Source organism: Arachis hypogaea, chromosome 3, assembly GCF_003086295.3.
Source record: "Arachis hypogaea cultivar Tifrunner chromosome 3, arahy.Tifrunner.gnm2.J5K5, whole genome shotgun sequence".
In the NCBI taxonomy this organism is placed as follows: domain Eukaryota; kingdom Viridiplantae; phylum Streptophyta; class Magnoliopsida; order Fabales; family Fabaceae; genus Arachis; species Arachis hypogaea.
Window position 1 is genome coordinate 139960505 of NC_092038.1, and position 144179 is coordinate 140104683.

At 33.1% G+C, this 144179-nt stretch overlaps 13 protein-coding genes and 1 long non-coding RNA gene across 22 annotated transcripts; 6 read left to right on the plus strand and 8 right to left on the minus strand.

Moving 5' to 3' along the window:
* Nucleotides 1–2224: 2224 nt before the first annotated feature.
* Nucleotides 2225–9047, minus strand: LOC112734621 (potassium transporter 10). 8 transcript variants are annotated; one of them, XM_025784019.3, is made up of 10 exons: nt 8570–9019; nt 8305–8352; nt 7938–8222; nt 7184–7409; nt 6131–6376; nt 4987–5037; nt 4630–4890; nt 4386–4553; nt 3850–4104; nt 2225–3418 (listed from the first exon to the last, which is right to left on the minus strand). In XM_025784019.3, the coding sequence occupies exons 3-10, from the start codon at nt 8061–8063 to the stop codon at nt 2382–2384; spliced, it is 2370 nt and encodes a 789-aa protein (XP_025639804.1). In that variant the 5' UTR covers nt 8064–8222; nt 8305–8352; nt 8570–9019; the 3' UTR covers nt 2225–2381. The 8 variants fall into 8 exon arrangements, with proteins under 8 accessions (XP_025639804.1, XP_025639806.1, XP_072089799.1 ...); XM_025784021.3 differs by having other exon boundaries at nt 8622–9010; XM_072233698.1 differs by having other exon boundaries at nt 8305–8348; nt 8622–8989.
* An 11687-nt stretch (nt 9048–20734) lies between these two features.
* On the minus strand, nt 20735–23488 carry LOC112734623 (pentatricopeptide repeat-containing protein At2g41080-like). Its single transcript, XM_025784023.2, has one exon. It carries the CDS (start codon nt 23135–23137, stop codon nt 21107–21109), a length of 2031 nt encoding a protein of 676 aa, XP_025639808.1. The 5' UTR covers nt 23138–23488; the 3' UTR covers nt 20735–21106.
* A 3138-nt stretch (nt 23489–26626) lies between these two features.
* On the minus strand, nt 26627–30002 carry LOC112734624 (ATP-dependent zinc metalloprotease FTSH 2, chloroplastic). The gene is made up of 5 exons (XM_025784026.3): nt 29746–30002; nt 28176–29381; nt 27786–28099; nt 27420–27660; nt 26627–27139 (listed from the first exon to the last, which is right to left on the minus strand). The coding sequence occupies exons 2-5, from the start codon at nt 29379–29381 to the stop codon at nt 26798–26800; spliced, it is 2103 nt and encodes a 700-aa protein (XP_025639811.1). The 5' UTR covers nt 29746–30002; the 3' UTR covers nt 26627–26797.
* Nucleotides 30003–31633: 1631 nt separating this feature from the next.
* On the minus strand, nt 31634–32620 carry LOC112735632 (uncharacterized). Its single transcript, XM_025785160.1, has 3 exons — nt 32543–32620; nt 31933–32214; nt 31634–31816 (listed from the first exon to the last, which is right to left on the minus strand). The coding sequence occupies exons 1-3, from the start codon at nt 32618–32620 to the stop codon at nt 31634–31636; spliced, it is 543 nt and encodes a 180-aa protein (XP_025640945.1).
* Nucleotides 32621–47663: 15043 nt separating this feature from the next.
* LOC112734625 (eukaryotic initiation factor 4A-3) lies at nt 47664–51526 on the plus strand. The gene is made up of 8 exons (XM_025784027.3): nt 47664–48082; nt 48167–48407; nt 48517–48597; nt 49200–49307; nt 49388–49507; nt 49615–49782; nt 50853–50939; nt 51135–51526. Exons 1-8 carry the CDS (start codon nt 47763–47765, stop codon nt 51246–51248), a joined length of 1239 nt encoding a protein of 412 aa, XP_025639812.1. The 5' UTR covers nt 47664–47762; the 3' UTR covers nt 51249–51526.
* Nucleotides 51527–52057: 531 nt separating this feature from the next.
* LOC112734626 (UDP-N-acetylglucosamine diphosphorylase 1) lies at nt 52058–58595 on the minus strand. Its single transcript, XM_025784028.3, has 15 exons — nt 58120–58595; nt 57855–57909; nt 57597–57748; nt 56144–56183; nt 55304–55393; nt 55115–55227; nt 54946–55020; nt 54409–54448; nt 54151–54233; nt 53970–54047; nt 53694–53837; nt 52989–53056; nt 52737–52851; nt 52476–52632; nt 52058–52388 (listed from the first exon to the last, which is right to left on the minus strand). Exons 1-15 carry the CDS (start codon nt 58288–58290, stop codon nt 52291–52293), a joined length of 1479 nt encoding a protein of 492 aa, XP_025639813.1. The 5' UTR covers nt 58291–58595; the 3' UTR covers nt 52058–52290.
* A 623-nt stretch (nt 58596–59218) lies between these two features.
* LOC112734627 (3'(2'),5'-bisphosphate nucleotidase 1) lies at nt 59219–63375 on the minus strand. Its single transcript, XM_025784029.3, has 8 exons — nt 62913–63375; nt 62536–62611; nt 61750–61823; nt 61456–61661; nt 60633–60840; nt 60441–60539; nt 60182–60335; nt 59219–59901 (listed from the first exon to the last, which is right to left on the minus strand). The coding sequence occupies exons 1-8, from the start codon at nt 63195–63197 to the stop codon at nt 59738–59740; spliced, it is 1266 nt and encodes a 421-aa protein (XP_025639814.1). The 5' UTR covers nt 63198–63375; the 3' UTR covers nt 59219–59737.
* A 9556-nt stretch (nt 63376–72931) lies between these two features.
* On the plus strand, nt 72932–73738 carry LOC112735633 (protein FAR1-RELATED SEQUENCE 5-like). Its single transcript, XM_025785161.1, has one exon. The coding sequence runs from the start codon at nt 72932–72934 to the stop codon at nt 73736–73738; it is 807 nt and encodes a 268-aa protein (XP_025640946.1).
* A 15199-nt stretch (nt 73739–88937) lies between these two features.
* On the plus strand, nt 88938–92518 carry LOC140182851 (uncharacterized). Its single transcript, XR_011879051.1, has 2 exons — nt 88938–89302; nt 92290–92518. It is a non-coding gene; the product is annotated as an uncharacterized lncRNA (long non-coding RNA).
* Nucleotides 92519–99349: 6831 nt separating this feature from the next.
* Nucleotides 99350–102999, minus strand: LOC112735634 (protein RGF1 INDUCIBLE TRANSCRIPTION FACTOR 1). The gene is made up of 4 exons (XM_025785162.3): nt 102532–102999; nt 102004–102078; nt 101055–101201; nt 99350–99740 (listed from the first exon to the last, which is right to left on the minus strand). Exons 1-4 carry the CDS (start codon nt 102757–102759, stop codon nt 99429–99431), a joined length of 762 nt encoding a protein of 253 aa, XP_025640947.1. The 5' UTR covers nt 102760–102999; the 3' UTR covers nt 99350–99428.
* Nucleotides 103000–114210: 11211 nt separating this feature from the next.
* Nucleotides 114211–115857, minus strand: LOC112734628 (large ribosomal subunit protein eL33w). Its single transcript, XM_025784031.3, has 5 exons — nt 115694–115857; nt 115095–115130; nt 114784–115012; nt 114661–114703; nt 114211–114392 (listed from the first exon to the last, which is right to left on the minus strand). The coding sequence occupies exons 1-4, from the start codon at nt 115723–115725 to the stop codon at nt 114662–114664; spliced, it is 339 nt and encodes a 112-aa protein (XP_025639816.1). The 5' UTR covers nt 115726–115857; the 3' UTR covers nt 114211–114392; nt 114661.
* Nucleotides 115858–118758: 2901 nt separating this feature from the next.
* On the plus strand, nt 118759–121348 carry LOC112734629 (thioredoxin O2, mitochondrial). 2 transcript variants are annotated; one of them, XM_025784032.3, is made up of 7 exons: nt 118759–119083; nt 119187–119252; nt 119444–119494; nt 119734–119813; nt 120050–120094; nt 120230–120324; nt 121065–121348. In XM_025784032.3, the coding sequence occupies exons 1-7, from the start codon at nt 118876–118878 to the stop codon at nt 121072–121074; spliced, it is 555 nt and encodes a 184-aa protein (XP_025639817.1). In that variant the 5' UTR covers nt 118759–118875; the 3' UTR covers nt 121075–121348. The 2 variants fall into 2 exon arrangements, with proteins under 2 accessions (XP_025639817.1, XP_072089806.1); XM_072233705.1 differs by lacking the exon at nt 121065–121348 and having other exon boundaries at nt 118796–119083; nt 120230–120328.
* A 2610-nt stretch (nt 121349–123958) lies between these two features.
* LOC112734630 (pentatricopeptide repeat-containing protein At3g57430, chloroplastic) lies at nt 123959–128023 on the plus strand. The gene is made up of 3 exons (XM_025784034.3): nt 123959–124469; nt 125014–125546; nt 125657–128023. The coding sequence occupies exons 2-3, from the start codon at nt 125466–125468 to the stop codon at nt 127859–127861; spliced, it is 2286 nt and encodes a 761-aa protein (XP_025639819.1). The 5' UTR covers nt 123959–124469; nt 125014–125465; the 3' UTR covers nt 127862–128023.
* Nucleotides 128024–136496: 8473 nt separating this feature from the next.
* LOC112734631 (copper-transporting ATPase RAN1) lies at nt 136497–142865 on the plus strand. The gene is made up of 9 exons (XM_025784038.3): nt 136497–137308; nt 137436–138059; nt 138695–139124; nt 139643–139968; nt 140561–140619; nt 140724–141066; nt 141385–141582; nt 141687–141944; nt 142232–142865. Exons 1-9 carry the CDS (start codon nt 137006–137008, stop codon nt 142706–142708), a joined length of 3018 nt encoding a protein of 1005 aa, XP_025639823.1. The 5' UTR covers nt 136497–137005; the 3' UTR covers nt 142709–142865.
* Nucleotides 142866–144179: the final 1314 nt, after the last annotated feature.

Here is a 144179-nt window from a genome sequence, read left to right on the forward strand (position 1 = left end):
AACCTTGGGTTGCTCTATTGAGGGCGAAGTATCTGAGGAATGAGTGAGTTTTAGATGGTCCTATCCCTTGCAATGCTTGTCATGTTTGGAAGAGTATCTCAAAGGCTTTTGGTGCTTTTAAGGATGACTTCTCTTGATGCGTTGGGTCACTTGATCAATCTTTTTGGTTTGACAATTGGAGTATTGAGGGTCCAATTGCTCAAGATGTCCCTTTTGTACATATATCTGACTCTGATTTAACTATTAGAGACGTTTGGAAAGATGGTCAATAGAATCTCCATGATGTTTTCTCTAACATTCCAGAAGATGTCAAACAGCGTTTGAATGCTTATAATCCGCATTTGAATGCTGGAGAGAGTTCGGATTGGTCATGGGGTGTGGCATCTTCTAGACTCTACTAAGTTAGGAGTGGGTACAGTTGGCTAGCCAAAAGAAAGTTTGACTGGAATGAGCATGATAATTGGTTCTGGGTATAGCGACTGTATATTCTTGAGAAGTACAAGTTCTTGATTTGGCTCAGTCTTCATAATGCTATTCCTACGGCAGAGTTTCGTTTGGGCCGTGACTTAACTTTATCTAGCACCTGTCATCGGTGTCAGAATGGTTCTGAATTCATTTTTCATTGTCTTTGGGAGTGCCCTAGTGCCAAGGAGGTCTGGAACCTTTTAAGCCTGTATTCAGATAACTCGGATTTACGTGATTGGCTCTACAGAGGTGCAAGGAGTAGAGATATTTTTCTTTTCTTTTCGACCATCTGGTGGATTTGGGGAAGCTGGAATCATAACTTATTTAATATAGATGACTCTTGGAGTGCTAGTAAAATGGTGAGTTTGATTCGTAGTTCAGTAAGGGAGTTTCACACTATTTTTGCTATGCATCAATCTTTGTCTCCTCCTTCACTTTGTTTGCATTGGGTTCCACCTCCAGTCTATTATGTTAAATTGAATTCTGATGCTATTTGTTTTGCTCCTTTTGGCTATGCTGGTTTTGGTTGTATCATTCGCAATTCTGATGGATGTTGGTTGAAAGGTTGCATTGAAAAAGTCGAAGTGTGCAGTGTTCTTTTTGCTGAATTGTATGCAATTTGGAGAGGTTTACTTCTTGCTTGGGATAGTGGATTTCGTGAGGTTATTTGTGAAACAAACTGTTTAGAAGCTCTTTTCTTAGTAAACCAAAGAATGCTTGGTAAGAATATTCCGGAATGGGATTTGGCAAAGCATATAAAGGAGGTTATGAATTGGATTTGGAGAGTCTCTATTATTTTAATTCAGAGGAATGCAAATAGTCTTGCAGATTGTATGGCTAATGCAGCTGCTTCTGGCGCGGACATTCACTCGAATTGGAGTCAACCATGGAGTGAGTTTTAACATCTAATAGATTTAGATATGAACCTAGCCAATTAATTTAGTTTTGTCTTTATTTTTCTTTCTTTTCTGTTTAGTCACAAAAAAAAACGTTTTTTTTAAGACGTTTTCTAATCATTAAAATTTAACATATATAATCGATTAAATTATATTATTTTTGTCAAAATTAACCCAGACAAATCGGTTTGACTAAAAAACCAATAAACCAAATTTTGAATCGATCTAAATTAATATTTTTTTATAAAAAATGATTAAAATATTCTTATTATATATATTAATTTTGAGAACTCTAATATATATAGAAATATTTTAATTATTTTTATAATAGAAATATTGTAATCATATTATAAAAAAAATATTAATTTAGACCAATTTAAAATTTGGTTTACATGTTTTTTAGTTAAATTAATTTGGTCGGTCTAATTTTAACAAAAATAATACGATTTATTCGATTACATGTGTTAACTTTTAATTACTAAAAATTTTTTTTTTTTTAAAAAATGTTTCAAGTATCTTTATGTGAGTAACTTCTTTGATCGAAAGCTCCCTCCAACAACCATTTTGAGCACTTCCGGTGAAGCAACAGCATTGCAAACAATTTATGACCGAATTACTACTTCACGTAATCATTAATCAACACTATTAGTTCCAAGCAATTTAAAAAAAAAAAAAAGTTTTAAAATTTGACTCTTGTTTATGTGGTTCTATTTATAAGTTATAACAATCAGTTAACCCACTAAACCACCTATGTCATGTATTATGCATGTTAGAAGAACATTTATATATTCTACTAAACCTTTAATTTCTATAGTTTAGACCCAAATATTCATTTATCCTATCGCAAATATTTAGACAGCATGAAATCAAAGAGAACCAACCTAAATTCATGAAAAGAAACTACACAACTTATTTCAACATGATTGCCACCCAAAAAAACAAAAAAGTCTGAGTGAGTGACTTGCTTTAAAATTGCATCATAGGTTATACCTTGATATGATACAGTAAGCAATGTTGGGGCTATACATAGAAAATCTGACCCACATTTAAGAGACTTTCATGGGGAACATTGAAGATCACACTATTTTCCCTGCATATCTTCCTAAGGAATGCATATATATAATCAACTGCTATTTTCTTGTAGAACCTTGAATCTCTCCTTGCCCTCACCACAGTGTTCCCTAGTATGTGAACCACCCCAGCATCCCTGTTGTTATTCAAGAACTCGAGTTCGTCCACCTCGGTCTGGCTGCTTGTTTGACCGGAGGATTTCACATGCGGTGGAGATTTAGCCGGTTCTATTGAATCTAGTGAGGAAACTGATATATCCATATTGGATGATGCAGTTCTTGTGTTTCCATTGTTACTCAACATGCCATCCATGGACTGCACTGTTTTCTGTCCACATAAGCTGTATTCGTCCGAATCCGAACACCCTTCCATCATAGATTCGAGCCGAACAAACATGAAAAGGTTATCAAAGAGCTTTTTCTCAAAACTCTCATCTTTCTTATGCAGGTCTTTGTATCCATATCTTGCCACACATCGAAACATGCGGAAATTCTTAGGTCCAATCCTCTTGACAAGGAATCTCTCTTCTTCTGGGACTGTGTAGACAGGAAGATACTTGACGCATACGAAAACTACAACTGAATGGATTGCTGGGAGGTTGGTGATGAAATGAGAAAAGATGTGGGGTACTCCACTTGCAAGCTCTGTGTAGACTAGTCCAATTCCCGGGACTCGAACCAGCCCCAAACTAGGGCCAAGGCCTAGAATCCATGCCATTGAGACCTTACTATGCATTTCAAACTCATAGCGCTTCACCGTGCCATAGTGCCAAACATACATGATAACAAGAAATGCTCCGGCAATTACCAAGGGAACCCATCCACCTTGATCAATTTTGAAGAGTACAGAGGAAAAATATGTGCATTCGACAATTAATGATAAGCCGGTGAAGATGAGAACAAGAATCCAATGGCAGCGCCACACTAATATCATGATCATAATCATAAGGAATGTTGTAACCAGCATGACTATCACCACTGCAGTACCTGCCATGTCATTGATAATTTTACAATTAAATGCACACTGAAAAGAAGGATGAGCTGATATGTGTTAAAAAATCTATAAGAAAAAAAAAACTAGATTAACTCATGCTCAGCTAAAATGACAAAAAAAAAGCATGATCATAATATAGGATGGATTTCTACATGAGAAACTACACAACTCGTGTGCAAACTCTGAAAAAATGTGAGTACAAAATGTATTGATTCATGTGTGCAAAACTCTGGTAAATATAGATGCAAACTATATGCTTCTTGTGTGCAAAACCCCTGTAAATATGGATGCAAATTATTACTGGTCATGTAGCATTGCTCTTTTTTACATTTCATGTGACATTTTGTTAATATAATTGAGCATCAGAAATGTCTTCCAATGGCATGAAAATACTCATAATAGTGAACTAAGGGAAAAAACTTACCATATGCATTACCAATCTGGTTTTGATTTTCAAACCCAGCAGTAACAGAAATGCAAAGAATCATAAGGATCCAATTGATGTCCGGAATATATATCTGGCCAAGGAATGTCTTTGATGTATATACAACTTTAACTCTTGGGAAACATCCATGAGCAAGAGCTTGCTTAATAATTGAAAAGGTTGCTGTTATTGTGGCCTGGCTTGCAACTATAGCCGCTGCGGTTGCAACGACAAACACTGGCCAGTATATTCTATCTGCAGAATTAAAGGATAATCATCTTAAGAAACAAACAATTCCAAGTAATAGGAAAAAGCTACTGTGGAAATTTGGCTAATATATGTACCATAGGAATATGTGTAAGTTGATTCAAGTAGGGAGAAAGGAACAAAAAGTTTGGCACCAAAAATAGAAGAATACACTATAAACTAAGAATTTGGAAATGAAAAAATTGTTTGAGTCAGTACATAGAGATTTATAATTTGGAAGACAAATCATCTTTTAATTTAATATGATTATGCCAGTATAACAAACGAACCTGGAATAGAACGATAGAAAACATCTTGCGAATGATCCAAGTTATTCATAAGGTAAGCAGCTTGACCGGAATAGGCTAAAAGAAGGCAAGGAAACACAATTAATGTAAATGCAAGCTGTACAGCTGAGACTGGAAAATGAGCTAAGTCGGCAAAAAGAGCCTCCGTCCCTGAGAAAAAATCATCACAAATTGTCAAGTCCAAGAGCAACTATTAATAGAATAAGGAAATAAGAGTTTAAATTACCTGTTATACTGAGCATGATACCACCGAGGGAAGTCCAGCCTTCCTGTCCTCCTCTTTTGAAATAGCGATATATATACACCGGCGAGAATGCTTTTAGAACACTGCTTCCATGTTTCCAGATGTTAAATATACCTATGCCTCCAATTAGGAGAAACCAAAGGAGGACAATTGGAGCAAAGAGCCAACTAACTCTATCTGTACCATAATGTTGCATGCTGAAAAACCCGACCAATATTACGACAGCAACCAGGACAACCACACCTGTAATCCAGGCAGAAAGAATGTCTTCAACACTGATGAACTAAAGATTTGAAAACTATAAGCACTTATACATAAGTGGTAGGTGGAGAACCATACCATTACTCATATGTGGCTTATTTACCTTGATGCCACCAGCTGCTGACAAAACTGCAACAGAAGATATGGCAATGAATCTCTCAAAATATATTGGAAATGTATTAAGAATAAGATTATAAGGGGGAAAACCAGAGAGAAACAAATGTGTGTTGGGGGGAATAGTTGCAGAAAAGTAGATTGATCTCGACAACCTTCGTCACTACAATACATATAAAAGAAAAACTTAGAAAAGAATAGAATTCAACACAAATTCCTAGTGTGTTGGTTTTTTTTGTTTGGGTGGGGTTTCTTGTAAGGCATTGGCCTTTCTCATTGCCCTTGTATCAGAAGCTTCCACCATGTTTTCGATGCAACTGAGTGGCGCGAGCGTCGATATCAGCATTGTAATATTCACCCAAGACTAGTCAAGGGGCTAGTGCACAATGAGCCCGACGAGGCTGGTGGAAGAGGGTAGAATGTTAGGATCCAATTGTAAGATATGCCATCGCATACAAGATTTCTTCCATTTCTTTTATTTCCAATTCAAGTCAGCCTATGTTAAAATAAATGAAAGTTTACATAACTAGTCCCAAACTCGGATAAAAGGGGAAAGTTGTCTCATGCCATTGAAAGCTAAAATAGAACTTTGTCAAATCTTTATGACATGGATCAATAGACAACCTCACCTAGCGAGACAAATCTTGCTGTTGCCATCATCCTTTATTTCCAAATCATTTCATCAACCTTAGTATAACGAAAGAAGTTCATTGATCATTGAACAAACCAGAAAACAATCATTAAAAATCATGCTTAAGATTGGAACGACATCCTGACAAATGCCCAGCCCACCACTTACTCAAATAGTAATATCAATAGGCTGATTTATCGGTTGTAGCATAGTTTTAAGAGAAAACACCACGGCCTTACAAGTTTCAGTTGAATTGCATTCACATGACAACCAATCTAAGTCTTCTCAAGATCCTTATATAAAACTACACAATGTGAGAAACAAATAAAATATGAATATGGCATGGTTTTCTTCTCCATCATGATGAATGGCACAGGGTATTGTGTGCACCCCACCAAATTATATGGGAGAAATATCAGAAACTGGACCAGGTACATGCTTTAACAGAGATAATCTAGAGAAGAAAATAAGTCATACCGGATATAGCTGGGGTCAGAATCCCATCTCCAATCACCATGCAGGTGCCAACAAGGACAAGAATAAGAATGGCACTCCTCCTAGTTGCCTGTTCCTCTAACCATCTCTTAGTTTTTGCAGCAAATGACTTTTCCTGGAAGGTTGACCGACTATACGTTGTAAGCTCTTCATCGGTGCGATGCTGGTTTGGAATGGTTTTAATCTTGGCATGCCGGCAAAGCAAGGAATAAAGCGCAAATGTTCCCCCTGCTCCACAAATGTTAGTTTGGAAAAAACTTCATTGCAGCTCAGCAGTCTAAATCTGGCATACTTACAAATCCTATGTAAAACTAGTGCATTTTACTTACAATTATGAAAGAATCCAATTAGTTAATCTATCAACACTTATTCATGAGAAGTCTGACCTTATCCATTCAATAAAAACATACATAGAAAAGACTATACAATAATAAAAAAACATGCCTTTCCACTAAGTGGTGTTAATTACATAAATCAAACTTTAGTATTGCATTGGAAACTAACACAAACCATTCAATCCTAAATATTTTCTTGATGGTTTCACCCATTGTTTCTCTTAATCTCCATCTACCTCTATGTATTACTATTGAGGTTGTGGACTATTGAAACTAATTTTTCTCTCTCCTCCCTTAACAAGAAACCCTTTCATGACTGATTAGCCTAGCATTTCTTGCCAATTGGCAAATTGATTTTCATGCCACTAGAACTACTCTATAATCTAATATGATAAAGTACGGTCCGGAAGACAAAGGCACAAAGCACCTATCCCTATTTATAACAATGTGAAAACCTTAAACCTTAGTCTATCATCTTTTCTACGATAGTTGCTATACCAACTTTCTCACTTACATTCATTTCTAATCTATCTTGTCTAGTAAATCCACTCATTTAACGTAAAATTCTAGATGAATCTTGTTGAAAGATCATTAAAGATTAAGAAAGGGAGGGTCGGCTATCAATCTTTGAAGTTATAATAAGTACTATTTATTTTCTTTATACAGTTTTAAAGCCAAAAATTAACGAAAGAAACTATACCTTGGCCATTGTCGTTTGCTCTTAATACAACAAAGACATATTTGAGGAGCGGCACCAAAGTAAGAGAGTAGATAATCAAGGAAAGAGCTCCGATTACATCTTCTGGATCTTTCACTCCATGAGGAAATGTGTTGTAGAAAACATACAAGGGCGAAGTGCCCAAATCCCCATATACCACACCAAGACTCTGGAATGCAAGCCGCAGAAGCAGCACTGCAGAAAATTTCTGAACAAATGAAAACTTCATCAAAAACAGAATTATACACATACACCAAATTCCATTAGCTAAAGATAGTAACCTATAATTGTATTTGTATAGTGAACGATGAATATCCTGTCAGACTCAGACACTTCAAATAACTTCAACCAAATTAAAATTTTGATATATAATCAAATAGCTTTAAGGTATCTAGATTTCAAAAGGAGACAGGTGGTATTGTTTAAATGCATTTAGATTTCTCAACCAAATTAAAAGATAACAAGCATTCATTTTAATTCCAAAACTACAAATAGTCTCTTGATGAAGTCCGGCCACTATAAACAACTTTCCGAGATAAGTACATTAATTGAACAATTTAATGTTGATTGTTGAAATCATTGTTACAAATATTCATTCCTATAAGAAGAAAAAATGACAAAAGATAGGTTAGGTTTAATATATCGAATTTCCTCGACCCAATAAAAATAAGGAAAGTAATCTAGCAACAAGAGAAATAGAAAGAATGTAAAAACAATTTGCAATGCTGCATCATACTTTTTCTCTGTACATGTTCTTGAGCCTTCCTGCCTCTTCATCCATAGGCTGGTCAAGCTTCTGATCCAAATCCCACATACTACCTTTGTTATCGCCATCTTCATCACTCTCTACCCTCGAAGCCATTTCAGCACAGTTCAATGATTTCACACTAATAACACCTATGCAATCTTGGGTCCCTCTTCCTCAGTAAACACTGGAATTTCCAACAGATTGGCATTCAAATTCGAGCACACTTGGCATTCATGCCCATTCCAACAACGGATCCAAACCAACCTATAGAATCTGGAAAACAAAGCAACACTGCAGATTTTAACAACTGGTTCACGGAAAAACAATGACAACCCAATTTCAATAATCCACATACATAAAATTATTCGAATCCTTATACTGATCCAGCAATAAAATGAACTACCTACAAAAAAAAAAAGAGCTCAGCACAACCAGAACAAAAATGTTGGAGCTTTTTGCCAGAGATTATGCATGGATAAGCATAACAGAACTTAAATCAAGACGCAATAAAACTAGCATCAACTACCAAAGACCCACCACCAAAAAACAAAACTCAGAATTGAAATTCTTTTTTTTTTTTTTTGAAAAAAAAAATGCAAATTTGATAAAAGTAAGCATACCCCACTTAATGGAAAAGACTTATTTGTAGCTGCAAGCAGCACCAAACCTCACCGGTAGTTGCACAATCAGCTACTTCTCACTGGGAATGGCCAAGCATTCAGCTAAGAAAAAGGTTAACTTTTTCTTCTTCTTCTTTGTTATATCTCAGTGGCACAGGATCAAGAACAAAAACCCATCAGAGGTAGCTAGCTTCACATGTGCAAAGCATGAAAAAGACGAGAGGAAGAGGAACAAGTCGAGTTTTTTTTGTTTTCCTTTTATGGAGGAATTGAAGGAGTGTAAAGAAGAGGTTTTGTTGTTACTTCTTCTTCTTCTTCTCGGTTACAGTACAGAGCAACCTCTTGGCTCTTGCCTCTTGCAAGGAACCAGACAAATAATCTTTGGAGAGAGAAAGAGAAAGAAACAGAGAAGCTATTCATAATCTAGAGAGAGAGAGACTCTGTTTTTGTATGGTGGAGCTCGTGGAAGAGAGAGACTGAGCTATGCAGGTGGGGACCACTCTATAATTTCTAACTTTTTTTTTTTTTTTCAAAATAGAAAAATTTTTCACCATCTTCTCTTGCCTAATCAGGATATCTCATCAATTCATCTAGCATTTACAGTTTACCCATATGTGGAACGTGGAATCTACTTTTAAAATTTAGATTTGGAAATTAATAATCTCTTTCTTATTTTTTGTAATATTATTCCATAAATATTTTTTTTTCATTTTACATAGTTCTGTAAAAGATAATATTATTATTAAAATAGGAGAGATCATTTTTACTCAATTTTGTTAATGCTTTTTAAGTATATTTGTTAAATTTACTAAAAAAGAAATAAAAAAGAGTAAATTTTACATTTATTATGTGTATTATTAGAAGTTAGAATTTTAATATTTTAGTGCAAGAATTCTAATTTTATAATGTTAAAGACTATCTTTAATAGAATGGGATAGTAAATAAGTTACCATGATATCTAACATAATGCATTTGATGGTATTTTTTTTTAGGGTCAACAAAAATTAATTTTATTAACGAAAGCATGTTTATAAGTTTTAATTTTTTAGCTATGAATGTGAATATTTATATCTTTTTCCTTTTTTTGTATTTTTTTCCTTTTTTATGTATTTTTTTTGTCATTGTTCTTTTATTGTTATATTTTCTTTTTTTTTTCTTTTATTCTTGATGATTTTACAGTATTATGTATTTTTTTTTGTTTTTATTATTGTTAGGAGGGTAAAATAAGAAGAATAATGAGAATATAAAACAAAAAAAAAAAGATAAACAAAAAAATAAAAAGATGATAATGATGATGAGGATGAGGAGTTGAGTTATGCTGATACTCTCAAATTTGGTACCAAAATTTTGGAACTGTGACATAAGTTCTTGTTAAGATGCTAAAGTAAAAATTATGAGAATGTAAAATAATAATAATGATGATGATGAAAAAGGGGAAGAGGAGGATGATAGATTTTAAATTATGCATAATTTATGTAATACTGTATTTTATTATTATTATTATTATTATTATTATTATTATTATTATTATTATTAATTTTTTTTTATCTGTTATTCTTACTTATTTTAGGAGCATTACTTTTCATATTAGACTTGAAATAGTTTGTACTATTTGTATTATAATTAAGTTTTTGTTAAAAATGTGAAACAAAAATGATGAAAATGTGAAATGATGATGAAGAGAAGGAGTTGTTTTAAATTATGCATAATTTATTTAATGGAGTATTTTTTCTTTTTATTATTAATTATTCTTTTTTTTTCTTTTTTCTATTGTTTTAACTTTTTTTATGAGTATTACTTTTTATATTAGACTTAAAATAGTTTGTACTATATTATATAGTAATTTTATTTAGTTAAACGAATCTAAATTCATATTTATTAGAATAAATTCTTGTTAAAAATAAAAATAGTAATAAATTTATTTAAATTAATATCAAAATACCTCCACTCTAATATAAAAATTTTCAACTATATTTTTAGTTTGGTTAGTTATTTTGTTTGTTTGTAGAGTTTTATTGTTTTTTTTTTTTAATTTCTTAACTCACGTATATAGTAGATGTTATTAATTTCTATTTTGAGATCAATAATGGGGTATAGTGATATTTTTAAATGTATTTTTTTGGCATTTTTATCTTTTTTTTTTTAAATGGAAATATTTAGAAAGTTTGTCGCTTACCAAAAAACAGTAAAATATATATATATTGGGAACAAGACAAAGAAGGATTAACTATTTATGTTTTATTTATGGGAAAACTCCTATTTTAAATGATATTTTATGAAAACAAATTATAGTAGTAGTTTGAATAAAAATTTAAAAACAATTGAAATGGCAAATGTTGTTATTTGCTTATTTGCTATGCCAGGACAATGGAATGAAAACATCAAAAATTTATTTTATATCTTGGGAGCATCCTAATATTCTATTGCTCATGGTTTTCATTTTGGTTCAATATTCATATGGTTCAATATTCAATATTCTCATCCGATTTTACTATATTTTTTAAATTGGTGATGCTCATCAACCATTAAAATTTAAAAATAATAATAATAATGGATAAAGTTGAATGTCATTTTCAATTGAAAACATAAATAAATAGATAAATAAATAAATTTGAAACGTTTTCAAAATGAATTCTGCATCGACACTGTCATTTAATTTATTTAAACAGTAACCAAAACAATAATGGAATTATGATGGTCTGTGTTTAATTGTTGTTCTACGTAATGTATTTCATTTCATTCATAAAATAAAAGAAGTACGAATATATAAATGCATAATTCTCTTTGCTTTGGTTTTTGGTGATGTTAGTAATGTTATATATTCTTGCGGTATGTTTGTGTATTATTCTATATTTAAAACAAATTAAATTCACATAGCAAAGCTAATTTCAGGTAATTACTCTTAAAAAAAAATCTAAGTGATTATTTAGTTGAGCTGCTTTTTTTTTTTCACTATAGCATCTTTAATATTTAGTTTTAATTTTATTTTAAATTTCACAAAATATCAAATAAATATTTATAGGATCATATATCTATCATAAAAATTAATTTGATATTCAATATGAAATTTGTCACTCCATTGTTTAATCTCATTTTAATTTATTAATAATATTATAATATTTATTTAATGAATAAATATATAAATTACTGCATTATATTAGTCTTTCTTTAAAATGATACTGTATTTTTTTATTAATATTAGTATTATTTTAAATATTATATCTAATACAAATTTTAATTTTAAATTAATTTAGTTACTATAAAAATAAAAAATAATACCCAAAAAGTATTCCTTTCGAGTTGCTCTAATTATTTTTCGAATGTCATGGGTAGTTAGTGTCTAGAATCAATAATGTAAAAAAATAATTAATAAGATGCTACGCGTCCCAACTGTCAGTATCGTAGGATGATAAAGGCCAAGCTATGTTAGATCAAAGTATTTTTCTACCTGTTTTATTGCTGGTTACTGGTTAGTATTCAAAATTTCAAATAGATACTGAAAATGACAATTCTTAAAAGATTTGCTAACAAATTTTTAAGGTGTATTTTTTAGGAGCTATTTAGATAAAGATGTTAAAAATATTTTTTTAAATATTTTTTAATAATTAAAATTTAACACATATAATTAATTAAACTGTATTATTTTTATTAAAATTAGACAGAATAAATTAGTTTATCCGAAAAACTAATAAATTAAATTTTAAACCGTTTAAATTATTTTTTTTTATAAAAAATTACTACAATATACCTATTTTAAAAAAGACGGGTAAGTATTGTTTTGGTCCCTAACGTTTAGGATCAGAATCGAAACCGTCTCCAACGTAATTTTTTATTTAAAATCATCCTTAACATTTTTTTTCGTATTAAAATCGTCTTTTTTAATAAAAGTTTAAATTTTATTACTAAATTATCCCTATCCTAATAAAAAATTATAAAATAAAAAAAAAAGGAAAAAAATGCGTGGGAAGGAGAAAGGAAAGGGGAAAGGCCAGAGGGGGAGGAAAAGGGGGGAAGGGGAAGGGGAGGGGGAAGAGAGGATGGCACCGGCGAAGTTTAGAGTCACCGTCGTCGTTGCCGTCAAGAATCGCGAGGGAGAGAAGAGACGCGAGCCACTGTCGTCGCTGACCTCACCGCTAACCTCGCCGCTGCACCTCGCGTGTTGCACCTTCCCATTTTTGTTTCTGCTTTTGCTTATTGCTTCAGCTTCTACATCTTGCTTTGGACTCTGCTTTCTGCTTCTGCTTGAGCTTTTGCTTCTGCTTATGCTTCCACTTCTACTTCTGCTTATGCTTCTGCTTCTGCTTCTGCGTTTGTTTATTCTGCTTTTGTGTCTGCTTCTGTTTCTATTTTTTTTTTAATTTTGATTTTGATTTGTTATTTTCTGATTTTATTGTTGTTGTGTGTTAATTTTATTGTTGAATTTGATGTTATTTCTGAATTTAAATAATGTGTTATTGTTGGTGTTCTTGAATCTGATTATTAATATTTGATGGCAGTAAGGGAGGTGGTGGTGGTGGAGTAAGGGAGGTGGTAGTGGTGGTAAAGGTGCTAGTGGTGGTGGAGGGTATTTTTGTCCGTAAAAAGTTAAAAGGACGATTTTAATACGAAAAAAACGTAAACGATGATTCTAAATCAAAAATTACGTTGGGGACGATTTCGATTCTGACCCTAAACGTTAGGGACTAAAACAATACTTATCCCTTTATATATATATATATATATTAATTTTGAAAATTCTAAATCCTAACCTTACAACGGCAAAGAAGAAGAGGGCTAGAATTTAGAATTCTCAAAATTAATATATATATATATATATATATATATATATATATATATATATATATATATATATATATATATAATAGGAGTATTTTAGTTATTTTCTATAAAAAAATAATATTAATTTAAACCAATTTAAATTAATTTACCATTTTTCGGTCAAATTAATTTGTCTAACCTAATTTTGACAAAAATAACATGACGTAATTAATTATATTATATGTGTTAAATTTTAATTATTAAAAAATATCTTTAAAAAAGATATTTTAGGCATCTTTATCTAAGTGGCTTCCGTATTTTTTTATAAATAATAATTATCTTTTTAGAGAAAAGGACAAATAAGTTCTTCACCTTTTGATCTGCGGATATTTAAGTTCTCGAAGATTTAAAAATACATTTAAGTCTCTGATATTTTCAAAACCTAGACATATCAATCTCTCATATTCATTTGGTTCTGTCAGACCCAATAAAAAAAGAGTGAATACCCTATCCGGCCCCTGACAATTATCTCGAAAGGACAACGAGGCCCCCAAGAAAAAAAAACACCCAATCCGGCCCCTGATAAATTTTTTTTGGGACAGATTAGCCCCTGTGCCAAAAAAAATAACATTGATTTTTTTTTTGTACAGGGGCCTCGTTGTCCTTTCGAAGTAATTGTCAGGGGCCGGGTTGGGTTTATTTTTTTTGTCAGGGGCCGGGTTGGGGTTTTTTTTTTGTCAAGGGCCTCGTTGTCTTTCGAGGTAATTGTCAGGGGCTGATTTGGGTTTTTCTCATAAAAAAATAAAATATGACTCCTATTATATTGACCTAGTTGATACAGATGCACACGTGAGAGTATTTTTAAAATAAGACAAATTAGACCCAAAAATCAATGTGTCTAAATTAAAAAAAAAAGTTAAAAACTTAAATATATTTTTAAATATTTAAAAATTTAAATATTCATACACCAAAAAGTCAAAAATCGATTTACTCTTTTCTCATTTTTTTAATATTCTTAACAGATATCTTGACATATTGTTATTAAAATCCTTGTTGTAAATAAAAAAAGAAAATAGTGTTTTCTTATTTTTTTAGTTTTTAGTTTTTACCATCTCACTTAAGTTTGCAAAAGGAGTAAAATGGATTAAAATAGTCACATACATTCTAGCAATTCAGAAGACGTGTGTTTAAAAAGGATTTAACTAAAAAACGTTTTAATGATATTGGTTAAGAGAATAAAAGTAAAAAAAAAATTAATATATTTAATACATATAAAAATAAAAAATATATATTTGATTCGTAATTTTTTATATAAATTTTTTAATTATAGTATTCTTAGAAAGTGCTTTAATATGTTTTTTCTAAAAATAATAATAATTCGTTTACTTAAATAAAAATAATTAAATATTTGTTGGGGTGTCATTATTTTGATAAAAAAATATTTTTTTTAATGAAAAAAGTTTTTTTTTTTATTTTTTAGTGTGTTTGGTAAATTTTTAATAGTAAAAATAAAAGCATTAAAAAATAAAAAAAAAAACATCTTTTTTGAGAAGTTGCAATTTATTTTTTTTTAAAGATTTTTTTCTTTTAAAAAATATTTTTCATGTAATAAATAAATAAAAAAGTACTTTTATATTGTTATACCCAAACATAAGTGATAAATAAAAAGATCTTTTTGTATGAGATATCCAAACATAAAATTACTTTTACTTTTACACAAGATCTTTTAAACAAACATAACTCAAAAAAATATCTTTTCTTAAAAACTCATCCAAACAAGCTCTTAATTAACAAATATCTTAAAATGCTCGTTAACGTATCAAATATAAAAAAAAAATTATAATTATAAACTAAAAATTTAAAGTTTTTAATATATTTATTATTAGGTAAGAAATAAAAAAATATAACATATAACATTAATCAATCATTATTGATATACATCCGAATTTTTTTTAACCAAATTCAATCAAGTTAATCTAAAACCAACAAAAATAAATTTTATTAGTGAGAGCATATCTACACACTCTAATTACTCACTAATATAAAGGAGGAAGAGTTTTGAATTGTGCAATAAAATAACACCGAAATTTCTTAACAATAACACCGAATTTTTAAATTTTGAGACTCAAATTTTGCTACAAAAATACAGAAATGCCTTTTTTAATATTGTATTTTTTTGCTTTTTATTATTCTTCTTTCTTTTTTTTTTTCTGTTGCTTTTACTTTATTTTTTAAGAGTACTTCTTCTCATATTAAACTTAAATGAATATCTCTGTACTGTATTGCAATCTTATTTAGTTGAATGAAAGTAGGTTCACACTTATTGGATTGAATTCTTGTCAGAAACAAAAATAGCATCGAAATTTGTTTAAAGTGTTATCAAAATCTAAATACAATGATATATAATGTAGAAAGTAAATTGCATACTAAAAGAGCACATTGACTCTATAAAATGAAATAAGATAGCACCGAATTGGCACCAGAAGTTTAGTAATACGACACAGAAAAATATTGAATCTTTCTAAAAAACATTACACATTCGATGAATTGAATGTTTATCTCATATATAAAACAACACATAAAAATTTAAAAAATAATATCAAAATATTTTCACTCTAACATCGAAATTTTTAACTATGATATCTATAGCAACGATGACGACGATAACGATAACAATGATAATAATAATAATGATAGTGATGATAAAAAAGAGCAGCGAAAAAAAGAAGAAAAAAATAAATTAAATGAGAAAAGAAGAAAAAAGAATACCATGAGGTAGTGATGGTGACAGTAACAACGATGATGATAACGAAATATAAATATATAAAAAAAAAAGAGGAGAAGAAGAAGATCTTTAAAAATCAGCTCAAATCTTTTGAGAATTGTTTGCTTGCTTGTATTTAAATGAGAATTGATCATTTCAAATTAAAGGTGACATCATCAAGTGATTGTTTGGAACTTTTTTTGTATACAATAAATGACGCAAGCAAAATTTTTTTTTTACTTGGATGCAAAGCAATGCATTCATCATAAGTCTTGTGAAGTAGCCTTGTTATTGCACAATGCATGCAGCGGAGGGTAATGAAATAATTAAGTATTAAAAAGAAATGTTGGTGGACATTTTGTCACAAAAAATTTTTATTATTGTCTCAAATTTTATTCATTTTCTTCACCATTTGTTAATAGAATGAGAACCACATTTAATCACATTAATCTTGACATGTTCATTTTTTTTTCGAACTTTTGTTTCAGTCTCCAGAATGCCTGAAATATTAGACATATGTGTTAGCATCAATGGTACAACTGAAAATTGGGTGTATGATGCGTTGAACTTATGAATGTGATCTCTTAAAGTTTTAACAAATTGAAAAATAATGTAATTTACATATGATCTATGACATTCTTTCTAAATGTAAAACAGAAAAAAACACATGAGAAGAAATTAAGATACAAGTATGTCTCTATCTGCTCTAGGACTATATGAAACAGTTTCTTCACCAAGTAAAAGTGCCCACAAAACAATCTCACACAAACTACTATAATGAATAATTAAATCTCCACCATCTGAAACTTCATGATAATTTATTCATTGCATATTCCTTGAAACAAATCTTTAAATTTGAGAGGGCACAACCTTATTTTCATATCCCTGCCAAATGTGAACTTTACTTGTGTTGTGAGAGAATGGATTGCTTAGTTTCAATGGATCAAACTCCCAGTTGCAATAGTCTTGGAGAATGGATCAGTCTCTTCCCGTAGTTAGGAGTGGCAATGGGTAGGGTAGGGTAGGGTTTGAATCCAACCCTAACCTTACCCACGGGTTGAGATTTTTATATAAACTCAACCTACCCTATCCACGAGTTGAGAATATCCCAACCCTAACCATACCTGCTCTTAACCCACGGGTACCCGACCCTACATGCGAGTTACAAAAAATATACAATATTATTATATAACTTGATGACAATTTAAAATAGAACTGGTTTTTATGTAAAAAAAATATTAAATTATCAATTAATAATTTTCTTTTAGTGGTTAAGGATCTTTTACATTTAGTGAGAGGTCTTTGATTCAACATCCACTTAAAACATATTTTTGTATAGGTATATAACATAAACATATATAGAGTGCGAATTAGTCGGGTAGGGTTGAGGCTCAACCCACACCCTACCCGATCGGGTGGGGTCGGGTTGGGTACTCGCGGGTAGGGTACATATTGCCACCCCTACCCGTAGTCCATATCCAGCTCTATCATATTGCACAAAATATATACCCAATGCATCTATTAATTCTGCACATTCAGTGTCACATCAATGTTATATATATATTATCATCAACATACATTTTGAATTTATTATTCCACTCACTGTTGATAGCTCATGGGTATTCAATAATCAATTAGATTTAAATCCAATTAATAATTTTCACATTACCGTAACAGAGTCAATAAAAGATTGATCTTTTGTATCAATTTTTATAATTGGATACTGGAATGACAAATTCAAGAAGCTGCAACAAGTAATTTAAAGTTTTAGAGATAATATTGAAAAAATTCAATTTTAATTCTGTTCCTATTCCTTCTAACTCAACAATTATAGCCCCAACAGTAAAATTTCCAAAAATATTGTACCTCACTATCATATAAGAATTTCTATTTTTTAAACATCAAATAAAAATATATAAAAAATAAAACTTTATTAATTTTAAAAAAGAAAAACTTTATTAACAAAATATAAATATAAAAAAAAAGAAAAAAAGAAGATGCACTAACAGTAATGTGTTAGTAAGAAGAAAAACAAAAAAGTATGTTTAAAAAAGATAAAAAAAAATTACGCACACAATAAATAATGCATGTATAAAAATAATTATAATAATTTGATTGAATTTAGTTAAATAATTCACTTAATTGCAGGATGTATCGGTTAATAATCAATATTCCTTAAAAATACTTGTTAGCAAAATTCATTAAAAGTAAAAAATACTGTAATAACTAATAAGTGATAACAAAAGTTAAATTACACGTGCTATACATTTAATGACGCAAGCGAATCATTCTCAAATGATATTAACTACAGTATTAATTGCGGCGATAAAATATACGTAGTATCTGCTCATCTGCACCACTAACTTTATACATCAACAATCATATTTTTATATTAGACTACACCTAGCGTATGTCGCATATATTAGCGACCATTCAAAACTTAGAATTACAATAATGTATTTATCAAAACTTATATTTACTTATTCAAAAATGCTATATTTATACTAAAATTAATCGTTAATATATTTGTGTATAAATATATGTGATTTAATTTATTTTCAATGTGTATTTATATTCTAATATATATTTTATACTGATGATTAATTTTGATGGCTAATTTTAGTGTACACATAACATAACTCTTATTTATTTGTCCATATTTAACTGTTGACAGGGACGGATTTACTGGGGCGAGTGGAGGCCTCGGCCCCAACTTTTTTAAAAAAAGATTAATAGTAATAAGTTATTAAGTACGATTTATTTTTTTTAAATTTATTTAGTATTTAGTCTAATATAAATAAAAATCCAGTCTAACATAAATATTAATGATTTCTAATATCTAAAAAGTAAGTAACAATATTAAAAAAATATGAAAAGATATTATTACTAATATTTTTTAATTAAATACAATTTTTCAATTCCCATAAAGTAGATTTTTTTCTTCTTGTGAGCGTCTTTCTTGATTCATTTGGTATTAATTTTCTCTATTTCAACTACTATAACTGAGAGTTCTTTTTCAGTTATGAATATTGTGAATAATAATTCAGAAACAAAATGAAAGATAAATTTCTTGCTAATTGTCTTTTAATTATATTGAAAAAAAATTGCAAAAAAATTTGTTCTATTATTGATAAATTTTATGAAACGAGAAATCAATCACTTCGTTAATAAAAAGTACATATATATTTTTTGTACTTTAAAATATATTCTCTATCAGTATATTTTTGTAATGCATTTTACATTATATAATTTTTTGCATAATTTTTTAATATTATATATATTATTGGCCCAGGATACTATTTCTGGATCCGTACTTGACTGTTGCCTTACAAACTTCATCCTAGAAACCAATTCACCATGACTCCACCAAGCTCGATAGACAAGGAAACATACTTTTATCATCAATACCCTAATTTTGATGACACTGCGAAGAGATTATAGATTAGGCTAATAAAGTTCAAAACAAAAATATTTAAAAAACAATAAAAAAAATTAACTCAAAATAATTTAAAGTTATGTTATTTTGCACTTTTCTATTATTATTGGAATAAGTAGATAATATTAAATATAATACATGTGTATTATACTATTATGGATATTAAATTAAAAAAATAACTTTAAGTTATTATCTTTCTAATATTATGGATCCGGAAAATAATTATGATGTATTTTTCATGATTTGTGAATAAAATATGTTTTAAAAAATGTGTCTTATACTTTCAATAAAGTTATAAAATAATGAAGAGTTTAGTTAACATGTGCCTTAAGACATATAATAAGCTTACTATTATTATTAAATTGTAAATATTTTTATTTAATAAAGACAAAACAAATGAGTTAAAATTTTGAATTTTTTATATTTTTAATAAAAAACTTTTTACTAATAACAGGCTTATGATGAGCTCTTAAGACACATATTAGTTAAAACCCCATAATGAATTAGAAAAGAATACTAACAAATTCTGTTTTTTTATAATACTCTTCCCAATTTCAAAGTGTGTTTTTTAAGATCTTAATACACATTAAGAATTCATAAAGGTTAGACTCGAAAGTACAAACTAAACTATCAAAGAGAATAATAATTGTTACTAAAAAAATGTCAATTTTAAGAGAGCAAAGGCTAGTGTGGGGACATAATCACATAACTAGCTCATTTGCCAGTGCCTTTCAATAAATATGTCATTTCTTATTATATGTTAATATTCATATTTTACTATAAAACAGATTTGTTTCGATGAACTCTCATCCTCAGGAATATTAATGATTGTATGGGACAAAGCAGAAGAATTCAATGCTAAAATAACTAATAAATCATATATATTTCTCACCAAAATTTCTATTGGCAGGGGAAGAGAAATTAGCCAGGCCCCAATGCCTTTAATGGCTATGTTTCTTACTGTAACACTATCCAATTTAAGACCAACCTATTCTCTACATTCATAGCTCTCTACTTCACATATATATATAAATTATAAGCCTTTAGCCATGTGTAACTGAAACTCCTCCATTGGTGATGGAAATTGGAATGCAATTATAGCTTTTTAGAGAGAGAGAGAGAGAGTGAGTGAGTGAGTAGAAAACATGGTACAAGAACACAAACATTAGAAGACATGCCTGTTACTGCTAAAAAGAAAGAGAGAGTCGGTTTAAATCAGTCATGGACCATTTTTCTGTCAAAATTGAAAATTCAAAACCCTACCCAAAGAGATATATAAGGCCCCCTGACAGAACAATCCAAGAGAGAGTTTCAGCAAATGCTCTTGCACCACGTGGCATGAGAATTGAAATATGAATAATGGGTCATTGATCCAATTAGCAATGACACAAAAATGGACAATGGAAACTATTGGCCCAACTAATAATAAACAACAGTATATACAAGTACTGAATGGAGCTCAGTACCGCGACGGATTAGTCCTTGACCTGCCGGGTTGGGGGATACCGTGAGAAACCAAAAAAAAAAATATACAAGTACTGAAGTACACTTGAATGGTGATCAATGAAAAACTTGTTCATTACCAATAATCTCCACAAGAACATGTACCATCTTTGAAATGGTGAAACCTGCTAGCATCTCGCACTATAATTTCCAAATTTTTTATCTCCGATATGTACTTAATGGCAACATGGCAATCACTACAAACGCGCAAGTTCTTCATCACCCTTATTGGCATTCCCTCTGGACAATTCATCAAAGCAAAAGCAATTGCCATCTTCTCACTGTGGTGTGCCAAGTTGTATTCTTTCTCCTCATTGTCCATGTCATGCATTACAGAGCTAGTATCCGGGACATAGCCGCGCATCTTCATTTCTGAAGTTAGTTCTTCCAGATACCGATTTATCTCCGCAGATTGTGGGTGGGATTTATCATCCAAACAGAACTGGTGAACCTGATTCTTTATTTCTACCCAACTTATGCCTGGTTCTTTCTTCAACATCTTGCCTCTCATAGCCTTCCTCACCTCAGAAACATCCTGCCACCTATTAGCAGAAGCATGAATATTGGCAAGTAGAATATATGATGCTGAATCTTGAGGATTGATCCTAAGAACTTCTTCAGCAACCCGTTTTGCCATTTCTGCATTCTTGTGGATCTTACATGCAGATAAGAGTGTTTTCCATATAATTGCATCTGGTTTCATAGGCATGGAACGTATCACAGCCTCTGCATCGTCCAAACAACCAGACCTACCTAGTAGGTCAACGACACAATTATAGTGTTCTAGTCTAGCCTTGAGCCCATACTTTTGTACCATCAACTCAAAGAAATCAAGCCCTTTGTCCTTCAATCCACAATGACAACATGCATATAACAAGCTCAAAAATGTAACTTCATTTCCTGGCAAATTTTCCTGTTCCATCTCATCAAAGAGTTTTATAGCTTCTTCCCCTCGACCATGAAACCCATAAGCAGAAATCATTGAGCTCCACAATACAATATCTCGCTGTTTGCCTTCTGAAAAAGCTTTCATAGAGTCTTGCAAGGATCCACATCTTGAATACATACTAACTAATGAGCTAACTACATCAACTATAGAACTAGCTCCTGCTTTGATTGCTTCGGCATGTATTTGCTTCCCTTGACCAAGTGTGGCTAACTCCGAACATGAACTGATCACAGTCACAAAAGTAATCTTATCTGGTCTGAAACCTGCCTTTTTCATCATACAGTATTGATCTAAAACTCCTTCGAAACACCCATTTTGAGCTTTCCCAGACATAAGTGTATTCCAAGCAACCACATTATAATTTGGCATCAATCTGATCAATGTCTCTCCATCACTCAAGCTTCCAGCTTTGATGTACATGTGAGCTAAAGAGCATGTGACAACCAAATTAAACTCAAACCCACTTTTCATAATATAAGCATGAATCTGTTGGCCTGCAAACAAAGCTGTGAGGTGTGCACATCCCCTGAGCACACTACCCAGCGAGTACTCATCCGGCATGAAACCCAACTCATTCATCCGTGAAAACAAGAACAAAGACTCCTCATTCATTTCAAACTTGGCCAACCCCGTGACCATTGCATTCCAAGTAGCAACATTCCTCTCGGGCATTTCATCAAACAGTTTCTTGGCACTCTCAAAACTACCCATTTCAAGATGGGCTTTGATCATGATGTTACACGACATGATGTTCCTACAAGGCATTCTATCAAACAGTAAGACTGCAGCTCGGAGCTCCCCAAATTTCGAATACAGGTTGAGGAGATGGTTGGAAACAAACTTGTCGGAGGAACAGCCAGAAGTAATAATCAAAGAATGAAGCTGCTTCCCCAAAGAAACAGACTTTGTGGGAATGCATGCTTGGATGAGATTTGAGAACAAACGGGGTTCAGACCATATATAAGAAACAAAGCTGTGAAACGCTTCTCTGATACGCCCGTTGGAGCACAAGGTTGCAAATTGTTCTTTGGCATCTGAAAAGTTTCCATCTTCCAAGTGGATTTTGAAGGTAACTGTGGACAAGTGAAAGACGGAATTTTGAAAAACGGTAGGCACAGAAAACGAGAAGCACGTACGAGGAAGACGAAACCTGCCCATGCAAGCTACATGGATTGTGGAGGGGGAAAAAAGCACCGCAAAATCGGTTTCAGCCACACAACATTGCTGAATTATCCACCGCCACGGAGTCGGAGACGAGCACCAAAGCAGAGGTGCTGGCGAACGAAGCAGCGGCCCATCAGGGTGGCTTCTCCCTTCATTTTTTTTTTCTCGTTTCCCGCCTTTTTTTTTTTATCGGTGAATTGGACGACCCAATCCTAGGTACTCCAATGAATTGGACAAACCTCAATTCTAAGTACACAAAACACACTCACACACATTCTCATATACTTACCAATTTTCTTCTTCTCGGTTCCACTTCTGTTTGGTTCTTTCACTTCATTTTCTAAATTGGCCTTTCTTTCTAAGTGTATTTTTTTTTAAATAATAATAAGAGTTTAGCTAACATGTGTTTTGCTGTCTTTTGTCTAAGATAAATTTATCATTAATAAAAAAATTTATATATTTTTATTTAATAAATATAAAATAAATATATTAAAAACTTAAATTTTTTATATTTTAATAAAAAAATTATTTTTTAATTTTAACATATGCTCTTAAAACACATTATAGATAAACTCTAATAATAAAATAAAGTTTAGGTTAGTTTGACATTAACTATTCTACCAAAATAAAATTATATTCCTAAATTTTTTAAACCCACGTAAAAATACTTATAAAAATGGGTGCAAAGTAGTATGGACTAAGAATTTTTTTTCTCTGGTTTCTTTTAATAAAAGAAGATAGAATATTTCTTGCAAAATAGTAACCAACATTTTTTGTCCTGACTTAGATTTATATTTGAACTAACATTAACCAACTGTTCTTCTTTCTCTATTTGAACTAAATCCCTCGCTTAGAAAAGAGAAAAGAGAATGACGTGAATAATTTAGATGTTTTTGTTATAATTATTAGTAGTTTTCTCTCTTTTTATTGTCAAATTAGTACAATTGTAACTCAAGTTGGGCATTAGACATTACTGAAAATAGCTACTTCCCAAAAAAATTATTCTCATAACTTACTTAAGATAGATGAATTTTATAAGCTAGCAGCAAATATTTTTTTTTATTGCACACGGTATCCCTTAACTCGACGGGCATGCGTGTGTATGATGATTTGTTTTTAAGTTATGCTACGTGTACACTAAAATCAGCCACAAAAGTCAGCCATCAGTATAACATACATGCTGAAATATAAATATACATTGAAAATAAATTAAACCACACATGTATTTATACACAAGTACATTGGTGACTGATTTTAGTGACTAATTTTAGTGTACAAATAGCATTTTTCTTTGTTTTTATATGCTTTTTCATGTAAAAATTAATTCAAATGCTTAAGTATGAAAGTGTTTTGGTGCTTAAGTTGGATATCGTTTTAATTTTTTTGATTTGATGAATTTTATTAAAAATGATAGAAAAAAAAAAAACAAAAAACACAAAACAACCTTAAAAAAAGAAAAAAATTTAGACATATTTTAAAATTTAGAATATACTTTAGAACCCTGAAGAGTGCATCATAGGCGTTGGTAACGGCTAGGACTAAAGCGCCCTCTTAAAGAGACGCTAGCAATGAAACATATGAAGCTGGAGCATGTAAAGTGGCGTTGCTAACGCCCACTAATTGAAGCGCCCTCTTAAGGAGGTGCCCAATCATCAATGAAGCATGCGTGAATAAATGAAGCTACATGAAGCAAAGGGCATGCATATTAATTAATGGATATTTTGAAGCATAGCATGAAGCATGATGAAGGCGTTTTTAACGCCAATAAAGAAGCATGCATGTGTTACAAATCAATGAAGCCATTTAATGATGCATGAAACAAATGAATCCAATTAATGAATCAATGGAGAACGTTGCATGCATGAGGCGTTAATTAATGCCAATGAATGAAGAAGCATGAAGCATGCGTGAGGAACAAAGGAAGCATTGTTCAAAGGCGTTGTTAACGCCCATATATGAAGCGTCCAATTAAGAAGGCGCCAACGTACATGGAACAACTTCACAAGCCACCCCTGGAGCATGCAATGTGGGCGTTACCAACACCCAAAGAAAGGGAGCACCCTCTCAAATAACGCCTTCGACTTATTTGCAAAATGTTTGGTTGACCTTTTTACCTTCAAAGAAGCATAACTTGAACTTAAGAAGTTCAAATGATACGCTTCTAGCGACATTAGAAAATTGATATTTAGGATTTTCCAACGATATATAATATAATCTATAATAAAAATGCAACTGGGGCACCAATAAGGAACATCTTTAATCCCGAAAAACACTAAAGCGTTAATAACGCCCAAATTGTAAAGCGTGTTAGTGTTAGTAACGCCAAGTCACCGCTGGAAGCAATAAATTGAGGCATTAGTAACGCTGGTTTGTGAAGCGTTACCTCCACTAATGCCCAACTTCAAGCCTGCAATTGGAGCTCTCAATTTGGTTCAATTAAATCACTCAAAACTCATGCAAGCAAGTCCACCATCAACAATCAATCAAAACCACAAGAATCATCTAGAAGTAGTTAGAAAATTTGCATTTGATTATAATTTGAATTTTATTTGAATTTGTAATTTATGATAGTTTATAAATAGGATACACTCCACACTTTATAGAACACACACCATCAGGGGGAGTTTTTGGACTCTCCTTCCACTCTCACACTCTTTCTCTCTTCCATTTTCTTTCTTACATTATAAATATTTAGTATGAGCTTCTAATTTTTTTCATTGGATTAATTTATTTTATTCTTCATCTTCAATTCTTCATTATTTTTTTAAAAAGAATTTTCGTTCTCGATTATAAGGATTCAATTATCTTGAGAAAGGAGTTGAATTCAACTTGAATTCTATGAGAGCTAGAGAAATGATCATAGAATCGATACTTGAAGTTCTTTCTCTCAATTGTTATGAATTTGGGTTTGGGATTGATGCGTAACATATAATCAACTAAAATTTTTTTTAAGTCACTTACATTTCTTGTTTGATCATCATCCAAAAATGACCGTCTAACTAGAATAATCAACTAACTATTGCTTGCATAATCCGTTAATTCTTGTAGAATCGACACTCACTCACCGTGAATTTATTACTTGATGCGACCCAATACACTTACCAGTAGTTCTACGGAAATTGAATTGTAAATTCCGTATTACCGTGAATCTGAACTTCATTTAAATCTGAACTTCATTTAAGGATTAGCTGACGGATCTATGCTCCATTTAAGGGTCAGCTGACAGCAAAGCTCTCATCAAAGCAATCCAAGTTTTGGAGAGAGTATCATAGCTCTTATTCATATGACATAATGAACTTATTTGACGTGGATTATGGTAGCCCAAGCTACGAAATCGTTCACTTTCTAATTACTAACAAGATTCAAGTCCAAAATCTTTCAACCAGATTTAAGTGTATCGTCCTTCTTTGACCGTTTTGCCAACTGCCAAAGAGGACAGAACTCACCAATGTCCTGTTTCTGTTTAAACAAAAAAAAAAACAGTTGCTCAGTATTATTTTCATAGATGCAAAAGAAACTATGAATTTTTACACACAATATTTGCTCTTTGGTACATTTTCTCAGTTGTCAACACTACAAAAACGAAGTAATCTATGAGATTTCTAAGATATACATATTTCACCAATTATATTAGTTTTACATAATATGGCCTATTCAAACAGTGGCAGGTACTGGAGTTGAAGGAGGGACCCGATTTTCGGCCGGAATTTCCACAAACTCAGAGAGGAGAGCACGGAATTCATCTCCAGATATAGTCTCTTTCTCCAACAGGACTTCCACAATCTTATCGATGGCCTCGCGGTTGTTCCTTATATGGCTCAGTGCAATCACATATGCTTCATCTGATAGCCTCTTGACAGCAGCATCAATGTCTTCTGCCAGCTTCTCTGACATCGAGTTCCTTGCCATCATTCTCATGATAACATCCCCACTTTGTGCCGAAGCATCCATTAGCGACCAAGGACCGATATCAGACATTCCAAATGTGGTTACCATCTGCAAGTGTGTTCAAACAGCAAAGGAGGACAAGGAAGGAAAGTCAAAAGATGTTGTTGATAACATGGGACAAAAGAGATTAAAGTTTATACTCTAGAATGTAAATCAACTTTCTTTAAGTAAAGCCATATTTAAATTTTCTTGGTTTCAACTACAGATTAATTCAAGCTAACAACCTAATTGAAATTGTTCTAAAGATATCACCAAATCTAGATTTGATTCCCAGTTAATGGTGCTATAAAACAAAACAAGAAATGCAAGTAGTGTGAATTAAGTGTACCTGTTTTGCCAAACCAGTGATTTGCTGCAAATCTCCAGCTGCTCCAGTTGTAACCTCAGGCTCGCCAAAAATAACTTCCTCGGCAGCCCTACCGCCTAATCCTCCAACAATTCTTGCAAAGAGTTGTTGTTTGGAGATCAAGGTTGGGTCGTCGGAAGGAATGAACCATGTAAGGCCTCGAGCTTGACCACGGGGAATTAGTGTTACTTTTTGCACAGCATCATGACCAGGGGTCAAAGTTCTGCAAGAAAGTAGAAATGCATCTTTCAGAACAACATCTGAGAATAGTTTGCTAAAACTGCTTCTAAGATTTGTGTTCATGTGTCACAGAAGATGAATTCACGAAGAAAATTTCTTAGTTCTTACCCACAAATGGCATGCCCGACTTCATGATATGCCACTAAACTTTTGCTCTTCCCATCAGTCATCACCGTTCCTTCCATTCCAGCCACAATCCTATCAATAGAATCATCAATCTCTTTAGATGAGATTGCTGTCTTTCCCCGACGACCAGCCAGTATAGCAGCTTCATTCAATAGATTTGCAAGATCAGCTCCGCTAAAACCGGGTGTTCTCATTGCAATTACTTCAAGTGAAACATCAGAATCAAACTTTTTATTGCTACCATGAACCTTTAGGATTTCAGTCCTTCCCTTTACATCTGGAACATCGACTGTTACCTACAAAAGCATTATGCTCAGTAATTTACTCGCCACCAAAGCACTGAAAAATTCATTATAATTTATACAAGCATACCTGTCTATCAAATCGGCCCGGCCTTAACAAAGCAGAGTCAAGAATGTCAGCCCTGTTAGTAGCTGCAATTACGATGATGCCTGTATTACCCTCAAACCCATCCATTTCTGTCAAAAGCTGATTGAGTGTCTGTTCTCTTTCATCATTCCCTCCACCAATTCCAGTCCCTCTTTGTCTCCCAACAGCATCAATTTCATCAACGAACACAATGCAAGGGGCATTCTCTTTAGCCTTCTTGAATAAATCACGGACTCGTGAAGCACCGATACCAACAAACATCTCAACAAACTCAGAACCTGAGATTGAGAAGAACGGAACACCAGCTTCACCAGCGATCGCCTTGGCCAAAAGGGTCTTCCCAGTTCCAGGAGGTCCAACAAGAAGAACACCCTTTGGTATGCGAGCTCCAACAGCAGTGAACCTTTCAGGCTTCTTCAGAAACTCCACCACCTCCATAAAATCCTGCTTAGCTTCATCCACCCCAGCAACATCATCAAACGTCACCCCGGTATTCGGTTCCATTTGAAACTTGGCCTTGGATTGACCAAAAGCAAGAGGAAAGCCAGGCCCACCAGGACCTCCCATCCCTCCAGATCGTCTCGAGAGAAGGAATAATCCACCAATCAAGATCAGAGGGAAGGCCAAATTCCCAATCAGGTTAAACAAAAGAGAACCAGAATCTTCTTGTGCATTGTGAGCAGCAAAGTCAATGTTCTTCTCCCTGAATTTCTGAAGGAGCTCTTGGTTAAGTCCTGGAAGTTGAACTCTCACACGCTGAACCCTATTCCCCAATTCAGGAGAAACAGCCTCAACTATAGCTATGGTTCCATTCTCATAGAGATCCACTCTGCTGACTCTATCCTTGTCCAAATACTCGAGGAACCTCGAGTAAGACATTCTTGAGGAGGAAACCCCTTGTTGTTCATCGGCATAAGCCTTGCCGCTACCCAACAATGCAGGTAAGCCAGCCCCAACATTTCCAGCCAAGAATTTTAGAAACCCCCTTCGCCCTTCATGGTTGCTTTGGTCCAAGGATGATGATGATGATGCCTTTATTGTTGCAGGTTTAGAATTGGGTGCCTTATTCAGTGATGAAATTCTCCAAGATGAGAAGAGGTAGCTTCTATTGAAGTTCTTGCTGAGAGTTGTTCTATTACTCCGTGTAGATAAACCATTTCCAATAAGACATGCTGATGATGCCGCCATCTGCATCAAAAACGTTGTAAACATTGAATAATTCAAGTGATTAGCATGAAATTTTAAATTTTTTTTCCCTTTTAATTGGTACCATTGTGGTTATAACTTATAAGTAACAAATTATTACACATCAACACATAAAGTTCGAAATACACAAAGATTCTGCAATTGGAAGAAAGTTTCTTTCAATATACAATTGACGGAACACAATATCTGACTCTAAACATGAAGCTATTGAGATTAGAAGATCCATCGTTAACAACTTCAACAAGCAAATTACATGAGAAAAACTAATATAGACATGGAACAATCAAGTTTGAAGTAAGGGCATGAGAAAATGCATGGAAATGAAAATTGAAAAGAAGTAAATTACCTTGGAAGGGAGAATGTGAATGAAAGCTGAAAAAGAGAGAGCAGCAAAACCAGTTTGGGAAGAGTGTGAAATGGAGCGTTTGGTTTTAGAAGCAGTGGCTATGGTTTCGGATTGCCTTACGTGGCCACTTTCTAACGTTTGACTCTCGTTTTTTTTTTTGGACGGAATTTAATTTTCTTATTTCGCTTCATATATATTCTGTTGGAAATTTTCCTACGTCGATCCACTCGGGTTTCGGCAAAAATTTGACCATACATGAAAAATTAAAAAATATATTTGAAAATAGGTTTAAGAATGTTGTTTCGTATTTGATTGTCAACTCGTAGTGACACGTATTCAGTTTTTATAAGCCACTCCAGCTACAATAATAATAAGGGAATTTGCATCTTTAATTTTGTTCATTTTTGTCATTCTATTTATCTTATTATTCTTGATAAGGCCTTTTAATCTGTTAATCAAAATATAACGCACATTTATATATAACTAGCTAAATTCCTATATTTTCAGAAATTGGACTAAGTCTTGGGAGAAGTGGGGTGTAAGGAATGAATTTCTTATGTGAAATTCAGCAGACTAATATTCATTTTTTAAGAAGCATCAAATAGTAATTGATTTATGGTGGTGGACTTTTGTGTTATCGTTTTTGTTTGAAGTACTTTTGATCCTTTTTATAGTATTTAAAATATGTACAGTGCTACTAGTTGGTTATAACATAAGGCATGTCAACTCATGTGAGCATTGAAATGTTTTATAACTTTATAATTATTAAAATAATTTAAATAATTATTGTCAATTAATATATAGCTGTTTATTAAAATAATACAGATATTTGTTTTCAATTCTAAATCCAATTGACTTGTATAAGATTTGTGATGAAGAAAATACAATTGTTGAGAGAAAACAATGTGCATTTGCTTTAAAGGATATAGATTGTTGGTGTATTATGGGAGAAATTACTGTATGCTCTTACAGAATAAGAGAAGAGAAATAGGTATAAATGTGTATGCAGTAGAAGGCAACAGAGATATGATTCTCTGTGTTAAGTTCCAGTTTATAAATGTAACTCTGTTATAGGATCATGAATAAAGAATAGTATAGTTGTCTTTAGAGTAATTTTTTACAGCATATTTTGTAATTGAGTATGATTTTATTTATAAATTTAAAATGTGAATATATTCTATATTTAATAGTGATTGTAATCGATAGAATTAGTAAAATATTATCGAATTATTCAGAGACTGTGACGCGCACAGATGCACATGATGCAAACATCAATCAATTGAACGCGATATGGCATATTATTGGGATAGCCGACTTCGAGGTTAGTACTGTTATTTTTATATTTATGTTAGAGCATATATGTATAGCCATACTTAGGATATTTTTATAGAATTAGTATATAATATATGTTAGATAGATGAATGTATTATTAATAAGGGTTAATTTTAGGCATTAGTCAAATTAATTTGTTAAGTAAATGTTTATTTAATTTTGTTTTTATTTAAATTAAGTTATTAAGACTTAAGTAGATGTTTATTAATTTAGTTATTAATTACTTAAGTAAATATTTTATTTAAATTAATTTATTAAGTATATATTTATTAATTTAGTTATTAATTATTTAAGTAAATATTTTTTACTTAAATTAATTTATCAAGTAAATATTTTTAGTTATTTGTTAAATTAGTTTACTTATAAGTTAAATTAATTTGTTATGTAAATGTTTATTAGAAGATTTTTTTTTTTGTTAACTTTGATATTTTTATAACTTTATAGATTTCTTATTTAGGTTTTTAATTTTTTTATCAGAGACCTTGTCTACTTCTTCCCAATCGAGTGAGTCACACACTTGCACCACCAGACGCCATTGTTCCCTACTTGATGGAGGCTAGCTTCGGTGACAAACCTCTCTGTACCCAGTATTACTTGGACTATAAGCAGCATTTATGAGATATTGTTTGCCCTCGGCAGACTTGAAATGAGACATAAAGTTCGCGGCCATGTACCTGACACAATAAGCATGGAACGCTCTAGCAGACTGCCAACCACTATTATCGGCTCTCAGTGTAGTCTTAATTTCCAGTGATCTATTAGAAATAGTCAACAGTCCTTTTGTGGGGTCAAATGTCGTCTCAAATTAGTAAGGAAGAAAGACTAAGACTCCGTAGTCTCAGACTCAACAATTACAAAAGCAACAGAAAGAATATTGCTGTCACCGTCTTGTGCTAATGCAATAAGCAACATACCACCATATTTGCTATACAGAAGCATGCCATCAACAGAGACGAATGGCTTGTAATTCTTGAAAGCCTCCTCACAGGCAGAAAAGGCCCAGAATACCTTATCAAACATGCTATAGTCGTGCACCATAAGGTGCCCATCATAGTACAGTACGACCTTGAACTCACATATTATTTCGAGACAACAACTCTGCAGTGCTTGCAGCAACCTCGACACCTTATTGTATGACTATTTCCAATCACCGTATATATGCGCAATTGCCTTTTGTTTCTCCATCCAGATATTTCTGTACGAGGGTTTAAAGTGATAGCTTTGCCTAACTACACCTTGTAGAACAAGGATGCTGACGGATGGGTTGGATTATATCAATGGCAGGATGATACTGCAGATGAGGCTGTTGTTCAACTATCGATGGTCTTGAGACATGGTTGGTACTAAACATGTGTGCGCTCTTCCGACCCTACGCACCTCCCTAACGAAATAACACATACATGGTTGGCATTTACACCAAATATAACAATGATAAATGAGAAAATACACCACAGTTAAACTTGACCTCATCAATATCCGAGACGTCGGAGGGTAACACGGAGACTCCAAGGGCATCCTGCTGCATATTGCCGGCAATGTACATGGTACTTTAATCGGTTCGACTCCACAACTCGGTATTCAATACTTCTGCAAATACTGTAATTCTTCACACCCTACATTACTGCATCCATGCTTTTGAATTTGTGGCCAATCTGAAACTCCATACCATCGTCTAAGTTGTAATTTCCTTCACTCGTGTTGAAAAATTGAGTTTTTTCGTGTATCGCATCCAGATCTAATGTATAATAGTGACTGGGTACAACTGATAAGACCAGAATTGGGTGCGGGGCAAGCAGAAGATACCGAATTGATGCCTCGACCGGCGTCTAGTATAAACTACTCCTCCTCATTATCTTGAGAAGAACCACTATCGTTGCTATTCGCAACATACTCCTCATCGGAGTCCTCACCATCCACGTCCATGTCTTCCACTGGACTAGCAACGTGTAGTAGTGGTGGTGCGAGAGGTGGGTCATCCTGCACAAAATCCAAGAGACCAGATCCACCGCCACCAACATCATCAACTTCCACAAAAAGTTCAATCACTTGTTCCGCCATGATTCTCGGGAAACATGAGGCGCACATGCTCATCGCCATGGAGTCAAAAACGGTGCTAGCAATCTATACCCCACTCTTCCAATCTCTTTTCTCCCACTACCGCCAACGCTACTCAATATCAGACTCTTCAGTTCGAACAAAAAATTTACTCACTGAGTGCGCAACAGAATGGGATTATCACACTCACATATCATCCCAGTGTCACTGTTTCTCATATGCCAATTGAAATACATACTTACAACTACATATCCACTACTATTAGACATTTTGGCTTATTTTTTAAAAGAAAAACGAAAAAGAAGAAAAAGTGAAATATTTGTGGAGAATACAAAAGGTTACACATCTTTTTAATAGCCACTAAAAATTTGTTATAACATATTTTGTTTACAGTGTAAACGTCATAACTTATTATGTATCTCGTTTATAGTGTAAATGAAATAAGAATACACATATCTTATTTATACTGTAAATGAAATATGCACGTCTTCCATATATTGCCAAATCTTGTTTATAGTGTAAATGAGATACGTGCATTCTTATTTCCGTAAATGAGATAAGAGATAGAATGAATTTTCGTAAAAATGCTATAAATGGTATATTTTGGTAAATAAAACATTTTTTGTTTATTTAAAAAAATAATTATATTTCCTTATCATAAAGCAATATTATTTATTTATTGAGTGAACTACCAATTCGGCCCCTAGCTATTTTTCAGAATGACAACGCGACCCCTTAAAATAAAAACGATCCACTTCAGTTCTTGTCCTCTACTTTCGTGACACAACGCGGTCCTTGTGGGTGTTTCTCCGTCAACTCTGAACGAAAAATGTTGTTGTGTCAGGTTCAAAAATAGACAGGGGCCTAATTGTCTCTAAATTCAAATTAGTTAGGAGTTTATTTGTCCTTATTCTTTAAATAATATCTTTTTCAAACTATTTTTTGTTCATTATATTAATATTTTTTTATAAATTATTAAATATATAGTGTAATAAGTACAAATTAATTAATAAATTATTCAAATTTAAAAAGATATCATTTATTATGAAACTAAATAAATAATTCTCAAATATAATTTTTAAATACATAAATAATAAATATCAAAATATGGTTAATACATTAATAATAATAATAATAATAATAATAATAATAATAATAATAAAACCCTATGATATACTGTTACTATTATGATCTAGATAATTTTCACAATAAAGTGAAAACTAATGAACACATTATTTGATATATAGTTGTTCCGGCCCAGCCCAGTTGGCCCACTGCCCGAACCCGACATACCGGTTGACCTGACAATACGACCCGAACCGAGAGGCGACCCGGATGTCACCTCCCCTCTCGAGATGTACCTGACAGCTGGGGAGGAAGCTTCCTCGAAGGTGGGCCTGCTCCTGTGGGACTCGTCCTAGTGTAGACTATATAAGGGGATGGTCCTACCCCTCCTCAGAGGTACGTCACCTAACCCTTATCCTAACTGCCGCCTTTGTATGGACACTGACTTGAGCGTCGGAGTCCTTTTTGCAGGTGGCATCCCTCCTCTCTTCACTTCACATCGCCAACCTGAGAGGACCTCAAGTTCCGACCTCCTACTCTACACGCTGGTCCGGGAGATCCAGACGCACGAAGGTGATCCGAGTCCAGTTTTCCCATCATCCCTAAGCATTTAGCACATCCAACCCATTCGGAACACGAGCAACCGAATATTGGCGACGTCTGTGGAGATCCTTTAGCATGAATGGATTTTCTGCTGGGGCCAGTTGAAGGGCGAGAGGAAGGCGAGCCACGCGAGGAAGAGGGCGCTCACCGAACCAGCAGGGTGGCCTCCTTAGCTTTCTCCCGCAAATGCACGAGGTCCCCCTCTCGCGGGGATGGTCTTCCCTCCCGATCCCGTGAAAGGCGTCCTTTCGGAGGGACGGGGGGCGACAACGCGAGAATCATGCAGGAGTTGTGCCACAGAGTGCAAAATCTTGAGAGGGAGCTCGTGGCCAGGGATCGCTACCAATCCGGCCCGAATCAACCTCACGACCGATCTCCTCAAAGGAGAGAGGAAACCCGAGGAAGAAGTCCCCGGAGGAACCACGCCAAGCATAGAACGGGTTCCCGGTCCCCCTCGGCCCGCGTGGAGTCCGAGGACCAAGGCGAAAGCGGGGAGATACCGAGAAGACGACAAGACCCCATAATTTACACTCGGCCTTTCGCGACTCATGTTGAGGCGGAAGACCAAGAAAAGAGTAGAGAGAGGCCTAGAAGGCGACGAAACCTCATAATCATGGGAGCAACCCCTTTTCACCACTCTATTCTTAAGATCCGGCTGCCGAAGCACTTCGGTAAGCCAACGGACATGGGATATGAAGGAACCCAGGACCCTTAGGAACACCTAACGGCCTTTGAAGCTAGAATGAACCTGGAGGGTGTGGGCGATGAGGTGAGGTGTCGCATTTTCTCCGTAACCCTGGCAGGACCGGCAATCTGATGGTTCAACGCGCTCCCCCAAGGGTCCGTGACGACCTTCACGGACATAACTCGCAGCTTTCTAGCATAATTTACCACGCGTATTGCCAAAGACAAGCACTCGATCAACCTCCTATGGGTAACCCAAAGAAACGGGGAGCCGACCAAGAAGTATCTTGACAGGTTCAACGATGAGTGCCTAGAGATTGATGGCTTGATCGACTTGGTGGCTAGCATGTGCCTGACGAACGGGCTGTCGAACAAAGACTTTAGGAAACACTTCACCACCAAGCATGTATGGACCATGCAAGAAATTCAGAACGTGGCAAGAGAATACATGAACGATGAGGAGGTCAGCTAGGTGGTGGCAGCCAACAAACGGCAGCCCACCAACCATCCTCCCCGTCAACCCGAGAACGGGGAAAGGCCCAAGGAATACTCCAAGGACGGAGGACCGACTAAACCTTTTAAGCCTTTCCCCTAAGTAGGAAAGTTCACAAATTATACCCCTTTGACGGCCCCGGTCGTTGAGATATACCAATAAATAGCCGACAAAGGCATCTTGTCAAAACCCCGACAACTCAAGGATAGAACTGGCGGGAATAAGAGTCTCTATTGCGACTACCATAAAGGTTTCGGCCACAAGACCCAGGACTGCTTTGATCTAAAGGATGCTTTGGAACAAGCAATCCGCGAAGGCAAACTGATGGAGTTCTCACAGTTTACAAGAGAACCCAGGAGGTGAGAGCGCAACCAATTCGACGACGACAGAAGCCGAGCTGTGAAGCCGAGACAAGAGCCCGAAGAAGACAACGACCGCGGCCTTGCTATCGTCAACGTTGTAGTCGGAAGAGACGTAGCACCAAGATCAAAGTCGGCAGCAAAGAAAGACGCCAAGATCTTGGCTGTATCATCAACTAACCAAGGGCCCTCGCCCAGGAGAACCCCAAGGATATCGTTCGAACCAGAGGACCAATGGTTCCACGACACCCCGGAGAACCCCCCTTTAGTGATCACAGCAAGAGTCGGAACATGTCTGGTGAAACGAATCCTCGTGGACACCGGAGCCAACTCCAACATCATGTCAGGAACACCTTCGATGCCCTGGGACTCCGAGAAACCGATCTAAAAGCCCACCAACACGGAGTGGTCGGCCTAGGGGACAACTTCATAAAGCTCGACGGGGTAGTTTTCCTTTCAGTTCGCATCGACGGAGGAGGAGGTAAGAGGTCGGTAATGGCAGAGTTTGTCATCCTGAGAGACTCCATGGCTTACAATGTCATCCTGAGAAGAAAAACGATCAATGAATTCTCTGCTGTAATATGCACTAAGCTTTTGGTCATGAAATTTGTCACTGACGATGGATCGGTGGGATCCTTTAGGGGGGACTTAGAAACGGCGGTTGCATGCGATAACGCCAGTCTCTCCCTAAGGAAGAGACTGAAGGAAGCATCTGGGGTCTTCTTGGCCGACTTAGATGCCCGGGTTGACGACAGATCGAGACTTGAGCTCGAGGGAGATTTGGAAAAATTCAGGGTTGGGGACACGGAGGACAAATTCACCTTCGTGAATAGGAACCTCCCCCACAACTTAAAAGAGCCCCTCATAAAGGCCATAAGAGAAAATGGTGACCTATTCGCTTGGACACTAGCCGACATGCCGGGAGTAGACCCCGAGTTTATGTCACACCGACTAGACGTGAGACCGGATGCCAAGCTCGTGGCCCAGAGACGAAGAAGGATGTCCCAGGAAAGAGCCAACGAGGTAGCCAAGCAGACGGCCAGCTTGTTGGGAGCAGGGTTCATCAGGGAACTGGACTACTCGACATGGTTGTCGAATGTGGTCCTTGTCAATAAGGCCAACGGAAAGTGGAGGATATGTGTCGACTATTCAGACCTCAACAAAGCATTCCCCAAGGACTCCTTCACCCTTCTTAGCATTGACGCCCTTGTGGACGCGACAGCAGGTTATCGTTTCCTAAGCTTCATGGACGCGTACTCTGGGTATAACTAGATACCGATGCACCGGCCAGACGACAAAAAAATAGCGTTCATAACGCCAAGGGACACTTATTGCTACAAGGTAATGCCATTTGGATTGAAGAATACAGGGGCGACTTACTAGAGATTGATGAACAAGGTTTTCAATGATTTAATCAGGAAATCGGTAGAGGTATACGTGGATGATATCTTGGTGAAGACCAGCTGATCGGAAGACCTAGTCGGTGACCTGGAGACCGTGTTCAAGTCTCTTCGTAGACACAATTAGGGATGTCAATGGGGCAGGGCGGGGGCGGGGGATGCCTCCCTACTCCCCATCCCCATCCTCAGATTTGCTCCCCATCCCCGCCCCATTCCCCGCCGTGGGGGAATATTTCTCCCCATCCCCATTCCCCATGTACATAATAGTTCTAACTAATTATTAATTTCCATATGAATAGAGCTGCAAGTATCTATCTTATACAAAAACTACAAGATCTTATACAAAAAGTCTAAATGACACGATGGTGATTTCTTTCGAAATAACGCAATGGGGACGCAACGACGAGCTAAAGGACAAAGTAGTAGACGAGGTGGGAGACGCGGCAACAGAGAGGAGAATGGACACGACGACAGAATTACGAAAAGGAACGCCGCAAAAAGAAATTACGACGCGGTAAGGGTGATGGCACGGTGAGGTGTGACGATGCGGTGAGAAGGGTGACGAGGGGGTGGCTGCAGAGAGGTTGGATGAAGTATGGACTGCCTTATGAATCTCTGAATTGAAGAAGGGTTATGTAAATAAAGATTAGAAGTTTTGGGTTTCTATATATATGTGTGTGTGAGAAATGTCTAAAAAACATATATGAGAAATAAACTATTAAGGATAATTCAAGGAATTCATAAATTTCGGGGAATAGCGGGGACGGGGCGGGGATCCCCGCTCGGGTCCCCGCGCCTGCTTCGGGGGAATTTCGTCCCCCATCCCCATCCCCGTGGGGAAAATTCTCCACAATCGGATCCCCATTCGGGGCAGTCCCCACAGAGATTCCCGCGTCTCGGGGAATTTTGCCATCCCTAGACACAATATGAGACTTAACTCCCTCAAATGCGCCTTTGCCATGGAAGTCGTGAAGTTCCTAGGTTTTATGATAATCCAAAAGGGGGTCGAGGCTAACCCCGACAAGTGTGAGGCCATTTTGCGAATGACAAGCCCAGGTTGCATCAAGGATGTGCAGAGGTTAGCCGGAAGGCTTACAGCCCTATCTCGCTTCCTCGGTGCATCGGTAGCCAAAGCCCTCCCCTTCTTCAACCTCATGAAGAAAGGGATCGCCTTCGAATGGACCCCGGCTTGTGAAGAAGCTTTCAACCATTTCAAAAACATACTCTCAGCACCATCGGTCCTAGGTAAGCCCAAGGATTGCGAGACATTATTTCTATATCTAGTTGTAACGAACGACGCCTTGGCAGCCGTCCTCGTCCGAGAAGAAGGAAGGACCCAACAACCGGTCTACTTCGTTAGCAAAGCACTACAAAGCACAGAATTAAGTTACATCAAATTGGAAAAGCTAGCCTACACACTCCTGATCTCGTCTCGAAGGTTGAGATAGTACTTCCAGAGGCACCGGATCACCGTCAAGACGGATCAAGCGATTCGCCAAGTTCCGCAAAAATCCGACTTGGCAGGACGGATGGTGACCTGGTCGGTTGAACTGACTCAGTACAATCTGCATTATGAACCCAGACACGCGATTAAGGCCCAGGCGATGGCCGACTTCCTAGTGGAGGTAGCGAGCGACCCTCACGAGATCCCAGACACACGGTGAAAACTCCACGTTGACGGAGCTTCCAACCAAAAGTTTGGGGGGGGGGGCAGGGATAATCCTCGAAAGCCTGACCGGAATGATATACGAGCAGTCCATCAAGTTCGATTTTCCAATCTCAAACAACCAGGCAGAATATGAGGCCCTTATAAGAGGTCTGCTCTTATCAAAGGAATTTGGGGCATCAAAAGTGGAGGTGAACAATGACTCCCAAGTCGTCACTTCTCAGATCAATGGGACCTACCAAGCGAGGGATTCTTTTTTACAGAAATACTTGGAAATGGTCAAAAATTTGAGTGAAGAATTCGACGAGGTTGTGGTGCAGCATGTTCCGAGAGAAAGGAACACACAAGTCGACCTCCTGTCAAAGTTGGCAAGCACGAAACTAGGGTCAGAAAACCGATCCCTGATCCAAGGATTGGTAAAGGAACCAACAGTCACTTTGCACATAACCCAAGCAGCCGACATCCCCTCATGGATGGACCCGATTACCGACTTCTTGGAGAAGGGGAAGCTCCGTGAAGATGAGAACGCTGCGAAGGTAGTAAGGAGGGAAGCAGCCAAGTACATGATAGTACAGGGTCAACTGTTCAAAAGAGGACTGAACCAACCCCTTTTAAAGTGCCTACGCCCCGATCAAATGGACTACATCTTGAGCGAGGTCCACGAGGGATGTTGCAGCTAGCATATTGGTGGAAGGGCCCTAGCCTGGAAGCTCGTTAGGGCCGGTTACTATTGGCCCTCGATGATGGCGGACTCCCAAGAATTCGTGAAAAGATGCAAAAAGTGTTAGGAAAATGCCAACTTATATAGGACCCCACCAGCGGAATTGAGTTTGCTTTTGGCTCTCCGACCTTTCAGCCAGTGGGGGGTTGACCTTCTGGGACCCCTCCCGATAGGCCCCGGGAAGGTTAAATACCTGATCGTGGCCATTGACTACTACACTAAAAGAGTTGAGGCGGAGGCGTTGGCTAGCATATCGTCAGTAAATTGCCGAAAATTTATGTGGAGGCAAGTGATCTCCAGGTTTGGAATCCTAGAAGTCGTGATATTGGATAATGGGACACAATTTGCTGACAAGAAGTTTGGTGAGTTCTTTACCAGCCTAGGAATAAAACAAAGGTTCTCGTCAGTAGAGCACCCACAGACCAATGGCCAAGTGGAAGCGGCAAACAAAGCCATCCTCCAAGGCCTTAAAAAATGACTTAACCAGAAGAAGGGAGCATGGGCAGACGAGCTCGCCTAAGTTTTACGGTTCTACAGGACAACACCGCAATCCTCCACTGGGGAGACGCCTTTCCGACTTACCTATGGGGTCGATGCGGTGATTCCTGTGGAAGTGGGAGAACCGAGGCTGCGGTTACTCCTTGGTGGAGTCGAGGAAGCTGTTGAGAAAGATATGGTCGACGAGACCAGGGAAATGACTCACTTGTCAGAAACGGCATTGAAACAGAGGATAGCCCTGCGGTATAACGCCAGAGTACTAAAGAGGAGTTTTGAACTAAACAATCTGGTTCTGCGATGCAACGATGTGAGCCTACCGACCCCTGGAAAGAGAAAACTGGCAGTTAACTGGGAAGGCCCATACAAGGTAAAAGAAGTAGTCGACAGCGGATAGTACAAGCTGGAACGACTGAACGGAAGAGAGGTGCCCAGAATGTGGAGCGTGGCAAACTTAAAAAGGTTCTACCCTTAGAAACCTAAACGGACCTGGCGACCAGCCGATCCGCCATCTAGTAATACCCGCTCCACCCCATGTTTACTTGTTCTTATTTACTTACCCATTTTGTCTACATCGTCACTTAACATGATTTAGTTGTATGATGTCTAATCTTATGATGGTACCTCTTATTTCTGATCTATCGTGTCTAATGCGTTATTTAGTTGTTTTACCTTGTGAATTGACTAATTCGTTGACATTACGGCACCTCGGGATTAATCACCCCGGGAGTCATGAAAATCGCGAATACAATCTTAACGGCTAAGAAAATGAAGACCACAATTCAAACGTTCAAACATAAAAGCCTCAAGTCGGCTTGGCTAAGTTTTCACTTGTCAAAAGAAATGGTAAACAGTTTACACAAATTACCAAAATGCCCCAAAACAATACATTACACCACAAGGCCAGAATGGCCCAAAAAAGTACAAGGAAATATATTTCACTTCTTCGAAGATCGACAATCTTACCATCCTTAATGGTCTTGAAGGCGCTGACGGCTGAGACATCAAAGTCAGGAGCCAGCAACTTCACTTGCGCTTTGATTGCCTTCTTGGTGGCCCCAATGGCATTCGGAGCATGCTTCACAGTCTCTTTATTTTTCTTCTTCAGCTCGGCGGCCTCAGCCTTGGCAGCATTTGCCGACAAGACGGCATCGTCACGCTCTTTCTCCAACTCCTTCACCCGACCTTGAGCAACGTTGAGCTGACCCTCCAGAGTAAGCTCTCGCTCGGTAAGCCGGGCGACCGTCGCGTCGGAAGCCTTTACCTTATCCTCAGAAGTAGCCAGCTACCCCTGTAGTGACTTCACCTCCAGTTTTAACTTCTCCTGGGAATTGACAACTGGCTGAAGCTTACCCTCCAGAGTCCGAGCCCCAGCCAAGACGGGTTCCACCTCCCTTGCTATGGCAGCAGCCCGGAGCAAGGTGCGATACACCCACTTGGCTTTGGAGGCCAGACCACCGAGAAAGAAGTCCTCCGACTGGGCAGGAGTTACGAGTCGATAAAGGTCCCCGGCATCGAAGTTCTTCTCCATCACCGTAAGAATTCCCTCAAGGCTCGAGGACAATTTTCTCTTCCTCGGATTTTCGACGATGGTGACCTCAGGCCTCACCTCCTCTGTCGAAACCTCCGGTCGGGGGGTCGGACCAGTGCTTGTATCGATCACCTCCCCTTGAGGAGGTTAGGACTGTAACTCGGGAGAAGGGGAATGCAGTGCCTCGCCTTCCTCTCGCCCTTCAACTGGCCCCAACAGGAAATCCATTCATGCCAGAGGATCCCCACAGACGGCGTCAATGTTCGGTTGCTTGTGTCTCGAACGGGTCGGATGTGCTAAATGCTTAGGGATGATGAGAAAACTGGGTTCGGATCACCTTCATGCGTTTGGACCTTCCGGACTAGTGTGTAGAGGAGGAGGTCGGAGCTTAACGTCCTCCTTGGGATGCCACCTGCAAAAGGACTCCGACGCTCAAGTCAGTATCCATACAAAGGCGGCAGTTAGGATAAGGGTTAGGTGGCGTACCTCTGGGGAGGGGTAGGGCCCTCCCCTTATATAGTCTACACTAGGGCGGGTCCCACAGGAGCAGGCCCACCCTCGAGGAAGCTTCCTCCCCAGCTGTCAGGTACATCTCGAGAGGGAAGGTGACATCCGGGTCGCCTCCCGGTTCGGGTCTTATTGTCCCGTCGGGTCGGCCGGTATGTCGGGTTCGGGCAGTGGGCCAACTGGGTTGGGTCGGAACAATAGTAAATTTTTTGAGTAATAACAAATTTAATTTTTTATCTCTTTAAACTAAATTAATAATTATATTTGATATCCTTGCACTAAAATACACAATGAATAGGCTATATATATTATGGAGACCATTTATAAACTCGACAAACTCAAAGCATCAATAATATTATTAATCTATTAATAATACATATTGCCATAAGGTTACAAATAGATAAAGATTTATTAATATAAGAATAATGTAGATTAACTAAAATTTTAAGTATATTAACATTCAGATTTTGGATAAAATATATGTAAATTTAATTAAATTTTAATATAGTAAAATTTCAATTAATCTACATTATTCTTATATGATAAATCTTTATTGATCTGTAACTTTATAACAATCTGTATTATTAATAATGTATTATTTAGTTTAAAGAGATAAAAAATTAAATTTATTATTACTCAGAAAAAATTTACTATATATCAAATAATGTATTTATTAGTTTTTATTTTATTGTAAAAATAATCTAGATCATAATACTAATAATATATCACAGGGTTATTAATGTATTAACCATATTTTAATATTTATTATTTATATATTTAAAAATTATATTTGAGAATTATTTATTTAATTTCATAATAAATAATATCTTTAAATTTGAATAATATTATTTAAAAAATAAAGATAAATAAATCTCTAACTAATTTGAATTTAGATACAATTATTAAGTCTTTATCCATTTTTAAACCTAATACGTCAATATTTTTCATTTAGAGTTGACGGAAAAATACTCAAAAAAGACAGTATCGAGTTGTCATTTTGAAAAATGGGCAAAGGTCAAGTCAATAGTTCACTCTTATTTATTTTATATTAAAAAAATGACAAATAAGTAATTGACTTTTTGATCCGCGAACATTTATATTCTTGAGGATTTGAAAATACCTTTAAATTTTTTACTTTCTCAAAATTTAGACATATCGATTCCTACGTTTAATTTATCCCAAATTAAAAACTCTTACAAATATACATGTGTATATTGACTAAACTAATACAACAAAAGTCATGTTTAATTTTTTTATTAGGTCTATGAGATACAATTAAACAAAAGAATCATATCCAAATTTTAAAAAAACTAGTGTATGTTCCCGTGTTCTACACGGGATAATACATAAAATTATATAAAATTTTTTATTAAAATTTAAATAAAAAATATACATAGTAATTATTATTATAAATATTTTATAATTTAAAAATATTAAAAATAATTAATATTTATTTTAATCAATTTAAATTTATTGAATGGTCATCTCATTTGTCTGCTTAAACAAGTATTTAGAGTTCGAATCTCGCCTTGTGTGTATCACAATCCATTAGTTAGCGACAGACCCTTAATAAATAGAGTATCAATATGTGGTAGATTAATTATTGACTTTATCAAGTTAGGAAATTCATAAAAAAAAATTGTATTTGTCTTTAAAATAGATTAATTTTTCATTAATAGAAATAATTATGAATTTTTGTCTTTGTTAAAATTTACATGGGACAATTTTATTTATTACTATCGTATTCATTCTTGAAATCAAAACAATATGATCAACATTGTTACTTGTTAAAATTTCACATTTTATGAAATAATTTTTAAATTTTCAAATTCATAAACTTATGTCGTTACAAATTAAAAGTTATTAGATCGATAAATATATATTTTGGTAATATGGTGTATCGAAACACCATCGTTGAGTATTAGTTAGTGTAAAAAGAAACCAATAACAACTTTTGTTATTCAATATATAATTTATTCTATTGAAAAATAAATTAATATTTTCTAAACTTGTAAATACATTTTCTTCTAATTTTTTACACCATTTTATTTGACAATATTTACCATTAAAAAATAGCAAATGACCATACTATCTTACAATATATATGATGTACAAAGTAATTTCTTATCTTAAAATTAATTTTAGTTAGTGAGATAAAATTTAAAATATTTTTCTTATTTTCTTACTCAAATTTAAATTTAAATTTAGAATTGATTAACAACTCATCATTTTTTTAATTTCAATAAAAAATAAATTGGTGAGATACAAAATATTCATCATTTAATAATTTCAATCATTTAAATTTTAATTACCAAAAATTGGATTAAAAATTAATTATAATAGTATTTGAAATTTTCAATGACGATAATACAAAGTGTTTAAATCGACCAAATAAATTCAATAGTTATCCTTTGCACATCTTATTTAAATTTAAATCTTAAAATTTACTTTTATCCTTTTTTTCTAATATAAATTATTTTTGATAAAAAATAGAGAAAAAATATATTAGACCAAAAAAATATCCTATCAAAAAATTATTATAAGGAGATTTATAATAGAGAAGAAAAGAATAAAATATTAATAATAATTAAGAAAAAGAAAGAAGCTTGTATTAAAAAATGTTAGAAAAGAAATAATAAAGTTCATACTAATAATAATAATAATAATAATGTTGAGGAATGAATGATGTTGCTGCTTTAGGCTTCTAACATTTGTCTTTAGCCATCTTTTTTTTTTCTGTTCTTTGCTTTTTTTTTTAAATTATCAAGTCATAAAAAATAAAAAACAATTCAAGAAAATGAAAACAGCAAGATCAAAAACAGTAAGATCAATAGTAACTATACAAATCAAAATATATAGGAGAAAAATAAACTATTATATGATAAAATTAATATGAGTATATTTAATCATTAAATAAACAAAGTTAATACACAACAAAATTATATGTAAAGAGAAAAAAAAAAGAGTTAAAATATCCAAAGTGATAACAAGATTATTTTATAGAAGACTATAAAATAATGAACTTCTAACTAAATTAAACTGTATTTATTATTATTAGAAAGGGTAAGAGAGCAGTAGAGAAAATGTTTGTGTGTATTCAAGTTGTATAGAATGATACAATATAGAAGGGTATTTATAGGTGCTAAGAGAATCGAAATAATAAAGACGTAATATCTTATAATAAATATTTAGATATGTTAAATAATGCTAATTGATCTAATTGATTTTAATTATACTCTAACAATTATATTCAATTAATTGATATACATAATATTAAATTGTGTGATACTTAAATATCTCAATTAGTTGATATAATTAATCCACCGTAATGAATTGTATTTAATGAGTTAAAAGAAATAAATAAGGAAACATTCTAAGAAACATGTCACGTAAACTTTATCATTAAGTGAAAAAATTCGATTTTTATATAATAGAATAAATAGATATCTCATTATTCGTTATTTTAACTTATCTATTATATATTTTTTTATATTTACCACTCAATATATTAAAATATAATTTATATCTAGATAAGAATTACATAGATATTTAATTAAAAGAGCATTTAATTTTTTAAAATATAATAACAGTTTTAATTTCTTTGATTTTTATTTTTACATTTTTTTTGTATTTTTTAAAATAAAAGACAAGCCTATAGCAAAAATAGGAAGAGATTATAGTATTTATTGAAGAGGAAAAAAACAAATATAATTAAAATTCGTACATTCAAAATGTATTTAAATTTTGAAAAATGAGATGAGACATGAGAACACACGCACAGACACTTGGCTTCAATAAATCTGTTTACACCATTCAACTCAGTGTTCTTTAACTTTCTGTTTTCTTCTCTTCTATTTTATATGAATTTATCAGTGCCAAACACGCATCACATAGAGTGTTTTTTAACTTCATCCTAATCCATATATTATCTTTGCTAAACAAAATATAAAAGGAAAAAAAGACAGTAAATAAATTAAAGTTATTATTATTTAAAGAGACAGTAAATAGATTAGTATTTTTGTATTTTAAATTAATTAAGATCTAAATGAAAGATAACGTTAATTTTAAAAAGTTAAATTAAAATTAACTCAAACATTGATATTTAAATTATAAAAAAAATTGATTTTCATATTTTATAAAATATCATACTAGCAGTAATTGTAAATATGGCGCTACTTAAAATTAAATAAAGTAACACAGATAAAATAAATAAAAAAATAAAAAATAACTTAATCTTGTATAAAATTTACCTATAAAATTCTGTATTGAAAAATGAATTTAATTTTAGTATATTAATAATATAAAATATTTTATATAATCATTCAATTCAATTAGATTTATCTATTTAGGTCATTATTGAAAAATAAATTTAAGATACCAACATACAATTACTTTAAATTAAGCAACAATTATCAATACTATATAAGAGACACACTATTCTACTAAAAATGATTATTAATATTATATAAATCATCTTTGTATTTATTTTTTCTGTGCGTATATAATATTTAATTAACACATTAAGATATATATAATATTTTATTAATACATATATAATATAAAGTGATTTATAAATTATTTTATTAAATATTATAAATTAGAGTGATTTATAAATTATTATTAATTCGTATATAATGTATAATTAAATTTAATGAATTCAATTAGAATAAACAATAAATTATTTATTTTATTTCAGACTTTATAAATGAATAAATTAATTAACTAATATAACAAATTACAATTAATGTAGTAAAATTAATTAAATAATATATATTATAATAAATTATATTAATATTTAAATATCTAATCAAATTAATTAGTGATATAATTAAGTCATGGTAATAAATAGTATTAAATGAGTTAAAATAATTAAATCGGGAAACACTCTCCGGAGCATGCCACGTCAGCTCCATCATTAAGTGCAGACATCCGATTTTTATATAATAGAATAGATTAAAAACTTAAATATATTTTTAAATTGTTAAAAATTTAAATATTTGTGGGACAAAACTTTATTTATCCTTTTCTCTTTTATATTTTATCAGCTTTGTTCAGCTTTCGCTTTCTGAGTGTGTGTTGCCCTGTTTCAAACTCGCTTCTTGCGCGATGGCAGAAGCGGTGGGGCCTTCATCGCCGGCGGCTATCGCGGCAAATCGTCGACGCGTGACGAGCGCGCCGGAGAACATCGACTTCGAGACGACGGAGGGCGTAAAGGCTATCGTGAGTTTCGAGGAAATGGGGATCAAGGAGGAGCTCCTCCGCGGGATCTACCAGTACGGCTTCGAGAAGCCCTCGGCCATTCAGCAACGCGCTGTCATGCCAATCATCCAGGGTCGTGACGTCATCGCCCAGGCCCAGTCGGGCACCGGCAAGACCTCCATGATCGCCCTCACCGTCTGCCAGCGCGTCGAGACTTCCATTCGCGAGTCCGAACCCTAACCCTAATTCTCCAGTTATTACTATTATTTTCATGTGATAGATAATTGAGTCTTTGGAACTGTTTTTGATAGGGTTCAGGCGTTGATATTGTCGCCGACGAGGGAGCTGGCGGCGCAGACGGAGAAGGTGATATTGGCGATTGGGGATTTCATAAACATTCAGGCGCACTCGTGCATTGGAGGGAAGAGCGTTGGGGAAGATATAAGGAAGCTGGAGCATGGTGTTCATGTGGTGTCTGGAACTCCTGGGCGGGTCTGTGACATGATCAAAAGGAGGACTTTGCGCACCAGAGATATCAAGATGCTGGTTCTGGTGAGTTTGTGTTTTTTCTGATCTTTTTCTGAGTTTCGTATTTGTTGTTGTGCGGGTCTAACTGACTGATATTTGTGTTCTTTTGTTGTTTTGAATTTGATGATGATAGGATGAATCGGACGAGATGTTAAGCAGAGGGTTTAAGGATCAAATTTATGATGTGTATAGGTATCTGCCACCAGAGCTTCAGGTACTTGTTTGGGATGGAATTTACAGTTTGAAAATCTTATGTACTCTTATGTCACTATCCTTTTCATGTTGATAAGTCAGTATGACTGTTTTTTGGTTGAATCTAAATACAATGATGATTGTGCCCATAATATTAAAATGATTTATTAATATGGAATGGAGAAAATATATGTTTAGTTAATGACGCAATGGTATATTTCAGATTTGACCCATTCGACAAAACTCACTTAGTGGTGAAATGCTTTGTTATTTTTATTGTTTTCAATATAGGCTATATGGCTTCATGTGTGTAAATAAGGACAATGAAGCAAGCAAGCCAGAGTTCTTAGTCAGAATAGTTTTAATGATTTATCTATGCAAACAGCTTGAAGCTTCAACAGTAATATGACCCTTTGTTTTGTGCTTGTTTGTGTATGCATCTGTTTGGGAATTGACTTTGTTGAGTTGGTATCTCCATGCTCCTTATAAAGTCTTTCAATGACGGGAAAATATGACAGGGTTGCCTAACATCTTTTTCAATTGCACGTCAGTTATAAGTTTCCAAAGCATGTGTGTATCATGAAGTATTTTGCAATCATTGAATCATTTAGTTCTTATGTGTAGGTTGTCTTGATTTCTGCCACTCTCCCTCATGAAATACTGGAGATGACAAGTAAATTCATGACAGATCCTGTAAGGATCCTTGTAAAACGTGATGAATTGACACTGGAGGTAATCAATGGTTATTATGTTACTTAAGTTCCTTTTGAGTCAGTGGATATTGATGCATTCCCCCTCCCTTCTCATGGCAGGGCATCAAGCAATTCTTTGTTGCAGTTGAACGGGAAGAATGGAAGTTTGATACTCTATGTGATCTTTATGATACCCTTACTATCACGCAGGCTGTTATATTTTGTAACACTAAGCGAAAGGTAAACCAAACTTCCAAGGAATAGTATAAGCATTCCATTAATAAAACTTTCAGGCTGTTCTATGATTTTTCAGAATTGTTTTTCATCATTTATGTGTTTTGGAACAGGTGGATTGGTTAACTGAAAAAATGCGTAACAATAATTTCACTGTATCGGCAATGCATGGAGACATGCCGCAGAAAGAAAGAGATGCAATTATGGCAGAATTTCGTGCTGGAACTACTCGTGTGCTAATAACAACGGATGTCTGGGCACGTGGCCTTGATGTACAGCAGGCAAGTTTTTATGTGTATTTCCTCTTTTTAGTGGCTTTCATTAATGTGTGCATTTTTAAGTCTAGTTGAATTCATTAGAAGATCTATGATTTATGAGATGCCTTTTTCATCAGATTTTAGACTGTTTTCTATTTCCTGGTTGAAAATTCTGCAAACAATTGCTCAGTTGTTGAAAAGTGGATTAGTATTTGTGTAGCTCTTGGGAATTTAGACTAATGATCCAATTGTCCAGAGGTGTATTGCCTTATTTGGTCCTGTCATTTCAAGTTTTTTGAGATTTAAAGAAAACTTGGTATTCTAATTCTAACTTTGACTCTACTTTAGGTTGCTCGTTTGACACTTTTGTATATTATATGAAATATGATGTCCTTTAAAATATAGCATGAGCACTGCTGCTCTTTTAGGCTAGAGCTGGGAGTGAGTCAAGCCAGCTCGAGCTCGACTTATTAATAGCTCGATAAGCTGAACTCGTGAGCTGTGTGCCGAGCTTGAGCTTGAATTTGAGCTCATAAATTAAATGAGCTGAGTTTGAGCTTGGATAAGCTCAGGTCATTAGCTCGTGAGTTGGCTCGATTATATATATAATATTAAAAGTATAGATTAAATGCATATAGGATATGCGTATTAATAATTTAATATATATATAACATATAAAATAGTAATATATAATTTTATATATATATTAATGTTCTTAATTGTTTAAAATTTTATAGTTATTTTTTATATATAATTTTGATGTAGGACATAAATAAAAAATTTATAATTAATTGATAGACAATATATTAAATTTATTTTTTTTAATATATATAAGTTATAATTTATTGATATAGGATTATAGATTATGTTCCTATTATTTGAGCCAGTTCGTGAGCTTTTGTTGAGCCGAGTTTGAGCTTACGAAATAGGCTCGATTGTTAATGAGTCAAGGCGTGAAACAAGCTTAATTTTTGTGAGCCGAGCTTAAGCATGGTTTAGCGAAGCTCGGCTCACTTTCAGCCTACTTCTAGCATTTAAGCTGTGCATGGGAAGGTTACTCCTGTTAATGATTTGTACATTCCTTTGGTTATCAGGTTTCTCTAGTCATCAACTATGACCTCCCAAATAATCGTGAGCTCTACATTCATCGAATAGGCCGCTCTGGGCGTTTTGGACGCAAGGTATTTCTAATACATAAGCCGAGTTTTATAATGAGCGAGTATGGTTTTCCTTCTTGAACTTTGTCTTTACGTCAGGAAGGGTTTTGAGTTGTTTATACTGTTGATGCATGAAATTTTATCCTGCCATCTGTTGGATTTCCTATTTACAGTTCCTATAAGTTCACTTTAATTGACCCTTTTTTTTTTCATATGCAGGGTGTTGCAATAAACTTTGTCAAGAGTGACGATATCAAGATTTTGAGAGATATTGAGCAATATTATAGTACTCAGATTGATGAAATGCCAATGAACGTGGCTGATCTTATATAAAATATTTTCGTCTTGCCCTGTGCTGCATGGAGGTAGGGATAGTGTGTTTGATGTGGTTTCTCTGCATTGGGCTTTTTTTTTTGCATGTACAGTGGTTTGACTGTACCAGAGTAGCGTTTCTTTTTGTTGGCGTGGTGAGAATGAGATTTACTTTTTTAACTTGATTTGTTTTGTCTAACGAGTTCTCTCTAACTCGAGGCTGAATAATCTGTAATTTGTTGGTTCTCAAGCTTGTGTGCATATACAACTAATGGAAGATCCTTTACTTTGGAACTTAATTGCTCTACACTGGTAAAATTTTGGATAAGATTGGTTTGGTCCTCTTTGATTTTTTATTTAATTTTACTCCTAACGACATTCTTTAGTTTTATATTTAACATTTATTTTAGTTATATTTAATGTTTCTAAGGCTAAAATTCAAACACATAAAATATCAGCGGTAATGTTGAAAATAGAAATAAATAGAGGAAATAAAACAGTTTTATCCTTCATTAATTTAAAGTGTTAAATCATAGAATTACAAAATTATGCATTTAGTTACAATTTCATAATCAATATATGCGAAAATGGAAAAAAATATTCTTCCTCGCTTTTGCAATCCTAACCTGCAAATATATGCGGTAATTTTTTCACCCATTTTTGCATGCGAAGCCATTGCGAATTGCGATACTTGATTTCCTTGATTTAGGGGAAAAGCCATATATTGACGGGCGACTGGTTTCAAAATTGAAAATGAGTATGAACCAGTGCATTCGGTAATTTGAGAAATACGAGGAATAACGAAAACAGAGTTTGCATGGACAAATAAATGCTCAAGTAAAATTTATGAAGCATGTACATTCCTCTGCAAATCTAAAACAAATCAGTGGCCAAAAATTATCCAAAATCAAAATCCAAGGAAAATCAGATTGAAGAAGATACATATATATTGATACAAGTGAATATGGAGCTGCATACACAAATTTAATGTTGCAAGATATATGGAATGAAAACATGGTCATTGTTGTGTAGGTCACAACAAAGCCGCTGAAACGACGTGGAACTAGAATGTAATCTCGCAAGGTGCGTGAAATGTTCTTCCTCGACATATAGGTTCCAGGTTTTCACCAGCATATGAACACAGCGGTGACACTTCAACACCTGAATGAGAGAGGCAATGCAATGAAAGGAAGAATTAGAAAAGAATATATTTCTACTATCCGCGGCAATAAAAGAGGAAAAACTTACCAGTTGAATACAATGGCACCGAGTGTGTCAAGAAGCCACCTGCAGCAACAACCCAACGAGTATGGAGTCGTAGAACAAGGAGTTTTGCACTGTCTGGAGTGTCATAATTGGATCCATTTGCATTTTTCACTGGTGCAAATTCTTCCTCCCGTAGTACCTGCACATGGAGTCATAACATGGAATAAATAATAAGAATAGCATCCTTAATCACCAGGAAAGAAATTGCCATGTCCCATGTGAAAATTAGAGAATTATTATCACCTCAAAAAGTGCAGTTGTAGGAGCATAAGGAAATGCATCAAATATAAACTGTTCAAGTTTTAATCCCGTTGTATATCCATGTATAGAAGGGATTTTCTTCTCTGCAAGATGGTAACTGCACATAAAACCAATGCATGGTCAACATCTACAAAGAACATAGAAGATGGTAAATTCTGATATCGATACCGTTCTGAGGATGAGAAAAAAAATGGGAGCACAGGGCATGTGAAGGAAAGAAAGCAACAAACATACACGCTGTCTTTTTCAAGGCCATTTGCCACTTGGTTTAGAAAATCCAAGGTAAACATGTGTAAGCAGACCTGAAATCACAAGATTAATAAGAAACCTGGAAGATAATTGATACGCAAACAACAAAATAACAATCAATTGCAATCCCACTTGCATATGATGCAACAACAGTCTTACTATTAGTGGGTAGGCTACATGGATTAATAGAAACTACTGAGTCATTATCATGTGATATTTAATTATTTTATCAATTTACTGTTTTGGTTTACAAAGAAATTTTTGTGATATACACGAGGATGGGAATCAAATCACTGCACACGAGAAGTAGATGATAATTTGCACAAAACCAGATGATAATTTCCATTTTTGTAAGATAACCACTGTCTCCTAAAGTATGCCTTACGACTATCATATAGTTTAAGATTGTATGAAAGCATAAACTCTCCTGGATCACAGTATGTCACTCACTATCAAATATCAAAAGTTGATATAGTGACTTTTACTCAATTAGGAAGTGTAGGGTGTTAATTCAGGAAGTGGTTGTTGATTTGTTCAACCACTTTCAACCCCTGCTTTTTTCCATTCTAGAATTTCTAGAATATCATAGCTAGAATTCAATGGCAGTGATCCTCAATGATATAACAAAGCAAGTGCAGGAAACAGAAAGCAAGATATTATAAACAGAGCATAGAAGGACAAGAGACCAACATTACTCCAACAAAAACGAAGACGGCCAGTTGCTTGGTTGACTGCAGAAGCTAGTGATGGGTCCAACTCGCTGTATTCAACCACAGTAAGAGGTCCACCTTTACCTCGTCGTACAAACACACCAACCTTTTCTTGTGGATATGCCTATTACATTGTGACAAGATTTTATAAAGACAAAATAAAATATAAAGTACAAAATTAACTGAATCATTGATTAAAACATACTTATCATAAATAATTAGGTGCTAGTGAGGAAATAATTAATCGGTATGCTACCTTGCGGACAACTTTTGCAGCAGCAGCCACACCTTTATCGATGAAGTAACCTATAAAAGTTGGATCGGCAACTCGAACCTGTTTCACAAGATCATATCAGTACATCCATAGATAAAAAATGAGCAGTGACACAGAAATCTAGTTAGTTTAAAAGATAAAATAGGAAGCAAAGAACAATCACCAGTGCATTGTCAACTCCATAGCAATCGATATACTTGATTCCTTTTGAAGCCATATCCTCCAATAATTTGGAATATTTAAGAGCTGAACCCAAAAACAGGGAAGATATTAAGATAATATTCAATCTTGTTTGACCATATGTAAAATACTTAATATATTTATATATTACTCTCCATGTCAGTCTTATAGATTGGAATATATAAAAGAGAACATATTCCATAAAAATAAAAAATAGAATTAGAGAGCACACGTAAAGTACCTGAATACACTCCACCATTCCCATCAGGAGACTTTGCCACCTGGTTTCAAAGTATAAATATTATACCTCGAGCTAGAATTCAAAGGAACTATAGTTTTTTTAGAAATAAATAAACAAAAATAAAAAGTAACTCCTACTATTTGGTATTACTTCATTGTTTCATATAAAGTATCTTCGTTCACAAGTTAAAAATGGAAACAAATGAACTCCTTCCCCAGTTGTTTGCATGACACGAGTTTAGTTCAACCAATATTATCAAATGCTCATGTTCTAGAATGGTTAGCAGTATTATTCCTTGAAAATTCAGTCAGTTTTGCAAATTATGACATGATCAAAGACTTATATCATTTATAAGCAACCATATGTTATAATATAAGCTCTTGGACCGTTATTTTCTAACCGAGAAAAAAGAAATCTGATTGGCAGTCAAAATAACATGAACAGGAGACAAAGTTATTTCATCAAATTTGAAAGCAAAGAACGAGAGAAAAAGGACACCTAGCATGAATCTCAGTAAAATAGGGAGTGGAGTCATACCCTGTATGGAGTCTCCATAATAAATCTACCATCCTTGGAAACACAGGGGATGGTCCCCTGCTGGAAAAAGGTAACCTATATCAAAGAGGCATGTCCAAAGTAAGCAAGCAACAGTAAAAATGGGTAGAGATAGTACAATCCTGAGATTTAAAGAACTAAGACACCTTACCTGTTCTGCTTCAAGACCAAAATATTTATGACTCTCAAAGAATTTGCGTGTCGCCTCATCAGTGAATGGACTGGTCATGATGTACCAGTGTATTTGTACAGAAGAAGCAGAACCTGCAATACATGGACCGACGAAGATGAGAAATAAAGTAAAACACGAATAAACTAAACCAAGATAAGTGAGACTTACTCTCATTAGCTTGCGCAGCTAATCTCTGTACACACAAAATCTTCTCAGCTTGAAGTTGAAAAAGTGATTTTCCAGAAGGAAGTCCAATATCTAAAATGAAATATGATTATAGATTGAAAAACAGATGAGTTTCATGATTTTACTCTCTAAGCACAATCTCAATAAAATAAAATGAAAATAATAAATTCGTAAATGAAAAGATAAACAGAGCCTTATCCAAATTTCAGAGAAATATAAATTGGAGTTATCCCATAACAGAAACTTTGGCAAGACAAAATGGTCAGAAGAACTCAAAACAGATTAGAGAAAAAGCAGTTAGTATTAATTGTTAGGAAAAATGTTGGTCCTAGAATCAGAAATATTCAGCTGCTTTTACTTTAACATGCAAATATTATGTTGTGTATAATTATAACCCACCCATGTGCAACATTCAACTAACGTAAACTAAGGAATCTATATTGATTTTAAAGTGAGTTAGTGTTCTCTGCCCAAAGTTTAATAGTCTGGAAGATCCGGGTCCCCCATGACTTCTGAACTTCTAGTTAAAAAGATCTTCCCAGGAAACGAAGGGGATAAACATAAACTAATCATGTGGAAATTTTAAGCATTAACTAACCTACAAAAAGGTAAAAGATAAATATTTCAGGGAACATTTTTTTTCCACACATTAAGCGCCGATAAATTGATGAATACAATAGGAGGTGATAACTTTATTGTACTTCATAAAATTAAAATTTTAGACGGGAAGAATAAACTATTCAAACTTTAAGTGCCGACTGAAGCAACTTGAACTTCAAAAATTTGATTTCAATATCAATTCAGACAATGAGAAGTACTCACTAAAACATCCCTTAGGATCTGCACTTCCAAGCCGGGTCCCCTGCATTTTTTGTTTTGGTACATTCTCAAGTCAGCCAAACACACAGTATGGAAAATTTAGCAGTGAAGAATGAGATTTAATACTACATAAAAAAAACGTGTGCGGGAGTTAGGTTTGGAAATTGAGCATCCAAAAAATAAATAACACTAAAATATTGCATGATACATCCCATTCTTTATCAATTATTTCTCAAAATTTACTGTCGGACGTTGTGTTTCATACTTAAAAATAGAGCTTATAAATGCTCACTTTAGTGAAATAAAAATACCACTGAAATAGTATTCAGATTCAGATATTATATCAGGAAAAGTAAATTACCAAAATAACTTGAGTAATGAAAAAGAGAAAGAGGAAAGACGGGGAGGAGGGGGGGGGGGGAGAGAATTTAGATAAGCGTGGATTAAAATTTAATTACTGGAGCAAATATTGCGGTAATGTGCATCTTTATGCTTTTTTGCGGAATCCGACCACATGAGAGAGAGTGGGAATTGGGAAACGAAGGCAAGATAAAGCAACTTTATCGTACTTAATGATTACACTAACTCCGTTAGAGCCACCACTTTTTCATCGATTACGTTATTATTATAAGTGAAATACAGAAAAAAAGCTGCATCATATCGGCATATCGTAAAACATCAAAACGTTTACTATTATAGTTTTTTCTTTAAAAAATTTAACCGGGGATGGGAAAGCAGGTTCTTTTACATTTTTAAACATCTTTTCAGCCAATGATGTTGCTTTTAAGAAGAATCAATATGAAAGACCCACGATGGTTAGCTTGTCTCTAATGGAGAACAACCACAAAGGATGTGGACATTATAACAAAATAATGCTGATAGAAAACTAAAGAAATCAAATTCCTCCTGATCTTTTTTCGTCACACAATATAAAAGAATGTTATATATTCCATCTCTGTGTATATTTCTCTTATACACTTTTCATTTTTTGTGTTAAAAGTCATCGATAAGAAATGAAAAAAAGATAAATAATCTGTCTCTTTATACCACACAAAAGAAGGTACAAAAAAAATGTTTTACAAAATAATACCCCTGTTAATGTAGTAAAGTTACACTAAAAAGGTAAACCAAACTCATCATTGCATATTTGCATATTTGTTTAGAATTTAAATACCAATTAGTACTTGGTCGGTGGGATGTAATATCCGGATAATTAGATATACTTTGGATCCTAAAATCATCATCGAAGAAATGAATTTAGTATTCTCCATCATAATTAAGATAACTGCTGCTATAGAGGAGGAGGAGGAGAGAAGAAAGGGGGGGAGGTTGGTTACTGAAATACCTGAATATAGCTTAATAATGACCTTTTTACCATTCAAAAATAAATTGCACCAAAGTATGCAATGACGTAAACAATTAGTATTCCAAATTTGCAATATACATTCATTGATACCTGGCCACCGGATAAAAGCAATACAGCTACTTTGCCATCGGAAATGGCCTTCAAGCCCATCTTCCACCATCTCTCCCTCTCCTCCTGCGTTCTATCCTCCACCGTCGACACGCTGCTCTCTGGCACCGGTTCAATGGCAGCCGTCGGCAGCCCTGAATCATCCATCATTAATCCAAGCATGCATGCACGTGAAACTCACGTGGTTGCAAACATCCATACGATTCAAAAAACAATAAAATCAATTATTAAACCAAATACCTTGAGATCGAAGCGAGCATCGTATAATCCGGTCAATCCTCGAAAGATCTAAACTCTGCAACACGCAACAACAGATTAAATCAATAGAAAAAAAATCCAAAACAATTCGAATTACTCAACTGATCCAGAAAAAGAAAACGAAAACCAGAATATGCAGAGCTTCGATTCGGTGAACTGAAACCGATACAGCAGCAAATCGAATGTGAAAGGGGCAAAAAATCTAAGGTCAGGTCCAAAAATAGAAAGAAAGAAGAATAAAATTTACCTCGATATCCTTGACAAGAAAGTGGCGCTCGTCAGGGGTGAGCTCATCCCAGAGGGCAAAAGCGTCTTCCTGGCCATAGTCCTTGAGCCTCTCAAGGAGAGGCTGGGGGGGAATAGGAGTAGGGGAAACGACGCCGTTTGCTTCGAATCCCACCGACGACGGTTCCCTCATTTTGTTTTTGAGATTTCAGATCTCAACAATAGAGCGTTGAGTGTTAATAAGTGTATGGTTGGGTTTGTTGGTTACGGATACTCCAACACAAAGTAACAGTATTTGTTTTAGTGTTTTTAGTAGTAGCCCTCGCCAGGAAGACAAGAATCAAATCACTAACCACCTCTCTTCCCCTCCCAACCCTCTCCACCTGAATTTCCCCATTTGCCCCTCTTTTCCTTCCTTTACGGTAAGTCTGTAAGATATGGTTATTCAACACACGTGTCACAATTTTATGAATCCCAAAATGATGACATCTTTAGCATGTAACACAACAATAAAAAATTTATATTTATATATTAATTAATTTTGACTCTTGTTTCATATTCTTTGCTTCAAAAGACACGACTGGTTCATCCCTGAAAAGATTCTTTATCTTTAACTACTGATAGCTCTCGTTGAGCTACACATTAGCGAGTAGCAGCCACCAAACAGTGGCACTAAAAATGACTTTAAGAGTAGCACCTACCAGAAGGACGCATTTTATTTGCCAGAACAAAAGAGTGTTTTGGAAGTATCTTAAGTTGATAATTTTATCTTAGAAGCAATGACATTACAATAATTAACAATATTGGTATTTGCGGGTGAGGCAAAAGCATATGTCAAATATATTATACGGATATGCTCTTTGATTTTATCAAATACTATATAACATGACATGGCCCACTTCATTGAAATTCCAATCACCACCCTTTCTCTATCATTGCAACACTTTACGCACGTATAAGTATCGCACTTACTTCACACAGTAACAAAATCTTTAAAAACCAGCACAAAGCATTGCATACCCAACGCTGTCATGTAGATAAAGTAAAAATTCACGCGTAACTATTTTCTATTTTTATATAAAATTAATATTTAAAATAATTAAATGATTTGACAAATTTAATTAAAGTATTATCAACAGTATGTAACTATCAATTTTATATAAAAACAACTGTATACGAGTTTTTACTCGTAAATAACCAAATATAGCATATCAAATTATCCACAATCAACAATTCATTCATACATAAAAGAACCCATGGCGCATCCCTTTCTCATCTGGTATTCACAAAAATTCTTCCCAATCATAATCTTTCAAGGCATATATGAAATGAAACGGTTGATAATTTCATGCTTCATGGTTCACATTTGCTGGTTATGTTATTGAAGGTACTAGTTTATTAATGGTATGGTAAAAGATTTGGAGAGAAAAATGAGAACATAGATGGAGAAAAGATTAAACACCAGGAATATTTCAAGACAATACCAGAAGCAAAAACCAGAATATTAATAGAGTTGAATCATGCATCTAGTTTCTTCAGATCAAGTGCGAAGTATATAGCTCAATTGAGGGGAGATCCCATATAGCTGGAAGCAGGAGCTGGCAACCATAGCAAGCTCTATTGTAGAACATAAGCGGAAATCACAAGGATGAGCCTTTCTCATTGAGGGCTTCTTTAACTGCTCTCAGAAGTGATGGCATCAATTTCTGGTTTGTAACAATAATACCAGAGGCTACATCAAGAAACTTTCCTTTCGAGAAGTCCAAAGGGTTCCCTGCAGCATCTGTGACAATACCTCCGGCTTCTATAGAAGTCGAATTCATCAAACAAACGTGTACATGCATTTAGTAGAAGAAGACGACAAAGACATAATCAATTTGGAAGATTTTGAAAACCATGCAGGAACCTAGATATTGCACTTATAATATGTGAATGGAAGTCAAAATCTTCAGCATATTCAACCACACTTGTGGGTATATATGCTATTAAAATAATAAGTTCAATAAATATATTAACTCATCTTTGGAGTGTAAACCTAGACAATGAAAAATAAAAAAAGATAAAAAAGAAATTAAAACGCGCACCAGTTACAACAATGCTGCCAGCAGCATGATCCCATATTTTCTCACGGTATCCTTTGTGAGGGAAACGCAAATATATGGCCCCATCTCCTCTGGAAAGAGCTCCATATTTTGCTTGACTGTCAATTCTAACTGGAGGAGCTTTGACACCGAGTTTCTGTTTATGGTGACATCATGTTAAACGAATTACTACAGATCTTCTTTTCGAGAAAACAGATACATAAAAAAGGATAAATGTTTTTGAATAAAGACAGAGCAATACTTCTGCAATGGAGCTAGACAAGTCATGTGATGAATGTGCTGCTTCAAAAGATTCAAAAAATGATGCTTCTTCTGGATTCCCAGTATCAGTGACATGCACCTGGATGTGATAACAATTGTCATATAGTAAGATAAAAATCGTCAAGGACACCATCAAAAGTGTCAAGTAATATACTATTCAATAAGCACCAACCTTAATATGTGTCAAACCATTCAATGACTGCATGTATGCTCCATCACCTACTTTAGCAAAGAAAAGACAACCAACTTCATTAGAAGAAGACTGCTGATTATTGCCAATGGATGTCAGTGGAAGATTTGGACAAGCCAACGCGCCCAATACAACCTTCCCTTCATGAAGTAAACCTAATGCTATGGCATATTGATCTCCTCTTACAAACCTATAGTTTCATTTCACAGGCATTTAGTTACACAATGACCCAGTATCACAATAGCAAAGCCACATTGCAAAGTGAAACAGATGTTGGTTGCAAATTATGAAACTAATGACAAAAGGAACCATAGAACCAAGGGTTTAATAATGACAGTGGCAATGGATAACACAAGTCTAGGATTATGTTTTATAATTGTAACCACACCATGAGCTTATATCTTAAATCTTTTTTTAACATGTCCAGTGATTTCAATTTTCAGCAATCAATAGTCTTCTAAGGAAACTAAATTGTGTATTTCACAAGCCTTGCTGCAAACTAAAATTGAAAATGTCTGTAAAAAATAAAACTGTTTTTATAAAATAAAATGAATCTGAACCTCCTTTCCTTAATTTCTAGTCAAAGTAACATCTTGGATACTTACACCAAAGTTAATAGCAAAGATAATAACACTTCATAAAATTTATATATTTAGGATATGAGATATTTCGAATGGGTCCATGCTAAATGAAAAGCCTAATTTTTCATGAAGGGGAACAAATGAAATTTAGACATGCTGAGACAGCATATACACTATATCAGATTTAGGAAGCAGGGAAGAAAAACGAAGGGGAAAAAACTTGCCCTTTAGTGCCATCAATTGGATCCAAAACCCAGTGCCGCCCAACAGAACCACCTTCAGATTTACCATTGTCAATGGCCCTAAGTACATCTTCTGTTGTTAAAGCAGTAAACCTATCAGACTCTTCACTGGCAAGAGTATCATTGACAAGTTCCGTAATACGCTTCAGTGTTTCCTGGCCACTTTCTTTGCGAAGATCCCCTGAATCCTAGAGTATAAACTGGATTTTACATTCAAGAATAGAAAATAAACTAGATTCTGTATGTCCGAGAAATCTGTAAAGTTTACAATTTCACCTCCTCAGCTACCAATGAAAATGGTTCAGAAGGAAGCTCTCTCTCAAGTACAAAGCTAACCAAGGCTTGTGAACCTGTAAGCCATATGTAAACAACACAGAGGTAAACCTATCAAATCTGCATTTCAGGTAAATCTAAATGAACAAATTAGAATGGAAAATAGCAGCAAAAGTCATAAATAACTTTCTTTAAGCTGAATCACGTTAGACAGAATGCGAGAACATATAGCATTCAAAACTGAAGCTTCAAGTAGGGATTCAAATTGCAATTCTATAAGACTGCGTTTGAAAGGGAGACAGACTGAATTAAGTCTCTGTATTGTATTTGGTGTAAAATATACTGGATTGAGTTATGTCTCAGTATCATGTTTAGTTTAAGATAAATATTAAAACTGAGGGGTATATTTGAAAATTAAAAAGATAAATGAGAATATCTAGAAAGAAATGTTATAAAAATTTCAATCCCTAAAAATTTCAGTTCCCGGTGTCACTATACTCGGTCTCTAAAATTTTGTATCCCGGGATCTCATCACCAAACACAATACTCAATCCCAGTCCCCCGTCTCAGTCCCAGTTCTAGGAAACAATTGCAGCCTAATGGAATGTCCACTTATCTAACACATGAATCAGCTTGTTTTGCTTAACATAAAATTTATTGAAATACTTGTAGTTATGCATTGAGTCATACTAGGTACATTTGAAGTCTAGTAATTATAGGCTATCAAAATCAGTGATTGCAGCAAAAATAAGCAATCTTGATCATGCCTTGAGAAGTAAGACAACTAACCATAATCAGCCACCGTGACAGGACTCTTGTCAGATTTTGAGTGGACATCGGATTGCAAAAGAGCCTTTTGTACTTTCTGTAACAAACAAACCACACAAGCAGCAATCAGCATCCATTGGAAACAAGATCATTCATTCATTCATAGCAAAGTTCTGTTATAGGGTTTGGACCAACGATGGGCTTGAACACACACTTTATCAATTGACATAGAAAACTGTCCACCCCCAATACAAAGTATAGCAATGCTATTGCACAATAAACAAATCGAAAATTTCAGTAAATCGCACACCCATTTGCAAAGTAAAGATTTTTACAGAAACCCTGAAGACTAAGATGTGAAAAGATTGCAACTTGAGTGGGAAGGGATTGTGGGGTACCTGGCAGAGACGAGCGGCCAGAGTCGCTGCTTTTTTCGCAGCAGCTAGCTCCTTGTCGTAAGGCATTGAAGAAGAAGAAGCAGCAGCAGCTAGAAAAGGTGAGGAATAAGAATAAAACACGGAGAAAGGCCTTCTTGTCCCCCGAGGAGTTGCAGAGATGGTGGTGGTGATGATGGGTTGGTTTCTGAAATTGGTGACACAAAAGCAGCTGCAATCACCTGTTCTTCCACTTCCAACTGCAACTGCTCTTGCTCCTAGCCAACGTGTGGGTGTACACATTTTCATTTTTATTTTTTATTTTTAAGAAAAAAGTGGTTCCGTTATAGTAGCATTTGCATTTCACTCATAATTCCCATGTCTTGCTTTTCTCTTTGGCCCATCCATTTTGCTCTCCAAATCTCTTTCCTCCGCCATTATCCCTTTCTCAGTTTTTAAAATTACATTTTTTTTACAATGGCGGGCCAAAAGGCCCAAATCAGAAACAAAAACTAATAGGTATAAGAAAATAGAAGAGCATGTTAAAAAAATAAAAAATAGTAGAGCAATGGGAGTATGAATATGATAAGTGGATAACTAAGAGATGCTAATGAATCTGATCTGAATACAATTATTAACTTTACTGAGCTCAGGTTATTAATTGTTTTTTATCAGAATGATTTTAATACATTCATGATTGATTGAAATGCTGTGCAGCTGAGATTATATGTTTGGAAAATTTTCACATGCTCCAACTACTTTAGTGGAACACCGCTGTACCAAGTACGGATAAGTTATAAGTTAAATTTTTGTCCATTAGTATGTATTGCAATGTCAAAAAAATCCTGGAATAAAGACTAAATAGAAAAAAAAAAAATAGTGATCCAGCGGCTATGTTAGGATGGATACCATCAATAGAAGTTTTTGAAATTGATTGAGCCATAAAATGGTTAAAAAAATCAAATAAAAAATTAAATAATTTTTTTTTCACATAAAAATTCGAATCAAATAATATTTTTTAATAATAATAATAATAATTTTTAAATTTAATTAAAAATCAATGTCAACATAATTCTTTCTTTTATTTAAAAATAATTTTTATTTTATTCAAGTACTAGAATAAAATTCTTTTCTAAAAAATTATATAATTATCAAATAAAATAAGTAAATTTATATAAAATTTGTGAAATTGACAAGAACATTTCTGATCATTTTAATTTACTCGTTATTAGTTTAAATTGCATAAACACAATAAAATAATATTAGGTGAAAATTCAGAATATATATGTTGTACCTTATAATTCATCTGTACATTTTTTTTAATTATCATATACTATATACTATATGCCATGTATTATATATGCACATGACTATTATTATATGATTAAAAAACATTAATTTATTTTATAGTATTAGTGATAATAAATTTGGGTAATATTAATTTAGGTATAAAATAGAAAAAAAAAGGTAATTTAAGATGATTAAATAAAATTTTATTAATTGAGGTGTGACAATAGTCTTTTTCTCTACATAATAATAAATAAATAATCAAATAAAAATTATACTTATAGAAGCATAAAAAAATTATGCTTATAAAAAAGATAATTAATCCTTTTATTTTAAATATATTTTATTGCGATTAGTTTTATAAATTATTAATTTTAAATTTTAATACAATCATATCATTTAATTCTATTATTAATGGGTAAATACTATTGTTTAGATAAATACTTATTAAAGTTATTTTATTGAAAACTTATATATTTGACTATCAATAAAACATAGTAAACACTATATATATACCTAGCAACTTCTATTTTTTTTTTAAAGAACAAAAGAATACCTAAGTGTTTTGATTTTTAAGGAGAAGAAACAAATATACAAATATAAGAAATAATAGTAATGTGTGTGTTATTTCAGTAATTATAAGAAATAATAGCAAAAGTCTGCTTAAAACGCACCGCACACAATTACAAGTTTATTTTTTTGGAGAAACTAAAAGGAGAAAAAAAAAACAATAACAAAAAGAGATAAAATGATCAATGAAAATTGGTTAATAGTTAAAAACAAAAAAAAGTAAAAGTGTAACAAATAAAACAACACAACACAACACAGAAGTATACGATTTTAATTTCCTCGTTCTTTCTATGGGTTAAGGGAATAATTTGTGTCTTTTTTATGGTGTTCTCCAACAAAGTAAAATCTCTCAATATATTTCTATTCAATTTTATCCTTCTAATTATTTTATTATATATTTTAATAGTAAAAAAAATGAAATATCAGTGTACCAAAAAAGTACGGTGGTACATGTGAAAACCTTCCTATATGTTTTATATAGGCGTTGATATAAAAGCTGCTAATGGGAATGTGCAAATATATGCATTCTTTATTGTGAAAGATATGAGGTGGAATTCTTTGCATATGATTAGGTATCTTTAACTCCCCAGTGTTAGTCTAAGAAGAGAGTAATGAATGAGATTGGAAACACCAGTGTTAGTCTAAGAAGAGAGTAATGAATGAGATTGGAAACACCAGAGATGGTTTTAGTATCGCATTTCACACTGTATTTGTGTTTGTGATGTTGGGGTGGGGAGGTGGGATGTGTGTGAGGGAGAGAAGGTGGCTTGTTTGCATAAGAAAAGCATGACATAAAAAACGTTCCATTCCCAAACTTCTCAACCCCTTTCTTTTTCCCAGGAAAACAGCCATCCTTTCCTCGTTGCAATTCCGTGGTCCCCACATCCACGTGTCAAAATCTCATCCCTTTATTTATTTTTTATTTTTTTTTACCAAAGATAGGAGACTCGAATCCTCAACCTCTTAATTGAGTATGGGGAGACTATGCCATTTGAACTATTACTCATTGGCTCATCCCTTTATCGCATGTGTTATAAATATATATAAATTTAGATCATCTAAAATTTGAATTTCACCTTATAGAGTAAGGTGTGATCTCTCACCATTAATTTCATAAATGGAACCAAGAATAAATATGAAAAAGAAACAATTCAAGAGTAGAAGATCACACTTTATTCTCTAAAATAAAATTCAAATTTTAAAAGATCCAAATCCAATATATATATATATCAAAATAGATTCTTAAAAAATTTTACATAAAAAATTTTGATTTTCAACAAAATTTTATTGCATGAAGATTCTGAATTTTATAAAATTAAAGTATATTATTTTTTAGTTAAATTTATTATTTTTATTTAGATAAATAAATTATTAAAAATTTGACAAAAAGACATATAATACTTTATTTGACAAAATTCTTTAAGAATTGATTTGGATATATAGTTAAAAAAATATTATATGCATAATTTTGTATACTCTTTTTTATATATCTTTTTATTTTTTTACTAAAATAATTGATAAGAAATATTTTTTATACTATAAAAATATACAAAAAAAAATTAGTACAAATATTATTTCTTGTGACAAAAACTCAGATTTCCTCTCCTAATATCAAAATCAGCAAATTAAATAAATAAAGTGTCACATACTCAATAGGATATATTCATCTCCTTTAAAATTAGGTAACAATATATATATATATATATATATATATATATATATATATATATATATATATATATATATATATATTGTTTTTCTAATGTTTTTCATTTGTTTCAACGTTTTATAAAACATTTCAGTAAAATCTATTTATCAAAATATAATGAATAATTTTTTATTTGGACGATATGGATGAATTTTGAAAATTTGAGTCAATTTTTTTTTAATTGAATTTGAATTAATTTTTAACCTCCCTAATAATTCTCCCCGTTATCTACCTCCATGTCACTATCTGAGCGCTACTTTTTTTTCCCAAAATTCACCCAAGAAATAAAATAAAATGGAAAAAAACAAAATAGCTATTAAAAAAGTTGTACTGTTGTATGTATATACTAAGGTGTATAAAGACGGCTAATTTTTTTGGTATGGAAAAAATATTGGTATTTTTGTTGAAAATGAGAGTATTTGGTGTAATTACAGATGAGTGGATTTTTTGGGTGAGAAGCCAACACGTGGGGGCGTGTTGCAACACGTGGGGGGCGTGTTGAATGATTTCCATACTACTATAATACACTTCAAATATCAATATTCAACCAAAACACCATCTCTCTTTCTATATTAAAAATAATTTCTGTATAAAGACTATATATGCATGAGATATAAATAGACAAGAGAATAATAATAAGGGAAGGTCTCTTGTGGCTAAAATTGTGGTGGCTAAAGGTGACTTATTGTTGACCAACAAATATTTTGTTGACACCTAGTGGTGTTAGGTAATGCAAAAAAAGTGTTAAGACCAAGGGCAAAAGAATAAGGGTATGTCCAAAAACTGTTTTTTGTTCATGTAGATCATTAATTCATTATTGAATCATGGCCCTTGTTTTGATCAATTTTGTTTATTTTTTTAAAATTGTATAATGATATGTAATGTACGTTCATTTAAAAATAATACAAAAAACTATTTGAAATTATATTTAAATTAAGATTTAATCATTTTGTTAGTCCCTATAATTTTGCAAAATTTTTAATTAGGTCTTTGTATTTTTTTTTTAATTGAGTTCTTACACCAATTTTTTTTTAATTGGATCTCTACACTTTTTTTCTTTTATTTGGGTCCTTGCACCATTTTTTTTAGTTAGATCCCTATAAAATTAAGTCAATTACTGCCAAAAAAGATATAATTAAAAAAAATTAGTACAGAGACCTAATTACAAGAAAAAAAAAAGTATAAAGACCTAATTGAAAATTTTGTAAAACTATAAAAACCAACGGAGTAATTAAACCTTAAATTAAATATTATTTTAAAATTTTAAATTTATTTTAAATATAATCAGTTAAATGTAGTTTGAATATATATAATTTAATTTTAGCATTTATATTTAGAATTATATTTATTAATTAAAATTAAATAGTATATAATTTTAAATTATAAGTTAGTATATGTAAATTATATTAATTAATTTATTATTAATTTTAAGGATAACTAATTAAAATTAAACTCTGAAAAAATTATTTCTATTGAGCATGAAAATGCTACCGTTAATTTTTTTTATGAAATATTCAAGATGTAACCCAAACCATAGTAGGTTTTTTTTAATATTTTCTATATGATTAAACTAAAAAACCAAAAAAAGTTTATTTTTAAAAGTTCATTAAATTAATAGATTTAAATTTTATATTTAATAATATATAATAAATTTAAACTATTTTAATAATATATTTAAAATATTTTAATTTATTTATTATTTATGTAATGCATGATTAATATCAGTTATCTACCAATTTATTTAAATTATAACTATATTAGAATAAAATATTTTCTAAGTAAATAAAAATTTGATATTCACCTTCATTTAAGATTTTGTCAACAAAAATTTAAATTAATTATTTTTCTATTGGTGCCATAAAATAAAAGTATCAAAAAATTATCTATTTATTTTAAAAAAAATCGATAAAGTGATAAGTTTTTAATTTTTAGTTGCCTAAAAATTTTTTATAACATTTTTAACTTATACTTTAGAGAATTTTACAACCATGTATTTAATTATCTCAATTATTTTTTAAGATGTAATATTTTATTTATAGTTATTTTTTATTATTTTTATTTTTATCTCATTTGACATCGAACTTAGCTTGTTATAAAATTATAATATTTAATCTATTATATATTATTAAATATAAACTTTTAATTTATTAATTTAATGAACTTTTAAAAATAAACTTTTTTTTGGTTTTATAGTTTAATCATATAGAAAATATTAAAAAAAAAAACTACTATGATTTAGATTACATTTTGAATATTTCATAAAAAAATTAATGGTCGAATTTTCATGTTTAATAGAAATAATTTTTTTAGAATTTAATTTTAATTAGTTATCCCTAAAATTAATAATAAACTAATTAATATAATTTACATATACTAACTTATAATTTAAAATAATACACTATTTAATTTAAATTAATAAAATATAATTCTAAATATAAATGCTAAAATTTAAATTATATATGTTCAAACTACACCTAACTGATTATATTTAAAATAAATTTAAAATTTTAAAATAATATTTAATTTAAGATTTAATTACTCTGTTAGTTTTTATAATTTTGTAAAATTTTCAATTAGGTTCCTATACTTTTTTTTTTCTTTTAATTAAGTCCCTGCACCAATTTTTTTTTTTAAATTAGATCTCTCTTAGCAGTAATTAACTTAATTTTATAGGGATCCAACTAAAAAAAAAGTTCATGCAGGGACCCAAATAAAAGAAAAAAAAGTGTAGGAATCCAATTAAAAAAAAGTTTTGGTATAAAAACTCAATTAAAAGAAAAAAAAGTACAGGGACCTAATTAAAAATTTCGCAAACTTATAGGAACTAACAAAATAATTAAACCTTAATTTAAATATAATTTCAAATAATTTTTTGTATTTAAATAAACACAAATTACATATTATTATACAATTTTAAAGAAATAAACAAAATTAATTAAAACAAGAGCCATGATTCAATAATGAATTAATGACTCACATGAACAAAAAATAGTTTTTGAGCATGCATTTATCCTTTTGTCCTTGACCTAACACTTTTTTTGCATTACCCAACACCACCATATGTCAACAAAATATTTGTTAATCAACAAAAGTCACCTTTAGCCACCACAATTTTAGCCACCAGAGAACTTCCCTAATAATAATACTGAAAGATATTCATTCACTGATCCATGATCATGGTGGATAATAGCACAGATTCATCATCAGGAGCGGAGCGGGTGATCAGCATCATCACCCTCAGCTTCCTCCAGGCTTTCGATTCCACCCCACAGACGAAGAACTCGTCGTTCACTACCTTAAAAAGAAAGCTTCTTCTTCACCACTCCCTATCGCCATCATCGCCGACGTTGATCTCTATAAGTTCGATCCATGGGAGCTCCCAAGTACCCAACTTTTCCACACACCATTTCATCTTTCCTTCCATTTACTGAAACCCACATACCCAATTCGTCTATCGGTTTCGTATTAGTAGCATGTGAATTAAAGTGATTATTTTTAATCTTGATTTTGTGAATATATAGGTAAGGCAGCGTTTGGGGATCAAGAGCGGTACTTTTTCAGTCCTCGGGATAGGAAGTACCCGAATGGAGCTCGGCCAAACAGGCGGCTACTTCTGGGTATTGGAAAGCCACCGGGACATATATAGAATGCATCTATTTAACACATTTCCATCGGCAGCTTTTACATGCAACACCTATAAAACATATAATCTCAGATGCACAGCATTTCAATCAACTATGAACGTATTAAAACCATTACGATAAAAAAAACAATTAATAATTTGAGTTCAGTAAAGTTTAGCATCTTTTAGTATGAATAAGACTGTATTTAGTTGATAAGTTGTCCTAAATAAAAGGTTATGTTTAGTTAAAAAAACAGGATAAGACAAAATAAGATATTGAAAATAAGACATAAAGAACACAGACACAATATTTAATGCTTTTGAATTTTATTTAGGAGTAAACATCCAAAAAAAGGTACGTCCCAATCCCTCTCTTTGTGTTCCATGAGACATGGCAGCTCTTTCGTGGCTTCCAACCTTAAAAACAAACAGAATTAATATACGTGTCACTTAATGATGATGAGCTGGCCATCAAGTGTCCATTAAGTGCCAAGCTGGCAAGTAAAAAATGGACAGGGGTCGATATGTCCCTTTCTCCCAAACAAAAACGTTGTCGTTTTAAGTAGGGATTGAAATAGTGCGTTAAGTGCGTGCTTTGGGTTTCCATTTAACCTTTCTTCCCTTTCTCCTAATTACAGAATACCCAAGAATCTTTTCATCTTCTCTCTGAAGACGATAAAACCACGACGCTCTACCTGGCTGTGGAACTAAGTAACACGCTGATAGTGTTGCTAACAACGCTCCAAGTGAAGCTTCAAACGATACCACTGACGTACTTCTTGATAACGTTGACAGAATTTCCTAGTGCAAGCTTTTGACTAGGTAAGTGTGTAGGTGTCCTGTTATTTGATAAATTTTAATATTATTAGACTATTGGTATATTGTTTAACGGGATAAATAAAAAATATTAATTATAATTTTGTCCTTTATTGAACAAATGGGCATATGGAAGAGTTCATCCAATGGGTTGGGCTCAGTTATCTGAGTTTTGGGCTAGTCCGTTGTACATGACCTTAACCAAGAATGAAAAGAAGCTAAAGTTGTGCTGTGCAATGCCTCATGTAAAAAACAAGGACCTATTTCTCAAACCCTAACACGGGCTAGAGTGGTTGCATCTTTGATAATTGGTATGTTCTTCAATGCTTGCATACTTCAGTTGCCTTAAGGGGATCGTTTTGGAATTTATTTTTCATTCAGTGGATGGAATTTTTGTTCGAGCGTTGATGACAACTCATTACTTTTCTGTGTTTTCCCATTGTGCCTCTACTACAATTTGATGAAATTATGTTAAGATATCACTTTTGAATTCTAATGCAGTTCATTTATTAGTATGTTGTTGTTTACTAGTGTATTCTTGTTTATTATTTATAATAGATATTTCCGGAGTGTGATTATAATTTAGAAGTTTTTTTTTTGAAGCACAAAAAAATCATAATACTTTGCGCGTAGGTTTTAAAAGTAGAATGGTGTTAAACTGCCTTGTTAGTATTTTTTTTTGAAAGTAGTATACTGTTAAGAACGTATTTGATCCCTTCAGTGCAACTTGCATACTTTTTTTTGAAGAAGCTATTTGATCTTTTCATAATGTAAAATAGGTTTAAGAACTTATCTGATGTCTTCAGTATAACCTGCATGATTTATATTTTTTTAATAAGCTATTTGATATTCAATATTGATTGAGTATGGATATACTATTGAAAGTATTGAATAAAAAAAACTGTTGGTACTGAGAGCTAGTTTGATGTTATATATAGGCGTGCTTGGATGAGGAAGTAATGGACCATTTCGAGGGTTCATTGTTTTTGCAAGATGAAGATGTGCGTGCCGACAATGATCCTTTGGCATGGGAGGACATTGAGGGTTGTTGTGTTCCAAAAAATTATACCAAGGAAGTGCAGGGTATTGATTGTAATCTCGATAAATTTTTTGGTGACACCTTCTATGACAACTGGGATGAAAGATTAGTTGATGGTATTGATGAGCTTGGGTATATAAATATAAAAGAAATAACTGCAAGTAAGGTTAGGTTGTTACATTTTCGGGATCAGACTGTTGTATTTTCTTTCTACCAATTATATTCAAAGATGAACGATTTGCTGTTAAAAAGAATAGGATTAGAAGATATGTCAAAAATGAGGTGACACAGCAACAATTTGTTTGCTTTAGGGAGGGGTTTAGAGATCCGGGGTCTGAGAATGATTCCCATCGACGCAAACGCGAGCCAAAGCTTGAGACTAGATGCGGATGTCTGGCTGAAATGCGTGTTCATGCACATGTCGAAAGAGGTAGATGGATCATTTCATACTTTCAGGATGAGCACAACCATGACATGCTTGATGATAGATTGACCTTTATGCTTATCGGGCCTAGGAAGATGAATGATGCCGCCATCGATCAAATGAATCTAATGCTAAAAGTTGGGATAAAAACACCTCAGATATATTTATCGTTTGTGCACACTACGGGTGGATTCCAAAATGTACCCTTCTTGAAGAGAGATATGCATAACCAAACAGTGAAGCAACGGAGGGTCATAAGGGGGATGCTATGTGTTGTCTAAAGTTCTTGGAGTCAATGGCTGAGGAAAACCCAAGGACGTTAGTTCAATACCTAGCTGACGAAAAGGGTTGTTTGGTACACATTTTTTGGTCGGATAGCTGTAGTCAACTAGACTATCATTTGTTTAGGGATGTGTTAGCGTTTGATGCGACTTATTGTAAGAACAAGTACATGTGCCCGTTGGTTGTATTTTCTGGGGTTAATCATCCTAACGAAACCATTGTGTTTGCCGCAGCACTTGTTGTGAATGAGAAGGAGGAGACATATACATGGTTGCTTCAATAATTTCTTGGGGTTATGAAGGGCAAAGCTCCAGGGTGTGTAATAACAGATGGGGACAAGGCCATGAAAAAAGCAATCAAATCTGTGTTTCCAAGTGCTTACCATCGGTTGTGTGCATGGCATTTACTTAGGAATGCAACCTCTAATCCCAGCAATCCGACGTTCACATCTGAATTTAAGAAGTGGATGCTTTTTTATTATGAGGTTTCAGAGTTCGAAGATCGGTGGGTCAAATTGGTTACGGAGCTTGGTCTTCAACATAATGAATGGGTTTGTGACTTGTTTGCTAGGAGGAAAATGTGGGCGACTGCTTACATTCGCGGGCACTTCTTTGGTGGGTTTCAAAAAACATCAAGGTGTGAGAGATTGCATTCTATGCTTGGTAAATTTGTGCACTCTCGACATAACTTGAGAGACTTTATCGAACAGTTCTTGCGATGCATATGTCAAATGAGGTCAAGGGAAGCACAAAGTGAGTTGGCATCTGTTGTTGGGGATTTAGTGTTGCAGAGTCCACTACATGCATTGGAAAGATCTGCCGCCAACACACTGATGAGAGAGATTTTCATGTTATTCAGGCCAATGTTGTTAAGAGGTTGTACGCTAAAGGTTCGTTCATGTACATTGACACCAAGTTGTGAGATTTATACACTGTCAAGGTCGGAAAATCCTAACAAAGGATGGAACATGTCTCACTATCGGGACAGATCAACATTTAAGTGGTCCTGCTTCAGGATGGAATCGGTTGGCATACTTTGTGATCATATCGTGGCAGTTCTACTACATCTTGATGCGGAAGAGATACCAAGAGTCTTCTTATAGATCAATGGTCGAAGAATGCTCGATCAAAAGTGTGGGAATTTATGGAAAAATGACCCTTTTACTGGGTATCAATGAGAACCTGCCATAATTAGATGTTAAACAATCTGTGCAGGGAGATTTGTGTTCTTGCATCTTCTGGTAAAGCCGAATTTAATGAGCTGAGGGATAAATTTCGCAATGAGCTACTGAATTTAAAACAGAAAAAAGATTTAGGCCAGACGAGTATGCAGACTGGTGTGGCACAGTCATCGACACTTGAGGGATGCGTTAGGGATCCGCAATTGGCCCGCTTCCCAAAGAGGGAAAGAAATGATTTGATTAATCACCCATTGGTGAAAGGGGGTTAAGAGGTATGGTCTTTGTAGGAGGGTGGGGTATAACCAATTATCTTGCCACTTGAATGCGAACAACCGTAGTAATAGGCATGATAACGATCAGGACTACTTGGAAAGCGACGTGTATAACCAAAGTCTTGGGCAATGGTCAGACTAGGTTTGTGGTTCTATTTGTTTGGGTTCATTAGAATGTTAATAATGTTCTATGAATATGATTTGATGCTTTCTTTGATTAAGTTATTGTGTGCATGACATGGATAATGATTTTTTGAAAAATATGTGTTACTTTTTCGGATTCACATGTTACTTATATCCTGCAAGTGATATCAACAACTGATAGGGTTAAATGCCTTCAAACTAGACATGAATTAATAAGGTGTGTTGTATATTATTGCCTTTGTTAGTTGTTAGGATGATGAGGAGGAGGAGAATGTAAACAATTTTCAAACATGTTGGAGCGACTTTGGTGATGCACAATTAGCAGATGATGAAGTTGATGAATATGCGGAAATTCCATATCCGTACTTTAGTTTTCAACATTAGGTCTCAGTTGTGCTGGTCCCAAAAGAAAGCATGTTATTTGTTTTTTATTTCTGTACATGGGAGTAGTAGACTGTGTGTAATTGTTTAACTATTGGATTTATGTCTGTGCAAAACACCGACTCATTTGATTCTTTTTAAAGGGTCCGTGGAGTTGGCTTTTTATTTTTGAATTTGTAATTGTTGATTTAAGGTTGAAATGCAATTGCAGACTTTTAATGTTTGTGTAGACAAGTCTACATGGAGGATAGTCTAGCGATTTCAGAGAAAGTTTATTCAATATTTAAGGTCTCCACTATTTATTTTAATGTCAGTCGTAAACTTTTTTTTATTTATAGTTTTTAAGGTAAATGTAGCCTAGTTTGTATTAGACTTGCATATTTATATATGGAATGAGATAGACATGCTGAGAGGAAATAAGGAAAGATCAGTCTTAGATTAAAATTTTTAGAAGACATGACTAGAGCGTTCCTAAATAAATTTAGTTAGACTAAACATCAAATTAATACACCCAAAGAAAACAATGTATGCTTAAATATATTTAGTTAGACAACATGACTAGACCGTTCCCAAATATATCTACTTAGACGAAACAACAAACTAATACACCCAAAGAAAACAATGTATGCTTATTGGTGGTTCACATTACACACAAGGTTACTAGGCTTGGGGAGTCAATGTGACCAAACTTTCAAAAGGTGGTCCACAATCTACGATTAAAATATATCCGCAAAATAGACTTGGCAATCTTCTGTTAACACAACTAAGCAAAATAAAGTAAACCAACTTAAACTTTGTGGAGCTATAATTCAAAGATCTCTTCTAGTTGGATAGGCAATTCGTGATCCATTGAGTAACTTCATTGAAGGGAGCCATGAGAAGAGCAATTGCAGTTGGCATCCAAACAACTTTCTCCTCCATCTGGATTTAAGATACGTGATTCAATGTTAATACAAAATACACAATGAGCCACAGTAATAAAGGGTATACAAATGTGGAGTAGCCCCTACATGTGGAACAAGATTGTTTTGGAATCCAATAGCCATGGGCATCCAGTTAAGCACCCATACAACAGCTGTCTCACTGAATAAATACGGTATGACTAGATGAGTGGATTAATACTAATAACACCATTTAATATGGACGACGGAATTTTGACTGACCTCGGTTGGCATGATGGAAGCCATTTTGCATCAGATATGTGAAAACACAAAATGCTTGTAGCCTTCTTCTTGAACGTCGACAGATATTTAGGATGGGATATTATGCGGGATAGTGCAACCCCCAAATCTTCTACTATACGTTTTCTAGTTTTGCTCTCATTCTCCCCTATTGACACATTCAAATGGTACATGCTCTGCTCCCTGAACCCTACTACCAAAATGTACCAGTGGTTGGACTCCTCTATAATCGGGATATAAGCCTACATTGTTTGGGGGCTTGTTAAGGGTGTGGCCAAAAATGGAAATAAAAATCATGTTAAATTTCAAAAATTTACTCATGGCTCATATTTCAAGGTCGAGGATGGTCTCATCCATCGCTCCTTGTAAGTACCAACCAATTCGGACAAAAGCTTTCCTTCGAGGACGTCAGTTTGCACATGTTACAAAGGAAAATTTTTCATTTAGTCAACATAATCTATATCAGTCAAGAAAAATTTTCTTCGTTGTGGCATTACCGCGAAGGACGGTGGCAAGCACCAAGTTGTTGGGCCCTCTGTTGTTTGACTCCCCAGCGTTATCCTCATTGCCAAAGCCTCGAAAATCCTCTGGTCTAAAAAATGTCACATGATCAACATCACTAACTATTGCCTGGTGACGATTATGTCCTCAAAATTTACAAGCTCTTCCCTATGTCACCAAAAAGGTGAATATGAGACTAGTCAACAATGGTCAAAGCGGAAAATCTGAGTCATTGAGTAAATCAACTTTCACTTACATGAGATCTAGATGTAGGTCGAATGCGTATAGTGCAACCTTTTTTTGCACCTCAGTAAGAGTGGCGTCTATTGGTGTGAGGAAGTCATTGCCATCCACTGGCTTTGAGGAAACTCCATCAGCGGCATTCATTCGTACTGTGTTTATCAGGCTCCTAAACAATTTCACAAGATGTGTAGGTGATGCCTTCGAAGTGCTACCTTGATACCCGGAAGCTCAGTTGGATGCGAACCCCTGTGGCTGGTCAACACCATCGCGAACATAGACTTTGCTACTCGTTCCCGTTGATCCCTTTCTAAATAACATAGGTTGGATCCCTCCGCCACTCTTCCTATACATCATTATAGGCCGCCCAACCAAAGGTGCGCCCCTTCGGGGGGGTTGAGAAAGACCATAAGCGCCAACGAGGCTTTCGCTGGAAAGAAAATTCGATTAGGCTTGACACGAGAAATGGATACCTTGAGATGAAATTAGACGTGGTGGCTCATCACGGGTTGGTAACTCCACCATAACTTGCGGCTGTGGCAGCGGCCAATCCTGTTTTACCTTCTATACAAAAAAGATAAAGAAAACCGACACCCAAAAATATGATTTTTTAAATGAATTGTTTCATTTTAAAAGATTTGAGTATCTTTAAATGTTTTGTCATTTTTAAACGATCCTACTAACATATTTTTATTTTTCTTGGTACTCCATATTTTCCAACAATAACTTCATTTCAATAATAGAAGTCTCTAAGACCCAACAATACAAGTAGGCTATTTTTTTTATAAGTGACCAATGGATCAAAATCTAAATATTGTTTCCCATTTAAAGGCCCAAAAAAAAAAATCTAATTACGTGTAAACACAAACTTCAACAAAATCTTGACCTAAAAACAAAAAAGAAATTCAACAAAATCCTAACTATATAAAAAAATAAAGTACTAACAGTCTTTAGGAAAACCACATGTTTGACCAAAAAAAAAGAAAATAAAACCACATGCATTGAGGCACCGTATAAAGAAATAGAGATCGTTATACCCATACCTGATGCTCAAGAATGGAGTGGCTTGGCCAACTAGTGCCACCATGCGACTGGTTCTTGCTAGCGATATAACCACCTTGGTCATCATCTTGAATGGAGATGTCAACGGTTCTCTCGAGGTCAACAAAGTTGTTGGAACCTGCGATGAAATGGTTCGTCTCGAGTGTACTCATTGCTGGCACGTTGCCGGTGACTTTGGAAACGTCCTTCTCCGCTCTTGGCCTTTTACTGGCTTGAAATGGTGCATCGTTGACACCCTTGTTGAATGCTGTGTTCTTAAAGTTATGCTCAATGACTGCAACGGTGGAGCATAACATGGATAGAGTATGGTTGCGTTGTTGTAAATGCCCTTCACATGCATCTATCTTTGACATTAGTGCTTCGACAGGGGAAATTAGTTCTTTCAGAGTAGAGATAACATCGTCCTTCATTGGAGTCTTATCCTGGGATAAAGACACGAAAATATAAGTCAGATTTCAACAAGATTCAATCATTCCATTTGATCTGAGTGTATGGAGATATTTACTTCTTGACAAGGTTGTGTTAACGTTGCCCCTTCTGGTATTTGAGGCATGTCTATGGCCACGGGGATCTCTCTTTCTTGAGTGGCCATGGGGACTCTTCCTCAAATGACATCTCTTCTCTTTTGTGCGTGAATATGTTTGTGCGAGTATATGGTGAGTCCCTCTTTTAATACCTTCTAACGTGCGAGACTGATCATAAATTTGCCATGCAGGATACAAATTGTCACCGTCCCATTTCCAACTAACAAAGGCCCAAATAATCGGATAAATCTCAGGTGATGGGGTTGACCCTATGATGTTATAGGCCCTAAATGTTATTATATGTCAATATCGCGAGACTGTCCTGAGCAGAATTGCTGCTATTGCATCATATGAGGATTAAAGCAGACCATATAATATTAAATAATTTTTCTATGCAATCACTTACTAAGAAACGGCAATAAATAAAATATATTTACATACTGAAGTAGCATGTCATATGATCACTCTTCGTGATTGTGGGCCCAGACTTATGTCTCATTCCTTATGCCTCTAACCAATTTATTAAGCTATGTGCTAACTATATCATGCTACATTTTATATCATTATATAATAAAGTAGAAGACCCACGCATAGTACCATATTATACCCATAACTCTTATGTAAACGAATTACTAAGCTGAACTAACAAATTATAACATGTTGTTTGTCCCTATTAATAAGTATTTTTGCTTAACTACCAAAACCTATAAAGCTACGATAACTAATCCCCTTATCACTATAATTGGAGGATAAGATTGATTCTTCGTTGAAAAACAAATATGGACAAATTCTAGACTACACTTTGGCCTTTTCATTTAGATTTTGCAGATATCACTGCACCAACTATCATACTAGACTACACTTTGCCCTTTTCTTTTAGATTTTGCAGATATCACTGCACCAACTGTCATACTTAAAAATATTGTGCAAATAAAAGTAAGCCTACTAGTCAATAACGCAAATATTAGATAAAAACCTTAATACAAACAAAAGCATCTTTAAATTAATTTTCTTCATCAATATGGCACGCAAACACAACCTAGGGAGACAAATTACATTTAATGCTAACCATAAAAAAGACACTAAATGAATCTAGGAACATAGCCCCTCAGAATCTTATTGGGGTCATGAGTTGAATAGCTATCATGAGCCCTATGCTAAAGATGTTTCCTAACTTCAAAAACGATATTCTCGCTTGGCCAGCCACCCTGCTTGTGGTTTATTCATGGATGTCTGCGACTTTGCCACTTTTGAGCCCACATCCTAACTAAGCCACCAATGGCATTGAAAGGTCCCCCAACAAGGGAGACAACTGTGGTGCCTTGGACTATAGGATCCTCAAGCTGCCAAAGTCAAGTAAAAAGACTGAATTATTATCAAACTAAACCGGTGAAGATTTTTTTCAGCATATTTAATAAATAACAGTATTTGTTACCACTCCACTGATGCGCAAGTGGTTGAAGGACCTTTTCGGGTGGAGCCAAGAAATAACCCAAGCACCAAATCTATCACTGAATCACATAAAAATGAACCACACTTGGTGATGCATGTTGGAAAAAAGTGAGTTTGATATAGCAAAACCAAATGGATTTCTTATTCAAACATATGAATATAACCTTGTATTGTAATTGGGGACCCCATTGCCTCTCCTAATTGGTTTAATAACCTATTGAAGGCTTGACACTCATTTTCACTGTACATGAAAAAGACCCAAACAAAAAACTTGTTTAATACCATGATTTGCATAAATTTTTACCTTTCAGTCACCATTTTTGGATCTAGGTAGGAGTCCAAGTGGTACACTGTGTTCATGTCATAATCAACTACCATACAATACCAATGCATGAAAATTTCCTCAATGGGTATGAAATCTGAAGCCACATTAATTTAGTAAGAGGGAGGAACCTTCGTCGCACATGAAATACAAGGCGTACCAAATTAAACTCATTACTAACACATCTAACGAATCTGCTTGGTTTGATCCAAAAAGGGACATAAGTCTCAGTTAGTTCCTCTGTAGATAGTCCTTTACTAACTTCCTCCTGCAATTTCTAAATTAATACATCAAAGCAGTTGAAATTAACTTCAACATACTAGAACTCCATTATAGAACTGAGTATTGAAGAATATACAAACGCATCGCAAAGCTAGGAGTGAGACACCAAAAATGTGGATGCTTTATATGCTGTATTGAGCAAGTGTTGCATACGGCCACCATTTCTACAACTCTCCCATCAATAGGTCGGCCAGGGACCAGGCTTTGGATATGGCGCCTAGTCAACCTATATTGTACCATCCTCACAACAGTTTCACTGCATGAAAGAAAGACTTGAAATAGCTTAGTTTAAAGTCCTCGTGCGAGAATAGATGGAAAAATGTCAACAGTCAAATATAAACTTACTCCAATGAGTGGCCGTCGGAAAACAAGTAGTTGAATAGTAGAGTGTCTGCCCAATTAAAGTCCATGTCATGGATTACCTTGAACTTTGTCTTAGGAACCTTAGTAACCTTCTGTTCAAGAGATCAAGCGGACTAGTGTAACCAAACATGTGACCGATCCACACTATACATGCTTTAAAATATGTTTAACCATGTGGAAAGGAAACAGAAACTATTCATGATTAAAATTTGCATCATTCAAATTTGCATCAATAGAATACGTTTACCCGTGATGCACTCAAAGCGGAGCTAGTAGCCCTGGACCGCCTGGAGGGTGCGGATTCATGTTGTCTCACCATCGGCGACCGAAAGAGCTTCCTCCTCTTCACAACTGGCTCCGTAACTAGCCTTGGGGATTTAGCCTCCTATGAGTCAGCAACTACGTCCGTAGGACTAGCATGACCAACAATGGGGTCTTCCTGAGTATTGGATGCGAGCACCATAGTCTCAACCCCGCTTGGATTTGCTGCAACAACACACTCCTGGGAGAACATTATATCCATTGAGTCATTCGCATCTTGCACCACAACACCTTCATTGGTCTCACCTTCGTTCCTATCATGTTAAAGATAATTAGATTATTGTGCATGAAAATCTATGTGGCATCATGGGTGACTTTAGATGGCCACACAAAAAAGAAATTAGAGTATACAAGAAAGTACCAAAAAAATGAAGGTTGCTGAGTGGTTGGGGATCCAAGCCATAACTTGGATGACTCCATTTTTTTCACAAATCACACTCAAAACACTTCTCAATACAAAACAACACTACTTGGATAAAGATAAACCCTAAGCTCATATTTTTGCTTAAATATATAACAAGCACGTAGTAGGAAAAGTCCCACAAAAAAGTATTAAAAAATCTCAATCACCAACTTACTTGCAATCCAACCGGCCAAAAAGTGAGTTAGAATAGCTTTTTGTCTTTTTTGACCCTATGACCAATATAGTGTTGCTGCCACCTGACAGTGTATTTATGATATTTTGTCTTCATATCAAGCCAACATGGAACTCCTGACATGCTAATACTAATGCCAAACCATTTCACATTTAACAAGGTTATGAGAACCAGACCAGTTATTGAACCGTTCTAATCACTGGTTCACTCATCTAACCAGTCCAATAAGGGTTCAACCAAAAAAATAGTTTTAGAATAAAATAATAAATCAACTATAGAACAACTCTCATCAATACAATAAAAAACAATCAGTAAGTCAATAAGTTATTAACACAAGAAAGATTATAGAACATGTTTATTGCTATAATATAAGATAAAATAGAACATGTTTGTTTAATAATTAGAACATTGATAGTAGTATATGTTTTACAAGATTGATTAATATAAAAAAAATAAATGATGTACATATAATCAATGATAATCAGCATAACTTGGAAACATACCATGCATTCTCCTTCTTTCTTCATATATATAGGTAACAATTACAAGGAATGGAAAACAAATAAACTAATCTAAGTCAGAAACATTGGCCCTAAAATTTGAAGCAAAGGCCTCCGGGACAATTGCACCAAGAATTAACCGAGAAAAAAACACAAGTGGATTCACAGGCTTCTTCACATCCTCCACCTTCGGACCAAGCTGCATAACAAACTAAATTAATAAACACAAGAAAACATTATTAAAGTAAAGGAGATGACGAAATTAGGTATTTCCTTAAGGGGAAATTCTCCACAAAATGGCTTCACACCAGTCACAGCAACCTATAATCAAACCATGCCTCTGCACACCAGGGTACCGCTTTGGACCTCTCCTTTTGAGCTTGACGTCTTTGAAGCTAGCATTTTTAAACCTTTCAATGTAGTCTTCCTCCTTTGGGAAGAACATCCACACATCTGCAAAGAACCGAGACAACCAAAATATTAAGTATACATGGCCAATAATGCATGCTGGCAAGATTGAAAATTATTAGGTATGAGCAATTCACTAACAAAAACTCAAAAAAAGCAACAAACAATCAACAAAAATCCAATCAAAAACAATAACTGAAATCAACAATGCAACACCACACTAACAACAACTCTCGAAGGATAAACCCAATCAAAAACACCATTATAAACAGCATAATAGACTGAACAGAGGCAAGAATCAAGAACAATCAGTAACATAAATTAAAAAAATAGCAACAAATAAACACCCTAAACCTAAAATAAATAAATATATCAATAAAATTCAAACACGGCATAATCAGAAATTAAAAAAACTTGCAACAGAGTAACAATTCTATTTTAACCAATAATTTCAATAACACAAAATCAATCATTATATTCCCATTCACATTCAGAAATCAGTCTCACTAAATATAGCATGAAAGGAAAAGCTGAAAAACATGTAACTAGTGCCACTAACCAACGACGGAGAGCAGGACGACGAAGGACGGCGAGCGGCGAGAAGAACCACGGATGACGAACCACACAACGGCGAGCAGCTTCAATCCTCGAATAGAGAAGCCACGGGAGATGGAGACCACCTGCCGAGCTAAAAGAGGATGGGTTCGATATAGGGGGATAATGAAGGAGTGGAGGCGCCGGCAACCACGGACGGTGGGGGCAGAACTGTTCAAGAAGCTAGGGTTTTTATTTGGGTAATTTTTGAACTATGAAGTGATATTCTGATTGAGTGAGGTGATTCACGAAGAGGATGGGGTATTGGGGGAAGGGGGTGGGTGGGTAACGCGTTGGGGGAGTTGGGTTGAGTTTCTTTTTTTTTTTTAAACAAAACCCAACAGGTCTGGTTCTCGCACCGGTCCAATCGGCTGGTTCCCAATCGGTTTAGTAGTTCCAGACTGTTTTCAACAAGGCGGTTTTAGGCATGGACCTTCATGGATTTTTTCTAAAATAAAATTAAAAAAATTATTATTTCCCCAAACCCAATATTCCAATGATATAGGAATACGATTTTTTTTGTTTAGTGTGAGTTTGCCCAACCCCTGGCGAACTTCTATAATTTTATAGAGTTTGCTGCACCCCCGGCGAACTTCACCCAAATTTTCGAAAGTTCTAATTTTTAAGCCATTATCATCGTCTCGAACAGTATATAGGAATACACAAAAATACACAGACAACAAGAATGGTTTCTTCAATATCACCGGCACCAATGGCAACCATTATGATTGTCGCCACCGGACCGTTATCTCGCCAGTTACTGTTTGCACCGATTCGATCGACCAATTCAGTCCAGTTATCATAACCATGCATTTAATAGAACTCTAATATTTGGTAGGAAAATAAATGATAACAATTGTACAACATTCATTACACCAACAAACCAAGCCCTTCACTCTAAGTTAAATATCCCAAATCCACAATCTCAAGTTGAAGGAGGCATGATGAGAGGAAATAAAAAAATTTATGTTGTCTTCCGTGGCAAGGTCCTTAGAATCTACACAAATTGGCCCGAATGCCACGAACAAGTTAACGGAGTTAGTGGCAACCTCCACAAGTCCTATCACACGTTTGAAGAATCATGCCGAGCATGGGAACAATTCATGGAGCATGAGCAGTTCTTGAAGAATACCCAACAATGGTCAATTGCAAATGGTCTGGGTGAAGAACAACTAATTCACGGTAATGAGCGACCTATTCAACCCAATCCCCAACAAATTTCTCAATAATCTCTCATTTTTTGGGATCAAATACAACTTCAACACATGCACAAACCAGAAAATACTCAACTTCAGCTCAATCAATATCGGAACAAAGGGAAAAGAATGCTACACGAGTACACGGGCCATTTCAAAGTGGTGCTATGATGATTCTGGTCATTATTAGCATCTTCATACTACACTTAGCTCTTTTTAGGAAGTAAGTACCCAATGCTAATGTGTATTTACCCTTTTAAATGTATCTACTAAAGTTAACTTTTTTTATCTCATATTACGTTTTCTACTTATCTCAATGTTTAATTTTCAATTATTGTCATGTTATGTCTTTACTTATCTCAAAAGGTTACTTATTTTAGTTATTATTAAACTCATAATAATATCAGTGGGGGAATTGCAGGTTAATCTGACCCGATATTGATTTCAGTCATAGTATTTAAATTTATTTTTTATGAACAAACATAAAGTATTTCACAGACTATAAACAAAAATCAAGACTGTCAACAGTTGGGCAGTGGGCACAGACCTTTTTTCAAAAAATCACACTTGAGTACAATAAGTCTTTCAGTTCTCCAACACAGTACCCAGACACTCTGCCACCACTTTAAAGGGAAAACCTTAGAGAAAACGCCAAAATGCAAATTTTACACTTGCAACCCAAATACTCTCAGGGCAAAACAAAACTTATTTTGGGTAGGATTAAATGACAAACATAAATTCTGCTCATTAATTTACACATAACAGCATTGATAAGCTCACAAGCAAAAATGGAATTCCTTAGTGACCATCGACGAGGACTATCAAAAGACATTAATTAAATTGACCATCGACAAAGACTATCGAAAGACATTAATTAATTTTCCACAAATATACCCCGAAATTAGCATGACAATTAATTTAAATTTTTGCACATATACATCTGGAAATTAGCATGCCATCAACCGTAATTATGATTCTAAATTAAATAGGTACCGCATTTAACAGAATACATTATAAGTGCATAAACATTAACACTCCATCAACAATTATAAAGTCCGAACTAGCAAATATAAAACTAAAACAGAGCAAACACGACACTTCAACACTTTGCGAATACAACCAACCGATCATCAAATCAACCGCACATACAAATAACTTCATAAATTAATTCAAACAACAAATTATTCAACTTGATTTGCCTGCAATATGAGCGCTAACAACGGCTCGATAACTTGCCTTTAACTTCTCATAATCTTCCTCCAATTGGCTCACCCTTGCTCGGAGAGCGTTGTTCACATTGCAAAACCGCTTTGCCTTGGCATAGTTATAGTCGCGAATCTCCTTCTTTGTGACATCAAGGACGAGGCCTAGCATCTCAAAGGCTGCATCTTCTCTGGCAGCTTTTTCCTCCAGCGAGAATTGACCTTTAGCAAATAGTTCACCATCAAATGGTCTCCCGGAATCACCAAATTGAACCCAAAGAATGGGCAATCGTCTTTCATAAAGCGTTCCTGCTTGAAAAAAATAGGGACCCAAAATTCGAGCCTCGTGGCAAATCTTGACAAGCCACTCCTCCATGTCGTTCACAATGGCAAACTCAAAATTGACCTCCTCCGCCGGAATAACAGAAAGCCCTTGCATCAGATCCCAAAAACAAACAACAAAATTTACCCACAATCAACTTTTGTAAAGAGGCACATATCATCCCTATTTTTAAAAATTAACATATACAGGTACTAGGGTTTAAAAAATCAACATGGAATTATTACTTACATACAACAACCGGACGACGACGAACACCTCAACACAACAAGGAGAGTTTATTTCCAGAAAGAGCTTCGCAGTTGCTGCCACTCATTTCAGCGCGGGAAGCCTCTTCCGAAGAAATGGATGACATTCTTGACTTGAAGCACATAGATTTTTGTTCGTAGCTATTGAAGCATTTAAATTCCGGGAAGTTAAAGTTAGTGACCTTTTCATTGGCCTCTTCCCAGCTTGTGAAAACACCAGGATGATGTCCCTTGGTCATAGCAAAAAAGAGGAAACATTTAAGACTTTCATCCATCTTGTTCTACACTTGTACAACTCACTCAGAGTATAACTTAGTGAAACTAAAAAATGTAGTTCTGAGAGGAGGAACTACAAATATATGTTGAACCTAATGGATCTAAAGGCTTCTTTTTCATTTTAAATGGGGCCTTGGATACTTGCAACATATGGCCTTCTAAGACATTTTTTTTTGGTGTAGTAAATGGGGCCTAAACCTAGGAAAAAGATTACACACTAATTATACGAGGCAGAGATGCCCCTTGTTCATCATCTACTAGTAACTGGACTACTTCTCTAGGAGGAGTATCCCAAAAGTGGAGACCTAATTCTAAATTTACACTTTTTTGTGCTAGGTAATCAGCACATCGGTTGTCTTCTCTAAAAATATTCACAAAATGGATATTTAAATTCTTGTCTTTCCATCTGTTGATGTCTCTGATTAAGCTATTTGGATGGTTATTGAGGTTTCTTTTGCTATTGAGCAGCTCTATCACTGCTTTAGAGTCACATTCCACAATAATATTCTTCATTCCCATTGTAGTAGCTATTTCAAGTCCCTGTTTGATTCCCCAAATCTCAGCGTTGAAGGCTAAGCATCTTCCAATATGATAAGAAAAACCAGCAACCTACTTGCCATTCTCATTTCTTATGAGCCCTCTACACCCAGCTTGTTTGGTACTTCCCTTCATAGCACTATCTGTATTAAGAGTCACCCAACCTTGTGGTGGATAATTCCATTTGATATTTATCACTTCCTTTCTCTTGAAATACTGTTTCTTCTGACTACGCTCAAAAGCCTCCCTCATGTCATTGACATTTTTTAAAACTTCCATATGTGGGTTCGGTGGTCTTCTATAGCCCGCTTCATGAATTTCTTTGTTTCTCCATACCCATAATTTCATGCAATTTGTGAAGAATACATCCTTTCAGCTTTGATTGGGGCGCTTGCTTAGATTTTCTATCATGTTCAACTCCAACCGATCCCTCAAATTATATCGAAAAAATCTTGTATCATCTCTGGTTTGATGAGTTGTGCCCAGATCGTGGATGCGCTCGGGCAGTCTCTTAGGGCATGAATGGTGTCTTCTTGGTGTTCCCCGCAAAGTTGGCACGTTCCTCCCCCTCCGAAAATTCTGGCTTTCCTTTGATTTGTGAAGAGTCTGTTGTGCAAAACTCTCCACATGAAGACTTTCGATTTCTGTGGCCCTTGCCACTTCCAGATCCTGGTCCAGTTTGTTGTCGACGATGGGCTCCAATTTGCTAAGGCTTTGTAAGTAGAGGCAACCGAGAAGTCGCCATCCTCTGTGTGCCTCCAACCCAATCTATCCTCCCCGTTCTCTACTTTCGGTGGTGGGAGAGCAAAGATTTTCATGGTAATTTCTTCAGGTAGGTTGCTCCTAATCTTGTCTCTGTTCCAATCTCCATTTTCATTTCCCCATTCCCAGACCGGATTGTTTAAATCGGGTATGCTCTGTGTTGTGTGTTCTAACAGATTGTTCACTCCTTCAACCCATTGGTCTATCCAGAATAACGTTGAGAGGCCATCCCCAATGTACTTGATGGTGTGCTTCAAGAATTCTGGCCACAGTTTTACCAGCTCCTTCCAGAGGTGAGAGTCTCCTTTTTTTACTGTTGGTGTGTTGATAAGTTGATTGCTATTACAATATTTCTGGTAGAATACCTTTGTCCAAAGAGTGTTAGGGTGTTCTTTTAGTTACCATAGTATCTTTAGAAGGAATGCATCATTCATAAGGTGTAATTTTCTAAAACCCAATCCTCCTTCGTGTTTTGGGGAGCAAATAGTTTTCCAACTCACTGCATGTAATCATATTCTATTTTCCTCGTCTCCCCTTATAAAGCCTTGTTGAATTTTTTCTATGTCTTCGCAAATAGTTTTGGGGATTCTTTCATGTTGCATGTCAAAGTTGATGCAAGGGCTAATAACAGATTGTGCTAGGGTTATTCTTCTAGCTAGTGACAGACACTTGCTCTTCCAACCCTTCAGCTTGCCTTGAACCCTTTCCAAAACGGCTCTGAAGTTTTCTTTTTCTACTCTGTTGTTGTTTATCATGGCTCCAATATATCTTCCTAGCGCATTGTTTTCCTTAAAATCGCATCTTCTGGTAATTCTCTGATATCCTTTGGGGTATTTCTGGAAAATACTATAGAGGATTTGTTGGAGTTCACTTTGAGTCTTGCTGCTCTACAAAAAGTATTTAGCATTTCCTTGACTAATTCCAATTGTTGAGTTGTTGCCTCTGTAAAAATAAGTAAATCATCAGCGAACATTAGGTGAGAAATAACCAAAATATCTCTTCCTATTTTCATAGGCTGCCACGCTTCTCTTTCCACTTCTTGTTCAATGTATTGCGAAAGTTTATCCATACAAATGACAAAAAGGTAAGGGGATATGGGATCCCCTTGTCTAATTCCTCTGGTGGGGGTGAAGCTATCGATTTTACTCCCATTCCAAAGAATGTTATAGCTCAACGATTCTACTCCTTCCATAATTAGCTTAACTATTTTTGTGGGGAGTTTGAAATCCTATAGCCTTTCTTTCATAAACTTCCAATTTATTCTATCGTAAGCCTTTTCAAAGTCTATCTTCATTGCCATGTAGCTCTTTTTCCCTCTTAGCTTCTTCATTGAGTGCATGAGCTCTTTTGCAATTAGGATGTTGTCCTGAATTTTTCTGTTGGGAATAAAACTTGATTGATGTGGGCTGATTCTAGTGTCAAGATGTGGTTTGATTCTTTGCACAATGATTTTGGTTAGGATCTTGAGCCTGGCGTTGCAAAGAGCGATGGGTCTGAATTGAGAAACAAACTCTGGATGTTTTGTTTTTGGTATAAGAACAATGATGGTAGAATTAGACTCTTTTATGTTTTGTGTGTTGCTCCACGCAAATTGAATCTTTGAGGGTTTCCCAGTTGTTTTTGAAGAAAAAGGCTGGGTATCCATCCTCTCCTGGTGCTTTGATTGACCCAATGCTAAAAAGCGCCTTCTTAATCTCTTGATTTGTTGGGATTCTTTCCATAGCCCTGCAATCAATATGATCTAAGTCAGGTAGTGTGTTATTTTCAAGGATCAAAGGATAGGTATTTACCTCTTCTTGATATAGGTTTTGAAAGAAGCAAGTGATGTGGTCTTTGAGTTGTTGTTTATCTTCCATCTAGTTACCATTGTTGTCCCTCAGCTTTATAATCTTATTTTTTCTTCTTCTAATAACCGTCTTGGTGTGATAAAACTTTGTGTTTCTATCCCCCTCAACTGTCCATTGTTCTCTTGATTTCTGTAACCAAAATGCCTCCTCTTTGTCTAGGATGTCATTTAACTCCTTGTTCAAAGAGTCTTCTAAGTTGTCTAGAAAAGGATTTCTTCCATAACTTTGGCATCGCTGAATCCCTGAAAGTCTATTGAGAATTCTCCTCTTGTTTCTAAAGATGTTACCGAAAGTGTCTTTATTCCACTTGACAAGCTTTTCTTTAAGATTGTTGAGGTTCTTCGGTAGCCTTTCTTCTGCTTTCCAATTATGCTCCACTAAGGGTTTGAAGTCTGGATGCATAGTCCACATCATTTCAAATCTAAAAGACCTTCTATTTTTGTTAGTGGGGTTCCCTTCATCAGTTATTAAGAGTGGGTGATGGTCAGAGTTTGTTCTTGGTAGGATCTTAACCAAAGCTTCATGAAATTTAGTTCTCCATTGTGGATTTGAGAGAGCTCTATCAAGCCTTTTGAAAACTCTATCATATCCATTCCAAATGGGACCTCTCCATGTGAATCTGGACCCAACGAACCCCAGATCTATTAATCCACATCTATTTATCCAGGAATTAAAGGATTTGTAGGCTCTTTGGTCAATGGGGTTCCCTCCTTTCTTTTCTGAATCTTCCTTGATTTCGTTGAAATCCCCAATCAAGAGCCAAGGTGATGTCATGTTGTTAGCTATTATCTCGAGAATAGGCCATAGGAGACTTCTTACTGGAGGTTGGGGGCTTGCATACACCGCCATTAAGAACCAAGAGTCCCTACTGTTGGTTTCAATTTTTGTGTGAATATATTGGTTGTTGGATTCCATAATCGTTATATTGATGTCACTTCTATTCCATCCAATCCAAATACCACCTGCGTAGCCTTGTGCTTCCTCAATGATGAAGTTGTTGAAACCTAATTTTCTAATTATACTTTTGGCTTTGTCTCCACTGGTCTTAGTTTCCATAAGAATGGTTATATCTGGTCTATTCTGCCTTATAATCTCTTTGAAGGTGCGCTTAAAGGTTCCGCTAGCCACACCTCTAACGTTCCAAGATAATATAATCATTAAGAAAGGTTGGTTCTTAGTTTAACTGCATTTCTGCAGCCTCCATCTCCTCTGGCTCCTTTAGATTAGGAATAGTAAAATCCACATCCTTTACCAGGTTGGTGATTTCTCTTTGCATATCTGTTTCCATTTGGTCGATCTGAGCTTCTCTTAGTTCTCTGGGGTCTACTGGCTTTGCCTCTTTGGGTTGAGCCTGGTCTTAGATCTCCATGATGTCTTCTTGGTTTTCTAGAGATTGAGAGTCATCATTTTCTGCATTCCAATTTTCTCTGTTTGTGCTTCCTTTAGTTTTTTGAAATCGTGACCTGCTATTCTCTTGAGTGTTGCTTATCTTTTTGGTGTTCTGATGTGTGCCTTCTTGGATGCTCTTCAGTTGTTGTATCTGCTCTTTTTCTATCTTTTTTGTTTTCTCTTTGTTGTTTTTCTCTATGTATGTGGCTGATTGTTGTGCTGTGTTTTTGCTTTTGTGGTTCCTTCCTTGTTTTGAAGTAGTTACTGTATTATGGTCTCTTTGTGTGTTTTCCTCCTTCTGTGCTTCCTTGTCATTCTTCGTTACTTCTACTTCAAGTGTACTGAATCTGGATTTATTCATTTTTAAAATCTCCTTTTCTTTGCTATTACTGGTTCCAGCTCCATTTTTTCCTTCTTCTTTCTTGTTTCTTTTTTGCCTTTGAATGACCATCCATGGTCCGTAGTTGTTGTTATCTTGTTGAACGATTTCCTTCCCTTTTTTGGAAGTCTCTGGCTCATCTTTCCTTTTCTCAAACCTAATGGTCTTCTCTGCCACTATATTTTCTTCTAGGTTAGCCTTATCTCCTTCTTGGTATTGTTCTTTGGCCTCTTGCTCCTTTAAGCTTTTCCATATTTGACAAATTTTTGCTCATGATCAATTCTTCCGCAAGTAAAGTAGATTTGATAGATTCCTTCATATTCTACTTGATACATTTTGCCATTGACCATGTATTTTCCCATCAAAGGCTTAGTTAGATCAACCTCCACACAAAGTCTAGCAAATTTATCTCTACATAAGTGTGATGTGTTATAATCAACTTTGCAAGTTCTTCCAATGGGATCCCCTATTTTTCTTAAAATTTTATCATTGTAGAGCTCTATAGGAAGTCCCGGTAATCTGATCCATGCGGTAATTTTGTCTATAGATGTCAGGAGGGGATTAAAATGGGTTCCCAGAGTCTGACCGCGAGGTAATGGTCGTAGATCTTCCATGGTCCCTCCAATAGAGCATGATCTAAATCCTCTTCTGCATAGAACTTGACCAAGTAGAATTCATTACCCAGGTCTATGACGTCCAGGTCTCCAAATCTACCCCACATTGTCTATATTCTCCTTTTCATGATAGCATAGCTAATTTTCCTTCCCAAAAGTTTTACAATCAAGGATTTCCACCAAGGCTCCCATAGTTTTTTCTTTGCACTTTCATTGATCACGATGTTGAAAAGGTCGTCTCCCATATCGACTACTTCTATCTCTGATTTTTCAGCTTTCTTTTGAATATCCTTTCCTTCATTTTCTTCTTCTATTTCTGGGATAATATCCTAGATATTGCCCATATCCTTCTCTTCAGATTTTTCATCATCTTCCATCGAATCTGGAGCGTGTACCACCCCCGTTACCATGTCTGCATAAGTTATGGTTCTTCCTATTTCTTCAATCTGTTCCATGCAATCTTCAACTCGCGGCACAAGAATTGTTGTCCCTGAGAAGCCTTCTCCTTTTTTTAACTTTCTTGTTGTTTCCTTGTTGCAGGTCTCGGTCTTGGGGCTGTGGGTCATGCTCATTTGGGGCCCTTTTCGGCCGTTCATTGCCGGCCATGAGCCTCTGGTTGCAGGCAAAAGACACGATTATATGAAGAGAGAAATGTGTAAATGTGTAACGTCTCTTTTTTTCAATTAATTATGGGTTGTTAACAATAAAAGGCCCAATACACTTTTTAAAAAAATTTTCTAATATATTTTTTTATTGGCCTAATATTCAACACAAACTTTTGTTATTTACGAAATAAATCCCACGTCTGGGAGAATAAACAATTTCCCCCTAAACCCATAAACAAATTTCCTGGTAATAAAGCAAGGAAATTTTTGCCACGCCACTAAAATTTATGCTACGTGTTGACAATGTAAGTGTGACAGCACTAAGGTGAATGCTTATCCTGCCAGGTGCAGATTAAAACAACAACGTTTTTGTTTGGGAGACAGGGACAGATCGACTCCTGTCTATTTTTCACTTGCCATCCAGCTTGCCACTTGATAGACACCTGACGACCAGCTCGTCACCGTTAAGTTACACGTATACTAATTCTGTTTGTTTTTAACGTTGGAAGCCACAGAAGGGACGCCATGTCTCACGGAACACAAAGACAAGGGTTAGGACGTACTTTTTTTTGACATGGATCACTTTGTCCTTCTGAAAAATGGACAGAGCCAGATTGGATGTTTACTTTTTTATTTGGTGATGAACTAGAACAAATTATAAAAGTATAATTTATTATCTTTTTTTCATTAAAAAGTTTGGAAAAAATATAATTTAATATAACAGTTATCGGTAATTTAGGTTGCATTTGGTTACATGCACGAGATACTAAAATATAGACAAAAGTATCCGTCTTAATAAAAAAAAACACATAAATACTAACAAAAGATACAACTTAATTTTTATTTTTTTATTATTCTTGTTAATTAATTATAATTATATTTTTTATTATAAAATAATCTAATAATTATCAATTATAATCTTTACCTAAAAAATATTTTTATGTAAGTAATTATCAAAAACAATAGTCATTTGAAAATTCAAAAGAGGTGTTTATTCGTGTAATCTTCCGCAGTAAAAAAAATTGCTAATTATTGTTGCATTTACCGCCAATAACATTGATAAAATTAAAACGTTGCATTTACCGCCAATAACCTATATGATGCAATTTTTAGTACTAAATTGTACTTTTTAACGATATAATAATAACTAAAATAAAATGCATTGTAATTAAAGAGGGAATTAAACATTTTTTGTGGTATTGAGAAAATTAAATCTTATCCATCAAATATAAACCACAAAATCGACCCAAGTGGCTAATTAATTTGTGCCAACAGTTGATTTATTTTCGATTATAGCACATGGTGGTCCAAGCTTTCATTATTAATTCATGTCCACACCCACGGAATAAAATGATGAACTTAGATCTTGGTCTCATTTTTTTGTCTCATTCTTGAACTTTAATAAAAAGCAAAAACCTCTTGTCAAGCAAAATCATTTTTCAGGGTTCAGATTAGTACACGAGTAGGCACCAAAAAAGATTAGTATACGAGTTTTATTGTTGTATATCACTATATTAATAATTTCATTCAACAACATTAACTTTGTATCACTATTTAAATAATGAGTTCTTTTTAAAAACAAAAGAATATGATCAGATGTTTATATAATTCATCTGTTCTACATTAAAGATACATACAAGTTACGAATACGAGAGACTCCAGTTTTAGCTTGTAACTGTTGACATGTTGATCAGTATACAAAAGGTTGAGTTCAGAAAAATGTTTCCTAGGAAAAATGCATGGTGTGCTTTGAGAATAGGATGCGTCATATGCACTAGTGAGGAAAAAAACAGATGATAATCACCAATATGTGGAATATTGCAAAGCCCATAACATACACTAACTGTTTTTTTTTTTTTTTTTCATATCAATGGTTGAATATTTATCGTTGAAATTTTAATATTCTATATAATGAAAAATTGAAATATATGTTTTTCTTATTAAGGTTAAGGACATGATAGATTTGTGTTTTAATTTTTAATCTTTAATCTTTTTTTTAGAATTTTATAAAAAAATAAAATAAAATCAGATATGTAACTTTACTATTTTTTTTTTTGGTAAATTATATTTTTTGTCCTTGAAGTTTGGGCAAAAGTTTTAAAAATACCCTTTAAGTTTTATTTTGTTTCAATTTTATCCCAAAAATTTTCGATTTGCATCAAAAATACCCTTGACGGCTAAATTTTCAAAAAATTTAAAATCAATCTAACAATAATACATGAAAATTATGCCTGATTTGCTTGTATTGAGGGTTGTTCTTATGAAATTATTGTTGAAATGATGTTAAATTTATTGAAAAATTAGTCTCAGGGTTATATTTGATGCAAATCGAAAATTTTTTGGATAAAATTGAAACAAAATAAAACTTAAAAATATTTTTAAAACTTTTGTCAAACTTTAGGAACAAAAGCTATACTTTACCCTTTTTTTTTTATAAAATTCTAAAGACAAAAAGTACTACAAAATAAAAATAAAAAATATTTTCTTAAACTAATATCACCTTTTTTAAATCTTAGTCACAATGTAATTCAATCAAAATATCTAATGATAAGGAAAAAATTAACATGCGAAAAATCTGTTTATGAAAATAACAATAACAATAATATTAAAAGGATAAAAAAATTTAAATTTATTTTATTTAATATTTATTAATTTTTTTTGTTATCAAATATTTTTCAATAAGGTGTTCCGTGGATATATTTGGTTACCTAACTCCTACTCAGATCAATAATGAGCAAGATTCTTGCTACATGATACTCATGTCATGTGAACAATGACTGCACTGCATGCATGGCAGTAAAATGGACATTCCACTGAACCCTAGTTCTTTGACTAATTGACTCATCCAATAACAAACCGGGCAAAGTCAACATATGATTGATGCTAGGTTTTGATTAGCATATTGTCTATACTCTATACTCTACACATGGATCTCATCAAATCAATAACTCAGTTTTAACCATTGCTCTCAATTAGTATCAACTTTGACCTAAATCGCCTAATAACCAATGTTCATTTCCTTTTAAGTGAAGGGATTACAATCAACAATTACTCCCAAAGAATATTTTAGAAAGATAAATATAGAAGTCAAATATACAAGATTTTATATTAAATATGATACAAAAAGAGATAATTAGTAAGCCAGCAGAAGTGCAACAACAATTCTTTCAAATAAAATTTCAAATGCCATACAAGCATTATTATTGATTATCATATGACTAATAATATTTACTTTAGTTAGGTTTAAAAAAAAATCAACTATCAAATCAATTATTTACAGATAATACATATTAAAAATATAAAATACACATTAAAAAAATTAAAAAGTTATATATATTTATATACAAATATATTATAATAAATTTAGTATTTGATTTTTTTACGTACAATTAATATTTTTGTATTTATTTTAATATTTATTTGCAAGTATCATATGTGTAAGTGGTATATATGTAGGGCAAAGGGAAAAAATAGAAATCATATTACATGCAATGTGCACTCAAAAATTTAACTACACATTAAATTAATTATTTGTATAAAATATATATTAACATATAAAATATATATTAAAAATAAATTAAATATAAATATTTATATATAAATATATGATAATTAATTTTTAATGTACCTGTATTATTTTTAAAAAGAATGAATACAACCCTCTCTTAATTATTGTGTTGGTAATCAGTTTATCGGAGTGAAAATACTATACATCAGAAAAAGTAATTAGTATCGTTCTTAATATAAGTATTGTTCTTCAATAATATAATATTATGAATAATATATGATAAATAGTTGCATTAGGCAACCATATATTTAATTAGGTGCATCATAGTTATACAATATTATTAAAATTAAAATAATATTTTAATTATTTAGTATTTTTTAACGTAAAAAATAAAAATATTATCAAAATATAAAAAATATAACTTTAATTTTAATAATTCACAAAAATTTAAATATTGTTAATAATTACTGTAATCTCTACGATAATAAGTACCATAAATTCCACGGTTTATCGTATTCGAATTAACTTGTTTAATTCAGCTTCTTCGTCCTTTTCTTTTTTCATTTTGGTAATGTTCAATTAAGTTGTTATTAATTCGTGGATGTGTAGATGTTGGTCCGTGAAAAGAAAAATGAGCTGCTATCTTCAATCACGGTAGTCCTTTTTTTCTGGATGAAACTTTATGCAGAAAATAGTGCAGACAATTGGCTCTGGATAACTGAGCCCACGTATATTATTTTATTTAATTATTTATTTCTGTCTTCAAATATTCATCAAGTTTCTATTTGGCCTAAAGCCTAAGTTGCATAGGAGAAAGCAATTCTCAGAGAGTTTGTTTGAAGTTTCTGCTATGTGCATCATATATGTTTGTTTAGTAATAATTTGCCTTTGTCCGTGTCCTATTCTTTGGCTGGCTTTATTTATAGAGATAGGAATATTAAGACACAAAATTATATTTGACAGAGAAGATATGGATATAAAAATAATGAATTAGTATATTTTATATTTATTAGAAAAACACAAAGATACTAATAAAAGATATAATTTATTTTTTATTTTTTTATTATTTTTGTTAATTTTTAATAATTATATTTTTATCTTAAATTTTTTTAATAAAAAAAATAAATTGAATTTTTATAATTTGTTTTAATTTATCACCAAATAAAATACAAAAATACAAAATTTTATGTATCTATCTTTTATATCTTGTTCTTGTTTTGTCTTATGTAAACTATCAAAATGATGCTAGAAAGTTTGTATTGTTGATAAAATAAATTTTAAAAGATAATAAAAATAAATAAACACACGAAGATTTTAATAAAATAATCAAAAGAACTATATATTAAATATATTCTAAAAAAATTTTAAAAATTAAAATTTGATGTAAATTTTTGGAATCATAATTAAAAAAATAAAATTTAAAAAATTATTGTGAATGACTATATTTCTTTAAAAAATAAAAATATAAAGATTAAATTTTGCTCCAAATTTTTTTATGTACTTTTTAAATATTTATTCAAATGTCGCTACAAAATTTTACATCTAATAAATAAGTCGTTTGATAAATATAAAATTTTTTTGTTACTTATAAAAAATATAATATTTATTATTTTTTTGTCGTGTTTTCAGATCATTTAGCGATTATTTTGTTGATAACACTTTTTAGATTATTTATGGTTAATTTTTTATTTAAATTTTTTATTTAATGGGATCAATAAATTATATTATAAAAAAATAATAAATATAATACATAAAATCACAATTAAAAAAATATATCAAACAAAAAGTTAATAAAAAATAATAAATAATAAAAAAAGAACTTATATAAAAAAATAATAAAAATTCTATAAATAATAAAATAATATGTATAAATGATAAACGTAAATGGCTAAGAGTTTATCAGTAAATTACAAAACTTAAAAGTTGTTGACTCTTATAAATGTGGTTTTGAATATAAAATTACTTTTGCGTAGAAAAATTAGTCAAATAAAAAATTAAAACTTTTAAAAAGCTGAAACGTGTTTTTTTTTCCTTCCAACACATTTATCAAACGACAAACACATCCTAAATAGTTTATCAAAAGAACTAAATCTTTGGTCTATGAATAAAATGAACATCATCCAAAACTTAAGCTGATTTTAGGGTTCACCAAGGATCGAACTCTTGACTTTTCGGATCTAGAACTCTAATACCATATCATGAAACTACTCATCCCAAAAACTAACCTGACAAGATAATGTAACACTAATGGTCATATCTCTAATACTTCTTAAACTTCTATTGTACACATTGTACGCTTAGGATACTTATTCTTTTAAAATAATCTATCCTTGTTATGAAATACATTTAAAAACTTTATTATGTAAATTCTCTTGGTTTTTTTTTTTTTTTTTGATAAATCCAGGTGTCACTGCCCTGGTCTAACTAATAATGAGGACGCACATGATGAATAAACCATGTCAGTAGTAACATCATCACTAGCTATCGTTTCAGTTTTAACCCTTTCCCTCTTAATTTTAAGAGCTTCTACGACGCATCATCATGAAACAGCTTCATCCTTGACTTTTGTCTTGCCATGAGTCCATGACCTTTCCATGCTAATTGCTAAGATTCAAATTTCAATGATAATTCGAAACCTATTAGCTGCCAAATAATCATATCATCTCTCTCTATATATGTATTGCAGAATTGAAACTAACTTTGAAACACCCTCAAACCAATGCAATATAAGCAGTTTATTTATTTATTTTAGAGTTTTCATCTTATATTGTAAGATGTTATGGCCTTTGAATATATTAATCACGAACTTTGAAAAGGTTCCAAATTCAATCATAAAGACTGCTATAATATTAGAAAGACAGACAAAAAAACTAAAACTATTAAATTTTGACTGTTTTGGCTTTTTTTTGTTAAGGAAAAAAAATACCCCAAATGTAATTTTTAGTTAGATATTTTAATTTTTAATAAATTTTAATTACCAATGAAGTTCTTAAATTTTTATTTTGTTAGACAAATTAATCTTTATATTAAATTATTCGTTCATATAAAAGAACTGATAATATAATTTTAAAAACTTTTAAGAATTGATATATTTTATTAAATAAATGATAGAGATTGATTCGTCTAAATTTTTATCAAAATTTGATGCAAGAATAATGTCTAACAATATAAAAAGTTAGAGATTGATTTACTAATTAAAATTTGTTCTTAGATTATTGAACTACCCAATTAAAAATTTTTTAAACACTAATTTAGTATATTAAAAAAAAAAAAGATGACATTTCTCACTTCACCCCAATACAAGTAATTTGGCAACAATTTTAATATAAGTAAACCGTAAACATGGCCCTAGACACTTTATTTTGCTAAGACTAATAGATAAGCATGCATATATATAATACTATATGGTTTTTCATACTCACAATTAAAACAAAAACCTAATTCATAAGTGGTGCTAGCTAGCTAAATATAATATATATAATATAAATAATAATTAAAAGGCAGTAGGAATTAATTAAGTTTAATTAGTTTGAATAAGAAATTAAATTAAAGACATGAAGAAGTAGCTAGCAGAAAGGAGCCCTATGAGGAGCACCTTTTCGCCTGCTACCGAGAGAATGGAAGAAGCCATTGGACTTGGACTTGGTCTTGGTCTTGTTCTTGTTCCTATTGGCTTCACATGAAATTACGGAATTACTGGCTGTGGCATCTGTGTTGGAGCAAGAGCCATTGGGGGCAAATTGGGTATTATCTTCATCAACTAGCTCCGAACTACTATCTACTCTCAGACCCTCGAACTGCGAAAACGAGAAATCTGATTCATCGAATCGATGCAAAATGCTCGACAACCTTTCACCCTCATACACCATGTGATCAACCTGCATATTTTTTTATTTTTTTTTTAAATACATTCATCACTTTCTAAATTATCTTCTTTGTTATTATTTTAAGTTGCTGTCACATTTGGACTTTGAGAAAAAAATTTCTCAACATAGATTGTGAAAAATTAGAACGATGAAAACAAACTATTATAAATTGTAAAATTATGGTAGAATTTTAAGTATACCATATATACCGGTATTCTAATAATTATAATTATTAATTATAAAAAATATATATAATATATTTATTAAAATCAACCATTAAACTTAATGAAACACTAATATTCCAGTTATATTTAAAAATTTTCCAAAACTATGTTATACAAGAACATGTAGCTAAGGCTGATTAGGTTTTCTATGAATTTATTTAAATGTTGATTGATTGATTGATTATACACATGAATTTCAGTTAATATAGATATTATACTATATCTCATGTTGCTATATATCAATTTTTTATGCAAAGATCATGAGAAAAAAATAGGTGTTGAAAATGACTTGAAACTTGAAATAGGGGTAAAAAGAATTGCTTTATGAGTCTATTTACCAGAAGAAGAAATTTCCTTTTCCATCATTAATTTTCTCATGCCGGGAGAAAGGTGCTTTTTTAATTGATCATCATTTTCCCAAGCACTTTATGGTTGAGAGACTTGAGAAATTTATAATAATGATATTAAAAATTGTAGCAGTATTTTTCTTGTTTTTTTCTTCTCACAAGTCATAACCACATAAACAACCATTCAAAGTGAGACAGGTGGTCTTAATTAAGAAACCTAGCTATCATAGGGTAGCATAACGTTAATCGATGTATGCAACAGCACACAACACATGGTACTTTTCAATGGAGAAAAATATAATAAAATTCCGTTGGTACTTGTTAGCATTATAAGTTTTTTTTTTTTTTTTGCTAAATATACTCAACAATTTTTAAAGCATTAACTATTTAATTAAAAAAATAAATAAATAGTTTTTCTAGGTTAATATTCAAATGTTTAATAAATAATTGATCTTTTAAAAAATTAAACATCCCAAATTAATTTTAAAAGAGTGATTGTTATTTGAATTGATTAAAAGATGGTATATGTCATAAAATATTTTGACATAGATTATAATTGAAAAACAAAATTAATTTTAGAAATGATTTTGACTAAATACTATTACTAATAGTGGCAATGATATAGAAGCATTAAAAACGAAACAGGATAGATGTTGAATTGACCAGTAATTTGTTTTGAGGGAGAGAGAAGAGGCCAAAGGAGAAAAAGAAAGAGAGAGAGAGACATGGAAATGAGACAAAAGAAAGGTTCGGACCTTGCATGAGAGAGAACAGAAGTGGAAGGGGTCCTGAAGAATCCTGTCACAAGAGCAGCAAGAGTTGCCAGTGCCACCTCTGCATGATGACCTTGACTGTGCCCTCTCATTCAAGAATATCACTTTCGCCCCATTAATCGTGTATGGCTGCATTGCATTAGTAGTTTTTCTTTATGTTAATCTCACCCTCTTCCTAAATCAAATTTCTTCTATAATTCATATTAAATGTATTCAACAATAAGTCATGTTAGCTAGTAAATGAGCTTAGTTAATTTAACAATGTTAAAGAAGAATTATTGAAATTTTAATATTTTTTATATATTTTTAATACCCTTTGAGTATATATAATACATTAAAAGCATATAAATTTAATATTCACTCTTTTTCATATTAAGTATCTCTTTTTCACTTAAATACTTCATAGAAATATTCAAACAATCATTAAATTTTATTAAAAATATAAGCGATCAAAAGAAAAAGATAAAATTATTCAGAATACTATTTTCTCTTTTCATTAATTATTTAGCCTATGTTTGCTTTCTATTTAATAATAAATGACATAATAGATAAAATCTAATTTAAAATTAGAAAACAGCACTTAATTTATAATAAAAATAATAATAAAGAGACAATCACTATAAGATGAAGAGAGTATTATCTAGTGCTCTTAACTATAAGAAAGTATATCTACAAATCAAATATGTTACGAGTCATCCAATTTTTCTCATAAAAAATAGGCAAAACTCAGTTATTATTTCTAAATATTTTAATATAGTATTGGATATTATATTTTTATAACTAGTAAATTAAAGAAGTAAATTAAATCTTTTACTAACTTAAACTGCTCTAACATATTTTCAGAATTTAGTTGATAATAAGTATCTTTTCAGTACATTTGTATTCTTTAATTTTTATTAATAACTTAACAAATATCCCTTATTAGAACTACCTGAATATTGGAGCAATCAATGAGCTTTTCAAGATCACCCAATCGAACCACGTCATGGTAGACATACCTTCTCACCTGAGGAACACGCATGCACTTCAATTATTGTGAAACACATTATTAATTAATTGGTCAATGCTCATTCTACTCATTCATGCAGCTTATAGAGCAAAGGGAATACCTCAAATGTTTTTTTCTTTTTATTATGATTATTATTACAGAACTTCTGGGAAGAGAATTGGTCATCTAGTAGAGTAATATATATTCCAACTTACTTTAATTAGTAATAGAAAATTACGAGATCACAAGAAAGAGAATTCAATTGAGGAATAATAATAATAATTAAATAAGAGGAGTAAGAATTGAGTCAAAGTTTCGCTTTCAAATGAAAGTAACAGGTGAGGAAGCATCGCAGGGGGGAAATGGATAAAAAAAGAGATTTTCTTGTTCCATTAACGGGAAAGAAACCAAAATCTATAAAAAGGGGGGAAGTTAGGGCAATTGAAAGAGAAAACCCTAAATTGAGAATACCTGGAGGAGAGGGTGGTGGTGTGGGTGGAGAGGGAGGCAGTGAGGGCAGAGGGAGAGGCAGCAGCGGAGGCAAAGGACATTCTTGTCGTTCTTTCGGAGGTTCTGGTGGGCCCCACACTCTCCGAAGAATCTCTCTCCCATAAGCTTCGATAGCCATGCAGGCACAGCTTCCTCTTCTTGCTCTTGCTCCATCATCATCATCATCCTCTTCTCATCATCCCTCACCATAATTAATAATAATATTATTTATAATTGAGGAAGGGAGTGTGAGTGTGTGTGTGTTTTTATTTATAGAGAAGCAGAGTGTCGATGAGGTTCCAGAATGTGTGTTGTCGTTTCTTGAAAAGAGCGGGAATTGAAGGACAGCACAGCAATGCGTACTAACAATTCTTTTTCTACGCTCATCACCTCCACTCCACTCCGCACCACCACTACTACCATATCAATCAATATATCATCCCCGCACACCTCCTTCTTATCTTGCAATCTTTTCTACTTCCAACAAATACTATTATTCTAGGTGAAGATTTTTATACAGACCTTTGTTTTCACGTGAAATTAATATTTAAGAATTATTAAATATTAATTTAGTTAAATTTATTAAATAATCTAACGATTTTTAAATATTAATTTTATTTAAAGACAATTGTATACAAATTTTTATCATTATGAATTTCTATACCCTATATTTTGCTTATTATTTCCGTTTAGCTAAACACTCAACTACTATTTTTAAATCAATATAAACTTAATAAAATCAAAAATAAATAAAATTTTAAAATTTGAATTAGAGTTTAATTTTGATTTATTAACAATATAAAATATTTTATATAATCGTACAATTATATCTATTTTTTTAGATGACTAACGCAGTTAATAAAAATAGAAATTACTTTTGATGATGTGACATTATGTAATTAAATTCATATGTAAAATTATTTTATAGTTAATAGTGTATTAAAATTAAATTCTTTAAATTATTATTGAAAACAATCAGGAATTTGATAACTATTTATTTTACAATAAACTAATTGTCTCGTAATAACATCTGTTAATGATTTATTTATCTAACATGCCCATTAAAATTTTGAATAAAAGTAACAAAAGAATCAATTTGTTTGACAAAAATTTTTCGGAGATAATAGAATTTTATTGATGATCAAAGTGTTTTGTATGAAATTTGTTGGAAAAGAATTTGATGTTTACTCAAAATTAAATTAATAAAAAATGATTAATTAAATATATAATTCATCATTTTTTAAATTATATATTTAATTAAAATATGTACTATTACTACAAACTTTTTTATATAATGTATTAAATTACCCCTTATTGAATTGCATTAAATAAAATATTCATCTTTTACATTCGCTGCTTTAAATAAAGGGCTTAATAGTTAGCAAAAAGAAATCTATAAGCATGCTAGTGTTTAGATTCGGGTTGATTTATTTCTCTGGTCAATGCAGTGCTTATAGATTTCTTTTTGCTAATAACCAGAATCTAAAGAAATCTATTAATAGTTTCACATATAATTGAAAAACAACCTTGAATAAATACTAGCATTTATTTTGTTACGTTATTAGTAAATACTATAATCTATTATTATTTTAATATAAAATACTGAAATAATTCTTAACGAAATGACGGCACATAAATGGATTATGGATTATTTTCTAAGCTCCTCAGAATTTTTTTTTTGGTGAGGGTTCATAAATGACTCGGCATATTTGATCAACAACTACCAACCGATATATATTGGGTATGATGAGAATTTAACTATATCTTCTCTTTCAAACATAAAAGATAACTGAGGCTGAATTAAAACTAACCCGAAAGGACAATTTTCACTTGGTAAGAATTAATTGCACTCCAATTCTTGTCCCAAAGATTTAATAAGACAGTGGTGAAACATCTTCTAAAATTAAAGTCACATTATGCTCCAATTCTTTTTTATTTCGGTGAGTTAATTAACATATCTTTTTTCCGTTTGGTAAACCTATGTTGAATTTAAGAATTTGTTGAAAAATAACTGACAGAAAAATGAACTATTAAATAAAAATATTTCAAAATTTATAGAGACAGCCAAGCATTAGAACAGAAATGTATTTAAGAATTTGTAAAAAATCACAATAAGGTGTTGCAATTGGAGACTCTTTTAGAAGAGATTACGAGTTATAGCTTCACAAATTCTATTTAGAAAAGGTTGGTACCGCCTAGAGTTGAGCTGTTTGGATGGTTTGTTTTAGTGGGTAGAGTGAATACTAAAGAAAGGTTGAGTAGATTAGACATAATTCACCAGTATGATAGTATTTGTGTTCTGTGAGTTTACCTGACAGGTGTGGTGCGTCTGGTTGAGATGTTTTCATAGAGATTGGGTTGTCCATTAAAGGCTTGTTTGAGAGTTGGAATGGAACGCCTACTAGAAAAAAGGAGCAGAAGAGGTGGCTGACTGAGTTCTTTGCGGTTATTTGGAACGTCTGGTTGGAACGCAATAATAGGATTTTCAACAATAAAGAGGTAAATATTGATGTCATACAAAATATGACGTTTTTGAGCTATAAGGAGTTGACTGGTGTTGATCCTACTGGTTGTTGATGGTAATGTCGGAGATGACATAGAATTGCTAACTTTTTTTGTTTAGATTTGCTTTTGTATCTGTCTGTTTTATGCTCCACTCACATGTGTCGAGCTTCCTTTATTTCAAAAAAAAAGAATTTGTTCAAAAGAAAAACTCGACTATTTATAAGAATGGATGTCATTGTTGCTTTTCTTTGGTTTGAGGTAAATTCTTTCCTACATAATTTGCAATCCTCTTTGTGGAAGGAACCAGAGACAATGCTTATTCATGAAAAAATTTACTGGAGCAGTGCCCAAAGTATAAATGGATAATTATGGAGACAAAAATACCTCCTACTTCTATAGCATTGCGAATTCTAAAAGAAGAAGAAATAAAGTGACTATGTTAAAGAATAATGAAAGAGTATAAATAGATGATTCTCAACAACTTAAAGAGCTTGGCGCACAACACTTTCACAATTTATATACAGAAGATATGTCTTACCAAAAGTTGGAGGCTCTTGGCTTGTTTCCTTCGCCGACTGATGAGCAGAAAAGTCGATTAAATAGTATGGTTACTAATGAAGAGATTTATTTGTCCCTCTTTGCTATGGGTGCTTGGAAAGCTCCAAGACCCGATGGCCTACCTTCGATGTTCTACCAAAGTAACTGGGACTCGATTAAATGGTCATTGATAAAGTGGATGAAAAAAATTTTTGTTGATTATGAGAAAATCAAGATAGTCAATAGTACCTCCATCTCCCTTATTCCAAAAAGGGACAATCTAGAATTTTTCAGTCATTTTAGATTGATTAGGTTATGCAATGTCATGTATAAGCTAATCACCAAACTCATTTTCCACAGGGTCAAAGCAGTTATGCCAAAGCTTATTAGTCCATTTCAATATAGTTTTGTTTCGGAGAGAAAGAGAGCAGATAATATTCTATTTGCTCAGAAAGTGATTCATATGATGAGGACAAAAAAAGACGTGTTGGATATATGACAATCAAAATTGACTTAGAGAAGGCATATGATAGATTAAATTGAAAATTTATATAAGATACTCTCATCGAAGCTGGTTTGCTAGAAAGGTTGATTAATTTGATTTGCAATGCTATTCTTCAGCAGAAATGAAAGTCCTATGGAATGGTGCTCTGTCTAGTCCCTTCCTTTCGATCAGAGGTATCAGACAAGGAGATCCCATGTCCCCCTACCTATATGTATTATGCATGGAGAGATTATCTCAAATCATCTCAGTGGCAGTAAATCATAAACTTTGGGAGCCAATTGTTCTAAACATAGATGGTCCAAAAATAACCTACCTTTACTTTGCAGATGATATACTATTATCGTCTCTAGATCATGTTGAAATAGTGAGAGATATTTTGGACTTATTTAGCCGGTGTCTAGGTCAAAAGGTAATTTATAAGAAATCAAGTGTCTTCTTCCTTATCAATGTATGTTTGGCAAGGAAGGTAGAATTGAGCAGAGCTTTGGGAATAAGATTGACGTCAAATTTGGACAAATACTTAGGAGTTTTTTTGCTACATGATCGTACAAGAAAAAAAGATTTGCAATTCATAATTGATAGAATGGCATCTCGCTTAGCACTTACAATTTGGAAGGCGCGAAACTTATCTCTTGCAGGCAGGGTCGCTTTGGCTCAATCAGCTTTAGCAACTATCCCTTTCTATCTCATGAGACTTCCATTAAGAGTGTATAACAAGATTGATCAAGTTTGCAAAAATTTTGTGTGGGGTAGCAATAGAGCTGGTAACAAGGTCCATTTGGTTAATCGGGAGAAACTGTGTATATAAAAAAAGTTTGGAGCCTTGGGTTTCAGACCAGCCAAAATAGTAAACAATGTTAATCTGATGAAATTAGCATGGACTTTGGTGCAAAACAAGAATGCTCTTTGGGTTAAGGTGATCGGAAGGAAAAATAAATATGGGGAGAATACCATGCCAATCATCAAGAAGTTTCAATCTTGTTCGAATACTTGGAAGGGTATCACGCAAGTATGGCCCAAATTTGAAAGGAATCTAGTGTGACGAACCAGTGATGGTAATAGCACTCGGTTTTGGAAAGATCATTGGATTCCGGACGTGAATAAACTTAAAGACTTTGCTCAACTAGATATATCAAAAGATATGCTAAACGACATGGTCAATGAATATACATCAAGTGGCAATTGGAATTTAGGTAAAATTGAGGAAGTTTTAGAAAAGGATTAGGTCATTGTTTTCTCATTCTTGAAGGCTCTAGAAGCAAACTTGGGGATGATAGGTAGCGTGGCTTCTTAATCCCAATGGTAAATTTAGCATAAAGTAAGCATGCTTCTTTTACTCAAATCCACCTGAGGACTCAAATGTTGATTTATTTTTGAGATTTTGAAAAGTTGAAGACTCCTAAAGTCTGCACACCTTTCTTTGGCTAGTTGTTAATAAAGCCTTTTTGCCAAATAAGGTTCGAACCTGCAGGCACATGACTCAAGAGAATATTTCTCCGATTTGTCGTTTTTCTTCAGAGACTTTGCTCCACGTCCTTCGCGAATGCAGAATCACAAATAATACGTGAAAGAGCATAGACGCTTCATTGAGTTTCGGTATGTTCTTTAACCAACCTATCTTTTTCTTATTGTTAAAGAACTTATCATCTCAATCCCAGTACCAAATCATTTTTTGGCCCTTGTTGTTTACTTGCATCCTATGCTCTCTTTGGTATCATTATAACAAGCACATTTTTTAGAAAGACAATGCAGTAGATGAAGATAAGATCCATGATTTAGCAGTGCACATAGCTAAAGAGTATAACTCAACGCATGAGGAGATAGCTCGAGTAAGAAAAAGTATTGGGTGCTTTACTGAAAAACAAATTCGTTGGATCCCCCCCCCCCCACCCTCCTTTCATTAAGCTGAATTCTGATGATTCTGGTACAAAGGACGGTCAGACGGCTTATGATGGTATATTAAGAGATCATGAAAAAAGGTTTTTGGCTTGCTACAGTGTGAATCTAGGGAGCTGTATGATGACTCTAGTAGAACTCTGGAGTATTCTGTTGAGTTTAGACTTAGCCTTAAACTTTAGCTACATAAATATTTGTATGGAAGTGAATTCTAAAGTAACAATTAGTCTCTACTTTCAAAAAATTATCGAGTTGCACTCTATAACAGTGTTAGTTTTGAATATTAAAGAGCGTTGCAGTAGGTTAATAAGTAATTGAAACATCCATTATGAGTTTCGAAAAGTAAATATTTATGTAGATAGATTAACTTGACAAAGATATAAACTTCAACCGAAATGTCTTTTTTTCTTTTTTTTATTCCTTTGTGTATTTCTTTAAGTTTTCATATAGACTTTATTAAAATTACATTTTCTAGCATAATTTCTATTTACTTTTTTTTTTTGGATTTTATGCCCCGTTGTCTATAAATAAACAATTCTTCTAATTCAAAGGGTTTTGGATTACAAAAATACTTCTTTAAAATTTTAATGTAGAAAATTACTATTTAAAATTAAACTATTTAAGTTTCAGTATTTTCATTAGGTAAAAGATTAAAATTTTTTATTTTAAAATAATTATCAATTTAAATAGAGTGATGCATCAATAAAGTTGGTGTATCTTTTCTACAAGTATATTAACATTTTTATTGTGCTCCTTCTGTTTCAAATTAATTGTCCATAATTATTTAAACAATTATTAAATTTTATTAGAAATTATGAACAATCAAAAGCGAGAGACAAAAATTTATCCGATCTTATTTTTTCTCTCCAGTACTTTGTATTTTTCTAATGGTAAAATATTCTATTTAGTCTCTACCATTTGTATTAAGTTTTAATTTTTGTTAACGTTTGAAATGTTTTATTTTTATTTTAATCGTCTCATTTTATTTTATTTTAGTCTTGTGATCAAAATTTTTTTTACTCTAAAACTACTCTTTTTTTATTATGATTTTTTTTTTGTTAATAACAACAAAAATCATAATTATATTGGTTAAAGTTGTTGTTATAGTGATTTGAGAGTAAAAATAACAAAAGAATAAAAGAGAAGATAACAATAAAGAAAAAACTAAAAAATAATAATAAAAAAAAACGGTTTGATTTTGGCCAAATAACAAAAATAAAAAATAAAATATTTGAGGTAAAAAAATAAAATATTTTAAACGTTAGAAAAGAAAATAGAAGTTAACGGAAATATATATTAGCAACTAAAATATTAATTTATCATTTTTTATTCTGCTCTTTCTATTTTATAGTGGAGGATACAATAGAAAAACAATAATTGATGACCTCTCGAAGTTAAAATGTGACACTTAACAATATGATTTAGACGTGAGGCAAATGTTAAAGTTAATGATTAAAAAAGGTTTCATATAAAAAAGATATAAAGTGTAAATTTCCAATAAATTTATTAAAATAAAAATGTTAAAAAATTTTAATGAAAATAATGTTAACATGTATCGACACATCTTAGCTAAATCTTTAATAATAAAAAAATGAAAAGAAACACTTCAATTAAAATAAAAAGGGAAATATTTTATTTAATAGAAATTGCTAACCTCAAAAGCTTCATACGAAAGTTAGCATACAACATATTTTATTTTGCATAGAAGACTCCTTTCTTTATTTCTTAACTTTTAGATTTATATCTTTTGCAAAAAAACCTTCATTCCTAATAAAATAATATAAATTAATTAAAAACTAAAAAATAAATGGTCAAATTAGTCCCCAAAAAATTACTTACTCATTCTTTAAATTGATCATCGAAAGATCTTTTTAATCAAATTTATCCTTTAAAAATTTTAAATTAGTCCCATTAATCCTTCCATCACTTTGTTTGTTGATGGTGTCAAAATTTACTAACGTAAAAGATTAAGTAACATCCCAACATACATCTAGGAGTCTTAGTTGACTATTAACGTGATTAGTTTATGAAATTAGATCAAATCAAAACTTAATTGAGGAGAGAACTTGAGGCATTGTAATCTCTTAATTTGGAGTTGATTTGATCTAATTTCATAAACTAATCATGTTAATAGTCAATTAAGACTCCTAGGTGTATGTTGGAATGTCACTTAATATGTTACATTATCAAATTTTGACACTATCAACAAATAAAGTGACGAAATGACTAATATGACTAATTTAAAATTTTTGAAAGAGAAATTTGATTAAAAAATCTTTCAGAAACTAATTTGAAAAACGAGTAATCTTTTAGAGACTAATTTAACCATTTATTCAAAAACTAAAAGTTCTTCAAATTTTTTACTTTTGTGATTTAGTATTGAGTTTTTGTTAAATTAATGGAATATTTTATTTTAAATATATATAATAATGTTGTTATTAATTTGTTAATGGAGAGTGAATGGAAACTTATTTGAGATATTGTTAATAACAGAAATTGAAAGAGCTAAAACTATAATCAATGTTCCTAAAATAGAATTATAAAATTGTGCAACTTTATCGGGTATGTTTAAAATGAACGCAATAATTATGTGTTTATTGGATGTGCCATATTTATATAGACCATTAGATTTTATTAGATAGAAATTAACGGCTAATATAAAAGAAGAATATTGATAGACTCTAATAAATACAGAATATCCTAATATATAAATAAATACTTTAAAAGACATTAATTTAATACACAATACTTTAAATACAGAATCTTTTATTCTTAAATAATTAAATATAAAACATATAAATACAAAAATATGAATATTTTTTACCATTAAAATTAATTATTATACAAAAATCTTTTATAATATTAAAAAATATATTAAAATAATATTTTAAACTGTAATATAAAAATATAAAATAATTAAAATTTTATTTTATATTACTTGATAAATAATTAGATTATTATATTCAAATTTATTAACTAACTGTTTTTGTTAAAAATATTATTATATAATATAATTTTTCATCAAAATATTTTTAAAATATAATTTATTTAAAAAAATATAATTTTAAATATATGCTTATCACATTATATATTTACTTATATTAATAAAATCTAAACTAATCAAACTTACGTAATTAAAAATATTAAAATAAATAAATAAATTATGTTTTTATCTATATTATCTAGTATATATGCTGATAGATAAATAAATTATCTCATTCAATTGTTACCTGATCCAATTTTATGATTTCAGTTTTGCCATTGTATATATTTTTAATTACCTAAGTTTGATTAGTTTAGATCTTACTAATATAAGTAAATATATAATGTGATAGGTATGTATTTAGAATTATATTATTTATTTTATTTTAAAAAAATAAAAATAAAAAAAATATATAAAATATTTTAAATAAATTATATTTTAAAAATATTTTGATAAAAATTATATTATATAATAATATTTTTAACAAAATTAGTTAGTTAATAAATTTAAATATAATAATTTAATTATTTATCAAGTAATATAAAATAAAATTTTAATTATTTTATATTTTTATATTACAGTTTAAAATATTATTTTAATATATTTTTTAATATTGTAAAAAAATTTTGTATAATAATTAATTTTAATGATAAAAAATATTCATATTTTTTGTATTTATATGTTTTATATTTTATTATTTAAGAATAAAAGATTTTGTTACCATTTAAAGTATTATATATTAAATTATTGTCATTTAAAACATTTATTTATGTACTAGGATATTTTGTATTTTTTAGAGTCCATCAATGTTCTTCTTTTATATTAACCGTTAATTTATATCTAATAAAATTTAATGGTCTATATAAATATGACACATCCAATAGAATTTGGATCTTCTAAATTTTAAATTTATACTTTAGAGAATAAAGTGTGATTTTTTACTCTTGAATGGTTTCTCTTTTATATTTATTTTTGGTTCCACCTATAAAATAAATAGTAAGAGATCATACTTTATTCTCTAAAGTGAAATTTTTTAGAATCCAAATCTCATCCAATAAACACATCATTATTGTGCTCATTTTAGATATACCGTAAAAAAAAGTAAGTCTTTTCTCCAAAACATAATGCATCACATGTTGACCTCTGCATAACAATGGTCTTATTTACTTTAGCATATTTTTTTGGTGCCTAAAATGAAAGAAGAACAAACAAATTTAGCATTTATTTATTCTGAAAGAGAAGTAGTATATATATATATATATATATATATATATATATATATATATATATATATATATATATATATATATATATATATATATATATATATATATATATCATAAACAATCTCAACAAAACCTAATATCAAAATATGTGGTAAAAAGAAAAAAATTATTTAAATAAGAATTTTAAAAAAAAATTCTTAACCGACATTACCTGCTACTCTGTTTTGGTAGGTCTAGTAGTTTATTTTCTTTAAACTCATTGAAACTCTAAACCAAGTTAGTATTGAATAACACACTACACCAACTTGTGGTTTTGCTGTCTAATAATTTTGGAAGGTGTGTCTTAAAACATTTTCAAATTCCATGTTCGTCCTAACATTGCTGGCATCTTGTTAAAATCTCATATGGTAGTGAACTAGTGATTCAAGTAGACAACATTCTATAAACTAATTTAATAGATTTGAAGATTGTTAATATACATTACCCACGCCACTCACACAAGATTGTGACAAAGTAAAACAAGTAACTGATGGGCAAAGAGTCCAATGCTCATGAGAATATTGGCTTTTTTATTTAAATAAAATAAATCGATTTTTAAAATTTTACCGATTTAAATATTTAATTATAATTTTATTGGTATAAAAAGCGAAAATATAAATTATGATGTAGATTGAATTTGTAACTGATGGACAAAAAATCCAATATTCAGCAAATCATAAATCCTAAATTTAAAATGGTGTAAAATTTTTTTTCTCAATTTCGCTTTTGTTGACAGCAAAAACCAAGAAGAAAAAATGCATCAGTTTGCGCTTTTACTGCCAGCGAAAAACGGGATAATAGCAGCTATAAATAGCAGGCCTTTTGCCAACGTGTTCCAAACTAAATCATTTGCAAATTTTCATTTCTGTGAGAGGGAGAGAAGAGCACCACTGAAGACTTAGTAATGTTTGTTTTGAGGTACTGAGATTGAGGATAAAAGATTGAAAATCAGTATTATGTTTATTGGGTCAGACATTAGTACTAAAATTTAAATTTCAATATTTTAGTACTTTCAATAAGTGAGGACACAAGAAACTAAACTTTTTAGATACAGAGACTGAAACTTTAATAATATTTTATACTTAAAATACTCTCATTTCAATTAATTAATTTCAACTTTATTTTTTGTGCAAATTAAATTAGAATTTCATTCTTATTTCAATTTTTGTCTCTTATTTTACACCAAACACAACTAATTTTTTTTTTAATCTATGTCTCTCAATCTCAATTCGAAACGCTACCTTAAAAAAATGGAAGAAAATGCCGTGTAGTAACATTAATAGACTAAATGAGGACATACATAATTACATATTGCGAGCATGGTACACGAATTTATAGAGAAGTTCCATTTTCGCTGTCATGGTACACGAATTTAGATTAAAATTTCACCTTAATTTCACTGGCTACAGTGGCAAAAATTCTGTTTTGGCCCTTTGGATCTAGCATTAAAAAAAATAGACTTTGTAAAAATCAAACAAATCCAAATAAAAACTCAAGGTAAAAACTGAATAAAATTGTTAATGATCCATACTATATTAGTTTTGGGAATAAATCTTCTCAATTTTTTTTCAATTTAGAAAATAATTTACAAGTTTCAACCTTTAATACTTTCTCTCTCACATTTTTGTTTAATTCCACTTATGAAATTAATAATAAAAATTTACACTTTATCTCCTTAAATGAAAAAAAAAAACAAAGAGAGAAAAAATTCATTCTCATCAGTTACCATGGCACAAAGAACTAAATGACTAACATACCATTATATACACACCATTGTTACCATTAATTCTCAAAGTAGAGTGAATTTAATTAGTGCATCTTAAAACTGGATCTCTTTTGTCCTCAACTTGCTACTATCATTTGGTGCGTAATTTTTGCACTCCTATTTCGCACATCTCTACAAACCTGTCTCTTAAATTCGCAAACTGTGGAACTTTAAGAACATATGGAAAAACCAAGCCAACACTCACTAATCAAGAATATAATCTTCATAGAAAATAGCCCACATAAAATATAGAATATCATTTGGTCCTAACACCGTCTCAACCAAAATTCTGCTCAGAAGTTACAAATACAAACGATAATAATAAAACTTTATCAAAAAAACAAAAATCAGCTGTGAAGAAATCTACCGGGATCTGATATTCAGAACCTGCAAATACAAGGATTGTACACAATTAGAACAAGGTAAAATACACCTAGTACAATTAATTAAAGCAATTATAAAAAAGAGCTTTTCGAGTATACAACACAGCATATATATACAATCACAGAATGTTAGGTGAGAAGAAAAGCAACTAGCAACCCCATTAGAACAGCAATATGTAATCTAACATGGGAGCATTTTCCATGGAAGGAATAGAAAATGAAAAAGGGAAATCAGATCAAGGGGGAAAAATATATCATCATAGGCAGTTTACCTTAGATGTTGCTTGGATACATAAATACTCTTACACGTGCTCCCTGCATTAGAACAAAACTCATTCATTATACTGCCAAAATAGAACATACGTAAAATAGAACTAAAGATGGCATGTGATTACCATGGATTTCGGTGGAAGATTTGACTTGAATTTTGCACGAACAATACCACTGTTACCGTGAGGCCTTGTAACCTTGCCCCAAATACAGCGGTAATGAGTTCCATTCTTCTTCACCTTAGCCTTGTAGATGTAAGCCATTTTCTTACCAGCATACCATGCTACCTCTTCCTTGGTGTTCACTCCCTCAATTTGGATAAGAGATGTGTTTGGGTACTGGTTTGACTTGGATCTGAATGAAACACACTAAATGTATAAATAGATGGATAAATTTGGCAGAGAACTAACAATACCAGTGGCAATAACCGTTTTACCTTTTGTATCCAAGGATTGTACCCCTCACGTAGAGTCTAAAAACAAGACAAAAAGTGAATTATAAGCTTAATATACATAAAAAAGAATCATTAAATTAATTTGAATAACGGACCAATACCATTAATGAATGGAATTAACAACAATATTATGTGTTCATTCAGTCAATAACCTACTGTTGTGGAGAAAATTCATCCGCGATGGAAAAAAAATTAATAGGTTTCATAACCGGAAGATTAATATTCACCAATAAGCATAGTTCTTCCTAGTTGATTCAAACAAACATTCCTAAATCTTCCACGAAAATCATATATTCGCATTTAAATTAGTAGCACGAAGATGATTAATACAGGAAATACTACAGTTCAATCTACTACTTCATGTACATTCATACACATAGGAATCCATTTCGGTGATCCTGTAATTCAGTAATCTCTAACGACCGATAAAATTTTCCAAAAATGTCAATGCTAGAAGATCGAGCAGACATCACACAAAAGCCGTTTAAAAGAGGAAAACAAAAAACGCGCAGCTAACTATTGAAGACAATTGGGGAAAACACAGAACAAATGATTAAGAAACTGAGGAGCTGGAAGAAAACCTGACGCGTTCTCCCTGGCGACCCTTCACCATCGTTGCTTGCTTGTGGGAGCTGACTCACAGAGTGCGATGAAGCAGAGATGCGGCGTAACCCTAAATCCCTTCAAAAAATGAGATTTTAGGGTTTTATAGGGAATGCTCTAAATTGAAGGGCCTCATGGGTCAACCATTGTTTGGGCCTGATGAGCCTCTTGGGTTTTATAGGCCTGTTTTGCTTTTGCCCAAAAATACTTAATTGTTAATACCCAAAAAGAAATCTCAACAATTATTTAATTGTGGCCGAGGCGTTGCACCAATGGCCAAACAGAAGCCACATCTCAGGTTCGAATCCCAGCTATAGCTGGGTAGTGATAGAACCTTTAATGGGTGTGTGAGTGGGTGTGTGTTGTGTAACCTAGGATTGGGGGTTGTCCAATCCACCGACCAAAAAAAAAAAAAAACAATTATTTAATCACATACTTTTTGGTTGAAAATTTTAATTAATGTGTTGGTGGATAATAATAATAATAATAATAATAATAATAATAATAATATAAATATATCATTATTCTTTATCTGGGATGAAATATTCGAATTTTTTGAATGAAAATATTTTTTGAAAAAATTAATTTTTCTACCGTATGAGTTCTTTTCTCCATATATTATTATCGTACAGAACAAAAAATACTTATAATTTATTCTAAAAAAGATGTTTGAAAAATGTATCATAAAAGTATCGAACTATAGAAAGGTGTGCTTAAAGCCCTTATACATTTAGAGCTTTTAGTCGTTACTCATTAGGTGGATAATTTAGTCAAAAAATGTTTGCTGTCCAAGTATTTTTATTAACCAAATTAACTAAGTTATTAAAATTTAAATTTTAGTCGCACTTCTTTTTCTTTTTCTTCTCCTCTTTCTCCTCCTCCTCCTTTAACATCGTCATCGTCGATACAATAAGTCTGCCGTCACATTGCCACCATTTCTTCAACGTCTTGTTATTGTTGTTGTTTCTTCTTCCTTCTTCTTCTTGGTGAATTGGATGTATTTTTTTTTAGTAAAATTAAAAATGTAAGAATGCCTTTTATATTATTTTTTATGCTCAATATTTATGTTACTATATGTGTGAATTTGTGTGCTATGTTAAACAAAAATATGTATTATGCTAAAATATTTGTGTGTTGTAATAAATTAGAATTTCTTTAAGAGAAAGTATGAAAAGACAATGAGTTTAATGTACAATTTGTACAATAGGGATAAAATTAAAATTATAATAAATTAATAAATAATTTAATTAATTCCTCATAATTTCGAATTTTAAATAAATAAGAATTTGGTTATAAAAAAGTTACGTATTCCTCCATTTTATGCGTACGCCCAATTTGGAATTGGACCTCCACGAGGAACTTCAGAAACCGAAGATCCTCGTGCGGAGCCTCTAAGCTCTACCCTGACCTTGTCGCACTCAATGTCGTCCCCTCTATCGTTGACCTCCTCAACCACGACAATGCTGACATCGCCATCGACGTCGTTCAGCTCCTCCAACACCTCACTAACGAAGATGTCCTCGACAACAACGATGAACTGGCTAAGGTTTTAGTTGATGCTTTGATAGAGAACAGTGTTCTCGAGCTCCTGGTGCAGATTCTCCACCGGCAATGACAGAGTTAGTTTATGAGAAGACGAAACTGATGAAGTGGATGCTCGGGAAGATTAAGGTATGATTACTATAGTGAAATTAAATTAACGAGCTCCGTAATTGGATATTCAATTCATTAGGTATGTAGATGGTTATTTTAATTTTTAATTGGATGGTTATTTTGTTTGATTCGGTTTAAGTATATACAATTAACAAATGTTAAATGGTCATTTCACTATGTAGTCAGATGATTATTTTAATAATTACGTGGATGGTTGTTTGATGGCCGGTGAGAGAGGTTCTAACACCGGAGAGGTGGGATGATTGATGAGGGTGGGGTAGCAGACGGTTTGAGGGAAGGTGTTTGGGTAGATTTCTTTGGTAAATTAGGGTTATGATGGTTAATTTTTTTGAAATAACTGTTTTTTTTTTCTTGTATTGGGCCAAATTCAAAATTCATTGTACACATTATCAAGATTCCTCATTGTCTCTCTAGCGGAGTTCTTTCTTTAATGATTTCAAACAAATTAGTGTGAGTTACCAGGTTATTAGCTTCGATTATTTGTGTTATTTTTCTATACTCGATATTTGTATACTATTGTATATATTTTTATTTTTTTCTTGATTATGATTATTTATGATGATCTTAGTTTTTTTTTAATTGAGTCGTTTGAAAAATTAGTGTTATTCTATGATTCTGATTTTTGTGCTGTATATGTGAATTTGAGTGTTATGCTGAACAAAAATGTATGTTACGCTTAAATATTTGTGTGCTATGATAAACTAGAATTTGTTTAATGACACGTGTCAAATTAGTGTGAGTTAGCAAGCTATTAGCTTTGATTACTTGTGTGTTGGGAAAATGAAGGAGTGTGTGCTCTTTCACTTTGATTTACACATGTGATATGGTATGGTGTAAAACAATTCAATAAAAGAATATACATATAAATTTTGGTGTAGTAAAATTTATGTCCTATATTAATAAGTTTGTATTATGTTCTAATTTTTATGTACTATACTTAAAAAATTTGTGTGTTCTCCAATACAATTTATGTGTTACAGAAAGTGTAGAAAAAACTTATATATATAGCACAAGCTCTTTAAATTATGCGCTAATAGAGTATCGAAATACTCTCACACATTTTATTTTGAAAATAATTTTTATTATAGTTAAAATACTGAACTAACTTAGTTAAATTTAATTGTCAAAAATATTTGTGCATATAACATCACTCAATTTAATATGTGAGTATGTTTATAAACACTTATTCAATCAAGTAATACATGATATTTTAACCATAATAATACTTTTTCTTTTTGCTGAATAACCATATTACTTTAATTCGAATAATTCCTATTATCTGAATTTTTTGAAAAAGTAATTATGTACTATGTATACTAATGTTAGGCCCTAATGTTAATAACTTATTTTTTTATCAAAATAAAAAATAAATAATTAGCAAAAACAATAAGAGAGGGAAAGAAGAAAAGAATAAAAGGCGAGGTTAAAACTTAAAAAGGTAGGAAGAAGAAGGAGAAAGCAAAACAAAGCAGAGAAGAGAGAATCCATGGCGAGAAGCTCGATCCTTCGATCATTGGTTCTTAGCCGTGCAATGCTGAATAGGGTTCGCCCATTCTCCAACCATCTTACCTCTCATTCATTCCCCTCTCCTCCTCAATCTCACTCCTCTCTCTTCGCCTCCGTCGCCGCCGCCACCATCGCTTCCTCTCAGCTCTCTCTTTTCCACCACTCCCGCTCGCTTTCCTCCGCCTCAGGTGCTTCCTCTCTCTACTCACTACTATCTTTTCTTTATATAAACTATTTCTACTTTTCACAATCAAATACACTATAAAGTCAATTTCTTGAATGATTTTTCAGCTCCTTCCGATGTTGTCCTTGTTAATTCAGAGAAAGAGTTCAATGATATCCTCAGAAAAGTTCAAGGTTCTTTTCTTTGTTTTCCTTTCATTTTCTATGGATGGATTTGGTTTTCTCTGATTTATGCTGTTGGGGATTTATTACTCCCTTCACTTCACCTTTGTTAATTTACTTCTGTTGATGCAATTTCATTATGGAATGATAACATAGAGCTGATTGATTAATTATTGTCTGCTGAAAAATATCTTTAAAAACAGATAACTCGTTGCATGCCATCTTCTATTTCACTGCAGTCTGGTGTGGACCTTGTAAGTTCCCGTTCCTTTTATAGTTTTGTTGAATAAGATATTGGCAGTGAACTATATTCTGTTTTGATATTTTGATCATGCATGTGTGATGATTAATTATATGGATATCACATGCTATGTTTATTGACAGTTTGCTAAGAGGTAGTTTCCGCGCTTCTGATTGTTCATATGTTTTTCTTGCTTTCTATTTACTCTAGACCCAAATTCCAACTGTTTCCCTAGTTCTTGTTTCTTTGTAGGCAGGTTTATTTCTCCTATAATTGGAGAACTAAGTAAGAAGTACCCTCATGTAACAACATATAAGATTGATATTGATCAGGTATGGCCTATTTTCTATAATGTAATGCAGGTTTTAATCATGGACAGAGATAAAATTTATGTACTGGAAAACCATTTTTTTTAGTTACTAAGCTTTACTACTCATAAGCTGAAATAGCTTATTTTTTTTTTTTTTTTTTGGTATTTCTACTATGTTCTGGTGTTTTGCATAAGATAAGTCCATGCTCCAAGGCAGCTGAAACCTGAAATTTTGCCCTTTTCTGCTATGTGTTCCAGGAAGAAATTCAAGGCACATTAGGCAAGTTACAGATTACATCTGTGGTAATTGTTTAAGCTTTTGGTTAGAAATTCATTTGTTCTGTTATTCTTTGTATACATAAAATCTTACATAGGTATGGACCATATATCTCACTGTGTCCATCAATCACACTTATCTTCATATTTATAATTGTGCAGCCAACACTCCATTTCTTTCAAAATGGAAAAAAGGCTGATGAACTTATAGGTGCCGATGTTGCACGATTGAACCATATTACAGAGAAACTCTTCAAGTAATCCTTCAAATCTTCAATTTATGTAATGTTTTGGTTGCTTTTATTTCCTTTCACTAAAGTTTTGCATTGCTAGCATTTCACGTAGCAGTGCAATGTTCTATTCTGCATGTTATTATTGATCGGTTGTATATCGTTGTTTCTACCTGCTTTCCCGTTAATTCATTGAGCTATGGGCTGCTCACATATCTTGAAACTTAAAGCATGCATGTTTACATACATGTATATGAAAAAGATTATTGCTTTGCATTGGTAATTATTGTATTTTGCTTTAGTATTGGTCTTATTGGTTCAACTTTGACAACATTGCACATCTGTTAAAATTGAGACAAGGCTCCTTTAAAGGGAGCTTGTTTGTAAAGTGAACCAATAAGAGTGAATTCATTTGTAAATAAATATTGCCGTGCACTTAGATTAAGCAAAAGCTGGATAGGCTCTTACTCACTTTAGAGACAAGCTCTGTTTTGAAGAGCTATTGCTATCTGCCACAGCCAAGCACATTTAGATCCTCTGGATTGGGGTATGAATGGGGAGTTTTGACCACAAACTGACCTAGGAGGCTAGGACTTCTCTCCGTGAACACCCCACTTTTGTTTCTAGCTTGGGTAGACTTTTCTTTTTGGTCACAGAGGAAAGCCATTGTTTTAATCAATTAAGATGCTTTTGCATTGTAGTTTTGATGTAGCATAAAATGTAATTGAAGCATGGAAATTTGACTAACTGTGTGTTATCTGTTCCAGGAAGGACTGAGTTTGGTTTTCAGAGGTGGGAATGGCTGATGGTTGATGAAGTACAAAATGATCAAACTGCAACTGCTTAATATTTTATTTTTTGTTTAAATATTATTCACAGTCATCATTTTATTCTATTTCAAATTTCCATGAGAGAAGAGAGAATATGCATACATGTTTAGGACATGGGACATATGCATTTACATGTAGAATATCGTTGAGCCTGAAGTTTCAAGAACTTGTGTCACTTATTGTTACACTTAATAATAGTTTTCGAGCTTTATTTTTCAGAAGTGGACCATTTGAGTTATGCTTGTTCATTCCAGCTCTACATGGTTGATTTTTGTGAAATGCAATATATGAGTTTCCCAGGTGTTCTTGAACCGCTCTGTTTAACTATTTTGGGTTCTTTTGCGTAACAAACCTTTCCAAACTAGTGCAACACAATGAAATGAGGTCTACTAATTGCAAATTATCTATTCTTCAACCTTGATTAACAATGAACACCGGAAAAACTAACGTCGAAGACTGGACGTAACCTTATGAAAAAGACATTATTTTTATAAAAAAAATAATTTACAATAAATGAATTTATATTTATTTTTAACCATATACAAGATATTAATTTATAACTCAGAGGATTTATATTTTAGAGTATATACCCATTTTGGTACTCAGAATTTCAGACTAGACACTTTAGTCTCCAACTAAAGTTAATTACTTGATTGGTTCCTAACAATTAATTTCGTCAATCATTTAGGTCTTTGATTCCGTCAACTTTAACGGAAGACAAAATAGTCCCTGACAACTCTAACAGGAAACAAAATGATCATTGACAACTCTAAGAAGAGATAAAATGATCCCTTACCCCTTTATTCGAAAACGACGCTGTTCTTCCCCAATTTTTATCATATCTCGCATAACCTTAACATTCATATTCTCCTTCTTCACCTTCACAGTTTTCTTTTCCATCTTTTCCTTCCTCCTCTTTAGCTCCAAAATTAAGCCATGGTGTAATTGCCACACGTGTCACACCTACATCAACATGTCATGGACCACACACTTTCTAAATCTCTATGACTGGTACATCCACCTCCTCTACACTTCACCCACCAGAAGCATCCACTTCCACGTCCTCAATAACATCACCTCCAACCCCCGACAATGTCCATGACATCTTCAAGACTAAGTTCTACAACTACCCCAAGGGCACGCCTTTCTCCACTTTCCGGCAAACAATATAGATTGTTGGACATTAGGACATCATGAGAAGATTATCCTTCAACATCATATGCAAATTCTCATTTGAAATAGACACCGAGTGCTTCATTCCTTCTTTCCTGGAGTCCAAGTTGGCAGACAGTTTCGACCTCGCATCCAAGCTATCAGTACAACGAGCAATGTCGCCGTTGCTGCTCATATGGAAACTGAAGCGATTACTGAACATTGGTTCGGAGAAGAAGCTAAAGGAAGCAATCGGAGTGGTGGACAATGTGGTCATGGAGATGATAGGGAAGAGGAGGAGGGAGATGGCAACGACAACCATGGGTCTTGACAAATCAGACTTGTTTTCTAGATTCATGGGATCCATCGAAGACGACAAGTAGTTGAAAGACATAGTCATTAGTTTTCTGAGTATGAATTGGTTGAGAACAAGTTGAGAATTTTTTTTTCTTGTGAACATTGAAGTTGTGGAGTGTGCATTGTGTAGCTTGAAGTTCCAGTGTTAGACTATTAGTATTATGCGAGATATGATGGAAATTGGGAGAGAACAGTGTCGTTTTCGAATAGATGAGATCATGGACTATTTTTTCCCATGTTAGAGTTGTCAGGGACTATTTTGTCCTCCGTTAGAGTTAACGGAGTAAAGGACCTAAATGACTAACGGAGTTAATTGTTAGGGATCAATCGAGTAATTAATTTTAGTTGAAGACTAAAATGTCTGGTCTGAAATTCTTTGAGAACCAAAATGGATATATACTCTATATTTTATATAACACGCACCGAGTCATGCTTAATTAAAAAAACGCTTAGAAATGGCGATTTACATATAGGAGCGTTTGGGAAGTTTTAAAAGCTATTTTTTTTTTAATTTTTGACTTATAAAAAGTAGAAGTATTAATATTTAGTACAATTTTTAAAATTAAAATTGTAGTTTTTTGAGAAACTATTTAAATGCGTATGGAAAAGTTAAAAAATGACTTCTTTCATAATAAAAAGCTTTTCACATATCTTTTAAAATAAACACTTTTAAAACTAAAAAATTAAACACAAAATAATTTATTTATAAGCTACTTTTAATATAAATATTTATTATTTAAACTATTTTCAAAAGGAGCTTAATTAAGTTAGGGGTGTTCATGAATTAGATCATATCCGTAGATCCGCGTAAATATTCGCATCGATCCGAAAATTGCGAATACGCTCCGATTCGCAGACTAATCGGAGGATCCGATCCGCACCTTTTAAGGATCGGATCGCGGATATCTGCTCTGCATCTGCGTATCCGATCCGTAGATTTGCAGATTCGCACAGTAATAATTAAATAAATAAATATATATATATGTTTGGTAATATTTACTTGTTTGTATTTTAGTTAATAGTTATTATTCATATATTGTATTATTTTATTTTTGTTATTTAGAAAAAGTTTGATTAAAAATATTTTAGAAATAAATAAGTTTTGTGAAAGAAACATTATTGTTGAATTTTTTACATAAAAATATGATTAAAAAAAAAAGTTCAATTATGCGGATACGCCTGATATCCGATCCGACACTAAAAAATTGGATATCATATCCGATCCGATAAGAATTATGTAGATCGGATCGAATTTTCGACCATATCTAATCTGATTCGCGTATACCCCTAAAATTAAGCTGTTTACCCAAACGGGACTAAATCTGGATCAAAATCAAATCATGCTTAATTTAAAAAAAAAAAAAAAAAACCACTACGGAGTCGTTTCAAGGTAACCGACCCCCGGGCCACCCCTCAAGCCTAATCTGATCCGGGATTACCCAGCCCTCAAGCACTCTCAACGTCTCTCTTCTATCGAGTCTCTTTCTTGTCATTCTCTCACTCAAGCTCGGGCTCTCTCACTTCTCTCCCGGCTGGTGTCGCAGTCAAGCTCTCTCGTCTCTGGTCTCTCACTTCTCGTTCGGTCTCGCATTCACTGTCTCGGACTCAAGCTCGTCGTCGCGCTCTGTGTCGTCACCGTCTCGCAGTCAGCGCGCGCCTTCCCCGCGCTCGTCGTCACCGGCGGCAGAACCATCAGGTCCCGGGGATCGCTGTTTGTCTCGTCACCGTCGCGCACTCAGTCGCGCGCCTTCCCTGCGCCCGTCGCCGGCGGCGGCAGAAGCAGAACGTCCAGGGGCTGGTCGTCGTTGTTGTGTTCTTGCTTTGAGCCTCACCGTAAGCAGCTGGTCCCCGATTTGGTGACTTCCAGCAAATTCCGTTCTTTCTTGCTCAATTTTGTTGCTGTCATTCATCTCTGCACCTTGGTTTTTTTTTGCTGAAAGTATCACTGAGCTAAATCTTTTTGTTGCTGAAAATCATCTCTGAGTTGAATTTGTTACTGAATATGTTGCTGTAAATTTTTTATTGCTGTAATTCATCACTGCACCTTGACGGTGAATTCGTTGCTGAAAATATCACTGAGCTAATTTTTGTTGTGGCTGAAAATGAGTTGAATTTGTTACTGGTTATCAAGCTTGAATCTGTTGTTGTCTTGCTGAAATAATCACTTAGCTAAATTTTTTGGTGCTAAAATTATCCTAGTTGAATTTGTTATTCAAAATGAGGTTCATGCTCTCTGCAACTCAGAATAAAAGTGTTCCCATGCTCTCTGTTTGTTTGTTTGTTTTTTTTTCCTAGAATTTTAAAATGTCTTCATCACAACTCAGTTGCTATTATGAATTATTCTTGGGATTGATTTGTGAAAAATACACAAATGTAGATCAATTAAATTTGGAAGATGATCAAGATAACGATGGACAAGTGACAATGCTATGGAAGATATAGATGCAAATTAATGAAGGAAATGTTGGTCAAGCTTCAAATTTGTGTTACCGACTTTGAGATCACTCTTTGATTTGATTTACGATTGTGTTATCTTTTGCTCTCTCTTATTCATTAAATTGAGAACATGAGAAAGTATGTTGTACTAATGACTAGTTTATTCTTTTTACGTCATTAGTTATGTCTAAGAAATAAGAATTGATAGTTGATTGTTATTAATATGTCTTCATTTTAAGTTTTAACTTTTGATTTTAGTTTTATTTTCATAATTTTATATTTTTATTTAATTATGACCGGGTTAAGTGGGTAAATCATTGACTCAGTAGTTGAATCAGTAATCCGGTCAATGGTTATGATAACTATATTTGAGACTTTGCCGTTAGCAGCATAATGGTGATGACCAACAATCCCAGCACGAGCTTTTCCTTTCCACGCCAACCTTACGTTGTCTCCGCACCTTCCACTCCCAAAGTACGTTTTTTTCACCATCATAACCCATTATAACCCATTATTCCTTTCCCTTTCAAAGTCTCTCATTCTGTGTTTCATTTTCACACGCGCTACTGTTGTTCCTTCTGCAGACTGCAATTTGCTGCTACTCACCTCCAGAGCTTTCAAAGGGCCACCTTGGAACCAGATTAACGGAAAACCACGTTGCGCCAACTCAAACCCATCAACAGTCCCGGGTTCAACCACTCATTGATCTCCTGAAGGCTTGCGAAGAAACTAGGTCTGTAAAGATTGCAAATTGCATTCATGGGTACGTACTAAAATCCGGTTTTGAGGGCAAGGACTTGTTGGTGTTTCTGAACCATATAGCTCACGTCTACTCCAAGTGCATGGTCTATGATGCTGCCCTTAACGTGTTTGCTGGTATGCCCCAAAGGAATGTGTTTTCTTGGACCGTCATGATTGTTGCATCTAATGAACGTAGATTCTACCTTGATGGATTGGAGCTGTTTCATATGATGTTAGACGAAGGAGTGTTGCCTGATGGGTTTGCTTTCTCTGCTGTTCTGCAATCATGTGTTGGATTTGGTTCGACTGCGCTTGGCGAGATGGTGCATGCCCAGGTTGTTGTCAGAGGCTTTCTGATGCATGCGGTTGTTGCCACGTCTCTTCTTAACTTCTATGCCAAGTTAGGCAAGTGTGAAAGTTCGATTAAGGTGTTTAACAGCATGACAGAGCTTAATAATGTCTCTTGGAATGCAATGATATCAGGTTTTACCTCTAATGGTCTACACCTACAAGCATTTAGTTGGTTTATCAATATGATTGAAGAAGGGGTTGCACCTAATACTTTCACCTTTTTAAGTGTTTCTAAGGCTGCTGGGCAGTTGGGTGACATTAACAAGTGTCATGAAGTTCATAGGTATGCTTCCAAATGGGGATTGGACTCCAACACTGTAGTTGGAACAGCTCTGATTGATATGTATTCCAAATGTGGGTTTCTGTCCGATGCACGAGTTCTTTTTGACTCGAAGTTCACATGTTGTCCGGTTAACACACCCTGGAACGCAATGATAACAGGTTATTCACAAGCTGGTTCTCACCAAGATGCTTTGCAACTGTTTTCAACGATGCGTCAAAATGATGTCAAACCAGATGTTTACACATTCAGTTGTGTGTTCAACTCAATTTCTGCTTTGAAGTGTGCAAAAACCTTGGCAGAGACTCATGGGATGACTTTAAAATTTGGAATTGATGTGATGCAAATCAGTGCTTCAAACGCCCTTGCTGATGCATATGCCAAATGCGAGTCAATTGAAGCTGCAGAGAACGTATTTAACAGAATGGAAGAGAAGGACATTGTATCTTGGACAACCATGATCACTGCATATTGTCAATATTCTGAGTTGGAGAAAGCCTTGGCCATCTTCTCTCAAATGCGCAATGAAGGTTTTGCTCCCAATCATTTTACCTTTTCAAGTGTGATAACAGCATGTGGTGGCCTTTGTTTACTGGAATATGGTCAACAAGTTCATGCCCTGATATGCAAGGCCAACCTGGATTCTGAAGCATGTATAGAAAGTGCTCTAATTGACATGTATGCAAAATGCGGTAATCTGATGGAAGCAAAGAAGATTTTTGAAAGAATATCTAACCCAGACACTGTTACTTGGACTGCGATAATATCAACTTATGCTCAACATGGTCTAGTTAAAGATGCACTTCAATTATTCAGAAAGATGGAACAGTCAGGGGCAAAGGTCAATGCTGTTACTCTATTATGCATCCTTTTTGCTTGTAGCCACGGAGGCATGGTGGACGATGGGTTGAAAATTTTCCATCAGATGGAGGACGCCTACCGTGTGGTACCGGAAATGGAACACTATGCTTGTGTTGTTGATCTCTTGGGGCGCGTTGGTCGCTTAGATGAAGCAATGGAATTCATAGACAAGATGCCAATCAAGCCAAATGAAATGGTGTGGCATACATTGTTAGGGGCATGTAGACTTCATGGAAATGCCGAGTTGGGGGAGATGGCGGTGCAAAAGATCTTATCCGTTCAACCAGAACATCCATCTGCTTATGTTCTTCTGTCCAACACTTACATAGAGTTAGGACTCCACAAAGATGGAGATAGTTTGAGAGAGGTGATGAAAGAACGAGGCATAAGAAAGGAACCAGGACATAGTTGGATTTCTGTGAGAGGGGAGGTTCACAAGTTTTATGCTGGGGATCAACAGCACCCACAAAAAGATAGAATCTACACTGTTTTACATGAGTTGTATGCAAATATTAAGCGCGTGCATTGTGGACAAGAATTCAATTATGTAGCTTAACATTTGAAATTGAAATTGTCCATTAAAATCATGCTTAAACAAGAAGATTAACCACTCATCTAGCTCATGGGGATGGGATTGTTTACTTTGGGAAATACGACCAATTTACTCAACAACTCTTTTAAGGTGTCATTTAAGCAATTAAGAAGAGTGCTTCTCTTTTATCTTTCTTTGTTACTTTCTCTTTTAAGGCACGTCGTACTGTCGTAGGCATAACTAGGGCTGGAAGTGAGCCGAGTTGAGCCGAGCTAGACCAAGCTCAAGCTCGGCTCACGAAAATTGAGCTTGGCTCACGGCTCGACTCATTAACAATCGAACTTATTTCTTAAGCTCAAGCTCGGCTCACCAAAAGCTCACGAGCTTGCTCGAGCTCACGAGCTGGCTCAAATAAGAGAAACATAGATACATAATCTATAATTTTATATCAATAAATTATAACTTATATATTTTTAAAAATATTTGAAAAGATTAATTTTATATATTGTTTATCTATCAATAAATTATAAATTTTTTATTTATGTCCTATATTAAAATTATATGTAAAAAATAAATATAAATATTAAATAATTAAGATTGTTATATATATATAATCGAGCCAGCTCACGAGCTAATGAGCTGAGCTTATCCAAGCTCAAGCTCGGCTCATTTAATTTATGAGCTCAATTTCAGGCTCAAGCTTAGCTCACCAGCTCACGAGCTTAGCTTATCGAGCTATTAACGAGTCGAGCTCGAGCTGGCTCATGAGCTGGCTTGACTCACTTCCAGCCCTAGGCATAACACAAGAATCATTGTTAAGTTCTTGGACATGTTTTTCATCGTCTCAATCAAGGGCATTGGAATTTCGTCCTTTTATTTTTGAATTTTATATGTAAAATTTAGGCACCATAAAAGACGTTTTTATTTCTCTTCAACTTTTGAATAAACGATTCTAGAAAATATGAAATAATATTTTGACCCTTCAAATATTACCTAAATGCACCAAATATAAAAAGACATGGGCTTTTTTATCTAAATACTCATGGAAAAATGATTTATTCCCTAAATGCTCATAGTTTAAAACTGTGCTCAAAATACGCTCATTTCATCCTTGCCGATCACGAAATGGATTCTAACTCCATTTCACAAGAAGCGCCCACGAAATGAGCCTGCTGGCTGCTGCGTGTCAGAGAGCAATTCAAGCCCGCCTAGGCGCCTACGACAAAATGGAGCATATCATAGGGGGCATCCACGAAATGGCTAAGCCGTCCCTGGCACCAACGAATTGGTGGACAATCAGCTGAGCCAGCAACGAAATGCTCTTATATACTATGTTTCTATAATAAGCAAATTTAATTATTTTTAGAAGGCACTTCAATGTATAGAAGGGAAAAAAATTATTTGCTAATATTTTAGCCATTCATCAGTTAAAGCAGTAATAAAAAGTCATCTTAATTTTTGTTATATTTTTTAAGTAATATCAAAATTTTCTGTAATTATAGTTACTACAAATTTGATGTCTTTTACTTTAGTGTTTGTTACTATAAAATAATATTTATATGCTTTATAATAAAATACATCAATAAATTTACAAAAAATAGTTAAATTTAAATTAAAATATTACTATTTTATTGACTAACAGAAAATTTGAGCAAGTAATTTTAATAATTTTAGTCAATATCTAATCAATATAAATATTAATTTATTTTTAATAAATAAATTATTTATTTATATATAAAATTTTGATAAATATTTTTAATATATTTGATCAATATATCTCTTATGCTTACCACCGAATTGTTACAAATTATATTAAGAGAAGATAAGAAATTTTCAAATTGACAAGTGCCATTAGATTCTACACGCAATTATTTTTGGAAGTAAAAAAAGGAAAATAAATATAATATATATTATATGAATTTTGTTTTTGCCTAAATATAATACATGAAAAAATTTAATAGTATCATTTAATTTATATAATCAACTCTATTTAATAGAATAAGATTTTGTTATTATTATTGTTTACTAATGTAAAAATTTTTTATATAGATAAATAACCGTATTAAAATTTATTATTTAAAATATTATCTAAACATAAATTTAATTAGATATTCGTGGAAAAAATTTTACACTCTCATGCATCAAAATTAAATTTATATATATATCTCATACCTTCATTTCGTGGATGTCCCTGTGATATGCTCCATTTCGTGGTAGGTGGGCTTGAGTTGCTCTCTGACACAGAACAGGCCCATTTCGTAGGCGCTTCTTGTGAAATGGAGTTAAAATCTATTTCGTGGTTGACAGGGGTGAAATGGATCTGTGTATTTTGAGCACAGTTTTAAACCATGATCATTTAGGGAATAAATCATTTTTCCATGCGTATTTAGATAAAAAAGTCGAAAATAAAGGTCTTCAATTATGACATTAATCATAATCATATATATTTACTTTAAGATTTATATTTAAAAATTCAAAGTATTAATATCTTGTATTTTTTTGTTTTGTCAATTTTAGAACATCATAAATATTAGTTGCTCTCTCAAAATAGCAATTTTTTTAAAAAAAAGAACAAATATAATTAAATGATGTATAATAATTTTCAAAATAAAAAAATAATTACCTAAAATATAACATCTATGTAACAACTGAAATTTAATTGTTAACGTAAAGTTATTTATAATATTATATCGTAATCAAATAAGTATTTAATTAAAAAATTTAATATTTATATAATATAATAAAATAAACTAAAATTTTAGCTCAACCATAATAAACGTTTAAGTTTAAATTTTTATAAATCAAATTTTATTATTTTTTATCGAAGTAAACTATGCAATAAAAAAATTCATAAGATCATATTGTAGTGTATTGATACTCAAATAATAGAAATAAGATCATATTAATAAGTGTTTATATAATAGTCTAAAATTGTAAAGTTACATATTCATTATATATAATATAATATATATTAGTAGAAAATATATATTCTATTCCTAAATGAAAAAAATTATTATTAAAAGTATAATATGCAAATAAAAAAATAAATTATAAATTATAAAAATTATCTCTAGAATTTATTATATAAACAATAAAAGTTATGTATCTATATAAATTAAATTATATTAAATTGTAAGATATTTAATCTAATTAATTAATTAATTATAATTGATTTGATTTACTAATTTAAAAAAAATTGAATAACACTTTTCAAAAATATGTCACTCTAAATAATCTAAATTAAAAATAAGAAAAATATAACTAAATTATATAATACAACATAATATTTTTATAAATTTCTTTTATAACAAATTTAATGACAAAATATTTACCATTATTTGTAGAATATTCTAATCTCACAATTATTTAAACTTTATTTTTATAAAAAAATTACATTATTTATTTAAAAAAAAGCAAAAAAAAATATTTATTCACTATTATCATTTAAATAAAATATAAAATAGATATTAAACGAATTTTTTTAATAATTACTCAGCCACAAATATATATATCAGGGACATAAAGTTTAAGAGTATACAAAATAAATATAACACTTACTCCTTACATTACCACAATAAGATCACCATCATAAATCTCTTTAAAACAAATTAAATAGATTAACATACAATAATAAAGAAACAATCAAATTAAAAAAAAACTATAAAACATCCATAATGTACTACGACTTTTAGTATTAAAAAAATTTTAACCGTTTATTCTTTTATTAGCCATATTTTTATATTTTATTGTAGGAAAAAAAAATCTTTTTTATATATATTTTTTAAAGCATGGTGATTAGTGTAAGAAAATCACTAAGCAGCATCAGAAGTCAGAACTCAACTTTTGACAAGGAAACAACTTACTTTGTATTTACCTTACCATTATTAACTGTTTCGTCTGTTCTTAAATACTTTGTGAAAACCAGAAAAACACACACACACAAAAGCATTTCTATTTGCATTGTGGCAAAGATAACTTAATTCTATGTACAAGATTAAGAAAAAGAAATCACTTTCTTCAAGGGACACACATGACACATCTTTAATCATATAATATCGTCAACTTTTGTGATCTATTTCACATCCATAAAAGATGACATAAATGGTAAACCGTCTAAAACTAAAAGGCACAAATATTCCTTCCAAGTTCCAAGTGAGTTGTTGGCTTTTCTATCTAATTTGGGTTCGGTTAGCGAACTTCCTATTGCTTCTTTCAACTAACTTCTTGAATGCTTCAAAACATTATTATTTTGAAAACACTTCACCCTTTATTATTTTGACGTCGACATTATTCCTAATACAGAGTAGTTCCATCAAATCCCTTACTCTAGAAAGCAACTTTACTATATATATATATATATTCCGATAATCAATACATAATAACATTTAATAAATTAAAAATGTTGCACCTAATCCTGGATTGAAATTACGTTGTCACCCATATACAATTTCTGATAGTTTGTGTAGTACAGCTTGTGACATATAGTGATGAACTCAAGACATGTCACCAATTGATTCAGTTCCACATATTTTCAGTTTCTGAAGATGTTCTGAAATAACAAAGCTATAAAATTAAATCCGCTCAATAATTAGAACTCCGGTCCGTTCCCAATAATTTGAAACTAATTCATAGTGCAAAATTAAAATGTAAACCAAAATCAATTACCTCCCACGGCTAAAAAATAAGTCATATCTAGTGAGAAATTAAATTTAGTTTTATAATTATTTACAGTATTGGTTTATTCTAAGTTTATAATTTAAATAAGTTATACAAGTTTTAGTTTAATTTTATCCCATCATCATAGTCGGAACACCATGTCCAGCAACTTTCAATGGATATCATAGAAAACAGTGGCGAAGGAAACCAAAAAGTGAATCTGTTTGACAATGTAACACATTACCATATGGTTTCAGAAAATTAAATTTGTCAACGTTGCGACTTTTTCTTAGAGAAACTTCAAATATCAAATCAAAGTCAAAATAAATCTGTATTGGGTCAATGGAATAGAATAATCCTATTCCCACATGTCCTTCCTTATTATTTCGTATAATTATTAGGGTTGTTATGCTTATTAATTGCACCTCCTACATATAGATATAGTACATACAGAGTTATAGACTATAAAAATAAATTAATAATATTACGTGCAAATAAAAATTAACCATCAAATTAATTATTTGTATAAAATATATATTAAAATATAAAATATACATTATATATATATATTAATTAAGAATTTTAAGAATGTTAAGAGTGCTATATATAAAAATATAAAGTAAACATCAATCTTTTTAAGTATTTTATGAATTAAATGCATTAAAAGAATGATCTACTTTCTCAATTAATATTCTTAAAACACTCTTTAGTTATATAGCCATGCCAGCGTGATTATGAGATAAAAAGAAGCTTTTGTGGACACCACATATCATAATGTGCATTGCCCATTGTTTTTGTTTTGGTGGAAGATAACATAAGATGCACTACCCACCGTTTTTTTTAATTTATCTTTTTCCTTTTAAGTAATAGTTTTTTTCGTCCAAATTAGTGGATACTCTATCATCACACCATCATGATACAACTATTTTTGTTAGTGGAGAAAAATGCCATGCATATTTCCAATATTATTTGTCTCTACCCAAACAAATTAGGGCTTTACCTTTTTTTCCCCTTCATTTTCATGTTTCCTTTATAACCTAAATGATAGGAAGTTTTTTATTGTATTGGTGGTTGTTAATGTTGATAACAAATTAACAATAAGTGAAAAAAATGCAACTACTATACAATATTGAATAGTCAATTAGGTTAAAAGCGAAAGTTGGCTAAATTGACATGATTAATCAAGGGGCACAACAAATTAAAGACGAATATGAGTTCTAAATTTTTAATTAGAGTTAGGTATGATTTTGATTCTTAAGTTATAGGTTTGAAAATTTTTTTCGTCTTTAACTTTTTTTGTATACAAAATCGTCTCTAAGGTTTATATTAATTTTAAAATTGTCCTTATCTTAGGGACCAAAATCGGCAACGGAAGCGGAAACACAAAAGTGGATCATGGACAATTTTTTTTTCTTTTTTTTTTCTTTCGCAGAAATAGAAACACTCTCTTTTTCATATTTTTTATAATATTTTTTGTTATGTATAATTTAGTCAAAAATTTTAATATTTAAGTAAAAATAACGATTTTAAAATTTGATTTTAAAACTTAAAAATATTTTATATACAAAAAAAATTTTCGACCTCTACCTTAAAAACAAAAATCGTACTTCACCCTTTCTAATTATATATGCTGGATGTCTTCTAAATAATATAAACCACAACTTGTGTCCAAGAAACTTTGAATAGTTCATACAAGCATTGAAATTAATAAATTAAATTATAGTATCCCAAGCCAAAGGCGTATTTTCCTTTCCTTAAGAGTTTAAAATAATCAAACTTGAAGGTCTTTAATCAATTAATGAACACGTCGATGCAAGAGAAATTCAAAAAATCGGATCCTACAGAAGTACAGATATTATATCATTTACGTATTAACGTATATCATTGGAGAATTATCATGGGGTACAAAGTCACGTGGGTCACGTGCCAGATGCGTCTTTCATTCTAACCTGTTTATTGTGCGTCTCACAGTCTTCGGTCTTTTAAAATACATTAATAACATTATTTTGATGCGAGAAAATGTTTTAAAATAAACTTAGTTTTTAATAGATACACATAGTATTATTATTTCATTATGTTTAAAAGAATAAGTTTTTTCTTTTTTCTTTATACTTTATAATTTAAAAACGTATGTAATATTATTAAAACATATTGAACACAAATATCTTTCCATATAATTAATTACAAATAAATTATTTGATGCTATTTATATCTTTAAAGGGCTATATATAATATATTTTTAAAAACTAAAATATATAAAAAAAATTTAAGAATAGAAACTTATATTTAATATATTTCCATCACACTTATATTTTTTAAGAATCAAAATGATCGTTAATCTTTTTAAAATAAATAAATTAATATAAAAATAAAATATTATTTTAATTTTTTATATTTGAATTAAATTTTAATTTGGTCTCCAATATTTCAAACATCATATATAATTTTAAAAAATTTTAAACGTCTTACTTCAGTCTTCAAAATTTTTTAATAGATTAATATTGTTTTACTATTAAATTCACGAACACTTAGTATATTTAAAAATTAATAACATCTAATTTTAGTACATAAGTAAAATTAACACATCAACAATTACTAACATAAAAACTTTTTTTGTGCAAAAAAAAAAAAAAAGAGTTGCAAAAATATTTTGATTATATTTTTTCAATGCAAAAAATAATGAGGCATGCTATACATACAAGTCTTTTTGGCTTACAAGCTATATAAGTTGGTCCAAATCCAAGAAAAAACACGCGCACCACTCCTTTAAAATCGAGCGTCCAACGCACGCGTTCATTATGCCGCACTATTTCTCTTCTTCCTCAATCAAAACGCAAACCGTCAAGATTCAAGCGACATTCGAAACAAAAGACACGTTCCAACTCCTCGCGAAGAGTAGAAGAAATCGAGAAGAAAAGATACAAATCTCCATAAAAAATCACCAGAAAAAATGAAGAAACATTATTCAAGGTACTGTTTTACTGGTCTTCTAGGTTTTTTTTCTAGATTGTCTCTGTCATGTGCTTCATCCTTAACCATCAAAACATTAAAAGATTTCAAGAAGAAATATACTGTCTCTCCTATGTTTTGGGTGTATTTCTTAAATCCTTTGGGTGTATTTCTGTAATCCTTTGGGTGTATTTCTGTAACCGTTTGGGTGTATTTCTGTAATCCTTTTTGTAACCGTTTGGATGTATTTCTGTAATCGTTTGGAGGTATTTCTGTAATTGTTTGGGTGTATTTCTGTAATCGTTTGGGTGTATTTCTTAAGTTCCATTATCTTCAAAACAATTTCAAAGCTTGATTTCAGAAACCATAAAAATCGGAAAAAAAAAAAAACGAAGCAAGTAGGAGATCCAACAAATTTGGCAAGAAATTCAAAAAAAGAAACGAAATATTTTAAAAAATGGAAGTTATATATTTGCGCCTTAATTGATTTGAATTGATTTAAAAGTCTGTTAAAGAGGCACGTAATATAAGCAACGCCTTTAGTGGGTTTTGTTTTCTTCAAACTTGTAAAGCTTGTAAGCGCAAAACACTTATATGTAGAGATTAATCCAAAAAGAATATGACTTAACAATAACATTATTAACGTTCATATCCCTAACTCTTAGTTATTTGTATAAATTTAATGAGAGGATGATATTAAATTAGTTTGAAATTTTTTAAACAAACATGGAAAGTTTGCCAAATTAAGATTTGGTCTAAACATTGAGGAGCAAAATAATATGAAGAATATTAGAAGGTCAATAAATTTTGTAATTTGTAGTCATCAATTAGTTATTATTAATATTTTTAATGATATAAAATTATATTTAATAGTGTAAAAGTTCACCAAATTTTAATAAAAATGCTGACCTTTAATTTTTTTTAAATAATATTTTAAAATTTTATCTTTAAAAAAGAAACAAATTAGTTTAGCCTTTTTCTCTTTTGTTTTTTTTCTAATTTTGAAGATGATGTTACTTTAAACATGAAAAAGATTTTCCACTTCCTCTTATCTTTAATTGTTTTTCATTCCCGATTCTGGATTCCATGTTCAAAATTAATCACTGTGATTGACATTGTTTGACCAGTTGGAAAAAGACCAAGCTAGAACCTTGAAGCAATTTTCACACCTAAGCTCACACGCCACCGGGCTTGACGAGAACACAAGCAACGCAACCACGACTCAACAAACTCTTCCTACGTGGCATGCAGTACAAACTCCTCCCAGCATGAAGTACAACATAAAACTGAAATTCGAACAAACCCAAAGGGTAAAAACGTAAAAGCGGTTCAAAAACCTCCCTCCAAATTCCAATCCAACAGTGGCCCCACCCGCACCTTCCACTTAGTTAAAAAATTGCTGTCTCACCCATCTCCCTCGGAAAAGTTATTTTCTTTTTCTCTTCTTTCATTTTTCTTCTCTTCTTTCTGCAAATTCCGTTCCAAATTTTCTCTCCATTTTTTTGCTTTTTGAAATCTTATAAATCTCTTTCGCTTTGCATTCCCCTCGGCACCTTCCTCATCATGGCGCCGAGTGTCCGAGACATTCAGCTAACTCCCTCCGGTAAAACCTCCCTCGCCGCCGCCGCCGACGACTCCGGTGACCTCGAAGATGTTCGCCTTCTCGATTCCTACGATAAGGACGACGTTGAAGCAGCAGCAACAACATCAACGAAGCGGATTCAGGTCAGAGTCACCGGCATGACCTGTGCCGCATGTTCCAACTCCGTCGAATCCGCTCTCATGTCCTTTGACGGCGTCGTTTCCGCTTCCGTCGCACTTCTCCAGAACCGTGCCGACGTCGTTTTCAATCCGAGCCTCGCCAAGGTTAGTTATAGCTAGCTAGCTAGTTGAATATTTTTGTATTATGGAAACTGAATTTCTTTCTTTTTTGTTAGCTAATAGCTACTGATCTTTTGCTTTGGAACTTGTTGCGTTGGTTTTTAAACCGTAGGATGAAGACATTAAGAATGCGGTTGAAGATGCAGGTTTCGAAGCCGAGGTTTTGACGGAACCTCAACAAAGCGCGTCTGGAACGAAGCCAAATGGTGCTACTCTTGTAGGACAGTTCACCATCACGGGGATGACGTGTGCGGCGTGCGTGAACTCCGTGGAAGGGATCCTCAAGGACCTCGGTGGTGTGAAGAAGGCTGTGGTGGCTTTGGCTACTTCGTTAGGTGAGGTTGAGTATGATCCAAATGTGATTAGCAAGGATGAGATCGTCCGTGCGATTGAAGATGCTGGGTTCGAGGCTTCGTTTGTGCAGAGCAATGAGCAGGACAAGGTGGTGCTAGGTGTTGTTGGTGTGTACAGTTTGGGTGATGCTCAGGTTCTGGAAGGTATGCTGAGTAGGATGAAAGGTGTGAGGCAGTTCCGATTCAACATCGTGTCGAATGAGTTGGATGTTGTGTTTGATCCCGAAGTTATTAGGCCTCGATCACTTGTCGATGGGATCCAGCTTGGGAGTAAAGGGAAATTTAGGTTGAATGTTAGGAACCCTTATGCCAGAATGGCTTCTACAGATGGTGCCGAGAGCTCAGCTATGTTTCGGCTTTTCACTTCCAGCCTGTTTCTTAGTGTGAGTATCTCTTCCGTCTCAGTTATTGTATGCCAATGTTTTATGTTGGAGTCATGTTGCTTAGTTCTTTTTTTTTGTTTTTTTAAAATCTGTTTCTTCATCCATATTCCTATAGGTGTGTGAAATCATGTTCATAATCATTGTTAGATGATTGAACGGATACTCGTGAGTCATGACATGCATAAACAGATATTTCTTCACAAAATGCATTGGTGGAGAAACATTAGGAGTTAATTTTCTAGTAATGTAATGTGCTTGGGATCAATAGGGACATAGGGACATAGGGTGGCTTTAGAGAAGAGACGGGAAGCTAGGGATTCCAAGTCATACGGTGGCTGCGGTTTCTATTTCCATGGTACATTAGTATCAGTCGAATCTTCCTTTTATATTCTATATTTTGTCAAATTCCATTTATTTATTCTAAGGGTTGCATTAGTTTGTACAGAAGTTTCATATAAAGAAAGCAGTATTCTGCCGTGATGTCATTCTCTCTGTTCTTCATAGAAACATAATCAAAGCAAATGGTGACTTGTTATTGTCGAATATTGGTCGTGTATAATGTGTTAACACCCTTATTTTGTTCATGTTCTTGTCTGATATTTCAAATTGATTTTTGCTTGATGTATTTCGTTCAGGTTCCTCTCTTCTTCATGGGGGTAGTTTGTCCTCACATACCATTCATATACTCCTTATTACTCAGGAGATGTGGACCTTTCCTCATGGGTGATTGGTTGAAATGGGCATTAGTGAGTGTTATCCAATTTGTGATTGGAAGGCGCTTCTACATTGCAGCGGGCAGGGCTCTTAGGAATGGTTCAACAAACATGGATGTCCTGGTTGCTTTAGGAACTACAGCCTCCTATGTTTATTCTGTTTGTGCTCTTCTGTATGGTGCTGTTACTGGATTTTGGTCTCCAACATACTTTGAAACAAGTGCTATGCTCATAACATTTGTATTGTTGGGCAAGTATTTGGAATGCCTTGCCAAGGGAAAGACATCTGATGCCATTAAGAAGTTAGTGGAACTTGCTCCTGCAACTGCTTTATTGATTGTAAAAGATAAAGGTGCACATCATTTTCTTTTCATTTTATATTCTTATTTTCTTGACAAAAAGGACACATAAAATTGTTTCCATTTACAGCTAATCTTTATATTTTATTTCATGAAAAATGGCTTCTTCTTTTATTTTTTTTATTTTTGAGTAAACACCAAATCAGTCTCGAAGGAATTTTAGATGGAACTGGTCCCTCCATAAGGGAGATTAATTTGTCTTGTAATGATATTTTTTAAAATCTAATTTCTTATAATAAAATTTGTTTGGGACTTATTTATCCAATACGAATATTAAAATTTTTATGAAATATAGGGACTAATTTGTTTGACGAGAGTAATTATCAGAGACCTATTAGAGTAATAAAATTTATTGGGATCCAATCCGGGTTTTGTTAGGGACCAATTTAGGTATTTACTCTTCATTTTTTTCCATTTTAAAACTCATTAATATAGGTTATTTGATTCATCATGTTCCACATTTTATTGCAACATCAGATTATAACTTGCTGATAATTATCTTATTTTCTAGGTGGTAAATTAATTGAGGAAAGGGAAATAGACTCCTTACTCATTGAACCTGGTGATACATTAAAAGTTCTTCCTGGTACAAAGATTCCCGCTGATGGTATTGTTAAGTGGGGCTCAAGTTATGTAAATGAGAGCATGGTGACTGGTGAATCTGTACCTGTTTTGAAAGAGCTCAATGCATCAGTTATTGGAGGTACAATTAATTCACATGGTGTCCTGCACATTCAAGCAACTAAAGTAGGATCCGATACAGTTTTGAGTCAGATAATTAGTTTGGTGGAGACAGCCCAGATGTCCAAAGCTCCCATTCAGAAGTTTGCTGATTATGTAAGTAGTCTGGTTGTGCACTTGAGTGACTTCTATTCTCTAGAAGTTTTACTTTTATATCACAGTTATTTATTCATAGAATAAAATAGCATTTGCTTCAAAAGCATAAAGACAGTATTAGCTCAAGAATCAATTCCGAAGTAAAGTAAAAATTTTCATGTTTCTAGATGTCCTGGTTAATGAAAACCACATGATTTAACTTTCTTAAATCGGTTGGCCATTTCATATAAATTGTAACTAAAAGAGTTGCATTGAGTAGCAAGGAGTCAGCATTTACTTTTCCGAAGCTGCAAGTTCAGCCAAGATTTGATTAAGCTTGTCTAGTTAGGTCAATATTTAAATGCCTCACCTTTGATCACTAAAGCAGAAGAATCTCCTACAGAACTATTTGTAAAATTTGAATGTCATTGAATTTAGTACTTTGAGGTTTAGGCTTTATACCAAATTGGAGGAGCTTTTTCTTTTGTGTTCTTATAAGTTTGTAAAAATTATCTTCATCCTGTCATCTGGATCATTCACATAAGTGGATTGGTCCACAAATGATTGAAGGAATATAAGATACGAACTTATGTTGCATTCTGTTGATTTGCAGGTAGCAAGCATATTTGTTCCTACTGTTGTGGCTTTGTCATTATTGACATTCCTGTGTTGGTAAGATTAAATTGGCTAGTTTTTGTCATATTAATAAAAACTTGATTCCCAAGGAATTTGGAATGCTCATCCCTACTTTCTCTAAATATTTTGACTAATTGTAGGTATACTGCTGGGGCTCTTGAAGCTTACCCAAAAGAATGGCTACCAGAAAATGGAAATCATTTCGTTTTTGCTCTAATGTTTTCGATATCTGTTGTGGTGATTGCATGCCCGTGTGCCCTTGGTTTGGCAACACCAACTGCTGTCATGGTGGCAACAGGGGTTGGGGCTAACAATGGTGTGTTAATTAAAGGAGGAGATGCCTTGGAAAGGGCTCAGATGGTGAAGTATGTTATATTTGATAAGACAGGCACTCTAACTCAAGGGAAAGCCACTGTTACTACTGTCAAGGTGTTCACAGGAATGGAGCGAGGAGAATTTCTTACACTGGTGGCTTCTGCTGAGGTGACTTCCAATTTCTAAATGATAATATTACTTTCTGAATCTTATTTTCTGTCAACGGTGTTGTCAGATACTTGGTTTGGACCTACATCCATTCATGCAGCTATAGAAGACCACTAGGTTATATTTTGTATTTTCTCCACCTCCTTGACACAGACAAATCAACTTTTCCTACAATGTTCTAGATTGTTGAAAATAGATTAAGTACAATCTTAGGAAAGATTATTCATTTCTGACTATTTGATTTGTCAGAAGGTTTCACCCTTCTGTTTCTTGTAGGAGGAATCTACCTGTTCTAATTCTCTGTTTCTTATTTTTCAGGCTAGCAGTGAACACCCATTGGGAAAAGCAATATTACAATATGCACGCCATTTTCATTTCTTTGATGAGTCCTCTACTACCAATGGTACTCTGAATGATGCGAAGGAATTAAATTCTGGGTGGCTTCATGATGTATCAGATTTCTCTGCTCTCCCAGGAAGAGGTGTCCAGTGCTTTATAGATGGGAAGCGCATTTTGGTAGTTTCTCGGTCATTGCTATTTAACTATCATTAACTTCATAGAACTGTGGAATTTGTTTGTTTTTTTAAGCTTTTTATTTGACGCAGTATTATCCTGAACAGGTTGGTAACAGAAAGCTGCTGTCAGAAAATGGTATAGATATTTCCACTGAAGTGGAAAATTTTGTGGTAGAGCTTGAAGAAAGTGCAAAGACAGGAATACTGGTAGCATATGATGACGTTCTAACTGGAGTGTTAGGTGTTGCAGACCCACTAAAGAGAGAAGCTTCTGTTGTTATAGATGGCCTCCATAAAATGGGAGTCATACCTGTTATGGTTACAGGAGACAATTGGAGAACAGCTCGAGCTGTTGCAAAGGAGGTATGTATATGTTTCTATAACTTGTTTTTCTTGGCTGTTAAAGCTTTTTGTTATATCTATTGAGTGTGGTTTCAAGGGTATTTGGCTATGCTTGTTCAAAGAAAACCAATATCTTTGCATAGATTATATTAGTCTTGGTGTTTGTACTTTGTAGTGGAACACAGTTGTTTTTCTTGATCATAACTGCCAGCGTAATAGTTTAAACTTTAAAGAAATAGTATGCTTTTAAGTTTGTACTTTGTAACATGAACTTTACTGGATAAAATCGATTTTGTTTTGTATGGCAGCTTGGAATTCAAGATGTGAGGGCAGAGGTTATGCCGGCAGGAAAGGCGGATGTTGTTCGATCCTTTCAAAAGGATGGGAGCATAGTAGCAATGGTGGGTGATGGCATCAATGACTCTCCTGCATTAGCCGCTGCAGATGTTGGTTTGGCAATTGGAGCTGGGACTGATATTGCAATAGAAGCCGCTGACTATGTGCTGATGAGAGATAACTTGGAAGATGTGATCACAGCCATTGATCTTTCTAGGAAGACATTTTCTCGTATTCGATTGAACTATGTATTTGCCATGGCTTACAATGTTATTGCAATACCAGTTGCTGCGGGGGTGTTTTTCCCTTCTCTGGGGATCCAGCTGCCACCGTGGGTTGCTGGTGCATGCATGGCTCTCTCCTCTGTAAGTGTTGTATGCTCTTCTTTGCTTTTGAGAAGATATAGAAAACCCAGACTTACCGCAATACTTGAAATAGTTGTAGAATAATTATAAATAATACGTAGATTTAGAGGGTACAAATGAGTTTGACCCTTGTAGTATTCCAATTTTGTGAATAATCAATCTTCTTCTGGGCTCCTTGGAGTGTAATTGTAATTGTAGTTGCCAATTCATTGTAAATGCAGTTGTATTTTCATCGCTCTCATCATTTCTTTTTGCTTTTTGCTTTTTTCTTTTTTCTTTTTTTTTTTTCTTTTTCTTTGTCAAGACCCTAACACACCCTTTTTTCTTTTCCCATGGGTTCCATATAACAACTTTCTAATCATAGCTAGGATTTGTTTCCGGACACACCTTCTAACAAGGCATACATGGTATATCCCCAAAAAAAAAAAAAAAAAAAGAGAGCATACATGTATGCCATTAGTACAAGCCTTGCGGTGCTCTCATCATTTCCGTTTAAGGTAATGTGGGATCACCGATCACGTGTTAGTCTATGTTCTTGGAACATAAAAGAAAGATTAAATTTTTAAAGTGGTTTTTAAAATTTACAATTTTAACCATTTATGTTAGTTCATCGGATCTAAAATTCACTATTCTGATTTTTGAGATCCAATTTTGAATGTCATATTGGTCTCTAAATCCTTTTTAATAGTGAGTGGCCAATGTAGTGTTGAGCATGCTCTGATTTTTCACGCTAAATACAGGTCAAAATAGTGTTGTTTTGTTTTAGCGTTTAAACAATGCAAAAATGAGAAGACAAAGAGTTTATATGAAATACAAACTGTTTTATCTCTTTGTTCGATAAATCTTAAATACCACGTTAGGAATTTAGTCATAAAATAAGCAATACAACATAGATTCGGATACAAGAACAATGACATAATCCTTCAAGTCTTGGGCTTTTATTCTGTGTCATAAAGCATTCAAGACGAAAGCAGAATGACCAAAAACAAAGAAACTCCGTCCAAAACCATGAATCACGCAACCTGTAAAAAAATATAAACAATAACGAAACCTTATTACACTGAGTGGGTAAAGGAATACTAAAAATAGATTAGTGTGTGTTTAGTCTTTAGATTGGTTTTTGTTAAATTGAAGTTTGAATAAAAATAATTTGATAGAATTAATTTTGGGTAAGAATGAGTCTGTATCAACATGATTTATGTTTGGTAATTCTATATTAAAATTGATTTTAATAAAATAAATATTATTTGAATAATATTAGTTAAAATCACTTTTAAATAAATAATTACTAGAAAGAACATCCTATTAAATTATAATATTATTTTTTAAGTATATTTTTTTACACTTTTTTCTAGTATATTTTTTATATAATATTTTTTTCCTAGTACTCTTAGCACTCTTTTTTAGTACATTATAATTTTTCACTCCTATTATTATTTATAATTATTTTTTTAAATTTATTCTACCTAATGAGATCAATAAATTATATTATAAAAAATAATAATAAATATAATATACAAGAATTACAATTATAAAAGTGTACAATGTCAAACAA

Bases quoted from the DNA above. Each gene is read 5' to 3' on its own strand.
- LOC112735634 (XM_025785162.3), bottom strand. From the start codon at position 102,759: ATGGTGAGGGATGATGAGAAGAGGATGATGATGATGATGGAGCAAGAG. The intron at 101,202-102,003 runs GTAGTTCTAATA...AATGCAATGCAG, and splicing joins TTGATTGCTCCAATATTCAG to CCATACACGATTAATGGGGC. The intron at 99,741-101,054 runs GTCCGAACCTTT...AAAAATATGCAG, and splicing joins TCTGTTCTCTCTCATGCAAG to GTTGATCACATGGTGTATGA.
- LOC112734630 (XM_025784034.3), top strand. From the start codon at position 125,466: ATGGTGATGACCAACAATCCCAGCACGAGCTTTTCCTTTCCACGCCAA. The intron at 125,547-125,656 runs GTACGTTTTTTT...TTCCTTCTGCAG, and splicing joins CCGCACCTTCCACTCCCAAA to ACTGCAATTTGCTGCTACTC.
- LOC112734628 (XM_025784031.3), bottom strand. From the start codon at position 115,725: ATGGTGAAGGGTCGCCAGGGAGAACGCGTCAG. The intron at 115,131-115,693 runs GTTTTCTTCCAG...TCTTGTTTTTAG, and splicing joins CGCCAGGGAGAACGCGTCAG to ACTCTACGTGAGGGGTACAA. The intron at 115,013-115,094 runs GTAAAACGGTTA...TGTTTCATTCAG, and splicing joins ACAATCCTTGGATACAAAAG to ATCCAAGTCAAACCAGTACC.
- LOC112734625 (XM_025784027.3), top strand. From the start codon at position 47,763: ATGGCAGAAGCGGTGGGGCCTTCATCGCCGGCGGCTATCGCGGCAAAT. The intron at 48,083-48,166 runs GTCCGAACCCTA...TGTTTTTGATAG, and splicing joins GTCGAGACTTCCATTCGCGA to GGTTCAGGCGTTGATATTGT. The intron at 48,408-48,516 runs GTGAGTTTGTGT...TGATGATGATAG, and splicing joins ATATCAAGATGCTGGTTCTG to GATGAATCGGACGAGATGTT.
- LOC112734627 (XM_025784029.3), bottom strand. From the start codon at position 63,197: ATGAAAATGTGTACACCCACACGTTGGCTAGGAGCAAGAGCAGTTGCA. The intron at 61,662-61,749 runs GTGAAATTGTAA...TTTATACTCTAG, and splicing joins TTTCATTGGTAGCTGAGGAG to GATTCAGGGGATCTTCGCAA. The intron at 59,902-60,181 runs GTGCGCGTTTTA...CGACTTCTATAG, and splicing joins TGGCAGCATTGTTGTAACTG to AAGCCGGAGGTATTGTCACA.
- LOC112735633 (XM_025785161.1), top strand. From the start codon at position 72,932: ATGAAGGGCAAAGCTCCAGGGTGTGTAATAACAGATGGGGACAAGGCC.
- LOC112734629 (XM_025784032.3), top strand. From the start codon at position 118,876: ATGGCGAGAAGCTCGATCCTTCGATCATTGGTTCTTAGCCGTGCAATG. The intron at 119,253-119,443 runs GTTCTTTTCTTT...CTTTAAAAACAG, and splicing joins TATCCTCAGAAAAGTTCAAG to ATAACTCGTTGCATGCCATC. The intron at 119,814-120,049 runs GTATGGCCTATT...TATGTGTTCCAG, and splicing joins ATAAGATTGATATTGATCAG to GAAGAAATTCAAGGCACATT.
- LOC112734624 (XM_025784026.3), bottom strand. From the start codon at position 29,381: ATGGCGGCATCATCAGCATGTCTTATTGGAAATGGTTTATCTACACGG. The intron at 28,100-28,175 runs GTATGCTTGTAT...ATGCTTTTGTAG, and splicing joins CGGGCCGATTTGATAGACAG to GTAACAGTCGATGTTCCAGA. The intron at 27,140-27,419 runs GTACACTTAATT...ACACACTTGCAG, and splicing joins TCACTGGTTTGGCAAAACAG to ATGGTAACCACATTTGGAAT.
- LOC112734631 (XM_025784038.3), top strand. From the start codon at position 137,006: ATGGCGCCGAGTGTCCGAGACATTCAGCTAACTCCCTCCGGTAAAACC. The intron at 137,309-137,435 runs GTTAGTTATAGC...TTTAAACCGTAG, and splicing joins TCAATCCGAGCCTCGCCAAG to GATGAAGACATTAAGAATGC. The intron at 139,969-140,560 runs GTAAGTAGTCTG...GTTGATTTGCAG, and splicing joins TTCAGAAGTTTGCTGATTAT to GTAGCAAGCATATTTGTTCC.
- LOC112735632 (XM_025785160.1), bottom strand. From the start codon at position 32,620: ATGTACATTGCCGGCAATATGCAGCAGGATGCCCTTGGAGTCTCCGTG. The intron at 32,215-32,542 runs GTCAAGTTTAAC...GATTGGAAATAG, and splicing joins ACGTCTCGGATATTGATGAG to TCATACAATAAGGTGTCGAG. The intron at 31,817-31,932 runs GTAATTGTTGAG...CTGGAAATTAAG, and splicing joins ATATTCTTTCTGTTGCTTTT to ACTACACTGAGAGCCGATAA.
- LOC112734626 (XM_025784028.3), bottom strand. From the start codon at position 58,290: ATGAGGGAACCGTCGTCGGTGGGATTCGAAGCAAACGGCGTCGTTTCC. The intron at 57,910-58,119 runs GTAAATTTTATT...TGCGTGTTGCAG, and splicing joins TTCTTGTCAAGGATATCGAG to AGTTTAGATCTTTCGAGGAT. The intron at 54,048-54,150 runs GTGATTGTTCTT...CTTGTGAAACAG, and splicing joins ATGGAGTTGACAATGCACTG to GTTCGAGTTGCCGATCCAAC.
- LOC112734621 (XM_025784020.3), bottom strand. From the start codon at position 8,063: ATGGCTTCGAGGGTAGAGAGTGATGAAGATGGCGATAACAAAGGTAGT. The intron at 5,038-6,130 runs GTATGACTTATT...CTTCTGTTGCAG, and splicing joins TCTGACCCCAGCTATATCCG to TTTTGTCAGCAGCTGGTGGC. The intron at 4,105-4,385 runs GTTCGTTTGTTA...TTAATTCTGCAG, and splicing joins TTTCTATCGTTCTATTCCAG to ATAGAATATACTGGCCAGTG.
- LOC112734623 (XM_025784023.2), bottom strand. From the start codon at position 23,137: ATGGGCAGGTTTCGTCTTCCTCGTACGTGCTTCTCGTTTTCTGTGCCT.